This window comes from Candoia aspera, chromosome 4 (genome assembly GCF_035149785.1).
Source record: "Candoia aspera isolate rCanAsp1 chromosome 4, rCanAsp1.hap2, whole genome shotgun sequence".
Lineage (NCBI taxonomy): Eukaryota > Metazoa > Chordata > Lepidosauria > Squamata > Boidae > Candoia > Candoia aspera.
In genome coordinates this window covers 4,687,093-4,805,171 of record NC_086156.1, presented here as the reverse complement: position 1 = coordinate 4,805,171, position 118,079 = coordinate 4,687,093, and the positions used below count along the sequence as shown (strand labels likewise).

The 118,079-nt window shown below is 45.0% G+C and overlaps 1 protein-coding gene across 3 annotated transcripts; it reads right to left on the bottom strand.

Moving 5' to 3' along the window:
• Positions 1-24,628: 24,628 nt before the first annotated feature.
• Positions 24,629-106,326, bottom strand: CRHR2 (corticotropin releasing hormone receptor 2). Of its 3 annotated transcripts, XM_063303324.1 has the most exons (13): positions 106,204-106,326; positions 105,952-106,071; positions 66,219-66,304; positions 66,055-66,057; positions 60,782-60,888; positions 53,749-53,866; positions 51,461-51,614; positions 44,439-44,499; positions 41,566-41,638; positions 28,192-28,277; positions 27,231-27,366; positions 25,945-25,986; positions 24,629-24,882 (listed from the first exon to the last, which is right to left on the bottom strand). In XM_063303324.1, the coding sequence occupies exons 1-13, from the start codon at positions 106,289-106,291 to the stop codon at positions 24,742-24,744; spliced, it is 1,215 nt and encodes a 404-aa protein (XP_063159394.1). In that variant the 5' UTR covers positions 106,292-106,326; the 3' UTR covers positions 24,629-24,741. The 3 variants fall into 3 exon arrangements, with proteins under 3 accessions (XP_063159394.1, XP_063159392.1, XP_063159391.1); XM_063303322.1 differs by lacking the exon at positions 66,055-66,057; XM_063303321.1 differs by lacking the exon at positions 66,055-66,057 and having other exon boundaries at positions 105,952-106,109; positions 106,209-106,326.
• Positions 106,327-118,079: the final 11,753 nt, after the last annotated feature.

Below are 118,079 nucleotides of genomic sequence, written 5' to 3'. Positions count from 1 at the left end.
TGACTAGGGCTGGCAAGCGCCTCTAAGCCATCTTTGTATTACTAAAAAGCTTCATGTGAAACTCCTAGTTAATCAAAGCTTTGGTGGATGGTGAAGATCAGTATAACAGGCCCATCTGCTAACAATCATGGCCTATGGGAGACCACCACTTGGAATGTGAGAGGAGCTGGTGCTGAAGAGCATGAATGAGGAAATGAAACGAAAGAAGTTAAACTAGGTGTGTTCCGTGTCACTGAAAGTTAAAAAAAGAGGAGGAAGTAATACATTTGAATGAAGGTGGTCTGAAGAGTGGAGCTGATGAATACATGCAGGGAGGTGAAGTTGTCAGCTTAAACATGAATGAAGAAGTTAAAATATATGTCAGAAAGTATGAATTGGTGTCATCTAAATTGTTGTGGGTTCAGCAGTCCCTAGGCTGGTGACAGTTGCACATTACACTCCAGTGAATGGAGTGATAATCAGTAATAATATATCAGAAAGAAAGGAAGAAAATATTTGCAATATTTGGAATGAATGTGATCCTGGAGAGAAAGTTATTTTATTAGATGACCCAAATGGGTGGTGGGAATCAACCCACACAGTACAGAAAGGAGAAGGGAGCATTCAGAGATCCAAAAATGAATGCTCACCAGACAGATACCATTATCATTTGCCTAGAAAAGCTGGTTTAAGTTTAAATCTCTCTCTATGGCAAACGAATGAATACAAATTGAAAAGTGGATTGGTCTGATGGTTGACTGGGAAGTTCTGGTAGAATTAGTGATGGGTGGAAAGGTGATAAAAGGGGCAGATTATTTTGGGGGTGGTGTCAAGAGCAGATTTTTTGGGAAAAAACAACAACCTGGAAGAAAAGGAAAGAAATGAAAGAAACAAGAATGTTGATAAAAGGATGGTAGGAAGAGAAAGTACAACTCTGGTATGAAAAAGTATGAGAAGATAGATGGATCACCCAAGAGAATGTATGGAGATAAGAAAAAGGACATCTTGGAAGCTTCATAGAGGGAGATCCACAGTTGAAATAAAAGGGATTTCCTGGCCATGGGAGCTATTAAGCTGCCTTCTGGCATTGTGTGGACTCTATCACTGGAGACTTGCAAGCAAATTTGTCTGGAATGATCTGAGGATTCCTGCCCTGGGCAGAGGGTTGGACTAGAAGACCTCCAAGGTCCCTTTTAGCCCCAGGATTCTGTGATTAACTATGGAAGGGGCTTGAAACAGAGTGAAAAGAATGATGTTACAGAGTGCCACAGAACTGTGAGGAGAATGATTGGTGGAATAATCGGGTGAAAAAAGGCTGTGGGTGAGAAGAAAATGCATTTAAGAGCGTGACTGCAAAAAATGAAGGTGAGAAAAAGATGCTTATCAGGGGTACAAAAAGCGAAAGATTGTAGCGAAGAATGTAATCCAAGAGATTAAGATTAAAAGAGGCAGAGAAAAGGCATGGGGCTTTTGATGGAAATCAGAATGGGATGTAGAAGAGAGGGAGGAGGCTGAGGTTCAGGGGATGAATGGAATTTAAAATAAAAGCAAGGCCAGGATTTGGGATGCAGTAGAAATGAAGGAACGCTGGAAGGATCATTTTTGCCAAGGCGTCACACCTTGAGTCGACTTGCTCCCTGCTCTGCATTCCTAAGCAGACGCAAGGAATAAGTAGATTTATTGCAGAGAATTAAGAAGTGACGCCGATATAGATGCTCTCAAACACCAGTGAAGCTTCAGTTGCATGGTTTGGAGGCCACCACCGTGATCTTTTTAAAATTTACCACCTCCCCACACATGTCAGTGCCTCATATTCCTGACAGTTCAAGTCAACAGCTCGTCAGTTTTCCAGCCTTGAAGCATTGCTGCCTGTTCCTTGTTTATAGGATAGCTTTCTCTGACATGAGAATTACAGATTCCTTGTCAGCCTTGCGAGGTAGTCCAGACAGGAAGCACAGCCAGATGAGCTAATTCTACCTTATTGTAAGATTACACGAACAGATTCTTGCAAATCTGAAAGGACATTTCTCCCCTGTGGCCTTTTCAGCCCAAGAAACTAGGGAGGGACCCTCCTAAGATGTTTGCTGTGTCCACATTCCTGCTGAGGGCTCAGCTGCCCCTTATCCGACTGTTTTCCTGGCTGTGCCTATTCCCCCTGTATCCCAAGGTCATTCCCACATACCATTTTATTCCTGCCTCATCAGCTTTAGCCCTTGTTTGGGAACAGGAGTGATGCATTGAAGGAATGTTGCATTTAACCAACGCAATAAATACTAGTGTCTCCGGGAGAAAAAACACGGAGGAAGGACGTCATTCAGTACATTTTATGAGAAGGTTGAACAGTAACAAGGCTGCATGTATGGATGGCGCCACTGGAGAAACGTTAAAATAGCAGTTTGCTTTGCACATGGGGTGGCTAGCATCTTGCTTAGGGAGAAGGCTGCATCAATGCCTGAGAATTGGGGAAATGTGAAGTGGCTTTATGCAGGCTGGTAGTGGGCAGAGCAAAATTTTGCTCTTCACTCTAGAAGCGTGATAAAGAAAGCTTGTTGTGTGTTTATTGACTTAGAGCAGTGTTCTCAAACTTGGCAACTTTAAGACGTGTGGACTTCAACTCCCAGAATTCCTCAGCCGGCCATGCTGGGGAATTCTGGGAGTTCTGGCTGGGGAATTCTGGGAGTTGAAGTCCACACATCTTAAAGTTGCCAAGTTTGAGAAACGCTGATTTAGAGAAAGCATGGAATACATTGCATCAACCTGATTTAGGGAATGTTTTGTGTGAACGTGGGGTTGAGAGTTGGATGCTGAATGCAACAAGGGCAGTATATGATGGAAATAAATCATAGGAAAAAATAAATTGAAGGCTTAGTGAATGGTTCAGTATTAAGCAGGGGGCGAAACAAGGATGTCTGATGTTGTCCAACATATTTATGATCAAATATATCAGGAAACATCTTGTGGAGATGTTGCAAATGTGTTGGTTGGTAAAAAAAAAAAATTACCTATGATTTTACCTCTGATGCACACACTTGTGACTTTTATATACCAGAGATGGCATCTGGTTGGCATTATTTTTAAGGAATCAAATAGATCATTGTTTCCCAATCTCAGAGCCTTGAAGATGTGTGGACTTCAACTCCCAGAATTCCCCAGCCAGCACGCTTGAAGGTGTGTGGACTTTGCTGGCTGGGGAATTCTGGGAGTTGAAGTCCACACATCTTAAAGTTGTTGCACTCTGTAACATAACTCTTTTCACTCTCTTTCAAGCCCCTTCTGCATCGAATCACAGAATCCCAGGGTTAAAAAGGGACCTTGGAGGTCTTCTAGTCCAACCCTCTGAATTAAGTCAAACACTGGATTAAATTAAACAGAGACAGAGACAGACACTGAAATAGATCCTGTGATGCAACATGGAGTATGCTGCGAAAGACCACGGCCGTTGTGTTTGACCGGGAATATGGAGCGAAGGATTCGAAGTTATACTTGGAGCGAGTAGATGAATTTGTATACCTTGGTAGAAGGGTTACCAAAAATGGGGGAAAGGATGGAGAGATTGTAATACGGGCAAAATGCTGGAGCAAGATAGAGGGTGGAAGGTGGCCTGCTGGCCAGGAATGAATGTGTGTCAAAAGAAGTGGAATTAAGGATGCCTTTCTGCCCCTTTGTCCGCTGGAAGAGAGAGCTGGCTTCTTACATTAAAACTGCTTTTTCTCCCCCCTCCATTGTTTGGTGCCCATTAGAGCCGGTGGCCTAGTAAAAGCAATCTGTAGGGAAGCCCCAAATACTCAAACGCCTCCCCCAGGATGAACCTGACAGTGATCAATGACACTGCCTCATATGAAAAGTGTCGGCCCAGGGGGGCATTGCCGATGTTATGAGCTAATTAGTCTGTAAACTGTAGGGACCGTGTGCCTTCATTTCCATCTGCTAGCGATGGAGGAGAATAAACCGAACCCGATGAATTTTATTAGACCGATCTGCCAGCGCTGAAGTTGTCTTGCATAACATCTGAGGGGGCGTCGCAGAGAGCGAGCAAAGATGTGTGTTTGTGTAAAGGCAGAGGGGAATGTGCTTCTATGCCACACTGGTCTTTGCTGCTCAAGGAACTGGGGAGGTGGCGGGTAAACCTGGCTGGGTCCAAGGTGTTTGGTGCTGGCTGAGAAACCAGGAGACTCTGAGGCGGTGTTTCTCAACCTTGGCCCCTTGAAAGGGTGTGGACTTCAACTCCCAGAATTCCCCAGCCAGCCATGCTGGCTGGGGAATTCTGGGAGTTGAAGTCCACACCCCTTCAAGGGGCCAAGGTTGAGAAACACAGCTCTGAGGCCTCCCTTAGGCATGAAAGCCAGCTGGGTGACTTTGGGCCAGTCATTCTCTCTCAGCCCACCTCACAAGGTTGTTGTTGTGGGGAAAATAGGAGGAGGAAGGAGTATTAGGTGTGTTTGCTGACTTGAGTTGACCAAAATATATTTAAATTAAGAATAATAATAATAATAATTTCTGAAGCTAGATTCATGCTGCCCAGAGGCATCCACAGAGGGCGTTTGAGGGCATCAAATGATGAAAGCAGTGTTGCATCATTGTTTCGTGAGCTCCACCCCTTTGCCGTATGCATTGGGACATCGTCTGCATGTACGAAAGGGGTCAAACTTGTGTTGCAACAGTGCAACGTGGTTTCTGTCTTCTTGACGTGGTGCCATTTTCTCAGTGCGACCTGCACCTCATAACCTTCCAAACGGGCCAGATGTGGGCATCGTCATGTTAGCTTGCAAAGTGGCCTCTCAATTGGAGATCGTAGCTTGCATAAAATAAGTGGGAGCGTGTGTTGTCCCTGCAACTCTGGCATGCTTTGCCAATTAACATGCAAGGCAGACATCTCTTTTATAGCTTTTTTCTGCAGAAGAGAGGGCACCCATGGCTTTAGTGCCATAGGCCTGCCGAGCTTGCAAACCAACACAACTTTTATACATGTTTAGAACAAAGAGGCACATGATTATTGGCAAACAATAATTCTTCACACCCTTGGCTGGGCAAAACACTCCCCAAAGGTGGGCACTTTCATTGTTGCTCTTATCAAGGACTCATTTAACGATAAGACTAGTCTTATCTAGTCCTCGCTTAATGACCACAATTGGAACCAGAATTTTGGTCACTAAGCAAAGCAATCATTAAGCAAATCTGACCCAATTTTACGACCTTCTTTGCGATGTCATTAAGGGAATCACCATGGGTATTAAGTGAACCAAGTGGCTGTTAAGCAAATCATGCAGAAGCCGGCCCGGAAGGGCGAAGATGGCGATCACGTGACCACGGGATGCTGCAAGAGTCATAAATGCGAACCAGTTGCCAAGTGCTCAAATCATGATCACGTGACTGCAGGGGCACTGGGACGGTCGTAAGTGTCAGGACCGGTCATAAGTCTGTTTTTCCAGCACCGTCGTAAGTCTGAACTGTCACTAAATGAATGATTGTTAAGTGAGGACTACTTGTATTCCTATTGCGTGCACAACTGACTACTTCCTACTCCCTTCCTTCTGCAGTTTGGGATGGGGGGGGGGCATTTCTTGCCTTTCTCTGCTTGCACCTGGCTGATACACACCCAGGACGGGCTCCGGTCTTATCTATCAGCCTTTGAAATGTTCAGAGCAAATGGGTTCTTCCAATGAATCCAAAAATCACCATTCCATCACCTGCCTGGTTGGTTGTGCTGGGGTGTGCTGGCCACAGCGCGCCCAGATTGAGTGAGACTGCTTATCACTAGCAGGAAGTGCTGCGCATCACACAGATGTGACTAATGCTGGTATCCTAGTCTATACCTTCTCTATGTTATTATGAAGCATTGGATTGGAAGGCTGTGAAAATACGACGCACCACCAGTTTGTGGCCGTGCATCTCAGAGATGCCACCTCTGGGCTTTGCCACCGTGAAATCATCTTGAGTGTGCTTACTTCTGGCAGTGATGGATGCTCAAGCTGGAAAAACCATCCGGTGCTTTCCCCGTGGGCTGATTCAAACACCAGATTAAAATACTTAGGGATCCAAAGTAATATTGGGCCGAGAAATTGCTTTGCATTTCCCTCCCAACGCTTCTCATTCAGCTGGAGGAAAGCAAATTTGCTTTTGAAATTCCGCCAAAGGAGAAAAGAAGACCGGAAATGTTTGTAGGTGGGACTGACGTGGTCTTGCATTTATTCAATCGTGCGGTGATCAAGCAGGACACGGATAGGAATATCTTGCTATTCTCTGTATAACTTTCTTCTTTCCTCTCCTTTCCAAAGATCTGCAGGCTTCCTGGATTTTGATACTTCCATGAAATCCCAAGGGAAGATCAAAGGGGGAATGAATTTCAGGGGGGTTATCAGTCCCTGTTCTACGGTCACCTTTAAGGATGAATACTATCTTGAAATAATAGGAGAATATCTCCTTCTCCTGGACAAAAATCAAAGGAAGTATCCACCAGTTGTGATTTTCTTATGCATTAGGGAGGAGATGGCCAAAGGATGTCGTTCTTTGCACAATCATTTTACCTGGGTGGACTCCAGACTCTTTGACTTCCTACAAGGAGAAACATCACAAAGAAACTCCTCCAGGGGGCTTTTTCAGTAGAGCAATCCTTGAGATGTTCTTAGAGAATTTCTCCTTCTAGAGACTGAGAAATCCTTGACCCAATTTCCCAACCCACATACTGAGCGGAGGGTTTCAGAAGACCATTTCTGCCCAGCTTTCTTCCAAAGAGATGCTCCAGCTGCTGGTTTTGCTCTGAAGAGCTGGGAATCCTTTTCCTTCAAGAAAGTAGGAGGACGCTCAAGCCACAGAAGTGTCTGTACATATCCACCAAGATCCTCAGACTAAGCTCTCTGAAGAGAAAGGGCAGAGGAACAGGACTTCTTCAGCCAAGCTGAGCACTAACAGTTCTGAGGCCTCCTCCATGCCTGATGGGTCTTCTGATCCCAACAGTCTAGCTTCAGTGCTTGAGAATTGCAGACCGGTTGTCTGAATTTCAAGGATGGAACCAAACCTGTGTGTTTACTGATTGGGTGAAATCCTCCCCCTGTCTCCTGGGTGGGTGGGGAGAGGGGAGTTGCATTCTCTTCACTCTGCATCAGCGTTTCTCAACCTTGGCAACTTTAAGATGTGTGGACTTCAACTCCCAGAGCCAGCAATGCTGGCTGGGGAATTCTGGGCGTTGAAGTCCACACATCTTAAAGTTCCCAAGGTTGAGAAACGCTGTTCTATATTGTCCTCATTTTCCTTTAGTGAACTTATTTCAGAACCAGATTTCATCAGATGCACAAGAACTTCCAAACACACCACACTTCGTGATTCCTGATTCGTTAGGACCATCCATGTTCCTACCGACTTAAACTTACAACAGCAGCAGCAGACAGAGAGGGCAGATGGGGCTGAGTAAGACTTTAACAACAAAAAAAGAGTGCCCCTTTGCACAAATCCCTATTATGTTTCTTTTTTAGGGGGAAGGATCCCTGCTTAAAAAACTCTTTTTAATCTGAATATTTAAAGCAACTGTACTTTTCCCCTCGACGCTCAGAGTAGTCAATGCCAAACAAAACAAAAAGCAGTATAATAATTCCCTTTCTAATGTTGCTGGGAATTCGCGAGAATGCCTCCAATCTCGCTCTGTGATTTTGCATGCGTTTTTCTCTGCTCCTTTATTCCGGGATCATATGCATGGCTAGTCCTGGCAGAGAGCCTTTCTCTCCCCTAATTTAGAGTGGGCTGAAGAGTATGAGAATATAATTTACCTCTCATGCTGGCTGGGGAATTCTGGGAGTTGAAGTCCAGGCATCTTAAAGTTCCCAAGGTTGAGGAACACTGCTTTAAGGGATGACCGAAAATCTGCCAGGTTCTCCGAGCTAAGTTTTGCTAATTCTGTCATGCACGAGGGTACTATTGCTGTGCCAACACTGATATAGCAATCCTTTTAACCGTTTGGATGGCTTGTGTTATTTCTGAGGACTTGTGTAAAAGAGTTGCAGCTGACACTCTGACTGGGCAGCAAATCCAGGACTGGTCTTGGGCAGCTGCAGTTGATACAGCCAAGTGTGCAACCCATTGGGGTTATTTATGGCTCCCTTGATGAATGCCCACTTCATTTCAGCTCCGGGGGCACCAGGTGCCACTGTGATGGCGGTCATTTTTATACGCAGGCCAGTCACAATTGCCCAAATCCAGAAGTCTGCTTTACTGTGCCTGTTCTCCATGGCCATCCAGTGGTTTCTTCCAGATGTTGCTGGCCACGAGGTCAGAAGTAGCTGGCTACTTGGTCTCTGGCCAAATCTTGTCCCTCCCTTGTTGATAACACACACAGAGAAGAGGTTGCAAGGGACATTGAGAAAGCTGCTTCTCACTATCACACACCCCTTTCACCTTGACAGGGGGCTCCTAAAATCGCTCCGCTCATCCAGCCCCATAGCATCACTCATTTTCATTTGCTCCATCCCACTTGCCCTGCATCTTTCCACACCTGTGACCTGTCAACCTGGTATGTTCAGACATGGGTTTAGCGCTCTTTTAGAAGACCACTAGACTTGTGCTTGAGAATAACCCAGCCGACAGATCATAGGCATGAAGCAGCTTTGCACAGGCGACCTGTTAGTTGAGCAACTTGGCCAGGGGCTAAACCCACCATTAAGAGCACTTACTTACATTCAGTCAACTCCACCCTGCTCCAGACTAGGAAGCGTTATGGGTAATGAAACAACTGGATAGAAGTAATTGCAAGAAATCTCCTGTCAGCAGATTATGTTTGATGGAATGCGAAGTACAACTGGGGAAATGTTACGCATCACATTCCTTGACTTGGCAGGCCATAAGTAAGGACAGTAGCATTCATCAGCCTTGTTATGGGGCAGGATAGGGGATCAGCATTAGAGGCTGTACATTTGAATAGTGCTTTAACTCAGCCCACAATCACAACACCACAGCAACTGTGGCCCTGCTTCAAACCATTTAAAATAGATTAGTATACCACTGTGAAAAGTCCTATTAGTCAACCGGGAGTATGATAAATAATTCAGCCATATCTTTTGTCTCAGCTGAGAAATAGGTAGAATTTATTTAGCACTTGATGCAGTGGTCATTAATCTTTTGCTTTATCAAAGTTTGTTAGGAGTTCACTGCTGGAGAGGAAAAAAATTGATGGAGCTGTCTGTCTGTTGTATCAGCTAGATGGATCCTGATGGGAGAACTTTGAGGAATAAACAGAAGTTGGAGGAATGTGGATGTCTCAACTCCAGAGCAGGAAACATGTGGGCCAAGCTGGAACATTCCATTCTTTCCGATAAAATTACTGTAGTCTTGTGTGACAATCTGCCTGTGTTAACGGTCTCAAAATGGCCAGAATCAGAAAGTTGGTAGGGCAGGCAAAAGCTTCAAAAAAAGGGAAATTGTTGCCCAGTTTTGCTCTAAACCAACATTTCTTAAACTTTTTGTTCCCAAGCTGGTATGTTATAAAGCAAAGCACGAGTTTCCATCTGGGCCCCCAAAGTTATGTTTTGAAGGTAAAAGTTAGATGGGGCTGCAGCTAGCAGCCTCCCATGTAAGCTCTATTCAGGTCCTTTCTTGCTTAGCCTCCAGGCTCAATCAAAATTGCAAGAAATAGAGGCATTTCACAGTACTTAAAGCCATTAACTGATCAGTGGTATGAGAGCAGAAGATTTTCTGCAAATGCCACCTGTGTGGCTCCATCATGGTTCAGGATTTTTGGTGAGCTCTGAAAATCTTCATTCAATTCGGGATGATGAAGCTAAGCATGGGTCAATGTGTCATGCAGACACAACCTGTATTTGTTTTCTCTTGATCCCATGTTTCAAGCCTGTCAATCTTTCAGTCTGTCTTCCTTCATTACTTCTATCCAGTTGTTTCATTACCCTGTGACTTTCCATTGCAGCCAATTTAATTGCCTGTTTTGCTCTATCTGGTCTATCAACCAGTGATCACTTGCTGCAGCACAAGGAGGACGCTTGGATTTTATTATTATTTATTATTCATCTGGCATCATCCAATGTGGAAACGTCCTTCCTGTTCCTTTTCGCCATCCACATTCATTCTTATGAAACCTCCAGCTCACAAATCTATCCATGCAAATTGCTCCTCTCCAATATACTAAATAAACATATTAAGGTATTTTATGTTTGGAAAACTCATCTTGGGACTACATTTCCCAGAATCCCGAGAGAGCAACTAGCCACTGGCTAAGAATTCTGGGATTGGCCATGATAGCGATGCATTCTGGGAGTTCTAACCCAGCCCATCAGAAAACTATCCAGCTGAAGTGGGCAGAGCTGGGAGAAATCTGGTGGCAGCTGATCCAACACCTCTTTTCCTGATCCTAATCAGGAATTAAAATTAAAAAATGAAGCCATCCTGATGATGGGGCTGGTCTGTTTAACTCTGCACCTCCCTTTTGGGAGCGCTCCCACCAGGCACCTTCTCATTCTGCAACAGAGGATGATTTTAATTGGTTGTGCCAATCTCAAACCTGTCGCGGGCAAGGGAAATACTTCATCATTAAAATACACACACACACACACACTTTTCCCTTGAGCTCATCTAATTGATGGATCTGTTCAACAATCTGATGGAAAGTTTACAGCCTGACTTTGAACATGGTTTTCAAGATACCAAAGGTGCACAGTGAGAATAAATCAAAGGATGACGTGAAGCAACAATATGGAATCATATATTTGGAGAGGTCCCATAATACCTTTCAATATGCTAAGAAGTAGTTGGAATTTATACAGGGCTGGTCAAAAGTGTCTATTTGTATTTTAAAAACTGACTGCTTCGTCTTTATATTTAGGACGGAATGATCTTCCCTGCCATGCAGAAGGAAATACTATAACTCGGTTAGCATAATTGCCTAGAAAGTCGTCATTTGGGACCTTAACCAGAGAGAAACCTTTTTTTAAATTTTATTTTATTTCAGGAAGATGGATAAAAACATTGGGCAACTGCTCATAAAGAAGTTGGACTGAGCTCTGCTTTGCTTGCAACCATATGATCACAGGACACTGTGACAGTCATAAATGTGAACCGGTTGCCAAGCACGCAAATTGTAATCATGTGACTGTGGGGATGCTGCAACAGTCCTAAGTGTGAGGACCAGTCGTAAACCGTTTTTTCAGCACCGTTGTAAATCCGAACCATCACTAAACAAATGGTTGTTAAGTGAGGACTCCCTGTACTTCGCTTTCCATACTTCTCACCCAGTATTGCCCAGGCTTGCTGGTGATTCTAGAAGGGGTCCCAGATGAGCAGGGCTTTCAAGTTGGAGGGGGCCCACATCAAGATGTTTTGAGCATCCTGAAAGTCTGTCCAAGGCCACCTCTGGCTGCTGTTCAGCTGCCTCCCCCTTCACTTACGGGATGCTCATCAGCCAGATGTGCTTGTGGGCCCTCTAGGATGGGAAGCGCTGTGGTCAAGTCTTAAGAGCATCAATCACTACTCCAGCTTTGAGAAGGGTGGCCTAGGATGACTCATGGGCAAAGCAGACGCAACGATGGAAGAACTGTTCGGATTCTGCCTCATTTGGGCAACTTCAAGATTCCTCCCTGAACATTTCCATAGCATTGGTAAGCCATCAAGGGCCCACAAAGCAAATATATACCCCTCCCACTCAGCACCTGCTGAGGTAATGCCACAATTTGTGTGCCTCTTTATAGAGCTTCGGGAACTTGCTGACATCTTGCATTTCGAGATGCAGCTGGTAGCAATTTTGCGGCTTACGTAAATGTACCTTATACAATCTTGGTTCCTGGCAGGTGGGAAGGAATTAGATACATTGAAAAAAGAAAGGCAGAAAGAAGAAAGAATCCAGCAAGGGGGTTCTTTTGAGCTGTTAAGGGAAGACCCATTATAGCCACTCAAAATAAATACAAATATAACTTTTCCCAGGATGGTATTTGAAGAGGCCAGGTTGCAGGCATCTTGCAATGCAAGACTCCTTCTGTGCTTTCATCAAAAATCTTTCTGCTCTTAAGTCTGGAGGGCTCATCAACCTCCCTTCAGCCTCTATGATCAACCATTTACTACCATGCTCAAATATGGTGACTAAAGCGGGACAAAGAAAAAATATGGATCCAAGTCATTTCCATCCTTGATTTTTGATTGGCTGGAAATCTAAACCAGCTACAATATTCCAGATGTGTCAGACTACATGTTTCCAGATTCCCATTGCTAGGAAATTTGAGCATTATAGCGTCAAGGTATGAAGGAGCGGTCAATTTAGGCTAAAATCTTCAGCTGTGTTGAAATACTGAGTTCTAGGCCAGAATTTGGGTCCTACCAAATAAACGTTGATGGAGAAATCCAACTTATTAAGTTCAGGATGCTTCAAGGGCTGGAAATGGAAAGAATCATTCTGCTTTGTACGTCGATATTTTCTTCAAAAGGGCCATGTAAAAAATTTGGACTTTTTTCCCCCTAGCAGATCTTTCTCATTCAATTCGATGGAAGAGTTTTGGCTTTCAACCTTGCTCTTGATGGAGAATGTAACCCCAGGGAGTTTTCCCTTGGGGGATTGTGGTGTTCTTGCATTTAGTTAGGCAAATATCATAGCAATTTTAGGACAAATTCTTCGGTGGTTGGTAACCTGCCTACTTTTTCATGCTTTTATGAAATGCCAAAGGAAGCCCTTCCATGCGGCTTTTTCAGATGTGGAAGTGAGGGCAACCACGGAGACTTCAGAATAACGGGAACGTATATACAACAAACAAACAAACAATAAAAAAACTCAGAAGCATCTTAGGTAGCTCTAACAATGAATTCAAAACTTTGCCAAGACTGACTTGAAGGCAATTCCTGAGAGAGAATAATAATCCTAGGACCTGGATATTGTAATTTTTTGGCTGGATTGTTGTGAGCCACCCAGAGTTGTTGAGGGTTGGGTGGCATATGAGCTTGATAAATTATATTATTATGGTTGGTTGCACAGTCAGCCAGATGTTGAGACTGGATTTGGCATTTTTGTCCACCTATCAAGTCCTTCCCAAGGACCTGGGATAGGCAGAAGTTGTTGTTTGATGGTGTTAAAGGTATCATCACAGTATGTACAGTAAGCAATTGATGATGATGATGATGATGATGATGATTATTATTATTATTATTTCTACAGGACCACCATATGCTAGTGGCTTCTGATCTCTGTCCAATAAAATCAGGAAGAGTAGGCCCCCACCTTATTTTTCTTTCCAGAAAGCCATTAAAACCTGACTATTCCTGTTTTTTGTTCCACTGATTATTATTTAAATGTTCTTAGGTTGATGGAGCTTTGGATGGAAGCATATGTATTGCAGTATTTATGTATTTAGGAAGTCAGTAAGCTAGGAAATAAACCAAGGAGGGGTAGAAAACCTTTGAGAAAATTCAGGATTCAGGCACTGCATTCATTCTGCTAAATCTTCACCAATCTAGTGCTGTAAATATATGTATGTATGTATGTATGTATGTATGTATGTATGTAATCTTCAGCAAAGGATCATTACCTTGTCATGGTGCTAGAGCTTGAGCACCTCAGTGATGCCATGAGCTAAACCGTGAAGGGCCACCCAAGACAGGAAGGTCATGACAGAGAGGTCAGACTAAATGCGATCCCTGGGGAAGGTAATGGCAACCCACCCCAGTATTCTTGCCGTGAAAACTAAATGGATCAGTACAACCAGAGATATGTCGGTATACCATCAGAAGATGAGACCCCCAGGTCGGAAGATGGTCAAAATGCTACTGGGGAGGAACAGAGGATGAGCTCAACTAGCCCCAGACGTGATGATGCAGCTAGCTCAAAGCCGAAAGGACGGCTAGCGGCCGACGGTGCTGGTGGTGAACGGCGAATCCGATGTTCTAAGGATCAACACACCACTGGAACCTGGAATGTAAGATCTATGAGCCAGGGCAAATTGGATGTGGTTATAGTGAGATGTCAAGATTAAAGAGAGACATTCTGGGCGTCAGTGAACTGAAATGGACTGGAATGCACTTCACATCAAATGACCACCAGGTCTACTACTGTGGGCAAGAGGACCACAGAAGAAATGGAGTAGCCTTCATAATTAATAGTAAAGTGGCTAAAGCAGTGCTTGGATACAATCCAAAAAACGATAGAATGATCTCAATTCGAATTCAGGGCAAGCCATCTAACATCACAGTGATCCAAATATATGCCCCAACCACAAATGCTGAAGAAGCTGAAGTAGAGCAGTTCTATGAGGATCTGCAGCACCCACTGGACAACACGCCTAAAAGAGATGTTATTTTCATCACAGGAGACTGGAATGCTAAGGTGGGCAGGCAAATGACACCTGGAATTACAGGTAAGCATGGCCTGGGAGAACAAAACGAAGCAGGACATAGGCTGATAGAATTTTGCCAAGACAACTCACTCTGCATAACAAACACTCTCTTCCAACAACCTAAGAGATGGCTTTATACATGGACTTCACCAGATGGACAACACCGAAATCAGATTGACTACATCCTTTGCAGCCAAAGGTGGCGGACATCTATACAGTCGGTAAAAACAAGACCTGGAGCTGACTGTAGTTCAGATCACGAACTTCTTCTTGCACAATTTAGGATCAGACTCAAGAGATTAGGGAAGACCCACAGATCAGCTAGATATGAACTCACTAATATTCCTAAGGAATATGCAGTGGAGGTGAAGAATCGATTTAAGGGACTGGACTTAGTAGATAGGGTCCTGGAAGAACTCTGGACAGAAGTTCGCAGCATTGTTCAGGAGGCGGCAACAAAATACATCCCAAAGAAAGAGAAAACCAAGAAGGCAAAATGGCTGTCTGCTGAGACACTAGAAGTAGCCCAAGAAAGAAGGAAAGCAAAAGGCAACAGTGATAGGGGGAGATATGCCCAATTAAATGCAAAATTCCAGAGGTTAGCCAGAAGAGATAAGGAATTATTTTTAAACAAGCAATGCGCGGAAGTGGAAGAAGACAATAGAATAGGAAGGACAAGAGACCTCTTCCAGAAAATTAGAAACATTGGAGGTAAATTCCAGGCAAAAATGGGTATGATCAAAAACAAAGATGGCAAGGACCTAACAGAAGAAGAAGAGATCAAGAAAAGGCGGCAAGAATATACAGAAGACCTGTATAGGAAAGATAACAATATCGGGGATAGCTCTGATGGTGTGGTCAGTGAGCTAGAGCCAGACATCCTGAAGAGTGAGGTTGAATGGGCCTTAAGAAGCATTGCTAATAACAAGGCAGCAGGAGACGACAGCATCCCAGCTGAACTGTTCAAAATCTTGCAAGATGATGCTGTCAAGGTAATGCATGCTATATGCCAGCAAATTTGGAAAACACAAGAATGGCCATCAGACTGGAAAAAATCAACTTATATCCCCATACCAAAAAAAGGGAAACACGAAAGGATGTTCAAACTATCGAACAGTGGCACTCATTTCACATGCCAGTAAGGTAATGCTCAAGATCCTGCAAGGTTGACTTCAGCAATTCATGGAGCGAGAATTGCCAGATGTACAAGCTGGGTTTAGAAAAGGCAGAGGAACTAGGGACCAAATTGCCAATATCCGCTGGATAATGGAAAAAGCCAGGGAGTTTCAGAAAAACATCTATTTCTGTTTTATTGACTATTCTAAAGCCTTTGACTGTGTGGACCATAACAAATTGTGGCAAGTTCTTAATGATATGGGAATACCAAGTCATCTTGTATGCCTCCTGAAGAATCTGTATAACGACCAAGTAGCAACAGTAAGAACAGACCACAGAACAACGGACTGGTTTAAGATTGGGAAAGGAGCATGGCAGAGCTGTATACTCTCACCCTACCCATTCAACTTGTACGCAGAACACATCATGCGACAAGCTGGGCTTGAGGAATCCAAGGCTGGAGTTAAAATCGCTGGAGGAAACATTAACAATCTCAGATATGCAGATGATACCACTTTGATGGCTGAAAGCGAAGAGGAACTGAGGAGCCTTATGATGAAGGTGAAAGAAGAAAGTGCAAAAGCTGGCTTGCAGCTAAACCTCAAAAAAACCAAGATTATGGCAACCAGCTTGATTGATAACTGGCAAATAGAGGGAGAAAATGTAGAAGCAGTGAAAGATTTTGTATTTCTAGGTGCGAAGATTACTGCAGACGCTGACTGCAGTCAGGAAATCAGAAGACGCTTAATCCTTGGGAGAAGAGCAATGACAAATCTCGATAAAATAGTTAAGAGCAGAGACATCACACTGACAACAAAGGCCCGCATAGTTAAAGCAATGGTGTTCCCCGTAGTAACATATGGCTGCGAGAGCTGGACCATAAGGAAGGCTGAGAGAAGGAAGATCGATGCTTTTGAACTGTGGTGTGGGAGGAAAATCCTGAGAGTGCCTTGGACTGCAAGAAGATCGAACCAGTCCATCCTCCAGGAAATAAAGCCAGACTGCTCACTTGAGGGAACCATATTAAAGGCAAAACTGAAATACTTTGGCCACATAATGAGAAGACAGGACACCCTGAAGAAGGTGCTGATGCTGGGGAGAGTGGAGGGCAAAAGGAAGAGGGGCCGACCAAGGGCAAGGTGGACGGATGATATTCTAGAGGTGACGGACCCGTCCCTGGGGGAGCTGGGGGTGTTGACGACCGACAGGAAACTCTGGCGTGGGCTGGTCCATGAAGTCACGAAGAGTCGGAAGCGACTAAACGAATAAACAACAACAACAAATATATATATATATATATTGAGTGCTGACTCATGTGATCTGGTCATGCACTTTTATGGCTCTCTTTTGTTCAAGTCATCATATCTATTGGTACCACCTTGGGCAAAAAGAAGTCACAGCAGTTGAAGATGTAAATGTAATGTTGAATTAGACTCCAATAACAGGGAATGTGAGTTTTTATGAAAAACTGGCTCTATCGAGCCTGGAGCAGCAGCAGAGAGAAGTATGTGATGTAGATGGGAAGAGATCAACAGATCTTAAAAAGTAGATTCAATAGATGTGTTCTCTATCCATTTTTGAAATGCCTTTGTTTTAAAATGGGAACTTGGAGCCATCTGTATCTGCATGATCTAGATTTAATCACATTTGGAAAGTTTCAGCTAGTTATTATATATTTATATTTATATAAATATGAGAGCCACTTTGGTGCAGTGGTTAAGGCATCAGGCTAGAAACCAGGAGACTGTGAGTTCTAGTCCTGCCTTAGGCATGAAAGTTGGCTGGGGGACCTTGGGCCAGTCCCTTTCTCTCAGCCCAGGAGCCAATCAGGCGTGGTAGGAGAGTTCTAGTCCCGCCTTAGGCATGAAAGTTGGCTGGGGGACCTTGGGCCAGTCCCTTTCTCTCAGCCCAAGAGCCAATCAGGCGTGGTAGGAGCGTTCTGGTCCCGCCTTGGGCATGAAAACCGGCTGGTTGGCTGTGGGCCAGTCCCTCTCTCTCACCCAACTCATCTCACAGGGTTGTTGTTGTGGGGAAAATAGGAGGAAGGAGTATTAGGTATAAAGGCGAGATAGAAAATAAATACATAAAATAAATGCAGACTGCAATGCACATTAAAAAAAAAAGGTGAGCATGTGACCCCTGGACACTGCAACCATTGTAAATACAAGCCAGTTGCCAAGTGCCCGAATTTTGATCACGTGACCGTGGGGACACTGCGATGGTCGTGTGAGGACTGTGTGTAAATCACTTTTTTCAGCAGCTTTGTAACTTTGAACAGTTGTTAAACAAATGGTCGTAAGTCGAGGACTACCTGTACAACAAACTAGAGTTAAAACTAGTGCTGGGCACAGGCAGCCTTTCACAATTCTCTACCAAATCTGTGGGCAGAGAAATGGAGGGGACAATTTTTCCAAAGTTCTCCACCAGCCCTCCCCAATAGCAGGTCTTCTTCACAACAGTAGGAGAACCTCTACTGAAAAGGCCCTCTGAGATGCACGTCCTGCCAAAGTCTCTCCTTGAGATTTAGTGGAAATCAGGCAAGGAAGGAAGCCTGTGGCCCCCGGGGGAGAGATAATTGTGCAAGGAAAGGCAGAACATTCAGACACACCCATTGGTCACCTATTCACTCACATAAGTGCAAAGAGCCATTTGAATTTCACCAGTATCCTCTTCTTCTTTGAAAGAAATTGCCAAAGCATATTCACTTTCATCCAACACATAGAAATGCAGATTTTTCCTGCACTGCAAGAGTTAAAACAAATCATAGTTTAGTGCAATGCATGAACCCAGCTTTTGGCTTGATAACACCCTCACCAGTGTATCTGGTCTGGTGTGTTCACAGAACCAAGAAATCTGAATCCTGCAATGCTCTCTCTCCTAAATGCCCTTAGACTAGCAATCTGGGATACAATTCCCCTGCACAGAATGGCTAAGATATGGGGCATCCTGGCTTCAGGCAGAAAACTCGACCTAAAGGCTTCTCCATGGCTATGATCAGAATGTTCTGTTCTATGCCAAGGCCCAAGAGCTGAAAGCGATGGGTCTGGGGAACATTTGCAGCCTTTTGGAAAATCCTGGGTGGAGGTTTCAGAAGAACGGTGTGAGAGCCGGTTTGGTGTAGTGGGTTAAGGCACCCGGTTAAAAACCAGGAGGCCATGAGTTCTAGTCCTGCCTTGGGCACAAAGCCAGCTGGGAGACCTTGGGCCAGTCCCTCTCTCTCAGCCCTGAGAAGGAGGCAATGGCAAACCACTCCTGAAAAACCTTGCCAAGAAAACTGCAGGGACTTGTCCAGGCGGTCTCCGAGAATTGGACACGATTGAACAGATCTCTATCTATCTCTATCTATCTCTCATCTTCATAATTATATATTATTATATAAATAAATTATATTTACTTATTATAGGGGACTTTTCCCCTTTGAATTTTAGCTCATTTTGATCACCACGATGTATAATTTTTTCCTCTCTGATATTATCACCCTTAGACAATTCTTACCTTTGTGGAATTTCACGATACTACTTCTAGTACTGATGAGTGGTAAGCCATCACCAAAGATTGCCTGAGTCATCTGCACATTTTCACTGCAAAAATCGTCATGTTTTAATCTCCTCCTTAATGAACTGTGCAGGAAACCCCCCCTTTGGCAACTGAGACCAGAATGAATTGGCATTAGATGACTAAGCAGCTGAACAGAAGCTGGTCATGGAAGGCCACCTTCATCCAATGTCAAAGCCTGGGGACTGATGGTGGCATACGGGGGTGGGCCAAAGACAGCATTCCCTTTGGCAGCTTGTAAAGTTCGGCGCAGCTCTGGAACTGAGCCCGGCGAAGAATTAGGAGGCTGTTGGAAAAGGTCATGGAGAGAGGACACCGACTCCTGTGGTATTTAATAGGAACCAATGGGGAAAGGAGAAATGTCCGTCCCCAACTCAGTACTGTCCTTTCTCCAATTTCTAATAGGAACAACAATGAGATTGACTCACCTTGGAAAGGTAACAGCAGTGTTTCCCAACTTTGGCAACTTGAAGATGTGAGGACTCCAACTCCCAGAATTCCCCAGCCAGCCATGCTGGCTGGGGAATTCTGGGAGTTGAAGTCCCCACATCTTCAAGTTGTCAAGTTTGAAAAAAACACTGGTTTACAGCTTTGCAAGTAACAAACCAGGTGTCACAATGTTGTGAGTCAATGTCCTGGTCCACCAACTTTGCCTGGGACTGTGGAATATACTGGTTAGGGCCAGCAAGGTATTACAGTATGGGTCCTTTTGTTACATTTTTAAAATTCCCCTTTTACATCAAAACTCACAGGATGTATTTCTGCATCCCAGAATTGTCTTCATGCTTCTATCCTTGATTTGAGGTGACTTTTCTCACCATCTAGAATGCCCTGGGAAATTTTTACATGCTCTGTCCAGTTGTTTAGGCTCTTTTCAACTCCCGTGTCTTTCCTTTTGCAAGCCATGGTTTTCCCCGTGACGCTGTATGGAAGGGAAAGGTGGACTTTGAAGACGCAGGAGAGGAAGAGTATTGGCGCTTTTGAACTTGGGTGTTGGAGAAGCCTCCTGAGAATCCTGTAGACAGCCAAGGAAACAAACCGATGGATCACAAACACATCAAACCAGAGTTCTCACTTGGGGCACAAAGGACCAGGCTCAAATTTGGACACATATGTAAAGGGTTAGCTGTCTGGAGAAGGCGCTGATGCTGGGAAAGGTGGAAGGAAACAGAAGAAGAGGACGGCCAGCAGCAAGGGGGATGGACTCAGTTAACTGTGGCAATGAGGGCACTGTTGGAATTGCTGAAAGACCAGACTGGGGACAGATTGTTACGGAGAAGATCCATCTATGGGGTCATTAAGAGTCAACAACAACTTGACGGCATGTAATCATCATCATGGTCTTTAATCAGCAGCTCTCTTCTGAATTGCTCCAGTCTCTTTTCCTGTTCAACTCAACTTGGGCATCAATTAGCAATTGGCCTGAGGGCACCAATCATTTCTTAGGCTAATGTATCTACTTTTTATAGCAAATACCATTATTTTATAATCAGAGGAGAGGCATTGAGAATAAATGGGTAGTTACCTCCTAGGATGGGGTGGGGCCGAAACTAATTCATACTTAGTGAAGAGAGGGACTATGTGCAATTTTCTCATCCGTGAGCCAAGCATTTCCACAACTGCAAAGATGTAGTATTACCCAGATGTTCTGATTATGGAACGAGCCTCCAAGCATCTAAACCTGAAGATGGTCAATCCAGGGTCCAATTCCCGCCCCGATTAGCTCATTCTTTGCCATCTCCAGACAGCACCACTGAAGTTCAGCTGCAAATTGTGGGTTTTCAGTCACCCAGGATTGTTGTTTTTTTAAGGAAAGCAGCCCCCTCCTCAAATATTGCTTGGCCATGAACTCATCTATCAGGGGCAAGGAGCCCCCCCAAATCCTGGTTTGAAACCTTTACTACCTCCCACCCTGGGAATACCACTCTTTCACTACCACAACCTGTAACTCCTTAGATATGAAGAATGATCTCAGTACTAAATGATTTCCAGGTGGGAAAAAATGAACCAATGGGGCCACCGTCCTGAAATTTGAAGGCCCGACAATCGGAACTGGTTGCCTTTCCTTCCCCATAATTAATTAAGCCCACAGGTCTTGAAATCCAGAAACTCAGAAGTGTTTATTATTGAAAATATTTACACTGTATTCCAACATCACATAAAAATTCCTCACGAGGAGAGAGCCTCATGAGGAGATCGTCCCAACGCAACACAACCCTTGGAGCTATGTGGCCCTTCATTGCTTCTGTGATTTTGAGTAATTTTTCTACAAAGTTCCCCTTTATAAAACAGTATCTTGATTTTTGAGGGTGGGGCTCGCAAATGCCAAGTAACTGCTCCATTCTCCTTTTTATGCCACCTGTCTCCCCCCCTTTCCATCTCCCCTCCCACTTTAAATCCCACATCAATCTAGCCCATTGTTTCTCAAACGTGGCAACTTTAAGTTGTGTGGACTTCAACTCCCAGAGTTCCCCAGCCAGCTGGCTGGGGAATTCTGGGAGCTGAAGTCCACACGTCTTAAAGTTGCCATGTTTGAGAAACCCTGAAGCCACTGTATGTATCTGATAAAAGCTTCTGCCTTTGAATAAAATGTTAGTCAGAAAAGGGGCAAAGAGATTCCTCCTGGTTTTTGGCCATGGTAGACTAACATGGTTTAACCAGACTAATTTGCAGTCCAGCCTAAAAACCACAGTTCTGAAGATGGGAACAGTGGTCCTTGTAAATCTTTCCTTGCCGAAGCCCAAATGCTCTTCGCCCATGCGGGGTCACGTGATTTTGGAAGAGCAGCAGATTTTTTTTTAAATTCACTTTTCTATTTTGAGGCTGCCAATATTTCCTAGAGCACTAAAGCAGCGAAAAAGGGCCCCCTGCAGAGGTCAAAAAAGTCAACATGGCAGACCTGGCTATGCAAAGCCCCATCTGCTTTTAATGAACATGGTGATGCATGTAAGGAGGGTGAGGTTTATATCGTGTGGCCGCAGCCCCCAACTTGACCTTTTCTCCCCTTATGGCAATGTCTCTTAAACAGGTTGACCCAATCCCCCTTTTCCCGGTCTCGAATAACATCATTACCCTTACAAAAAAAACTATACTGCTGTTTCACACAAAAATCTCAGCAGCGCACTCCCACACTGGATCCTCTGTTCACAAACAAGCAATTACAAATTGCTTCATTAACCCCAGAATATGCTCCAATTACCTCCTTGGGGGTAACTACCTCCATTTTAAGACCCACTGCCCAATAGATAACCAAGGGCCCCCTGATAAAAATAAGTTTTTATTTAGAGTCAGTTAGGTTTCAGCTAGTTATTATATATTTATATTTATATAAATATAAATATGAGAGCCACTTTGGTGCAGTGCTGAAGGCAGCAGGCTAGAAACCAGGAGGCTGTGAGTTCTAGTCCCGCCTCAGGCATGAAAGCCGGCTGGGTGACCTTGGGCCAGTCCCTCTCTCTCAGCCCAAGAGCCAATCAGGCGTGGTAGGAGAGTTCTAGTCCCGCCTTAGGCATGAAAGCCGGATGGGTGACCTTGGGCCAGTCCCTCCCTCTCAGCCCAAGAGCCAATCAGGCATGGTAGGAGAGTTCTAGTCCCGCCTGAAGCACGAAAGCCGGCTGGGTGACCTTGGGCCAGTCCCTCCCTCTCAGCCCACCCCACCTCACAGGGTTGTTGTTGTGGGGAAAATAGGAGGAGGAAGGAGCATTAGGTATGTTTCCCACCTTGAGTTATTTATACAAATAATAAAGGCAGGATAAAAAATCTAAAAAAAAAAGACATTCTTAAGGGCTTATCATGTCCACTGCAATAATCTGCAACACTGCATTATGTAAATAGGTGACAGGAGTGTAACTATAAGCAATCACAAAATAAACCAACAATCACAACGTCTCAGCAGCATTCAGTGTGTGCATGTGTGTTTGCATGCCTTTAATTTAGGAATTAAAACTGGATTCAGCATAGATTTAGCTGGCTTTGGCCAATCTCAGGAACCAAGCTAGAGTGGGTTTGGTTAGTATTTGGATGGGAGACCACCATGGAAGCCACGAGATATAGGCAAGACTGGAAAATCATAACAAGCCACTTCCATTACACTGCCCAGAAAGCTGCATAAGGTCCCCACTAGGGCATATTTTTTCTCACTCAACATCATGCCAAGCCATAAACTGGCTTGCTAGCTTTTATATTAGCAGGTTGTGTAAACCAGACTACTGTGGCTTATTCAACAACCTAAGGCAAACCATGGTTTAGCAAAATCTGTAAATCTAATCTCTGACTCCCACTAAAAAGTTGGTGTTCTCTTTTAGTCTAAAGAGCAGCCACTCTAAATCCCCCATCATTTTTGCTTCCTTGACTTTTGAGTAAATATGTGCCGGAACCTTCTGAAGAATAGTTTTTCCTGTGCTGTGAAACTGAATACACAGAATCTTTAATCACGAAAATATATTTTCATGTAGCTGAGACACACACTCTGCTCCTTTGAGCCCAAGATGAGCAGAGTCTGCATGCTAAATCTGTTCCTAGTCTGTGCTAACAAAAGCACAAAGCAACCAAGATAGGCTGTGATTAATCCAGGAGGGAAAAAACAACATTCCTGAAAAATATACAGGTAGTCCTCACTTAACGACCACAATGGGGACTGGAATTTTGGTTGCTTAGCAGAGCGGTCATTAAGCGAATCTGACCTGATTTTACAACATTTTTGCAGTGATCGTTAAGTGAACCACATGGTCGTTAAGTGAACCATGCAGTTCCCCATTGATTTTGCTTGCCAGAAGCTGGCTGGGAAGATAGAAAATAGCAATCTTGTGAACACGGGACTCTGAGATGGTCATAAATGCAAACTGGTTGCCAAGCACCCAAATTGTGATCCTGTGATTGTGGGGACACAACGACGACTGTAAGTGTGAGGACCAGTTATAAGTCAGTTTTTCAGCACCGTCGTAAGTCCGAACCATCACTAAATGAATGGTTGTTAAGTGAGGACTACCTGTAGAGGATAAACCACAAAACCTTGTTAGTCATTAGTTTGTTAAAATGGATCCACCAAAATAATTAAACAGAAGGGGGAAAAAAACAGAGGATTTATACCAGTTCTGGCTAGGGGCATTGGGGGCAGCGGGTGGTGGGAAAAGTTGAGATGGGAGTTTGGTATAGTGGTTAGAGCTGGGCTAGAAACTGGGAGGCTGTGAGTTCTAGTCCTGCCTTAGGCATGAAACCAGCTGGGGGACTTTGGGCCAGCCCCTCTCCCTCAATCCAACCTACCTTACAGGGTTGTTGTAGGGAAAATAGGAGGAAGGAAGGTTATGGTGCCTTGAATTGCACAAAATAAAGGCAGGATATAAATCTAATAAAAAATAAATAGTGGTTGCAACTGCAGAATTGAGGCCCCGCTGCTTTGCAAAAATTGGTAGGGCTTCAATTGCACTTTCCTAACTGCCATCTTGACTTTCTTGACACCCAGCCCCATACACTCCCCTTGCATGGCCTTGCTTGGCGATCCTTTCCAGCCACAGGACTAGGATTTTGCACAACGAGGGAAGATTCCTAGCTGATTCTCCTCTCCAGCTTTGCTCCTGGCCAACCCTCCTTTAAAAAAAAAAAGATGATAAGCACTGTTCCTCTGAAAAAGAACATCATATCAAAACAGAGAGGTGTATCGCCATTTTGCCTCACTGTGAATTAAAAACGGGAGGGAGGAATAGGTTGAAAAAGGCAAGGGAGAAAACCACAGGGGAGAACAGGCAGATGTTCTCTCTCCAGCTAGGTGAGGTGGCTTTGGGCTCGTTCACACAGCTGCAGTGTGTTTGATGCTGTGAAAGCTAATCCTGGTCGGAGAGGTGGGGATGGACATGGCCCGAGCCACGCGCACCCGGAGGGAGTGATGGTCTTGCCAGCGGTGCCATCGTTTCCTAGCCGCGGAACGTACCTGGAGGGGCCAAAAAAGAGGGGATCTGGTTAGTGGTGGGGTGGGGTGGATCCAGGGAGGCTTCCCTAAGTGGAAATAAGTCAGGATCACCTTAAGAAAAACGGGCGAATACTTCAGTACCAGTTTCCCCTTTTCATACTTTTGCCAACTCTGGTTTACCAAGGCATACTGAAATTTCTATGTATCTCAGGGCCTCTTTCTCCATACATACATACATACATACTGTACATACTGCAATCTGGCCTAAGTTGTGCAATCTTAGCCAACTAATTTCCCTAACCTGTTTTGGGATTTTCCTGCAGATACAGGCAGTCCTCGCTTAGCGACCACTTGTTCAGCAACCGAAGTTGAGAAGGCGCCCCTTATCTGGCACTCCTGCTGCTTCCTGCTTAATGACTCATGTGGTCCTTGGGTTACGACGGCAATGGGGACTGCCAGGATTGCTGTCACTAGGCGATGCGGTCATGCGATGTCGTGTTTTATGACTGCATCGCTTAATGACGGCAATCCTGGCAGTTCCCATTTCCGTTGTAACCTGAGGACTACCTGTATGCATTCTGTGCCGACTTTTCTTCAACATGGCCTAGATGGGATCCTGCTGTGCCATTTCAAGAGGACACCTCTCCCTCAACCGCACACTTGCACCATGTTGGCTTACAACATTCACACCAAATCAGGGTCACCCTTTAAAGCAATTCTGAAGCGCAGATCTGGAATTTATCACATTTTGTCAGAGAGTCCGCAGGACTGAACACTACTTCCTTAAAGCTGATCGGATTTTTGCGAGAAAATGAATAATCCCACAAATGAGGTTTTGGGGGCAGGCATAGGGATAAGTCCACTGTACTGAAATCCACCCCTTCCTACAGCGGATAAAAATTTATTTTCCACTTATCTTTCATTTCAGCCTTCCCCATGGGGAACTGCAGGTCTTCCCCTCGGGGTGATTGGGAGACAAATATATCTAATAAATGTGTTCGTTGCAATTTGGAACAGTTTTCATTTCTCCCCAAACAATTCCCTTTGGATGAATAAAAACAGGGACTGGATAATGCAACTTACCTCACTATTTAAGAAACAGTAAAACACAGAGACAAAAAAACCCTAGAAAGAAGAGAAGAGAATTGTTAAGAGGTGATTCCCCACCCCAACCCCAAAGAGGAGAAAAGCATTTATAGGAAAAGAGCAGTTGTGTGCACTTGCGTGCAAGCTTTTTAAAATTAAGATGCCCGTCCCTCGACATTCTTCCTGCAAATGCAAATGAAGTTGATCCTTCAGCCTTACGTTTTTTTTTAAACGCAGCCCATAAAAAGCATGGCTGGCTGGGGAATTCTGGGAGTTGAAGTCCACATGTCTTAAAGTTGCCAAGGTTGAGAAACACCAATCTACTGATAAGAGGAAGCTCAGCTTGAGAAATGGCATGCATTCTCTTAAGTTACAATTCTACCCTCTACTAAAAGGGCTGCATTTCAGAAGCAAGAACCTTGTCCAAGGAATGCACTTCAAATGTAGATGACAGGGATAGAAAGCATAACCTAGAGCTTCGCATACAGAAGTCCCAGGTCCAGCTTTTGACATGAATGCTGAACAATACCTTGACATGGTTACAGGTAGTCCTCGCTTAACAACCACAATTGGGACTGGGATTTAGGTCGCTAAACAGTGCAGTCGCTAAGCGAACCCAACCCAATTTTATGACCATTTTTCTGGTGGTCGTTAAGTGAATCACCACACCGTTAAGCGAATCATGCAGTTCCCCATTGATTTGGTTTGCCAGAAGCCGGCTGGGAAGGTTGAAAATGGTGATCATGTGACTGTGGGATGCTAGGAAGGTCATAAATGTGAACTGGTTGCCAAGAGCCCAAATCACGATCATGCTGCAACGGTCATAAGTCAGGCTTTTAGTGCCGTCGTAAGTCCGAACCGTTGCTAAATGAATGGTCGTTAAGTAAGGACTACCTGTACAGATCCACTATTTAAGACTTTGGAGAAATATTAAGATTCAGAGCATATAGGTAGGTAGAACTGCTGGACTCGATTTTCAGTAGAAAACCTCTCTGTTCCCGCTGTTGCCCAATTTGGGTGCCACCACCCAGAAGGTCTTTCTCTCATGCATATTTCATTCCCCCCAACAGCTGGGAATGTTCATTACTGTCCAGGATGGGAAAGGCTGCAAAGCATCTTTCTTGTGGCCACCATCAGTTAGAATTTTTCTTTAGCCGCCCATATGGTCAGCACCAGCTATGGCAATGTTGCACCCCGGCCAAGCTGGAGACAGTCTCAAGGTCCCCCAACATCTCCTGAAACCCCTCCTGACGCTCCTGGTGCCTCCCTTGCATGCCTCTTACCTGAAAAGACTGCAAGAAAGAATTGAAGTAGATGAAAAAGATCTGGGAAATATCGTCTTCTCCTGGGTTGACAAAAAACAGCATGTAGGTAATTCCCAGCAGTGGCAGGAGAACTAACGTGGCTTTGACCGCCTTCCTGTTAAGCAGAGGGATGGGGGAAACGTCCGAGTCAAAGATCACGCACCGCTGGAACCTGGCCCATCATTGGCCAAGCCCAGAGACATGATCCTTCCGCCCCCACAACTGACTATGCCGTCATTTATTTCACTAAAAACGTGGAAGTGCCTTTGCCTGGGCTTGAGGTAGAAAAGCGTTGGTGCTAGCCATGGTCTTCTGGGGGGTTACATGTCATGATGTGAAATATGCTGGAAGTAGCAGGTAATGAATTCCTAAGGTGTCAAGAAGTAGGCCAGGCCAAGAAATAGATCCTGCAGATTCCAGGAATGCTACTTTATTGCTGTACAGCAGTGTTTCTCAACCTTGGCCACTGGGGAATTCTGGGAGTTGAAGTCCACACCTCTTCAAGTGGCCATGGTTGAGAAACACTTTTGCAGGATATCATAACAAAAATGTGAAAGACTGTCCCAAACCTTCCCTGCCTCTTCTGAAGGGCAGCAAGGTCAAGATGGGGCTGTTCTCTTTCTCATGGTGCTGTTTTTCCACTCCCACCTCCTGCCTGAGGCCCGAGATAAATTCTACCAGGAGGAGAGGAGCTGCTGAGCTTTGTTTTCGGCCTATTCCGTTTCTGATTTGAGAGACAAGCTTGTCTTGGTAACTGGAGAAGGGCAGTTTGAAGGTGGCTTCAGCAGCATCTGGGCATGAGAACCTCCTAGGCAGTCTCAAGGATGCACAACGCAAGCCCTGATCTATGGGGGTTGTGACCTCCCACACCTGACCTGCCCACAACCACGTTTCCAGTCTTTTCCACTCTCTGGAAATCGTAGAAGAACACTCCACTTACCTGTATTGTATGGTTTCTGAGGTGGTTGAAGCTCTCAGTTTTGTCATTAGAATCCTAACTATGTTAAACAGGAATACAAAGTTTATCTGTGAAGCAGAAAGAGAGAAAGACAAGACCTGATCCATGAACTTCAATAGGGAAAAAACCCAACTGAATAATCTTCGTGTGCATGTGTGTGTAACAGGTAGTCCTCGCTTAATGACCATTTGTTCAGCAATGGTTCGGACTTACGACGGTGCCGAAAAAGCCGACCTGCGACTGGTTCTCACACTTATGGCCGTTGCAGCGTCCCGCGGTCAGCTGATCACCATTTTCAACCTTCCCAGTTGGCTTCCGGCAAGCAAAATCAGTGGGGAACTACATGATTTGCTTGATGACCACGTGGTTCAGGTAATGTCCATGTGATTCGCTTAACGACCACATCGCTTAGTGACCAAAATTCCAGTACCAATTGTGATCGTTAAGCGAGGACTAGCTGTATGGGAAAGACTGATCCGACACTTTTCCTGTGCAAGTTGAAATTAAATTATTTTCCACCGTGAGATCTGGATGGCTTGAGACCCTTTTGTAGCAAGATGTTCTGACAACATCAAGGCCTGTTCATTTGGATTTTGAGACATGAATGCGTTGAACGTGTGGAGGGCAGAGGGCTATTATTCATCTGTGCTGTGGATGTTCCCAATTTGACTCCTGCAGTTCACTTGACTTGGGGCTGCCTTTGAAGACAGTTTAGGGGTTTCAGCCTGTGGCAGCCTAGATAAAGGCAGGGGTTTTGCATTTTTCTATAAGTACTGTATTGGTTTCTTCCTAGACTCAGTTTTCCCTGCTTGTCAGAAAACTGCATGGTAGCAGCTGGTGGTGTGTCCATCTTGTTCTCTTTCACACACACACACACACACACACACACACACACACACACACACACACGACAAACCTGGCCACACTGTGTTCCCCTGAGCGTGCAGACAATTGCACTTTAAAAACCTGCACATGGGAAATGTAGGTAGGCGTCAACGAATAGCAGGAGCGTGACTGGCATTTTTTTTTAAAAGAAGAGCTTGTTCTTGAATCAGCAGTTGGTTGGTTAACGGCTTCCTAATCTTCTTTCAACAACTATTACTTACCCAAAGCTCTCGGATTTTCTTACAAGCTTGACTAAGTGGTTCTAGTTCCTCTTGATTTGATCATTCCTCACATTTCTGAACATATTTGTGAGTCTCTAAATTCCTCTGGTTGCCCACTAGGGAATGGGAAATGAAGGACCAGATAGCGTTTCTCAAACTTGGCAACTCTAAGTTGTGTGGACTTCAACTCCCAGAATTCCCCAGCCAGCATGGGTGGCTGGGGAATTCTGGGAGTTGAAGTCCACACAACTTAAAGTTGCCAAGTTTGAGAAATGCTGGACTAGAATGATGCTTGGCTTGATTGTAATAATATGTGGGACAGACCTTGGGAGACGGAGCGAAGAGACACTGCCAAGGGAATGATCATATAAGAGACAGCTTAGCCCACAGCTGGAGAGTGGGTGGGGCAAGAGACTCAGAAGGGACCCTCCCTAGTTTCTCAGGAGATGGGGTTGTGGGGAGAATTGTACTTTCAAGACTTGCAAGATTGAGGTTGGCCTCATGGGGTAAACCGGATAGCAATCACAACCAGATCAGCTAATTCTACTTTATTGTAAGGCTACATAACAGAATCTTGCAAGTCTGAAAGGACAAATCTCCCACTGTCTCGTTTACAGCCCGAGAAGCCAGGGAGGCTCCCTTCTGAGCCTCTTTCTCCACTCATTATGCAGCTGTGGGCTCATCTGCCTCTTAACTGACTGTTCCCTAGGCAGCGTCTCTTTGCCCAGTCTCCCAAGGTCTTTCCCACATACCATTACACTGATTTAGCCTCAGGACTCTTACCATCTTAGGAACTGATAATGCCACTTCCCTCTGGACTGTTGAAACCAGAAAGACACTTCATTCTTCAAGAGCTCCAGACTCAGAGCTCTTCATCCAAATGGCAGGATTCCTCCATGAAATCATTTATCCACTCCGCTTCGTTAATTAAGACCTTACAGCCGTAGCAGCTGGGGAAACTGATCCTAGCAGCAGCATTCCTAATTAACCCAGAATCCAGAACTCATCCAGGTCTGCCTAGCAGTGGTAGTTGGGGAGAGGAGTTGCATGGCAAAGTTTCCCAGGACTTCTGTAGCAAGGGAGGGGTTGTGGGGGTGTGCACACACACACAAAGGTCTTGCTTTGCACTCCAGCAAGTGTTTGCCTCTGTAGCCTGAAAGGGAAGGTGTTATGATTAGACTGGGAGAAGAGCATTCTTTGGATGGACACATGGATGGATGGATGGGCAGACACAACCCTCCATATCTCATAGGCTAACCATGTGGATATCTGCTATTGCACCCCATTTTTCATCCTGTTATTTTTTAAAACTGGTGTTTGTCCTTTTTCCTTTTCTTTTTGCCCCCGACCCAGCAAATGGTTCTCGCTAGGCTGAATAGTTCACCAAGGGGGGGAGTTGATAAATTTGCAGAGGACAGGTCTGTTGAGGACTAGGGGTTTTGAAGACTCCATGTCACCTCCAGGTTGGGGGCAGCCTGCCTCAAAATACCAGCTACTGGGGAGCAATGACATGGGAGGGGGAAGTTTCCACCTTCAGCTTGGGAGAATGCCAGAGGATCTGGTTGGCCACTGAAAGAAGGAAAATGCCCGATTAAGATGGATCCTGATTGATCCAGCACCACTGCTGTTATTTTCTTAGGCTCAGTATCTGCAGATCAGCATAAAAATTGAATGGGCTAATTAAAGCTTGTGTAGGCTGAATGATAGATATTGACCATAATGAGTCAATTAGGCCATGTCCTCCAGGATTACAAAACAGCTGAAAACACAGAACGCTAACAATTTCTTCCTCTGCCTGCATTTCTCTTTCTTCGAGTGGCTGCAGTGACTCAGGTATGCAAATAAGGGTGTTGCTCATTTCCTGATGCACACACTCCAAGCAAGTACCGTGAATGGTCCTTCTCAACAGCCTCCTAGATATCTTAATTAACAGGGGAGAGAGGACAGAAGCTTGAAGAACAATTCCTGAGGAGGTTGAGCAGATCCCTTCAGTGTTACCTCCTGAAAGCATCCAAAGAAGAGTGGAACTACTGCAGAGCAACCCATCCAACTCACAGCCCATCCAGTGCTCCACAAGGATGACAGAGTTGATAGTATCAAAAGCCCCTGAGAGACCCAGAAGCTGCAACAGGGTCCCATTCCCACACTCTCTCCTGGGATACATCATCGGGGCAATCGAGACTGCCAAATCCACATCTACATCCAGACCAAAAAGGATCTAGGTAATCCATTTCCTCCAAAAGTCCTTGGAGCCCCACCATTACTGCTTTCATCAGCAACTTGGTTATATACAAATATTGGGCCCTGGTCTATAAGGGTCCAAAGATGGCTCCCTCACTGAAGGGCTCACCAGAACCTCATTTAAGGCTGCAGGAAACCCTACTTGCTGCAGAGAAGTTAAGAAACTCAGAAATCATGAGCGTGATGGAGCCTTTACAGGCCCTCCAAAGCCATCAGGGAAGGATCTAAGAAGCAGAAAGGGTCATGAACCAGTCCAAGAACCTCATCCTTTTCCTTGTGAGGCAGATAATGAAACTGACTCAAAAGGTATCACACACAGTGCACTCTAAGCCGAAAAACTCCATTAATCAGTACACCCTTTCATCTTACTTCTGCCCTGGTGGTGCACAGCTTTTCAATTACGTGAAGATCACAGAAGTGGTGTTGATGGGCCCAGTCTGACTGTTCACATTTCAAGGAGGTCGAAGACAATCTGAAGAAACTCAGAGGTTAAGATCAATGGCCTATGATGCACTCACACATCACAGATCTTCTGTTGCAATGATTCAGATTGAGATCCCTTGATTCAGGAGCTCAAGATGGCATATCTTTCCCCACTACAACAACCCTGTGAGGTAGGTTGGGTGAGAGACAGACTGGCCCAAAGTCTCCCAAGAAGCATCTATGGCTGAAGGGGGAGCAGAACCTGGGTTTCTCCACTCCTGGTCCAACACCCTCCCCCCTCCTGTTTAACCCTGATTTCCCCCTGGTTTTGTAATCTGAACAAGGGAATGCACTGAATGTTGATTCAGCCAACCCCATCACTATTCTTCCCATGTTTTAGTCAATTCCAGTTACTTTTTGGATGTTTATGAAGGGCTGGACTTCCAGCTATCCATTTTTCACCTAATTGGACAGATCTACTCTGAGGATGAGAGGGACGCGGTGGCGCTGCGGGTTAAACCACTGAGCTGCTGAGCTTGCCGATCAGAAGGTCGGCGGTTCTAATCCGCGTGACGGGGTGAGCTCCTGTTGCTAGTCCCAGCTCCTGCCAACCTAGCAGTTCGAAAACATGCCAATGTGAGTAGATTAATAGGCACCGCTTCGGCGGGCAGGTAACAGCATTCCGTTTAGTCATGCCGGCCACATGACCACGGAGGAAGTGTCTTCGGACAAACGCCGGCTCTTCGGCTTTGAAACGGAGATGAGCACCGCCCCCTAGAGTCAGACATGACTGGACTTCATGTCAAAGGAAACCTTTACCTTTACCTACTCTGAGGATAAGAAAATGGGCATTTCCAGGTGACACCATTTATCACCATTATACATTGCAGGCTCTACCAGCTGCAGATGTCCAGAAGCCTTCCTTGTCCTGCCCCATCCTAGCATAATAAATTTACATTCAGTTTCAGAGACAAGATATGCCTGGCAACTAAATGAAGCTTAGTCCGCGGTGTTGTGTTTCCCATAGCTACCTATGGTTGCAAAAGTTGGACCATGAAAAAACTAGACAGGAGGAACTGACTCATTCGAGCTGTGGTGTCGGAGAAGGCTCCTTGGTCAGCAAAGCAAACACTGAAGCGTATAAAACCAGACATATCACTGGTGGGCAACATCACAAGATTCTGCCTTATTTACTTCAGCCATGTCATGCGTTCAAACTCACTGGAAAAGGCAGTTATGCTTGGAATGGTCAGCGGTAATAGGAAATGAGGCCACCAAAAAATATGGTGGCTAGACACTATCAAAGGCAACACCATCCAGAGCATAAAACAACTAAATGAAGCTGTACAAGATTGGAAAATGTGGAGAGAGCTGGTCCATAGAATCGCCGAGATTTGGACACGATTGGATGGGTATCCTCCTCCTCCTCCTCCTCCAGATATATAGCTATTGCCTTTCATGTCCTGATCTAGGTTCCAGTATGGCTCTCATGGACGCAGGCTATCTAGGATCACTCTCCAAGGACTTCTCTAGGCAGATAAATCAGTGACAAGTTGGCCTGGCATCATTAGTAGGTATCTAGGGGCAGCTCCAGGGTCTCAGGCTGGCAGCAGAGCCCATCTTCCACTGATGGGCTGCCCCTGAAGTGCTGTGTCTGATTCTGGGCAGATTAGAGAAGGCTTAGGGGAGGATGACAAAGACGGTACAGGGACTTGAGGGCTTATCCTGTGAGGACCAACTGAAGGAACCTGGGTTCTTCCGTCTGGAGAGAAGAAGATGAAGGGAAGACATTATAGCTGCTTTCGTGTACTTAAAGGGAAGCTACAGGAAGATGGTCAAGAACTTTTCCATGGCCTGAAAACTAGGACCTGAAATAATGGGTATAAGTTGCAGCTACTTAGATTTCATTTACATATAAGGAAAAACTTCCTGATGGTAAAAACCGTACAACAGTAGAATGGTCTACATCTCTGGAGGCTTTTATGAAGAGGCCAAAGAGCCAACTTTCAAGGATGGTTTAAGTGGTTTTTCTGCCCAATGCAGAAGGTTGGACTAGATGAGCCTTTCTCAACTGGGGTTCTGCACGAGGTCGCTCTGGGTCCTGCTGTGACTAAGCTGCCGGCCTGCCACTTTGCTGCTGTTGTGAAAATTGTAAAACCTGGATTGTGTAGGTTAGAAGTGAATTGTACTGTGAAGTTTCGTATTTTTTGCCATTTTTATGCAAGAGTTCTCTGAGACCTGAAGATTCTTTCAAGGGTTCCTCCAGGGTGAAAAAGTTGAGAAAGCTGGACTAGATAATCCTTCCCACTCTACAATTCTACCTGATTTGTGAAGAACCAGGAAGCCCCATCCTCATTTTCTGAATAGTCCTCCTAAGGTAGTGTCATCCGGTAATGATGTGCTGGTATGGCTCCACACTGGTGGCATTGTGGGAAACTGAAACTGCGTTTGATTGGAGGGTGGGTGCTGTTGCCACTGATGCTGCCCAGCTGAGGGAGAACAGAGGTGGCACTTGGTTGAGAATCTTCTCAAATCTAGAAGGACAAAGGGCCAATGCTTCAAAAGACAGACAGGGCCATATGTCCAGTTTTGGGCACGACTGTCCTCTGGCTCTTCACAATGAAGAAATAAAGCTTAGGGGAAGAGCAGCTGGCAAAATTGCCAGCCATGACTTTTGAGTGGAAGCTTATTTCCTGATGAGCTTGCTGTGTCCTTCAGCCCAAGATCTTTCAAAAGCAGATGGGAGTCAGTGCGGAATATGAAGCAACAAATATTAGAGCTTGCTTCTGGCTCTTTGCAATCAAGGAGCTATTTCAGAAAACGTTTTTAGAAAGATGCCTTTAGGGCTTCCTAGACAAAGGCACCTGGGAGGCACGGAAGTCTGTTTTGCGAACTGATAGTACAGCTAGAGGCCATGATCATCCCCCTCTTTTCAGAGCCAGCAAGGGAGCTGACAGAGTGGAAGGATGAGAGCAGTAAATAGAAAGATATTATTTCACATGCCCCTCAAAGTAGGTTTGAATCTCCAGTTCGCAGGGAAATTCAGCAACGTGCTTGGGCTTGGCTCTCTTTCTCAACCTATTCCACCCCACTGAATGAAAGGTAAAAAGGGTGAGAAGCTTTTGGGAAAAAGGATAAAAAAAAACAAGCCCTACAGCAAGGAGAGGTAAGTTGACTCCTTCCAACTGTGCCAGCTGGGGTTTATGGGAATTATAGTCCAAAACATTTAGAAGGTACCAGGTTGCCTGTTTATGCAGTGCAGGACACGTTAACATCTGGCTTCTTCCATTCACGCAAACTGAAATCTTCCTATTTAATTATCCCCATTAGTATTTACTGGTTGCTCTTTCAGGGGTGAACGATGCGAGAACAAACAGCAAAATGTCAGTATCTGCTGCATTTAACTACACTGAGTAATTCCCAGGCCTTTCTCAGACATTCTGCCTTTTAAAGCTTTCTGCTGGTTCCTGTGTATCAACCCTTCCAGCAGTACAATCAAGAGCGTGTAAATTTATGGATATCAACATTTTAACATAATTAAGGAAAAAGTTCATAGGGCTGGTGCTATTAATTATGCTTCAAAATTCTCATTAGAAGACCAGGCTGAAAATTAGTCAGTTTTTTTTAAAAACTGCCCGTTATATAATTTTTTTAAAAACCTACTTCACTGGAAAATACCAATAATCATTATGAAAATGCCTATGCCAGTAGAGGGGTTTGAAAAAACACTTTACTATCACTGTGCCTGAATGTACAGGTAGTCCTTGCTTAACAACCATTCATTTAGTGATGGTTCGGCCTTACGACAGTGCTGGAAAAACCAATTTGTGACCGGTCCTCACACGTACGACCGCCGCGTCCCTGTGGTCACATGATCATGAGTTGGGTGCTTGGCAACTGGTTCACATTTATAGCTGTCACAGCATCCCATGGTCACATGATCATCATTTTCAACCTTCCCGGCCAGCTTCTGGGAAGCAAATTCAATGGGGAACTGTGTGATTTGCTTAACAACCATGTGGTTTGCTTAATGGCCATGGCGATTCGCTTAATGATTGCTGCAATAAAGGTTGTAAAATTGGGTCGGATTCACTTAATGACTGCTTTGCTTAGCAACCAGAATTCCGGTCTCAATTGTGATCTACTGTAATGGAGATCAAAAAATGCAAACTACAAAACATCCTACCTGAAAACTTCCTCCATAACAGAAAGGAAGCTCAATTTTGTCCAGGATGTCTAATAGGAATTGCTCATGTACAACATTTGGCCACTTAAAAAAAAAAAAAACTTCAGAAGATTGGTCTTTTAGTAAAAGGGGACAGTTCCCCATTGGGACCACCCTGAGTGGTTTACAGTTAGACATCAGCTCCAACCTCCAAGAATGATCTATGGGGCAATTCAAGGATGCATGTGCAACTGATTCCTTTTCAATACATAAATGATCTTAGTAAAGGATATTTTCAAATCTCACCATCAGCACCAATGAGGGAGGGTGTCCAGACATTCCAGATATGAGAATGGAGAATGTCATAAAAGTATTTGGGTTGATCAGGATAGTCATATAAGCAGAGGTGTAAGGCATTAACATAGGGATGTGGTGGCGCTGCAGGTTAAACCGCTGAGCTGCTGAGCTTGCCGATTGGAAGGTCGGCGGTTTGAATCCACGTGACGGGGTGAGCTCCTGTTGCTAGTCCCAGCTCCTGCTAACCTAGCAGTTCGAAAACATGTCAATGTGAGTCGATTAATAGGTACCGCTTCGGCGGGCAGGTAACAGCGTTCCGTGTAGTCATGCCGGCCACATGACCTCAGAGGAAGTGTCTATGGACAAACGCCGGCTCTTCGGCTTTGAAACGGAGATGAGCATCGCCCCCTAGAGTTGGACACGACTGGACTTAATGTCAAGGGAAACCTTTACCTTTACCTAAGGCATTAACTCTATTCATTTGCACATCAAGATCTAAAGTTCTCTGGCTGACCTCATTCCAGACTTTGTCTAGGCCCAGCATATAGATTGGGGGGTAAATCAGCACTGAACCGGATCGAACATCATTTGATCCTTCCAGAGGAGCTGGGTCTGTCAGTACAAGCTGGGCCAAAGGCCCACCCCCATGTATTTGTTTAAGTCAGTATGACTCAGTTTCAAACAGGTCTCAAGGAAGTTCTAACTGCAAGAACGTATGTGCAACTGAGTGAGGAACCTGGAGCACAAATCACAGAAATTTAGACTGGTTCTTTTTAGTGCAGAGATATCCTTGTATGACCAGCCTTGTGCACCATCCAGCAGAAGGTTTAATTCTTTGGCTTTGAATAATTTAAGTGCTGTGGGCACAGAGTTATTCCCCTGACTGCAACCATATCTGGTTATTGCATTAGCAGCTTTCTGTGCCCATGGCTTAAGATGTGAAGACGGAAGTTTCCAGAATGTATTGGACTGAAAACATATGCCTAGATAATTGAAGGCCTTCATCTGTTCAGTTTAGATGTTATTAATTTTCCAGGTTCTATACCCACACAGATCAGAACTGTGCAAGCCATGGCATTCCCTGTGACCCTCTATGGAAGTGAAAGTTGGACTTTAACGAAGCAGGAGAAGAAGAGTATGGACACCTATGAACTTTGGGGTTGGAGAAGACTTCTGAGAATATGGTGGACAGCCAAGAAAACAAACTGATGGATCACTGAACAAATCAACCCAGAGTTCTCACTCGAGGCACAAAGGACCAGGCTCAAATTATCCTACTCTGGACATATTTTGTGAAGACCCAGCTCTCTGGAGAAGTCTCTAATGCTGAGAAAGGTGGAAGGAAGGAGAAGAAGAGGACGACCAGCAGCAAGGGGGATGGACTCAGTTACAGTGGCGATGGGGACATCACTGGGAGACCTGAAGGACCAAGTTGGGGACAGATCATCATGGAGAAAATCTATGTGGTTGCCAGGAGTTGCAAATGTCTTGATGGCACATAATCAGTTTTTCTGGTATGAAGAAGATTGGCAAATGCCTAGTAAAGACAACCTGCTTACTCTTTGAGTGGGTGATTTCCAGCATTTTGGTCTGACAAAACAGCATAAGCACACAAAGACTGAGGCAGCATCATCAGCATCCAGCATAATGAGCAGAGACAGAGGGTAAAAGTCATCTTTGGCAAAGGCCGGTATGATGTCATCAATATGTAAATTAAGTCATCGTGGGGCCAGGATACTTCCCTGATTGACTCTTTTGGAGGTTGGAAGAAGCGCAGTCAATGTTCCATTTCTACATCTAATCTGCATTGTGGTGCTCTCATGGAGCATCATTCTTAATTGGAGGAGATGAAGGCCACAAGGAGGTGAAGCTAGCAATATCTGCTGCAATGTCTCACAGGGAACTGAATCAAATGTCATTTTCAGATCAAGAAAGGTGGCTCAGAAAGACCCCCTTGATAAAGATCTTCCTGTGTACTTCACGAAGATGAGATCCATGGATCCACTATTAAGAAATCTGGTCTCAAACTTGCTTGTTCCACGCTAAGATCTTTTCTTGGCTGAGTCAATGAGTGAGTTTTCGGTAGAGTTGTTTTGCATATCATTGGCTGACTCTACCCAGCAACCTCACTGGGCAATTGCATGAAGGCAATCTTCTAATCCAATATAATTTGCATTGCATTCTTAAAAAAAAAATCAGCTGATACTTTTCCCAATCCATTTTTAAAATCCAAACATACTGCATCTCTACATTTGCAATACTAGCTGCTACGCTATGCTGCAGGGTGCTCTGTAAACAATGATTCATGGCTTAGTGTGGTGTGGAACCCAGCCACTGGTGGCTTATCCAAGAATCCAAGGTTAAGTAAGCCAGAGTTTAGGGTGAAGAGGGAAACCAGTAATTAGCATTTGTACCCCAAGCTTAACTCAATTCTAGTGTTGGAGGAGCGATGAATAAAAAGGTGGAGCTTCAGGAGGCGGGGCTTCACTTCCCCTTCTCTAGCCCATCCCATCATCCAGTGGATGGTTGTGATTGGGTTCCCCATCTAGACCCACTTGCTATTTATTACTGAGACATGGACACCACTTGAGTGGTAGGGCTAATTTTGGACTTCAGCAGAGGTGGACCGTTCTTGTTAAGGGAAAGGGTACAACTAACTTGTCCAACCTGCTGGAAGGATGCACAGTGGCCTTCCAGAGATGCAGGGAGTTTCCCGGAAGAGATGGGCCCAATTCTGGGAGAGTTTAAGATGGGGAATAACTGTAGGGTACTCTGGGGAGGCAAATCATCTCCATTTCACTCTTAAACCCTCCCTCTACACCAGTGTTTCTCAAGCTTGGCAACTTTAAGATGGGTGGACTTCAGCTCCCAGGATTCCCCAGCTAGCCATGATGGCTGGGGAATCCTGGGAGTTGAAGTCCACCCATCTTAAAGTTGCCAAGCTGAGAAACACTGCTCTACACTCTACTCATCATACTGTTGAAATTCAGCAACAAAAAAGGTCAATTTTTTTCAGAGCAGTCCCCCGGTCCAACCGGTGGAGCCTCACAAACTCTGGGCCGGGTGGATGCTGCCTCATTTTCAGACCATCCTCGCTAATCTCTCCTCTTGTGGGTTGAATCGCAAAGGACGAAGGGAATTCCATCAGGTGTGTCATTTCAAGCCGAATGCTTTTTCTGCTGCTTTTGAGTTTTCTTTTTCATTCCTTCACTAACTAGGCCTGCCAAATTTCACTGGACGGGCTGTGTAACGAGCATGCCAATTAAGTATTCTTATTCCATGCAAGGAATGACCTGTGGCTGCAGCCCGTCTCTCAGACAGCCAGAGGCGGTTTTAACGTACAGTGGAATTTAAAAAAAGGACACCACAACAAGAAAACAGTGCTGAGACAGATGGATTGCTTCACTCCTTTCTTGGGTGAGAAAACAGGGTTCCTTGGGATCAGCCCGATGGGCAGGAGAGACATTCTGCTCAAAGATTCCATCCTTGAGGAAAGCTTATCACACAATCAATTTTAAAAGTTGCCTCATTTTTCTGCAGCTTATTTGCTGACCTTTTATTTAAGCCTGGGCATTGCTCCATCTCAACCAACTGCACTAATTAAAGATCAAGTATCCAGACCCAGATATGGCAAGGGAATGCTAATCTCCTATTGAAAGCAGAGGAAAAAAAAGAGGTTTTCTGATTTGACTCAGCTTAGGAGTCCAGCCTATAGAAACTATTTAGTTCTATTGATTTTTTATTTCTGCAATAAGAAATAAAGTACAAGCAGGGAAAAGGTAGGAAAAAACCTTCAAACAGCATGTTGCACAAACAAAGAAGCAAGTTTTCAGATAGGCTGAACAGAACTGGGGAGACCGAGAGACATCGGCATTTTCCAGGTGAGCTTTCTGGGGCAGGAGAGGAAATGCAGAATGAGTTCTATGTGTTTCCCATTTCCAAAAATCTATTAGTAGTCCTCACTTAATGACCATCTGGAGTTAGGATGGCGCTGGAAAAAAACAACCTACAACCGTTCCTCGCACTTATGACGCTTGTACTGTCCCCGCGGTCACACAATCATGATTTGGGCACTTGGCAATCGTCATGCGTTTATGAAGGTCACAGCGTCCCGCGGTCACCTGATCGCCATTTTCTACCTTCCCAGCTGGCTTCCAACAGGCAAAATCAATAGGGAGCCGTGTGATTAGCTTAACAACCACATGGTTTACTTAACGGCCATGTGATTCACTTAACGACTGCTGCAAAAATGGTAATAAAATTGGGTCTGGATTCTCTTAATGATCGCATTGCTTAGCGACCTAAATTCCGGTCCCAGTTGTGGTTGTTAAGCAAGGACTAGCTGTATCTCTCTCTCTGTATCATCTATCCATTCATCCACAGACATGCACATGCCACAATATTCATATATTCTACCATATGTGTCGCATACAGTATGTATGGGTGTGTGCATATGTCTTCTAATAATTTAATACATACTAAGTCAGCAACCTATAAGAAGGAAAATGAGCTAAAAGTGGCAGCAATTGCAGAATGCCTGGGAAGGAAAGGGGGGCTGTGAAGCACAATGATCACACAGGGAGTGGGTGTCAAATTTCAAGAAGCATCTGGGTAGCACAGAGGGTCGCCTTACTTTTAGGGTGGCACATGGGTCTACTTTCCTTACTTTCAGAAATCACCGCTTCCTCTTATTTCTTCCTGAGCACTTGACCTTCCACTGATCACTTGACCGTGCAACGTTGTGTTGCAATGTGGTCATCAGAAGAGGTTGGAAAAGGGTGCCACTGTGCCTGCTCCAAGGCGGCGCAATGGCTGATTTTGTGTAATGCAGAAGGGACGACAGGCCCACCAACCATCAGAACGGTACGGTGATCACCCTCCCCTGAATTCCTTACGACTTTGGCTTTTCCCTGAAGGAGGCCAAGAGGACAGCCTGCTTCTTTCACACAGGGTGGCAACTCTCACAAAGGCTGAGGTCCAGATTTGGTGCGGCGTTACTTAGAATGCCAAATCGCTAAGGCATCACTGACAGTAAATCAAATAATCTTAGCCTCAGGTAAGAACTTCATATTGGGTAAATTCCACACGGCTTAATTAAAATCTCAGAGCTAAAGGTCCTCTTACCAGCAGAACAAGAATCACTGGTCCTTGATAGATGTAATCTATGTATTTCCCTGGTTCCTTTCCAAACCAGCATCTGCAAATAGAACCATTCATTAAGGTAATAAAAAGAGAATGAATGATGGTGAAATTGCAAAACCAATTTACGAAAGAAGAGTGGATGAGATGGAGGGCAAGGCGGGGAACGCTGTGGTTGGATAGAGTTGATGAAATCATGGAAAAAAGGAAACGTATGAAGCAGTGGATGGGCATGGTGGTAGCAAGGATGTTTTGTGGGCACAGAAGTGTACAGAGAAGCCTAGCAAATGGGCTTAGTTTAAGCTAGGGTTAGTTAATTTGTCTTTTCTTCTCTCTTATTTCCTACCTCTAATTTCTTTGACTATTTCTTTCTCCTTTTTTATGCTCTGCATAATGCTGTTCACCCTGACAAGAAAAAGCATGATGGATACATATGTATGTATGTATGTATGTATATACAGGTAGTTCTCAGCTTACAACTACAATTGGGACCAGAACTTCTGTCGCTAAGTGAGGCAGTCATTAAGTCACAGCTGATTTTATGATTTTTTTTTTGCTGTGGTTGTTAAGCAAATCACGGTGGCCATTAAGTGAATCCAGCCTCCCCCATTGGCTTTGCTTGTTGGAAGCTGGCTGGGAAGGTCACAAATGGCAATCACGTGACCCTGGGATGCTGCAACCATCATGAATACATGCCAGTTGCCAAGTGCCTTAATTTTGATCATGTGACTGTGGGGATGCTACGACGGTCGTAAGTGTGAGGACCAGTCGTCACTTTTTCAGCACCGTTGTAACTTCGAATGGCCACTAAATGAACGGTGGTATGTTGAGTTGAGGACTACCTGTATGCATGTATGTACGGGCTAATATAAATCCCATATATCAAATAAAAGATAAGAATGCTGGGGTGCTCCTTTAGAAATGATTCACAGTTATGCCTTTGAAACGCTGGGGATCTATTTTGTTTTTCGGCTTAATTATGCGAATGAAAGAAGCTGATGGATTGGCTCTCTTTAGCAAGACACCGTTGATTGCTGCTTTGATTCTGTTCCTACCTCCGCTGTTGTTTCTATAGCACTTTACAGAATCTAAGGCGCCATCCCAATTATTATTTTTTCATTCCAATCCTCAGCAAACTCCCAAGGGGCAGGATGGAGTGTTTATTCCTTCCGTGAAGCTCAGAGCATCATCAAGTCACAACTGCATGTGTGAATGAGACTTTGCTTTCATGGTACCCTGCACTGTTTTCTTTTCACTGGAGACAACGCATGAGTCCGACAAAAAGATGCCTCCTCTTGAACCCATCCCTGTAAACTTGAGGCCTCAATCACTGAGCCTAATTGTGAAGGATGTGTCATCGTCATCGTCATCATCCCCAAGGCTTTAAGACCCACTAATTAGCTTTATCTCACCAACGTTGTGATAGAACTAGCCCAGGAATAGATAAGGCACAGAAGGGGGATTTTTATCTTTCAGTGGCCATGGGGCTGGTTCAAGAGAGACTATGCCCACTGATAACTCTTCTGAAACCATCACCTTGAAAGAGACTTTGCTCAAGAATGGCACAAGTTTTGAAGAATTCAGCCCAGTTGAATCCCATCCTGCCACCCATAGACTTGCCTCTTGCACTGGATGGTGATCCAGGAGACAGTAAGGTGGCAAAAGTGTCTACACCAGCATTCCCCAACCGTGGCAACTTTAAGATGTGTGAACTTCAACTCCCAGAATTCCCCAGCCAGCATGCTGGGAGTTGAAGTCCTGACATCTTATGGTGGCCAAGGTTGAGAAACACGGGTGCATACAGTTGCTCAGAACCCAGCCAGTGCTGAAGCAACATCATCTTGCTGGACAGCTCTCCTGAACTTGGATGGAGAGACCCTTGGACTCTTTGAGAAGGTAGGCTGTTGACCTACATGGCTAGGTGATCACCATAGGACCATCACTAAGAAACCCCTAAGGCCCAAATTCTGTTCCTTTACTAAACCACACACACGTCTATGGAGCCTGTGAAGGAAAGCCTGAACAGTTTGTGACAGATCATGCTGGAACAAACCACCTATTCCTTGGCCACTATCTGGAGCCCTGAAAAACTTATTTCCAGCTCTCCTGGTTCAGTGCAGCCATTATCTGGGAGTAAACCTTTCCACTAGGTTTTTGCTGAACTTAAATCTTGGGCCTTTTCTTTCCTGCCCGGTCATGTTAGTCTCCAGCAACATCGGTGGGGCCATGGCCAGGAGCTCCCAATGGGAGAGCCTCAGCCAGACAGGGATATATGCCAGCGAAGGGTCAGCGTTCAAGAGACCAACTGCAGAATGGACTGGTGGGAAGAAAGGGCTGGCCAGTTGTACTGCCTGCAAAGAGGGGTTCGGCCCTAGGGACATCTTGGCCCAGTGGTAATAGTCACCTGAAGCAGAAGGATTTTATTAGCTCTTAATAAAAGAAAAGATATGTGACAAGGGAAGCAGCTCAGTGTCCCAAGGAAAACTGATTGCAGAACATTTGCGGAGAAAAGGCACGGCATCAAAAGATCCACTTAGATCTTATGGCGAGCCGTACGGACACCTAAGGCGAAAGAGGAATCCAATGAATTATGCCTCTGAAGTGTCCTTGGCTTGACTGGTCTGAAATCACTGTACATTTTTCTATTCCACCTTTCTCCAGGAGCTGGAGGAATCCGTGAAGCCCTCTGAGGCCCCGGGAGCGTTTCTTCTTTCAAAATGGGCAATTGGGGAAAGGATCTTCTGGCCTGGGCCACTATCCTGATGCAAGGCCCGTTTTAGCTGAACAGTTTCCTCGTCAAAGGGGAAGCCTGTTGTCCGCAGAAAGACCAGGGAGGGCTGGATTGCTCTCATACTCACTGCTCGTTTTCGTAGTACAGCTTGCAGACAGCCCAGGCGACGATGATGGGGCCGGGGATGCCTGCAAGGAGAGCAAACAGAAGGGGCGTTCCGGGAGGAAGCGGCAAAGCCTGGCAGAGGGGGGGAGGGGCCGCCCCAAACTCACCACCATAAAGGGACCCTTGTGGAAGTGGGAAGGGGCAGGAAGTTGCCACATCGTGCAGGCTTGCTTTCCTACAAGTACTAGAATAGTTCAGGTTTTACAGGCCCCTTTAGATATTTGCTTCAAGCTATCCATCCGTTTATAAAAACACCGATAGCCATCTGTCTATCCGTCTGTCCGTCCATCCATCCAATACTCAAGATACAGTAGTCCTTTTTATTGTGAGCTCTCCAGTTGTGGATACAGTTTCCTCCCTCCCTCCCCCTTCCTTCCTTCCCCCTGCCTCCTTCCCTCCCTCCCTCCCCTTCCCTCCCTCCCCCTTCCTTCCTTCTCTCCCTCCTTCCTTTCCCCTCCCTCCTTCCCTCCCTCCCTCCCCCTTCCTTCTCTCTCTTCCTTTCCCTTCCCTCCTTCCCTCCCTCCTTCTCCTTCCCTCCCTCCCTCCCCCTTCCTTCCTTCTCTCCCTCCTTCCTTTCCCCTCCCTCCTTCCCTCCCTCTTTCTCCTTCCCTCCCTCCCTCCCCCTCCTTCCTTTCTTCTCTCCCTCCCTCCCTCCTTCCCTCCCTCTTTCTCCTTCCCTCCTGTCATGTTCACCGTTCCAATGTTGCCGGTACATCGTAACGTTTCGCATGTCATTTGGCTGATGCGTGTTTTGTCTGGGAGGGGAGGAGGATTCCATCTCGTGGGATTGTTATATGTTAGCAGCTGGATTGGAATGTGTTTGGGTTATCTCGTGTGTTCAAGGTTCCTTTCCCAGGACATCAGCAGAAACGGTTACCAGCACCGGGGGGGGGGGGGGGGAGTTTGCAACGGCCGGGCGAGGGGAGGGATTACGTTTGAGCCGAGGGTTTTTAGTTTGTATTTGGCGCGCTTTTGCTCATTCTCAGCTTTCTCTGTATTTGCATATTATTCTTTAATAAATCAGATATCATTAAGTTTGAGTCTGAGTCTATTAGAATAGGCAATCCTTACATAAAGCTGAGAATCCAAAACAATTTCCGTTAGCCCCTTTCCAGATTTATTTTGTGAGGGAGAAGTGCTAGCGATGAGCAAACCAAATCCCCAAACCACAGAAAGCGAGGAATCAAGCGAGGGGGAACCCGACTCCACAGCGATAAGAACGGAGGGAGTCCCTCCTCGAGAGCTTTCAGAAGTTCGAGAGGGGTCGAGCTCCAGCCTAGGAGAAGAGGAGGTTGGAGGTAAAAGAGCCCCTGAACCGACCGGCGAGTCGCCAGGCGAACTGGTCACCTGGGATGAAACACAGGGATCCCTACCAGGGACGTCCAGAACGTCTTGGAAGCAGCGATACCCGAGTTCCCCAACTGTGGTGAGGCAGGAGGGAAAGGAGGATTCCCAAACCCCTGACCGTATAAGACTGGTGGAGGCCAAATTGGAGTCACTAGAATTTATGTTTTGGAAAATGTCCATGGACTGGGGTCCCCGGGAGAGGAGGAGAGAGGAGTCTAGTACTAGGCATTCGACTCCTTCTTTGCCCCCAACTTCCCTGGAGGAAAGGAGTAGGACCCGGCACAGAGAGGAAGCAAGAGCGCCAAGGGTGAGAATTTCAAGGTCCCCTCCTCGAGAGCGGAGATCCCTGGGAGTTAAAAGGAAGCCCGACCGCCCAGCTGTGGCGAAGGGACCGCCCGGAGTGGGGGTTAAGGACTTTACCGTTAAATTTGATGGAGATCCAACTAAGCTATCGTTCTTCCTTACCAATGAAAGGAGTTATATGGATGAATGGGAGCAGTATTTTCGTTCAGAAAGAGCCAAGATTAATGCCATTGCCACTAAGCTCAAGGGCCGGGCTGCCGATTGGTATGTGCAGTTATGTCAATCGGATGCCCCTGAGCTGGAGGAGTTTGAAGAATTCCTGTGGGCGTTGAAACTACACTTTGAAGACCCGTTAGCTAAAGAAAGAGCAAAACGGGCGCTGAGGGAGCTGTGCCAGGAGCCACAATCGGTGGCAGACTACGCTCTGGAATTTAAGGCTCTGGCTTGGAAGGTTGAGGATTGGTCCCAATCCACATTAATAGAACTTTTTAAGGACGGTCTGAATACAGAGGTCCTGAGGTGGTCGCTTGGCAGGGATGACCCAGATACCCTGTATGAATGGATACAGCTGGCAGGGAAGGCTGAGCATGCCCATGAGACCTTTGCTCACCGGAAGGTGATGAGATATGCTGGGCTCAGCAAGGGTTCCCGCACTGCTGCGTCCACTGGAAAGTCCGGTCAATGTGCCTGGGAAGAGGAGAGGGAGTGCCACTATGTGAAAGGGCAATGCCTCCAATGTGGGAAGGAAGGTCACCGAGCAGCGGCGTGCCCGAAGGGAAAGACCGATGATCGTTCGGGGAAGCCGTTGGGGAAATCTCCCTCTCTACCCAGGAAAATGAAGGCAGCCATGGCTGAAACTGAAGTGGAGGAGATTCCTTACTTACTTCGGGGGCGAGGGGGAGCCCGATCTACTCCAGCCAGCGGGAAATGCCAGCCACCTGCTTTAAAGAGCGCCTGTGGGCAGGTGGTGGAGGATGGGCGCGAACATATCTCGGTGAGTGTCAACTATCCCACACTGACCGTTAAAGTGAAGTTAGGCTCCCGCACAAGAACCGTTGAAGTTTGGGCATTGATCGATTCAGGGTGTTCGCGTTGCTTGATGCACCCTGACGTGGTGGCTGCTTTGGAGTTACCCAGCTTTCCACTGCAACGTCCCATGATTTTCACCCAGCTGGATAGTTCTACGGCGGGGGGGAAACCAGTCACCCATTTCACGGGCATGGTGGCGTTGCAAATGGGCAGCCACCGTGAGGGGCTGCTGTTTGTGGTGGCGCCTGTGGGGGGTCCCTTAGTCATTCTGGGGATTCCTTGGTTGGTCCAACAAAACCCATATATAAATTGGGTGCACAGGACTTTGACTTTTGGGGATGGTTTCTATCAAGCCCCTGGGGAGGATGACGCTCTGGAGGCTGCAGTGGGGAGGGCGGCGGCAGCAACCCCGCATTTCGCTGTCACCCCACTGGAGGGCTTGCCGGAGCAATACCAAAGCTTTGCTGATGTGTTTGGTGAGAAGGAAGCGGACCAACTTCCACCTCATCGAAAAACTGACTGTGCGATAGAGTTGGTCCCCGATGCGCAACTGCCCAAACCAAAAATCTATGCCATGATGCAAAAGGAACTGGCAGTGTTGAGGGAGTTTGTGGACAAAAACTTGGCCAGGGGTTTTATTGAACCAGCAAATTCGCCAGTGGGCGCCCCCGTCTTGTTTCGAGCGAAGAAGGATGGGACATTGAGACTTTGTACAGATTACCGCGGATTAAATGCGGTCTCGATATTAAACATATATCCTCTGCCATTAATAAAAGACATGTTAGCACATCTGGTTAAGGGGAAAATCTTCTCTAAGCTGGATTTGCGGGAAGCCTATTTCCGCATCCGCATACGGGAGGGGGATGAGTGGAAGACTGCTTTCAATTGTCCTCTGGGTTCTTTTCAGTACAAAGTTTTGCCTTTTGGGTTGGCGGGGGCACCTGGGGTGTTTATGCAATTGATCAATGAAGTGTTACATGAACATTTGTTCAAGGGTGTACTGGTCTATTTGGATGATGTTTTGATTTATACTGAAACGGAGGAGGAACATGAGCGCTTGGTGAAACAGGTGCTTAGCAAACTGAGAAAGGCTGAGCTTTATGCTAAACTTTCTAAGTGTGAATTTCATCAGACTCAGCTTGACTACCTGGGGTACAGGATCTCTGACAAGGGTATTGAAATGGACCCTGCAAAAATTCAAGCTATTCTGGAGTGGAAGTGCCCGCGGATGCGCAGGCAGCTCCAGAGTTTTCTTGGCTTTTCCAACTATTATCGCCAGTTCATCCAGGGGTTTGCAGAAATTGCATTGCCTCTCACTGATTTATTACGAACAAAGGGGCTGGGGGACACACGCAAGGTGAAGAACCTGGAGGCATTGCTCAATTGGACACCTGAATGCTAGTTGGCTTTCGACAAACTCAAAAGCCTGTTCACTGCTGAACCTATTCTGCAACACCCTGATCCCACAAAGCCCTTTGTGGTTCAAGTGGATGCTTCCCATTTCTCAATTGGAGCATTCTTGCTGCAAGTGGATGCTGGTGGCCACCTGAAGCCCTGTGCGTATCTGTCCCGGAAATTTTCCGAGACGGAAAGGCGATGGCATGTTTGGGAAAAAGAGGCTTTTGCAGTCAAGGCTGCTTTGAAGGCATGGCACCACCTCTTAGAGGGGGCTAAATGTCCTTTTGAAGTTTGGACTGACCATAAAAATTTGGAAGCGCTCAGCACGCCCCGTAAGCTCAGTCCTAAGCAGATCCAATGTGCTCAATTTTTCAGTTGCTTTGACTTTAAGTTAAAGTTCATTCCGGGCAAGAAAAACTTCCTGGCTGATGCGCTTTCCCGCCTGCCCCAGGATTCGGTCCAGGCACCTGACGTTGTGGGTACAGTATGGACAGCACCCCAATTGGGGTTGCAAGCTGTCACACGCAGTCAGACTCGTGCACAGCTGCCCCCAGCTTCGGTTTCACCGGCTGGGGGAAGGACGCCAATTCCCTCGCAATTGCAACAACAGTTCCTGCTAGAGCTGAAATCTGACACTTGGTTGCAAGCGAATAGAGACAATGTTACATTTGACAGAGGCTTCGCTTGGAAGCAAAACCGCCTCTATGTCCCTGACAGTTTGTGAAGGAAAATTTTGATTAGGTCTCATGACGATAAAGTGGCTGGTCATTTTGGGTTTGTCAAAACCTTGCATCTGGTGCGCCGCCAATTTTGGTGGCCCACATTGAGACGTGATGTAAAAAGTTATGTTGCTTTTTGTCCTGTCTGTGCCATGTCAAAACGGAAGGGGGGCAAACCGCAAGGGCTGCTGCAGCCGGTGGCTAGCCCCTCCCATCCTTGGGAGGAGGTTTCCATGGATTTCATTGTGGATTTGCCTCCTAGTCAGAGAAAGACTGTGATTTGGGTGGTAAAGGACTACTTTTCTAAGCAAGCCCATTTCATTCCATGTGCTTCCATTCCGTCTGTGCAGCAATTGGCCCGCCTTTTTCTAATCCACATCTACCGGATTCATGGGAGCCCCTCCCGCTTGATCACGGACCGCGGAACACAGTTCACTTCCCAATTTTGGAGGGCATTTTTAAAGCTGGTGGGTACCAAGCAGGCGTTGTCCACTGCGTCGCATCCGGAGACTGACAGATCTACGGAGGCTCTTAATTCGACCCTGGAACAATTTTTGTGGGCATTTGTCAACTATCAGGACAATTGGGTTGATCTGCTACCTTTTGCTGAGGTGGCTTATAACAACGCTGTCCATCAGAGCACGGGGCACACCCCTTTCCATACTATGTTTGGCTGGGACTTTGTTCCCATTCCTGAGTTGCCTCAACCCTCCACACAGCCCTGCTCTGCTTCTGATTGGGCTGCTCAACTGGCTGATTCGTGGCCAGTGATTCAACAGGCGTTGGCTGATGCCCAATCTGCCTATAAACTGCACGCTGATAAGTGACAAGCCCTTCAACCTGCTTTTAAAGTTGGTGATAAGGTCTGCCTTTCCACTAAGTTCATTAAGTCCCCTCAGCCCTTGAAGAAGTTGGCTCCTAAGTTTGTTGGACCTTTTCCCATTGTGGGAGTTGTTAACCCTGTCATGTTTAGACTGGATTTGCCACACAATCTGAAGTGTTTACATCCTGTTTTTCATTGCAGCTTACTCAAGCCTGTCAACCACTCAGATCACTGGCATCCACAACCCCCCCTCCTGCTCTGATCATGATTGACGGGCAACAACATTTTGAGGTGAAGGAGTTCCTTGATTCTCGCCGACTACGTGGCACTCTGCAGTACCTTATTCGCTGGAAGCACTTTCCCCACCCTGAATGGGTGTTTGCCCGTGATGTCCAATCTCCTCTTTTGGTTCGCCACTTTCATCTAGCTTATCCTCTCAAACCTGCTCCTTAATGTTTTTGGGGGGGCGGTATGTCATGTTCACCATTCCAATGTTGCCAGTACATCATAACGTTTCGCATGTCATTTGGCTGATGCGTGTTTCGTCTGGGAGGGGAGGAGGATTCCATCTCGTGGGATTGTTATATGTTAGCAGCTGGATTGGAATGTGTTTGGGTTATCTCGTGCGTTCAAGGTTCCTTTCCCAGGACATCAGCAGAAACGGTTACCAGCACCTGGGGGGGGGGGAGTTTGCAACGGCAGGGCGAGGGGAGGGATTACGTTTGAGCCGAGGGTTTTTTAGTTTGTATTTGGCGCGCTTTTGCTCATTCTCAGATTTCTCTGTATCTGCATACTATTCTTTAATAAATCAGATATCATTAAGTTCCTGCTTGTGAGTCTGAGTCTATTAAGGTAGGCAATCATTACACCTCCCTTCCTCCCCCTCCTTCCTTCCTTCTCTCCCTCCCTCCTTCCTCCCTCCCCCTTCCTTCCTTCTCTCCCTCCCTCCCTCTCTCCTTCTCTCCCTCCCTTCCTTCCTTCTCCCTCCCCCTCCCTCCCTCCCCCTTCCTTCCTTCTCTCCCTCTGTACCTCCCTTCCTCCTTCTTTCTCTCCCTCCCTCCCTTCTTTCTCCCTCTCCCTCTCTCCCTCCCTTCCTTCTTTCCTTCTCTCTCCCTCCCTCCCTAGTAACGTTGATATTGCTAGCCCACAACGTTTTTTGAGATCCCCCCCCCCCTTTGAGGGTAAAGAGAAAAGCTGACCTCAGGAAGAGAGAGGTTGAGATGCAAAACCGGCTGCATTCCCCACCCCTGCCTTCTTCCCAGCCTGACTGATCTGGCCCTGAAAAAATTGCGCCAGAAGGGCCAGGCTAACAATGAAACCCACAAGCACAACAGGAGGAGGAGGCTGGGCTTTTGGATCGCTTACACCACCCAATGAAGAGAAAGACCCATTTCCTCAGCTTGTCTGTTGAGTACGTCATCACGATGGCCGTGTGGAGGTAGCAGCCTTCCACAAACATCCAGAAGAAATTGGTCACCACGAAGTAGTTGAAGATGGTTGTGATGCACCGACACCAGAGCTGGCAAGGAGACAAATATTTTAATCCATTTGTACAATATAGTGTCCATATTTGCACTCATGTACAGGTAAGTAAAGGTAAAGGTTTCCCTTGACATTAAGTCCAGTCGTGTCCGACTCTAGGGGGCGGTGCTCATCTCCGTTTCAAAGCCGAAGAGCCGGCGTTTGTCCGTAGACACTTCCGTGGTCATGTGGCCAGCATGACTATACGGAACGCCGTTACCTGCCTGCCAAAGCGGTTCCTATTAATCGACTCACATTGGCATGTTTTCGAACTGCTAGGTTGGCAGGAGCTGGGACTAGCAACGGGAGCTCACCCCGTCACGCGGATTTGAACCACCGACCTTCCGATCGGCAAGCTCAGCAGCTCAGCGGTTTAACCCGCAGCGCCACCATGTACATGTACAGGTAGCCCTTGCTTAACGATCACAATTTTGGTTGCTAAGCGAAGTGATCATTAAGTGAGTCCAACCTGATTTTACAACCTTTTTTGTGATGGTCATTAAGTGAATCACATGGTTCCCCACTGATTTTGTTTGCCAGAAGCCAGTTGGGAAGGTCGAAAATGGCAATCATGTGACCACAGGATGCTGCAATGGTCATAAATGCGAACCTGTTGCCAAGTGCCCAAATCGTGATCATGTGACCACAGGGACACTGCGACAGTTCTAAGTGTGAGCACCGGTTGTAAATCAGTTTTTTCAGCACCGTTGTAAGTCTGAACCATCACTATTCAAATGGTCATTAAGTGAGGACTACCTGTAATGGACAGCAGTTTTCTTTTGCACTTTGATTTTGAACGATTTACAAAGTTCTGGAGACAACATAGGGGTTCTTCTCTTATATCCACACAAGAACCTTGTGACGATATAGAGGACTTGTCTGTAGAAATGTAACCCTGGGTTTTGCTGGTCTAATCACCACTATACAAGGTTATTTCTACTTCAAATTTAATGTTTAAAAGTTCAGGTCTATATTTGTGTGACAAGTTTTTAATTCCATTGTTTTTGCTACCTGTCCTCCTTCAGGTAAGCATCCTGAAATCCTTTGTTAGACAGCTTTTATTGGCAATTTTTACTGACATAATTTTTAGCCATCTTCAAGGTTTCTTGATGGGCCAGAAAGCAGCAGAACAAAATATCTTAACATGTGAGGCTCTCCAAGGTTGGAGCCCTGAACTATTTGCAGTACCATCTCTCTGGCTGGAAATGTTAGGACTTGTCGTCCCTCCACACTCGGAGGACCCCCACGTTAAGGAAGGCTGCATTAAGGGACAAGGCTTGTCCTCAGATGAGAAAACGAAGCATGAGATACGATGGTGGAAAGAGGAGAAGATTGCATTTCTGTTCCATTGGCAAGGCATTGTTCCAGTTTCACCGAAATTTAGGACTAGGCCATGCTCAAGAATCAGACATTATTTATAGGAATAATCCCGCTTTCTTAAAAAAAAACAGCAAGGAGAATATTAATGAGTGAATGTCTCCTTCCCACCCCAAGGTACCATCAATCCCTGGAAGAGAAATGATAAAATTACAGTAAAGTTCCTGCAAGAATAAGGCTAAAGGGGACAGAAGTGAGCATGGAAAAAGGTGTTCTAGTACAGCAACCGACATCTAGATATCTAATTCTAGGACCACAAGAGAGGGACTTGAGATTACAGTTCAGGATTTCAGCTGACCATGCTGTCTTCTAGACTGACGTTTCTCGACCTTGGCAACTTTAAGATACTGTATGTGGACTTCAGTCCCAGAATTCCCCAGCCAGCCATGCTATTCTATTCTAGACGGTATTGTTCTCCGGTTTTCGATGCTTCTTCCTCAACAGATGCTCAGCAAAAAAGGCCAACTGGGAACGCCTAGCCTTCATCTGTACCAGGATTTTTAAGTGTGAAAGGGTCTATTTTGGCTACCTGAAGACAGACTTTGGAATCACCCGTGTAGATTCTCCACCATTTTGTACAAGAGCTATTTCTAGACCTGCATGGAGATCACAAATCTGTCACCCCACAAATGCGGTCCCTAACACAGGAAGCGGAAAAAGCTTTCAGGTCCTACCTCTTTGGCCAACTGTAAGTCTGTGCTACGAAGTTAAGGTAACTGCTTTAATTCCTGCCCCATCCCTTGAAGAAGAAGTACCTCATTGCTCTCGTGGATATTGTGGTCGATCATTTGTAGCACAAACCACATCACGTTCCTCAGGATGAATGTTGTGATCAAGTTCCAGTGGATGATGTTGCGAAGACATCGGATGCTCCTAAAGAGGCAAATAAATATTGGTTGGCTTTATTGACCTGAGCATGCTCTATGGTATCTTGAAGCATACCATCAAGGCAATTGCTGTCACAGGGAGAAGGTCCTGATCCACCGGCTCCAGAATAATTACCTTTGCTTCACTCCAGAGTGCATGGATTGTGTGCTCCAATCCCATTCTTTACTTTGAAGTAGCTAAACATCTCCCAGAAAATGCTTTGACGTCTTAACAAAGGAGGGAAGCGTTCTCTCTGCCTTGCCACCTTTCTCCAGACTAAGTATTTAGAAACTTTCCAGCCATGACAGAACATCTTAGAACAAAAATGTACGCAGCAATGAAAATAAAATGGCAAATGCTTAAGTTATGTGTATGATGGCAAGTGGCACTATCTGTCTGAAATTATGACCGACATGATCATGGGGATTCCAAAATCGTATTCTAATGATGTTTTCAACATTTCTCCGGCCATAGGAAATGTGGATAGTTTGTTCTGAAAGTTCCTGCTGGTAGCTTGGGAAGCACATTTTGAAACACGTTTGCAAATGCATAAACACTCTTAAGATTCAAAGCCGCGCAGTAAAAGTGAAAACAGCTATCTTCGTTGCTCTTGGCTGAACAATAAATGATACATGCATAATCTAAAAGGGTGAGAAAGAGAAAAATAAATGCTAACTGTTAATGAAGTTTAAAGAAGAATAAATGATACATGCAAAGCCGGAAGATACGAGAAAGAGAGAGAGAGAGAGAGAGAAAATTAATAAATGCCAAGCATTAATGAAAGCATGCTTCCCAAGATTCAGGTATAAACTTTTCAACCTACTTCATTTCAGATATGTGATGAGTGCAATTTCTACATTTTTAGCCAGTATATCAGCTGGGTATAGGGAATGGAAGTCCATGCATTTGCAGAATGCTAAGTGGGAAAAGAGTGCTCCAGAAATGGTTGGGGACCTCTTGGAGAAAATCTATCTACGTGGTCACTAAGAGTTGACAGTGATCCATCAATGCCAAGACCCCACTCTCTGGAGAAGGCTCTTATTCTGGGAAAAGAGGAAGGAAAGGAAAAAAGAGGATGGCCAGCAGCAAGGGGGGTGGACTCTGTTACAGAGGTAGAAGACCTGAACAACCAGGCTGGGGACAGATTCTCCTGGAGAAGATCTACGTGGTCAACACTGACTTGAAAGCACATAATCAGTCAATCAATCAATCGATCAATCAATCGCCCAGCTCCCTTGAAAAGAAGTTATGGAAATGCTGGAAAATGCATTTTCCAGCATTATGGAAATGCATTTTCCAGCATTTCCATAATGCTGGAAAATGTGGAAGGGAAGAGAAGAAGAGGATGACCAGCATCAACAGGGATGGGGGCACTGTTGGAAGACATTTTGTTCCCTATGGGGAGATGTGCGGTGTAACAATACCGTCAAGCATTTGCTAATTAATAACATTCATGCAAATTATATGCAATGGCACATCCTCTTTTTTGGCAATGAAGAACTGGCTAATAAGAGTTCCACAGATGTTCCACAATCTGGTAACTTCTGGACTGACTGACACTCAACTCCCAAAATTCCCTAGCAGCGGGGCCAAAAGCCACACTGGCTGGGGGATTCTGGGAGCACCGAGGAAGGCTGGTATACATACATCTGAGGAGTCTGTGTATAGGAAATCATTTCAACAGGAAATTACTCTTGTGATACAGGGCAGGTGTTGTCTATGCTATTATTAAGAGTGGCCAGATAATAGAATCGACATAGAAAAAAATCAACTGGGCTTTAAATCTGGCTGTGTTTCCCCACTGAAGCATGTAAGGTAAAGGTAAAGGTTTCCCTTGACATTAAGTCCAGTCGTGTCCGACTCTAGGGGGCGGTGCTCATCTCCGTTTCAAAGCCGAAGAGCCGGCATTTGTCCGAAGACACTTCCTCCGTGGTCATGTGGCTGGCATGACTAAACGGAACATCGTTACCTGCCCACCAAAGTGGTACCTATTAATCTACTTACACTGGCAAGTTTTCGAACTGCTAGGTGGGCAGGAGCTGGGACTAGCAACGGGAGCTCCCCTTGCTAGTCCCAGCTCCTGCCAACCTAGCAGTTCGAAAACATGTCAATGTGAGTCGATTAATAGGTACCGCTTTGGCGGGCAGGTAACGGCGTTCTGTTTAGTCATGCCGGCCACATGACCACAGAGGAAGTGTCTTCGGACAAACGCCGGCTCTTCGGCTTTGAAACGGAGATGAGCACCGCCCCCTAGAGTCGGACACGACTGGACTTAATGTCAAGGGAAACCTTTACCTTTTACAGTTAACCAACAGCCCTTGATGCTGATATGGCTCATTTCCCCCCAGCTAGCAAAAATGAGTTCTACCAAATTGGGCACCTGAAGAAATCAAGGCTGTAACGCTGCATGCTGTACCAAGTCTTCTGTTAGGACTGCAGCCTGCATCAACTGTGCCACAGGGGGCTTATACATTAACACCCCGCACCCCGCTGTAAGGATTATAGCCGATGAAGGATGCTGAGAGGACTTCTCTGCAGGGATGGTCCTCTGTTGATCTGCTTTTGATTTGCTATTTCATCATCTTGTTCCTCTTTATTAGTACTTTCTACAGCAACTCCTGCTTTCTCCTACCCTTCTGATTGGCAGAGAAAGGGCCTATGATGGGAAATATTGAATTTCCTCAAAAAATGTGAGCCAGAGGGAGGAATTGTCACACAGGTGGGAAACAGGGGGACACTGGTGAAGAAAACGATCCTGCGGTTAAGTGAAGTTCCAGGGGTCATGCAATTTTGTCCGTTGTTCTAGTCACTCAACATGGTGCAGCGATTAAAAATTGACCAATTATCGTCTTTACCATAATCAGGGAATGCTGCATCTGACATTTCTAAGCCAGTAACTCAGTCCATACCTTCTCTAGCTTGCTGAAAAACATTATGAAAAGCATCAGAAGAATGTGATGGTTATTAAGTCTAAGGAGAGCAATCATCTTCACGATATTTCCCTAATTTCATGCAATTTCAGTGTAAAAGAACTGAATACACTTCCAGTTTTTCCTGACCAATCCCAGTTCTTTTTCCTGGTCTCACCTACTTTTTTCAGAGTGTGGCTTCCCATCCACCACCCTGTTAGGGAATTTTAAAAAATATTTTACAGATAGTTCTCACTTAACAACTCTTTGTTTAGTGATGGTTCAGACTTACAACAGTGCTGGAAAAAATGACATACGACCGGTCCTCACACTTATGACTGTTGCAGCATCCCTGCAGTCACATGTTCACGATTTGGGTGCTTGGCAACCAGTTCATATTTATGACCGTCACAGCGTCCTGTGGTCACGTGATTGCCATTTTCTACCTTCCCGGCCGGCTTTTGGCAAGCAAAATCAATGGGGAACCATGTGATTCACTTAACGACCATGTGGTTTGCTTAACACCCGCAGTGATTTGCTTAACAATCGCCACAAAAAAGGTTGTAAAATCGGGTCAGATTCGTTTAATGACTGCTTCTCTTAGCAACCAAAATTCCAGGCCCGATTGTGGTTGTTAAGCAAGGACTGCCTGTATGTCTTTCCCTCTGTTGCCTTTTTCTCGCTACTGTAGATTTAAGAAAAAACAGCCTCTTCTTACTCCCCCTTGTTTAACTCATGGCTCTTCCTTTAGAAAAGGACACCCCTACTTCCATTTTTTTCCCCCTTCCTGTTCCCCTATCCTTGAATTTCCCTCCCTGCTTTTCCACTATTATTCCAATGCATTCCCAGCATTACTAGGTCTTCCCCCCACCATCCACCATTACTGGATCTTCATCAGAGAGATTAAGTCAAGCTTCACCTGACCTCAAGCACCCATTGTCTGACATTCTTCCTATTTGCAGGGCTCAAGACTTTTGTTAAGTGCCTAGATCTCATTAAGAACTATTAATCTTTTGTGCCTTGCACTCTTCTTAATCACTGTTAATAGCTCTACCTCTCAACCAGTGAATCTCATCAGGATGTTCCCTCTGTCACTGTTTCTGCAATTTCCTTTGTTTGCATTGCCATATTTATTTATTTAACATTTACCTGCAGCTCAAGAGCTGCAAAAAAGGCTTGGATCACCACACTGTAAGGAGCAAAACAGAGAAACTCCTGTGCCACACTTCTTCCAATCCCAGAATTTAAAATAAAGTATTATTGTCTTTTCTTGTTTGCAAGTGATGTGAAGTTCCTTAACAGCCCAAGGGCTAAACATTGTTCTTGGATGAGAAAAATTATGCACCCGATATAAACCATCTCTAAAACCTTGGCAGTCCTGATGCTTACTTGGTTATTATGCCCCATCTGATAAATATTCATTGATCTTGCAGTCACAAAGCATCTGCTTTTAAGCTCACAGGCTTGCTACCCAGACGATGCCAGTAACTCTATACAGTATTATTGATGAGCAAAGAGGCTGTTAGTGAATCAAGCATATTAACTCAAGAACAACACAGGACATAAAGAAAATGATCAGGTTTTGATTTTGGAAATCTAAACCCAAGATAAAAAAAAAGCTAAGAAATGAACTTGCCAAGCTAGAAAATGAACGATGCATTTAGAAGGAAGTTAACCAGCATTCTACTTTGTTCACAATTCCAGTAAATTCTCTCTTATAAGCCATGGGATTCATTAATAAAAGCAGAAAATTACCCCCTACTTTACCCCAGCATTAAGCTTTTGATTTTTTTTGTTCTTTTTTAACTGTTTGGGATATAGATAGTCCTCACGTAACAACCATTTATTTAGTGATGGTTCAGACTTACAATGGTGTTGAAAAAAACGACTTATGACCAGTTCTCACACTTATGACCATTGTAGCATCCCCGTGGTCACGTGATCACAATTTGGGCACTTTGCAACCGGTTCGCATTTATGATGGTTGCAGAGTCCTGTGGTCATGTGATCGCCATTTTCGACCTCCCGGCCGGCTTCTGGCAAGCAGAATCAATGGGGAGCTGTGTGATTTGCTTAACGACCATGTGGTTCACTTAACGACAGCCGCAAAAATGTAGAATCAGGTCAGATTCACTTAATGTCTGCTTTGCTTAGCAACCCATTGTGGTCATTAAACGAGGACGACCTGTATATGGAAACCTCACCTGAGAGATCTTGCAGAGAAATATTTTTCTCTGCTCTTCAAATATCTTTTAGCCTCTAAACTTCCCTGGATGGCTTTGCTTTAGAAATGTCCTTAATGTTGTGATTGGATTCCGCTCCTTCCCACCTTAAGCTGCCCAGTACATTTCCAATTCAAATTTAACATTAATTAGATATGTGTTCATTGACTAATTTTGCTTTCATTTGTTCAGGGCTGAGCAATGTGTGGCTGAGGTCAACATGGCCTCTCAATGTGTAATTTGGGACTTGGGGCACTCTAAAACTATACCCACAAATTCAGTGGCAAAATTACCAAGTTTGGCCCGAATTCTTGTTTCATTTTTTTTCCTTTTCATGAATAAACCTTCCCAAACAGACTCAAGTTACCGTAATTTTTTTTTTTCTGTCTTGGCTATGTGACATTGCTTGACTGCATGGTTGATCTGCCCACTCACACAGAAAAACATGATTTCTAGGAGAGAAATAGGGTTAACTGGCTCACTCCAAATTCACCACCTGGTTCTTGGGTAGCCCTCCCCCCCCACAAAAAAGCACCTCATATCAGCTTCTGCCATAAAAACAAGGGAAGAAAAATCATTCATCATCATTTGCCATGGCTGCGTGTCTTCAAAAATATCTCAGCAATAAAAATGAAGTGTAAATAGTGACAAGACCTCAAGAAGTTCCTCTCCCTGATAATGAGAACAGCATAGACTGGAAAGAGTCCCAGTCTTCTCGGGATTAAACATGGGAAACTATGGAGCTGCTGACCACTGGAGAGATGACTGTACCATGAAAGAGAAATGTTGACGCATGATAATCCTTGGCCCCATGCAACTCCACCCACAACTATCTCACCAAACTTCTCTGCTCCTTTGAACACAATTTTAACAGCAAATCCTTCACCAAACGGGAAAAAAATTAAGAATTTTTGTGTACCACACTAGTCCAAATTAATACTTTACTGCTGAGAAACTCAAGGCTGTTGTGCTGGGGACCACGCAGAGCAGGCCGTGATTGAAGGTTGGCCAGGAACGGAAATGTGGTGGAAAATCTACAGGGATCATGTTCCAGAGAAGCCATCTTACCCCACCAAAAGAGAACTCCTGACGGGCCCGAGACAACAGAAATTAAAATCCACAAATCTAGCAAATGCTGAAGCTTAACATCGGGGTGCCTTAATTTAAATCTCTTTTTGCTTTTCGTCAAGTTTGATTCCTAGTGACTTCATGGATCGTTCACTCAATTTTCTTACCAGAAAAAAAAAAAGGAAGCTGTTTCTTTTTGCCTTCATCTGGATTTTTTGCAGCTTCTGATTTATTGCCCTGGGTAGTCCTAATTTCTGGACTTGTGCATTGCAGCTGTACAACCCGAGGACAAATATTTATTTATTTGATTTATTTATTTAAACAATTGATAAAGCTGCTGATCTCACAGAGCAGTGACTCTGGATGGTGCGCCAAGGATGAAAAGTAAAAATATAATATACAAAATAAAGTAGCATATGCCTGGGTCTAAAAACTCCATTTTAGATTCCTCTGCAATCCATGCAGACCAAAAGCCACCAACAGGGCTGGTTCAGCTTCTCAGCCCAAATGTCTGCAGCAACAACCAGGTCATTAATGCCTGGCGAGAGTGCAAGGGCCAAAAGGAGTGGGTTCATCCAGATCTTTGGGGTGGGGGAACATCTTTCCACAGCTATCTACACCCCCCCCCCCTTTGTTGTTGTTTCTCATCACTCCCAATGATTTCTGATGAGTCAAGTCATTGACAAGGCTGGAAACAGCATAATGAAAAAGAGATTACTCACCGCAAGCAGAGGAATAATAAGAAGGCCACAATAAGAGCTCCGACGGAGATGCAATGCCCCAGGTAGTTGATGATCATGGCAACCTTGTAATGGAGAGCGGGCTTTGTCTGTGGGGCAGGAAAGAAAGATAAAGATTGGGCCTTCACATAGATCGGTTCTGTGTACTGAAGCACTGGAGTTGGGTTGGCCAACAGCAATTACTCTTACTGGGCACCTGAGATGGGCAGAACTGGGGGCCAGGAAGAAAAGTGAAGCACATGAGGAGGTGACCTGCATGCGTGGGGAGGCCTGGTAGAGAGAGTTGGTGGGCTGGATTAAGAAGAACCTGGAAATTAAGGTCTTGACACTGCTTGGTCTCCAGAAGCTCCCTCACGTGTAGAAGAAGAAGACCAGGAGAGATGTATCAAGAATCACACCTTGTCCTCCAGGCTTCAGTATCCAGCCAGGATCCAACCCTACCTTTCCTATACTGGAGCAAAAGAATCCTGACCTAGGCCAGGAGCTTCATCTACCTAACCATGGAGAGTGTCATTGCTTGTATGGTGAAAATCAGGAGATGAAGCGGCACGGGAATGCTCAGCTATGCCAAGAACCAAGGGAAGCTGGCAGGGCTACTCAGGAGTAACCTGCCAAAGGAAGCCAGAGCTGATCAGGGCCAGATATACTCAAGCAGGTCAGAAGCTGCAGATATTTAGGGAGGAAACTGGCTCAGTAGAGTCACTATAACCTTGAGTTTGGAAAAGCCTTTGGGTCTTCATAAAACTCCTGACTCATCTCTGACTCCTACTGGCTGGTATCCAGCCTCCCTTCTGCATGACAATCCCCATGTTTTGCTTCCGGAGCATTCCTAGATTTTCTTCTGGAATGGGAAAAAAAAAATAAGGACAACTTTTCTGTGGCCCCACTGGGGTGGGGGCCACTGTAGATGGGGTGAAGGCCAGCCAAGTCATCCACATTTCTAACTCCATTTCACCCCCCTCCTTATGTCTGATAACTGCCTAGAGAAGCCTGTTTTTGTGGGGCTGCTCTAGACATTCATCTCTGTGTCCAGCATCTTCTTCCAAGTTCTGACATCACTACTTGGCTGACTGCAAAGAGTCCCAAAGCCATTTGGGGTTAAAAGTAGCCCCTGCCCCCCAGCCCCACTGCTGACTGGGTTTTCATGTCTGCACCAGATGCTGATCCTGCCCATGAGCCATTGAAGCATGTCATGGGATTCCCGTCAATTCATGCGTATGGTGAACAGAGCCATCTGCAAGGAACAGCCCCAGGTTTTAATGGTGACACTGGTGCATTCAGAACCAGGGAACAAGCAGATGTTTAGGTGATGAACTATTTACCCATTACTGGATATTTATTGGGGCTATGTAATGCTTCAGGTTCAAAGGCGAAAAGGTGCTTTGGAATATTTGGGGCGTGCACGAAGCATCTGTCTGCACTTCTCACACCAAATGTGTCTTTTCTTAGGATTGTGCTGCAGCTATACAAGGTTACCATGATGATGATGATGTACCATCAAGTCGTTTCTGATTCCTAGCAACCACATAGGTAGATTTCCCCCATGACAATCTGTCCCTAGCCTGGTCCTTCAGGTCTCCCAAGGGTGCCCCCATGGCCACTGTAACTGAGTCCACCCCCCTTGAGGCTGGTCGTCCTCTTCTTCTCTCTCTTCCACCTTTCCCAGCATTATAGACTTTGCAAGGGGAGCTGGCTCGTTGCATTGACCGACTGATTACATATGGTGCTATGAAGCCATTTTTGACTTCTAGCGACCACATAGATAGACCTTCTCCGTGACGGTCTTCCCCTAACCTGGCCCTTCAGGTCTTCCAAGGGTCCACCCACCACCACCGTAACTGAGTCCACCCACTTGCTGCTGGTTGCCCTCTTCTTCCATTTCCTTCCACCTTTTCAAGCATTATGGAAAGGATCCTAGGTATTTCCACTGATTATGTTCTATCAAGTAAGTTTTGACTCCTAAAGACCATATAGATGGACCTTTTCCAGGATGATCTCTCCTCAACTTGTCTTTCAGGTCTCCCAATGGTGCACCCATCACCACCATAACTGAGTCCACCCATCTTCTGATGGTTATCCTCTTCGTCTCTTTCCTTCCACCTTTCCCAGCATCAGAGCCTTCTCCAGAAAGCTGGGTCTTCCCATAAGGTGTCTGGTTATGTGTGTCTTGAGTGAGAACTCTTGCTTGATTGGTCTGATGATCACTCGAGGGTAATGATACAATCACAGGATTTGCCACAGCTATTTTAAAATTGCAGCAGGCAGGTGCCACACTGCCTCTATGCACTCTGAAGCATCTTTCTGCTGTTGAACCAATGAGCTACCCAGCACAATTTACGCCAGGAAAATGAATTATCTGTCTGCAGTTGGATCATCATCATCATCACCACCACCATCATAATCTATCTGCATAGCATTTCTCTGAATGTTTTGGTTACAGTGAGTTGGAATGTTAATAGAGAATTCCTTGCACACACCCATTGAAATAATGCAAAATTGCTTATCTCTGTCCTTAGACATCAAATTTTATCCACCCAAATTCAGGAGATGGATGGGAAGAAATACTGCTTTTAAAAATTCAGAAGTAAGTAGCTCGTAACAAGCCAGCTCCTATAATGTATGCCATCTCTTAAGATTAACAAATAATAAATTGCAATAAAAGGTCATTCTAAACAGAGAAAAACCCAAGCTTTAATCAAAGATAAGATTTCAAACAAATGTTTGGTTATAAACCCATCTGTTTCTCAAGACCTGAGCTGTAAAGTACTCAGGGAATACTCCATGTTTGATATTTATCAAGCCCTTTTAGCAACTCAAGGGGGGAAAAAAACTATCAGATGAAACTGTGAGTCCCTTTCAAACCCAGATAACTTCTGGGAACATTTCCAGCTAAAGGACTGTCTAGCTGAAGAGGATATTAAACACTCCAGGGACGCCTGGGGTTGGCAAAGGAAGCACTCCAGAGTTTAACAACGCTCACAAGGCAACAAAACGATGTAAGAAGTGGTTCTTGCCACCTATTTATGCAACCCCAGGTGCAGCTGAAAGCCTCACAAAAAGCTGGAAATCTGCATCAGAGGGCCAGATTTGCTCAGGTTGTGGATTTACAGGTAGTCCTAAATTTATGACCACAACTGGGATGGGAACTTCCATCGCTAAGCGAGGCAGTTGTTAAGTGAGTCATGCCCAGTTTCACATTTTTTACCATAGCCATTAAGCAAATCATGTGGTCGTTAAGCGAATCTAGCTTCCCCTATTGACTTTGCTTGTCAGAAGCCGGCTGGGAATGTTGCCAATGGCGATCACGTGACCCCGGAATGCTGCAACCGTTGTAAATACATGCCGGTCGCCAAGGGCCTGGATTTTGATCATGTGATCATGGGGACATTGTGACAGCTGTAAGTGTGAGGACCGGTCATAAGTCACTTTTCCCAGCTAAGCGGATGGTTGTAAGTCGAGGATGGTTGTACCTGTATGAGACTGTTTTTTAACACGGCCCCTTGGTGTATACAGCTTCGGCTCACCCAATAATCTTGACTGGATTATTCCCACTGTACCAGGTTAGCTTAGACCAGGGGTCTCCAAACCCTTCAGCTCACCAACCCCTTCATGAATTGAATGAACAATTTCAGATTGTTCATAGGCCCCCAATTGTTTATTATGTATATGAAAATGATTTAATAAATACTAATTTAACTTATTATTATTATTATTATTATTATTATTATTATTATTATTAAATCTGTTCAATCATGACCAATTCTTGGGGACTGCCTGGACGAGCCCCTGCAGTTTTCTTGGCAAGGTTTTTCAGAAGTGCTTTGCCATTCCCTCCTTCCCAGGGCTGAGAGAGAGTGACTGGCCCAAGGTCACCCAGCTGGCTTCATGCCTAAGGAGGGACTAGAACTCATGGTCGCCCGGTTTCTACCTCAGTGCCTTAACCACTACACCAAACTGGCTCTCAACTTTAACTAAAAGTACTACAAATAAATAATAATAATAGATAATAATGATACCAATCAAAGAGAATCTCTGTAGCTCAGGGTTGAACTGTGGAGTCCTTGGTGCTCTCTGAGCCTTGTTGTTTTCTTGCAGATGTTTCATTGCCAGACTAGGCAACATCTTCAGTGCAAAGAGGGAGTGGGCCTTGCTCTCTGTTTATATACAGTGGCTTGCCCTGCTTGTGTTTGTGGGGGTGTTGTTCTCTCCTTGCTAGTTCCTTGGCAGACAAACAATCAAGGAGTAAACACTGCTCCAACCAAGGAACTACCAACACAGACAAACAATCAAGTGGTAAGCGGCCACCTAATCAAGGAGAGAACAACACCCCCACCAACACGGGCAGGGCAAGCTACTGGATATAGACAGAGAGCAAGGCCCACCCTCCCTGGCACTGATGATGTTGCCTAGTTGGGTCATGAAATGTCTGCAAGCAAACAACCAAGCTCAGAGAGCACCAAGGACTCCACAGATAATAATGACTTCATAAAAATAGGTAATATTTAAAAGATGAGAAATATAAGATTTAACATACCTTTTTTAACTGAAACTGTTGATATCATTAATGGGAAGGTTGCATCTGATGAGCGTCAACGAGGACACTGATATTTGTTTGGACATTGGTGAGCTTTAATCGTAAGTCATCATGTTCTTCCAGGTTCAGTCAGTTCCTATTGACCCTTAGCCATTTACTGACCCCCTTTTGACCCCCAGCCATTTACTGACCCCTTGGACAGACCCATCAACCCTTGGGGGTTGATATTGACCACTCTGGGGAACCCTGGTGCAGAAGGATCATTAAGTTTCTGTGTCTTTCACAGTCCATATTGGTTCAATTCATACAACACTGGGTCAATTAAAGATCCAGCAGGTTGTGCAAAGTCAGAATGGTGGTTATTTTTAGGAAAGGTCAGTTCCCAATTAAGCTGAAAGTATTTTCTAAGAACTGTAGGTTATATACTTTGAATTAGACTATAACAGGTGAACCTCAAGAGAAAATTCACATTTTGTTCTGGTCTTCAGAAAGGGAGATGGAAATCTGGAGACCAATTCTGAAAATGGGGCACTCTGCCCAATTTACTTTTCATCCTCCATAGCAGGAGCATCTGGGTGGTTGTGTCAACATGCACAAGGTGGTGGGTGCAGCCACATGATCAAAGCCACACCCTTTTTTACACGAGATGCACATACAAAAGGTTTTGAACATGATGCTGTACCTACCACCTTGCAGATTTTGACTCTCTTTGTAGATGCACCTGCTTAGAAGGTGGTCAAAAAAATCAAGATGGCAGATGCAATCACATGATCAAAAGGAGCAGAGCTTCGATCCATCTTGACTTTTTTGAACCCTCCTGCACACCCCCCCGACTTGATGCCTACAGCCAGGAAAACAGATCGCTGACAGAACAGATCAACATACCTCTTCGTCAAGAATAGGTTCACACTGTGAGTAGATAACTTTGAAAGCCCAGGTCCCATTTGCCATGCATTCTCGATATGCATTTCCTAAGGAGAGGAAAGGAACACCAACAGAAACATTAAGATGGCCAAACAGCCAACATCCAGACAAAAACATTAAAAAAACCCTCAGAATTAAAAAATGATAAAGCCTGAAATGTGGAGGCCAGGCATGGCCGCGCCAGGAAGCTTTGCCAAGTAGCTGCATATACGACAGAAATTATAATTTTCTGCCAACCTGAGGTCGACAACATACGCACTGGGATGAAGGGATGTGAACAGCTACGAAGGTCCCCGAGCTAACATTTCAGCATTCTGAAACACGGAGAAAATGCACCACGCTTCCGTTTTAAGATGCTTTCTACATCACAACATACAGTAACGAGACCCCAAAACCATGAGATTATAGTCCGTGCGTTTATTTTGCTACGTGTCTATTGGGAGTCCCCAGTCCGTTCTACTCAAAGAGAATCACACCCAACCACATCTCATTTGTCATCACCAATTAGAAAATACCCAGTGGTTTGCAGTATAATGACTGAGGAAATTCAGAATTTTGGACGATCCGGCTCTGGATTCTGCCCACACATGTACACTTCCTTCTAAAGGAGAATGAGCATTTTTGAGCAGCGGTGGGTCGTGTTTTGACTGTGCTGCTGTGATGCCATTTTGCCTTTTTTGACCTGCCCCCCATGAACACCATTTTGCAGTCAGCTGCATTCTATAGAATCCAGTTTCCCATACATTTTCATTTTCTTCACCACGAGCCACGCAGTAAAACTGCTTTCTTGAATATTATATTCATTATAAAAGAAAAGTTTGACAGAGGTTCACATTTCATAATATTCTGGAATTAGAATTAGGTGAGGAAATTATCCAGGGAGAATTTGAGACTTGTCTCAATACAGACACACAGACATGCACCCACCCTCCCAAGACAAGCATATAATTATGATAATCACAAGGTTTTAAAAAATCGGAATCGTATCAATTGCTGCAATTATTTAACCCATTTCTAAATGACAGGCCTTTTTTTTTCAGTCTAAGGAATTAATTTTTTATCATCCAACACCCTCACATTATTTCGCCGGTAAAAAAAAAAGCAAGCCATAAATCCATTTCCTAAATGATGAATATATTCCTGTTGCAGGCAGACTATCTAAAATCTCATTTTTATGATGATTCGTTTACATTCCAACAAGAAGGGGGTGAATTCTCTCCCACTTTTTTTCTTTTTGCTTGAGAACAGAAAATAAATGATTTGTTTTCTCCCCAGAGGGTGGAATGTGGGCGAAATACGGGTAGTTCTCGCTTAACAACCATTCGTTTAATGATGGTTCTGACTTATGATGGTGCTGGGAAAACCCACTTACGACCAGTCCTCACACTTATGCCCATTGCAGTGTCCCCTGGTCACCTGATCACCATTTTCAACTTTCCTGGCTGACTTCTGGCAAGCAAAATCAATGGGGAAATGCATGATTTGCTTAATGACCACATAGTTTGCTTAACACTCGCAGTGATTCACTTAATGATCAACACAAAAAGGTCATAAAATTGGGTTGGATTCGCTTAATGACTGCTTCAATTAGCAACCAAAATTCCGGTCCCAAGTGTGGTCATTAAGTGAGGACTATCTGTAATGCTGTCTTAAAATCCATGCAAAAACGTTGTATTTCTATACACCTCCAGTTCCTTCTGAAAAGCCACATTGTCCCCAATACAGGAGGGAGATTCTCTCAAAACGCAGAATTACAGTATCATTTCTATCTTCAAAATACTCATTTTGGGGGGTGAAGAAGTACTCGGCTGCAATTTGGAGCCACTCTGTTAGAACATTTGGGAAATCTGAAAACTGATGCATAATTACCTGACTTGCGTGCTAGTTAAGTAAGATCAGCTCATTATTTTAAGCGACGGATTGGACTTTCCAAACATCTCAACTCTTGAGGGAAAAACGTCTGCACCAAGAAGGCTTCCGATTTGAAACAGATGAGATCTGACTTACCAAATTGCTCAGTGGATGCACTGTGACATACCTAAACTTTTTTGTTTTGCTTTTGAGATGACCATTAGCAAGTCCACAAAGGGAATCTTCCTTACCAAGCTCCATCTCACATTCACCCAACCAAATTTTATCCATCCTAGAAAACAGACCCAAAGCTCAGGGGATTAGCTGTTATCTAGGGCAGGTATGGAAGACGTGAATTCCAGCAGCTTAAGAACAGCCGAGTCCCACCCGTCTATTTTCAATTACTGTGACATATCTTACGTCGTAGCAGCTTAGGACAAATCAAGTTATGATGGAGGGATGTAGAAGCAGGGAGCACCAGGATCTGAGGGCTATGTGCCAATTATTTTCTGACGAGGGTTCATAGCCGGTCACCGTAATTAAGACGAAAAATGTTCTCAACCTCAGTTATGAGCAGCATAAGGCAACAAACCACGCACTGGTGGATGAACTCCAAAATGGTATCTCACAGACTAACATGGCCCATTAAAAGTGTTCCTTGTCATCCTAGGGGCATGGGGCTGTTGACCCCAAGAGAAATAGATGGTTGGAAGGCATCTGGATTTGGTCCAGCTTAGCTTCCTCTAACTGCCTCAAGCAAAAAGTTAGGGCATTTCTTGCAAAAACATAATTTTAATTGGAGGAGTCTCCTTTGCAAACTGTGGCAATGGCCAGTGCACATGGTTCAGAAGCTATGCCTTGCCATTTCCCACAACTTTTCTCCCTTCCTCCGGAAGAAACTTCTGTTTTTCTGTCTTATGCTTGGGGGTTTGTGAATTTCTTCTGGGTTTCCAACAGTGATGGTTTTGAGCTGCTCTTTCTGCATGGAGAATCAGAATTGTTGAGTAGGAAGGCGCCACGAGGAATCATCTAGTCCAACGTTTTGAAGGGTGCAGCAAAACCAAGTAAGCCCCTCCTGAGAGGTGGCTAGCCAGCTTCTTCTTAGAAACCCAGAGATGGAGGACCCACAATTCCATAAGGTTGACTATTCCACTGTCAGACATATTTTTTCATCAGGGACAGATTGTGGGAAAAAACTAAGGAGATCCTGAGTAGATAAAAGTTGTTTCTTTTCACTGAGTCTCTTCACTCCAGCCTTTCTCAACCTTTTGACCCTGGAGGAACCCTTGAAATATTTTTCAGGCCTCAGGGAACCCCTGCACAGTCAGGCTCAAATAGAGGCCAGAAGTTTGTTGTTGTTTGTCCAGTCGCTTCCGACTCTTCGTGACTTTGTGGACCAGCCCACGCCAGAGCTTCCTGTCGGTCGTCAACACCCCCAGCTCCCCCAGGGACGAGTCCGTCACCTCTAGAATATCATCCATCCACCTTGCCCTTGGTCGGCCCCTTTTCCTTTTGCCCTCCACTCTCCCTAGCATCAGCATCTTCTCCAGGGTGTCCTGTCTTCTCATTATGTGGCAAAATACAAAAAGTATTTCAGTTTTACCTTTGATATCATTCCCTCCAGTGAGCAGTCAGGCTTTATTTCCTGGAGGATGGACTGGTTTGATCTTCTTGCAGCCCAAGGCACTCTCAGGATTTTCCTCCAACACCACAGTTCAAAAGCATCGATCTTCCTTCTCTCAGCCTTCCTTATGGTCCAGCTCTCGCAGCCATACGTTACTACAGGGAACACCATTGCTTTAACTATGCGGACCTTTGTTGTCAGTGTGATGTCTCTGCTCTTAACTATTTTATCGAGATTTCTCATTGCTCTCTTCCCAAGAAGTTACAAAATTATTATATTCATTTCATGGGTAGGCCTGTATAGATGCATTAACGGTGTTCTTAAGCTGAAAATAAAGAATGAAACTTACCTCTTTAATGTGAAGTTGCCTGAATTTGAATATTTTTAAAATTGAATTGTGATCTCCCAGGGAACCCCTAGTGACCTCTCGTGGAGCCCTAGGGTGCCACAGAACCCTGGATGAGAAACCCTGATCCACTCTAACTTCATTTTGAGAGTCAGTTGCTCCCCTTGGGGACATCTCTCTGAAGCTGGGCCAGCCCCACCAGGTAGACCAGACCATGAAATCTCCACAGGATGTCTACAACTACTTTTATAGAGATTGGCTACAATGACAGAATATGGCACGTCTGCTTTGGCTGTACGTCCTCCTCCTCATAATTCAACGAATTAGGAACCTCTTCCAAACATTATTTGGTCATTCCAGACTTTAAAAAGCTTCAGCCTCTGTTGCCCTGGCAATGGAGTCTGCCTAACTCCATCAAGGTCATCTTCCTCATTCTCTACAAGCTGAGAGGAATGGAGCAGCGGTGTATTTCAGCCCCTCTACTTTTAAACTTACATGGATTACTTACATGGATTGATTTTGTGCCCTCAACAATTCCTTGGAGTGCTGTTCCAGGCCTCACTTTCTTGGAAAGAACACTTTTTATATCTGTCAAGGGTTTCTCAGGGTGAGCTCTTTGGCTATCTTGAGAAGTTTCAAAAGGAGACTGCTTTAGCCCTGCAGTTTGCAAGATCTTTGCAGCCAAGGTCATCTGCAGCATCTCTCTGGGGTCCAAGTCTGTATTTTCAGAAATCTTGACATCCTTGAAGCCATTCTGTTCACGTTTATTAGAGCAATCCTCGCAATCCCAAAATGCATGAGGGACGCTGCACCACGTTGGAAGACGGGCTTGATTTCTCCGCAGATGTTAGAGCTTGGCAGTGCCATGAAACCTTTAGCTAAAGCTAGCTTTTTCTCCAAAGGGTGCGGCCCTGTTGGTCCTTAGAGGCCACTTGAAGTCAAACCAGTTCAAATAAGTTATTGGGTGCTTTACTCCCTAGGAGTCTTGCTGGAGAGCCTTTGCAAAGGGCAGAAGTAGCCTTCAGTGGTGGATTTGGGACCCTGGCCTTCAAAGCAATCTAAGTCTGGTTCCCAACTTCAAAGGTCTTTTGAAATGGGGATGTGCCAGCCCTATGGCTCTCCTCTATCATGGTCCTGAAATGTGGTGGGCCTTCGCAAGTTGGAAAAGTTACCTTCTGGTGTTCTGTTGCAGTGTGTGATGGTACGTGGGAAAGACCTTGGGAGGTGGGGCCAAGAGATGCTGCCAGAGGAACGGTCAGATAAGAGGCAGCCTAGCCTGCAGCTGGAGAGTGGGTGGGGCAAGAGGCTCAGGAGGGACCCTCCCTAGTTCCTTGGGTTGTAAAGGAGATGGCAGGAAGAGGGGGGATGAGTCTGAAGGGGAGGGTGATGCAATGGTGAGTGGGAAAGACCTCGGGAGACGGGGCAAAGAGATGCTGCCTAGGGAATGGTCAGATAAGAAGCAGCCTAGCCCGCAGCTGGATAGTGGGCAGGGCAAGAGGCTCAGAAGGGACCCTCCCTAGTTTCCCACACTGTAAAGAAGACTTGGGGCAGGGGGGATAACTGTATTTTCAGACTTGCAAGGTTCTGTCGATGTAGCTTTACAGTAAAGCAGTATTAGTTCATCTGATTGTGACTCCTATCTGGTTTACCCCACGAGGCCAACATCAATCTTGCAAGTCTTGTCCAATTTAATCCCTCCATATGTACCATCCTCATGGGGAAAATCTATCTATGTGGTCGCTAAGAGTCGAAAATGACTCGATGGCACGGAATCAATCAACCAATATGTACCATCCATCTCTCCTTACGACTGTAGAATTGTGTTAAAGTCTTTTCCTTTTAACCTCATTCTTTTTTTCATTTTTATGTGCTGTAACTGTATCTGACGGCTGGCTTTATGGCTGTAATAAAAAAGCTGGATTTGATGTGAAGAAGAGGCTAAGCAACTACCTCTGGAGGATGGCTGAATTGGCTTCCCTGCTATGTTGAAAGGGTTCAATCTTGATCCTTCATGCAATGCAACCTGTAGGCGAGAAGCCGTGTCAAATGCAGTTTTTGCACACCTGATCCCCCAGGTGGGTTCCTGAAAGCACCATTTCCTTACCCAGACAACTTCCATCCGTATGAACTTCCACTCCCAGAATTCCCAGCTCACACGGCCATTGCCGAGAATTATGGGAGTGGAAATCCACATATCTAGAGGTTGCCCAGGTTGGAAAACACTGCTCTAAAATCTTTGGGTGCAATATCTCAAAGCAGGAGAATGCCTTGACTTAGCAGAAGGCAATTGGGGCGGGAAGGAGAACAGCTCCCCTTGGGGATGGCTAGCTCCCTGGAATTGCCCTGTTTTGCTTACGGATTGAAAGGGAACTTTGCCACCTGGATTCTATTACATTTTAGTATATTTATATTTTATATTTTATTGTTTGTTTATATTATATTATATTATATTATATTATATTATATTATATTATATTATATTATATTATATTATATTATATTATATTATATTATATTATATTATATTATATTATATTATATTATATTATATTATATTATATTATATTATATTATATTATATTATATTATATTATATTATTGTATAGTATTTATTACATCGTGGTTAGTTGTTTTTTACTGTAAACCGCCCAGAGTCCCTCCTTGCAGGGAAGATGGGCAGTGCTAAATTTGACAAATAAATAAATAAATAAAATTTTGTCCGTCCAGGTATCGAGGAAGACCTGGGATTCTTTTTTTGGCCACATCTGGATGATGTGATGGACCTAGTCTTCCACCTCCCTGCCTCAATCCCCCTTTCATGCAGTTAAACATGTTACACGGCAGGACCATCAAAGGACATTGAAAAGAAGATGTATAAGGGAGAGTTCTACCTATCAGTCATGCAAGGAGTCCGGGACAGAAGTGGGAAGAATCAGTTATGACTCTTTCCATGCTAGGTTGCCCCTGAAGTCATTGGCACATGTCACCCTTTGATTAACCCACACCAACCCATATAATTACAGGTAGTCCTCAACTTATGACCACAATTGGGACCAGAAGTTCTGTTGCTAAGCAAGGTGGTCATTAAGCAAGTCCTGCCTGAGTTTACGACCTTTTTTGCCACGGTCATTAAGCGAATCCAGCTTCCCCACTGATTTTGTTTGTTGGAAGCCGGCTGGGAAGGTCGCAAATGGTGATTGCATGACCCCAGGACACTGCAACCATCATAAATACATGCCAGTTGCCAAGTGCCCGAATTTTGATCATGTGACCTCAGGGAAGCTGTGACGGTCATAAGTGCGAGGACTGGTCGCAAGTCACTTTCCCCAGCACTGTTGTAACTTGGAATGTTTGCTAAACGAATGGCTGTAAATTGAGGACTACCTTTATGGCGCCAATTTTTTAGGGAAACAAAGTGATGCAAGCAAAGAAGGGAAGGGAAATCAGAAAGATTTGGGCTGCTCAATCTGAAAAGTCCAAATCCTTTTCGTGAGCAGACAAGCCTTAAGAAAGAATCAAGGACTTTGATCTGTTCTTAAGATATTCTCCTTCTCTAATTACTCCTTAGATGGTGCGCTTTTTCCTCCCAAACGTCTTCAGTGACAACGGCAGAAAAGAGAAGGGAGGAAAAGGAAGTAATTCAATCAACGCCCTTTGTATGCTGCTGTTTTCTGATATATGATTTATTCAACAAGAAGAACCAATTTGGGGATTTAATCTGTCTCCGAGAAGCCAAGCTTTCTCTAAATCAGGTCCAGGTTTCCAGCATTACGGAAATAAACTCAGCTTGTGTGCCTCCCACTTTCTACAAGTAGAGTCAAAATGGTTCCTTTTGACCAGCCTTTCTCAACCTTTTGACCCCGGAGGAACCCTTGAAACTCTTTCCAGGCCTCGGGAACCCCTGCCCATTCAGGCTCAAATAGAGGCCAGGAGTTGCAAAATCATTCTATTTATTTGATGGATAGGCCAGTATAGATGCATTAAAAGCGTTCCTAAACTAAAAATAAAGAATGAAACTTACCTCTTTAATGCGAAGTTGCCCGAATTTGAAGTAATTTTTAGAATAAATCGTGATCTCCCAGGGAACCCATAGTGATTTCTTGTGGAGCCCTAGGGTGCCACGGAACCCTGGTTGAGAAACCTTGCTCTTGACAGACCAAATTTTGCAAAATTTCCGACTGGGCAGGAGTGAAGGAAGTGGAGGAATCTGAGGGTTGGAAGTGCCTCAGCAACACACCTCGCTCTTTGCATCTAAATCAGGGTTTCTCATACTTGGCAACTTGAAGACGTGTGGACTTCAACTCCCAGAATTCCCTAGCCAGCATGCTGGTCTAAATGATGCACAACCTACAAAGGACTCACTTTGCATAAAAGGGAAAATCTCTCTCCAGGAAGAAGGAGTTTCTGAGCGGAGAGCTTAGGCAGAGGAAGCCAGAAGGGGAAGATGCATCCATGACTTTGTCATTATTTCCTCAGCATGCAATTGACGGTTCGCGGTGCGCACTGAATCTGCATTTAGCAGCAGGAAATGATATTTGACATGATTAACTACAGTGGCACTTTCCTCATCTTTAGCAGAAAGCAGGATTCCTAGTTTTGACGAAGCTGCTGGAAGCTTGACTTGATTTAAGGCTGCAGTGTCTAGCCACCTGTTATATTAACTGTTTTCAAAACAGTTAGGGAACATCTGTAACCCATTACAAGTGTAGGCCAAGATCCACAGAACGCTTCACTCCAGGATTAGGGGCCTTTCTACGGCTGCAGGTCTCTTAATACACCAATTTTTTTAACATGCACTTTTGGAGCATATTTTTTGCAATGGATCTTCCTCAATCTCATGCATTTTTCAGCAACTTTTCCCCAAAGGACAACTGTTCCTAAAACCATACCTACCGACATAAATCTACCTGCTGGGTCACCTATAAATTCCTTCTGTAGCTCGAAGAAACCACGCAGAAAATAATTGGCGGGAGGTAAAACACACCGCGCGATGCCTAACGCAGCTCTCTGGAGTTTTAGCTGAAAAGCCGCATGGAGGATTACATTCCAGCACAGACTGACTGCAAAAGATGACACGTTCCCAGGCAGCAGATGAGGATGTGCAAGTCTCAGAAACGAGTCACTTGTTTTCAAACGCTAGCAATAAATGGAGTGGCTCGGAAGGGAAGTGATGCAGCGCCCTCATTTAGAACCCGCCAACTTTTCTGACCAAGTGAATTAATCAGTGTGCTTTTTGGCACTTGCAATAAAAAACACTGTTAACAATCAAGGCATATATATATATATTTCTTAACACAACAGATGGACTGAAACTCAGGCTGGGAGCCCATAGAAGCAGAGAACTATAGAGTTGAAAGGAGCCATGAGGATCATCTAGTCCAACCCTCTGCAATGTGCAGGGAAAATAATTAGCCTATCCTCGAGAGGTGGCTGTCCAGCTCTTCTTAAAAACTTTTTTTTAAAGGTGTTTTTATCCTGCCTTTATTATTTTTATAAATAACTCAAGGTGGGGAACATACCTAATGCTCCTTCCTCCTCCTACTTTCCCCACAACAACAACCCTGTGAGGTGGGTTGGGCTGAGAGGGAGGGACTGGCCCAGAGTCACCCAGCCGGCTTTCATGCCTAAGGCGGGACTAGAACTCTCCTGCCACACCTGCTTGGCTCTTGGGCTGAGAGAGAGGGACAGGCGCAAGGTCACCCAGCCGGCTTTCGTGCCTGAGGCGGGACTAGAACTCGCAGCCTCCTGGTTTCTAGCCTGGTGCCTTAACCACTAGACCAGACTGGTCATGGAGAAGACACGTCCCCCAGAAGTAGACTGTCACACCCTGGTACGGAACTTACTGCCAGGAAGCTGGTCAAGCACCATTTCTAGAAGAAAGCCTTCACAGAAACTCTCGTTGCCATTTTAAAGTATGCCAATCCTTGGTGCTCTCTGAGCTTGGTTGTTTGCTTGCAGACGTTTCATTACCTGACTAGGTAACTTCATAATCAGAAGTCAATCCTTTAATGCAGTGTTTCTCAACCTTGGCGACTTTAAGATGCGTGGACTTCAACTTCCAGAATTCCCCAGCCAGCATGCTGGCTGGGGAATTCTGGGAGTTGAAGTCCACGCATCTTAAAGTCGCCAAGGTTGAGAAACACTACTTTCATGACCTGGCCACAGGGATGGGTCAAAAAAGTCAAGGTGGAAGCCACAACCAGGAATCACCTTTTCTATGTGGATCCTGAATTTTGCATTTTCATAGAATTTCCTTATTTGGGTGGGAGGGGGAGGAGTGCAGGATTTTACAGGTAGTCCTTGACTTACGACCATTGCTTAGTGACCATTCAAAGTTATAATGGCACTGAAGAAAGTGACTTATGACCAGTCCTCACACTTGTGTCCAGTGCAGCGTCCTTGTGGTCATGTGATCAAAATTCAGGCGCTTGGCAACCGGCACGTACAGTACTTACAATGGTTGCAGCATCCCGGGTCATGTGATCGCCATTTGTGACCTTCCCAGCCGGCTCCCGACAAGCAAAATCAATGGGGGAAGCCGGATTTACTTAATGACCATGTGATTCACTTAACAACCACAGCAAAAAAAAAGAGGTGATAAAATCGGGCATGGTCATGTGATGCATCACTTAATGACTGTATCTCTTAGCAACCGAAGTTCCAGTCCCAACTGTGGTCATAAGTCGAGGACTATCTGTATTTCTTTTTTTATGTCTCCCCCTTTGCCAGCTCTTTTTCAGCAGCTGTATAGCCAAAATGGCACAGTGTAGTCAAAGCGGGGTGCGGGGGGGGGGGGGCTGGGAGATTGCAAAAATTAATAATTGTGCATCTCCTCCCCCAATTTGAGCAGAACTGAAAGGGTGCAATCCAACAACCGTTTCCTAACCTGAGTGGACTTTGCTGAGATTGAAGTCTGAGGTTGAAGGGCTTAAATCATGTCTGGGTAATACAAATATTATTATCCAGCATTTAATTTCAACAGTGTTTAATTCCAATCATTTTTCATGGTCCTGTCCCACATTGCTCATTACTAAAGGAAAATAGCAAGTTTCCCCTCCCCATTTTCCAAAGGCCTCAGGTATGGGGTAGGTTTCCATAGCAATTCTATTTACTGCATTTCTTCCACTGTGCAATTATTTTCCACATTCTCCTTGTTATAAAAGGCAACCCTGAGTAAAAAGTTGGTGGGCAGGCTGATAAAATAAAAATGATAAAGACCCCTTTAATGCGGATGCCGATAGCGCTCTCAAAAATCATTAGCTGCGGGGCACTTTCGCATTATTTCACTTACGTGGTTTTGGTGAAGTGGTTTAAACTGCACACTTTGATTTAACTTTTATATGGCCCAGAACTCTAATTCCAGCTGGATATTGCAGCTGAGATAAAATGACATGCCTAATAAACTGAATCTCCTTTGCTCTGGATTTTAAGCCCTGGACAATAGGAGCAACACCTATATATTTTTGGAACTTTGCACTGAATTTCACTGCGGTCTAGAACAATTTTTTTTTTTAAATGGGACCAAAAAACCAACACAAGTTCTCCTGGGTTCAACCCTACGCATGCTTATTGAGGAGAATTTAATTCCAGCCAAGCAGATATGGTGACTTGAATTTTATTCAAGTCACAACATAACAACTTGAATTTTATTCAAAGGAACTTACTTTGAAGTAAGATTGAACTTTGGATGGAGGTCTGCAGCTGCATTAAGCCACATCCAATGCTATTCAGCGATCCTAATTCACAGGCTTTTACAGGTAGTCCTCGCTTAACGACCACAACTGACCAGCATTTCCGTTGCTAAGTGAAGTGGTCATTAAGTGAATCCAACCGGATTTTATGGCCTTTTTTATGGCAGTCATTAAGTGAATAACCATGGGCATTAAGTGAACCACATGTCGTTAAGTGAATCATGTGGTTCCCCATTGATTTTGCCTGCCAGAAGCTGGCTGGGAAGGTCGCAAATAGTGATCATGTGATGCTGTGACAGTCATAAACGTGAACTGGTTGCCAAGTGACCAAACCATGATCATGTGACCACAGGGACACTGCGACAGTGATAAGTGTGAGGACTGGTTGTCAGTCGGGTTTTTCAGCTCTGTCATAATTCCGAACCACCACTAAATGAATGGTTGTTAAACGAGGACTACCTGTATAACTTTGATCTTCAGAGAGAAGACAAGAATCTCAAACTGGGAATCTCTGTCATGCTCACGATCCGTAATTCCCAATGTTCTCTGGAAGAAGTCACCATGGTTAACCACCTCAAGGGGGAAGACGTTATGACCATTAGCAAAGGGGGAAACACTCATGCTGTGGCCTGCAAAGCTTCCGTTCTTTTAACATCTGAAATCAAATAAGGAATGGAGATCCTGTGACTCTCCAGATGTTTCTGAACACCTCCCAGCACTCCTTGCAACCAGCCATGTTGATGCCACTCCCAGGTATCTTCTAGCAGTAGTTGGAGAGCTGCAGCTTCTCACATGGACCATCCCCTCTTTGTCCATCTGCATTTCTGAGTCTCTAGAAGGGGTTACTTCTGAAGCCCTCAGCTGCTACTGGAAAATATATAAAGTGGAATTCCTCTCAACCAATCACTGGTGTTGGAAACCAAAAGATTCACTCACTTTTGTGGGAAGAAATAGGAAGGAGGTCCAAATTTGCTCCTCACTGAACATAGCTATTGAAAAATTAGTCCGCACAACTGTCTCCATCCTGGAATACATTTTTGGCCTCATTGCCCAGGTGCACAGTCATTATGAGAAACTTGCAGCCAAATTTGACCAGATTTTAGTGGGAAACGTAGCCCAAGGTCCTTGCTAAGGTTTGGCCCAAATGCCATTCATTCATTCAATTTATAGGCCACCCATCTCATATGCTTGACTCTGGGTGGCTCACAATTAAAACAGAATAAAACCAGTAAGACAAACAGGGTTAAAATCATTCATTCATTCATTCATTCATTCATTCATTCATTCATTCATTCTATACAGCTGTCCACTTGCCAAGCAACTCTGGTGGCTAACAAGGGTTAAAAAAAATCAAACACAAGGAAATTAAAAAAAAAATACAATAGAACATTATGAACCAGGGACCAGATCCACAATCTACAAGAGGCTCATCCTAGCTCAGTATCTGCAGGAAGAACCTGGGCTTCCAGGCCTTTCTACAGATCAGCAGGGTTGAAGCCAGCCAAAATTGGTGTGTGTGTGTGTGTCAGGGGTTTTCCACAGGACAGACACTGCGACAGAGAAGGCACCCCTCCTGGGTCCCATAAGGTGACCCGGCTGCATTGATGAGATCTGGAGCATGCCAACCTTGTTGGATCTTATGGGATAGGTAGAGATAATATTTGCAAATATCCAACTCCTGGGCCTTGAAGAGTTTATTCAGCTGGAACTGCAATTCAGCTGGATTTGCCCCCAGAAGCCCACTGTCACCAGTGCAGGTCATGGAATGGTGATTTTCTCTGTTTAATTTTGCTATAATCCCTATGCTCCCGATGCTTTCTTTGCTCAGAGACTGCTTGGCACCTCCACCTGCCTCGTAATTTTGTCTCCGAATTTTACTCTCAGCGAAACTGATTAGGTCCCATACCCTCACACCAGTTGGATGGAGGAAACCGGGCTGTTTGAACAGCCCGCATGCTCACGAATAGCCCGTGCTGCCGAACCCACTCAGCCAATCCAGATCAGAGGCTTTGTTACGGCAGGCAAATTGCAATATATCTTGGTTTTATCAGTTCTGTTTTAACGAATCTCGGGGCAGTGTCAGATAATGAATCGAAGAGCAAGAAAACGTTCAAAGTGGAGAACGTGCAGGTCCAACCCTTGCAATTACAGTTCTGCTCGACGACTTGGTGAAATTTGCATTTCCATTGGCTTTTAATGAAATTCCCCCCCCCCTTTTTTAAAAAATGCAATCAAGCTTTCTAATGCTTCCCACCAGGATCGCAAACCGTATGAAATGAATACTTTCTAGACATGAATCAGGAACGAAAAACTACGGCTAACGCAAGCATGACTAACAAAACAATTCTTAACCTTGGAACAGGTTCACCTTGCAGGGAAAAAAAATACAGAAAGCCAGAAGTGACGGTAGGTAACGTCCATGTAATAGCAAGCTGGGATAACTAATCTTTTTATTCTGATAACCCTGAAAATGTATTTATAGGAATCGCATGTAATGGGGGAGCTACAAGCAAGGCCATATTTGCCTTTGCAATGGGAATGTTCTCCATGTTTTGTTATCTTTTAATCCCATACTCAGCTTTTCTCAGTTTTTCCATAATACAGCAGAAACCCAAACCTTGGCCAGCTGGTTTTTGACCTGAGAAAGTGTCTGAATTCAAAAGATCACGAAAACAAAAATAACCCCAAAGGTGTGCTGTATCTATCATTGAATGATTTTAAGAAGGGCCAGATCTACCGTTACACAGTGGGGTGAAGATGGTGGCAGAGGGCAGGTGGGCACCGTTACATGGCCAAGGGCTCATTTAACGTTGTGAGGGTCGCGGTGTGGGTGGAGGCTGTGTAACACTTCTGGGTGGAGATGGATTATTTAGGAGGAGCTTGGGTTCTTTGCTTTTGATCTGTGATGGGTCCATTTTACAGTTTATCCTACCCTTTTCACCTACCTTCCTCCTCAAAATGGCAGGAAAACGCACCCTTCATTTTCTGCAATTCCTACAGAATTTTGAGAATCATAAAACAGGTCCTGTGTGGACCCAGGGAAGAACAAAGAAGACAGTGACCAGATCCCAGCCATTCTTCCTGGGTCCTGATACAATTCTGGTTGCAAAGATATTCATTCATTCATTCTCTCACTCACTCCCATCCTATTCTGGTTGCAAAGACATTCATTCATTCATTCCCATCCTAATCCGATTGCAAAGATATTCATTCATTCATTCATTCATTCATTCCCATCCTAATCTGATTGCAAAGATATTCATTCATTCATTCATTCATTCATTCATTCATTCATTCATTCATTCATTCTCTCACTCACTCACTCACATCCTATTCTGGTTGCAAAGACATTCATTCATTCCCATCCTAATCCGATTGCAAAGATATTCATTCATTCATTCATTCATTCATTCATTCATTCCCATCCTAATCCGATTGCAAAGATATTCATTCATTCATTCATTCATTCATTCCCATCCTAATCTGATTGCAAAGATATTCATTCATTCATTCATTCATTCATTCATTCATTCTCTCACTCACTCACTCACATCCTATTCTGGTTGCAAAGACATTCATTCATTCCCATCCTAATCCGATTGCAAAGATATTCATTCATTCATTCATTCATTCATTCCCATCCTAATCCGATTGCAAAGATATTCATTCATTCATTCATTCATTCATTCCCATCCTAATCTGATTGCAAAGATATTCATTCATTCATTCCCATCCTAATCCGATTGCAAAGATATTCATTCATTCATTCATTCATTCATTCCCATCCTAATCTGATTGCAAAGACATTCATTCATTCATTCCCATCCTAATCCGATTGCAAAGATATTCATTCATTCATTCATTCATTCATTCATTCATTCATTCTCTCACTCACTCACTCACATCCTATTCTGGTTGCAAAGACATTCATTCATTCCCATCCTAATCCGATTGCAAAGATATTCATTCATTCATTCATTCATTCATTCCCATCCTAATCCGATTGCAAAGATATTCATTCATTCATTCATTCATTCATTCCCATCCTAATCTGATTGCAAAGATATTCATTCATTCATTCCCATCCTAATCCGATTGCAAAGATATTCATTCATTCATTCATTCATTCATTCCCATCCTAATCTGATTGCAAAGACATTCATTCATTCATTCCCATCCTAATCCGATTGCAAAGATATTCATTCATTCATTCATTCATTCATTCTCTCACTCACTCACTCACATCCTATTCTGGTTGCAAAGACATTCATTCATTCCCATCCTAATCCAATTGCAAAGATATTCATTCATTCATTCCTATCCTATTCTGGTTGCAAAGATCTTCCTTCCTTCCTTCCTTCCTTCCTTCCTTCCTTCCTTCCTTCCTTCCTTCCTTCCTTCCGTACAGAGCCCAACTCCTGATGGTTGTGGGCATCATATTGTAGTAACTGGAAGATTACAACCAGGAGCTATGTCAATATACTGGTGAGGGTTAGGTGTGGCAAGGTCAAAAACAAACAGACGGCACCATTAAAGAAACAAGCACAGGTATGAACCTTTCCTTCTACCCAAGGTGAAGAATTGAACCTTATTCCTGTTATAAACCGGCCTTGCATTTTATATTCAGCAGTTGTGGGATTTCTTCTTTTTAATGATTAATCTTGTCCAACCTTAAAATGTTGCAATTAGTATTTCTTTTTAAAAAACTTAGTTGTTAATTTGTAACACTGTATATAAGCAAAACAGAACATAGCTGTACCATTAGCCCTAGCAGCTTATATACTTTTTAAAAATCTAACTTTTTAATATAATAACTCATTTTATATAATAGGCTGAGTGAGAAAAAGAAAAGGAAAGGCTCTCTCTGTATTAAACTAGCTAAAAGGCAAAAAAAAAAAAAAGGTAGAAAGAGATAAAACAGAAACATCAAAAATTGTTTCCCTAGAAAACAAAACTAAACTTTAAAAAAAGCCTAAACATAACTAAAAACTCTAAAAAAGAAAAAAAAAAACCTTGCAGCCCTAATTATCTCTCTATAGGTAGTTGCTTAAAGAAGATCTATTTATTAAGAAGCGTCTATTTATTTTTCTGTTTCTACATTCTTATCAGGCTACTAAAACTATGTAACTTTCTTCAAATTCCACATTATGACTCACTGGCCCAGTCTGGCCTCCCCTTTGGTACAAAGCGAATTCAAAGGCTGAGAGCTGATGATTCTTGTGAAGTTGCATTCTTCTCAATGGCTTTTGTCCCCCTTGCACTAAACACACTTGGCACAGAGTTGTGTCCTTGAATCACTCCCTTTGTGGCTTCTATTCTTAGCACCAGCCGGGAAACTTGCCCCTGGCTCAGTTCCAACAGTTGGGAAAAGGCCGTTGCTAGGTTGGAAATAGGTTTTGCTGCATTGTACTTAAAGGAGAAGCCTACATTTTCATTGCAGGAGATCCCAAAATTGCTCCACCTTCCACTCCTGGAGCATGTTGGCACAATTATGGAAAAGAGGGCAAATGCAGGATGTGGGATCCTTGGTGCTCTCTGAGCTTGGCTGGTTGTTTGAAGAACGTTTTGTGACCCAACTAGGGAACATCATCAGTGCAAGGGAGTGTGGGGTTTCCTCCCTGTTTATATGGGGTAGCTTGCCCTGCCTGTGTCGGTGGGGGTGTGGTTTTCTCCTTGGTAGTTCCTTGATTAGGGCATTGTTTTCTGCTTGATTGTTTGTCCGCTTGATTGTTTGTCTCCTTGGTAGTTCCTTGATTAGGGCATTGTTTTCTGCTTGATTGTTTGTCCGCTTGATTGTTTGTCTCCTTGGTAGTTCCTTGATCAAGGTATTGTTTCCTGCTTGATTGCTTATCTGTTTAATCGCCTCCTTGTAGTTCCGCGATTGGGGTATTTTCCGCTTGATTGTTTGTCCCCTTGGTCATTCTTTGATGGGGTATTGCTTTCTGTGTGATTGTTTGTCTGGTGTCAATCCCTGCTTATCTGGGTGTCGGCTGCCGGAGACGATGCGTTCTGGTCTTTTCGTTTCCTTCTTAGCTTTTTTATTGTCTCTTTTGAATGGTGTGCAAATGTGGTTTATCTCTGTGTGTCTATTGATGGCTGACTTGTCTGAATGCCAAGCTTCCAGGAATTCCCCAGCATTTTTTGGATTTGGCTTGGTCTAGGATGCTCACTGTTTCCCAGTTGAAACCATGGTTGAGTCTGTCCATGTGCTGTGAGATTAAGGAGTTTTCATTGTGTCTTCCGACTGCTAGTTGGTGTTCATGGATGGCTCTGCTACCTAGTCGGGCACCGAAACGTCACCAAGCCAACAGCCAAGCTCAGAGAGCACCAAGGACTCCACAGGTCAACCCTGAGCTACAGAGGTCCTCTTCTATTGAAATGCAGGATGGCTAGCATTCTAGGTCTGGATGGCACCAAAGCTATCTCCAGGATAATAAACTCAGACAGAGGGGGGAACAACAGCAATTAACTCTCTTCCACTTTTGTGAATAGAAGGAGTGATGACCTCAGCGTAGGGGCAACCACACCAAGATGTTGGCCACAATGGTGCAATCAAAGACCCACCAGTTTTTTACGTTGGCTGCAGGGGCAATGCCCATGAAAATCAGGCAGAGCCACCATCTTGACTTCGTCAACCATGCCCTCTGGACACACAAGGGGAAGGGATGTAGGCTTATGTCTGGATCCAAGAAGGGGGACAAGGCACTCAAGTTCCTGTCCAGGATGTGAGGATTGCTCTGCTGACAGTTCTCAGTGGGCAGCGGCAGGGCAGAGTGGCAAGCACTGAAGCTCTGGGCATGCCGTGCACCCAAAAACACATTGAGACGCCCTCCCCAGTAGCTTCCTGCCATCCAAACAGATCCAAAAATAACAGCCCCATCAATCTCATATGCTTTTTCAAATGGATTCCACCAGCTGAGTGACAGGAAGAAAGGCCAAATATCTGGAAATGTCTCTTGTGTATCTGACTGCTTCTCCTGCAGGCTATGTTCACACAAAGTGCTTAACCAGGCCAATTAAAGATCTAGATCAGTGTTTCTCAACCTCAGCAACTTTAAGACGTGTGGACTTCAACTCCCAGAATTCCCCAGCCAGCATGGCTGACTGAGAGTTCTGGGAGTTGAAGTCCATGCATCTTAAGGTTGCCAAGGTTGAAAAACAGGTAGTTTTTTTTTACAGGTACTCCTTGCTTAGTGACCACAATTGGGACCAGAATTTCGGTTGCTAAGCAAAGCAGCCATTATGCAAATCCATCCTGATTTTACCTTTTTTGCAGTGGCTGTTAAGTGAATCACCATGGGTGTTAAGTGAACCACATGGTCGTTAGGTGAATCACACAGTTCCCCCTTGATTTTGCTTGCCAGAAGCCAGCTGGGAAGGTCAACAACAGCGATCACATGACCACGGGACACTGCAGCGGTCATAAATGCAAACTGGTTACCAAGCACCCAAATTGTGATCACGTGACTGTGGAGATGCTGCAACAGTCGTAAGTGTGAGAACTGGTTGTAAGTCAGTTTTTTCAGCACTGTCGTAAGTCTGAACCATCACAAAACGAATGGTTGTTAAATGAGGACTACCTATACATTAAATGGTTTGAAATGGCACAGCAGGATTAATCATTACACACCTACCATGTCGTGTGGACTATTTGGAGGAGAAGAGAGGACGCTACCAAGTCCAGTCCCCCCAACTTGCCCCCACTGGGAGAAGCACACACTTGTGCAGAGAGCCGAAATCAAACAGAAGCTCGTGAAAATTCAGGGCCTCCTGTGCAGAGAGCTCTTCTGGCTGGAGCATAATTCTGCCACTTGTGAAGTGCAGGTTCTCAGCTCACCAGAGTCCGTGGAGGACTCTTGTCAACAGCTCGGGGGGTATGTTCCAGTCAAGGAAGAAAAAATCTGCTGGAGTGAAGGCATGAGTTTAGAATGTCACTAAATGCCCAGCTTGATATCAACCAGAAGGAGAAAACTCTGCAGAAACCATTGGAGAAGGATTGCTAGCCGTTATTCTGGATTTCCAACAAGGAGGGAGGGAGATGTTTGCTTCGCTTTTTCAGAGAAAGCCAAACATTTTGAAGAGACAATGAGATGGAGGGAAATGAAAAGAATGGGCTGAGTTGTGCTTGTTTCAACCTTTCAGAGCAGTGTTTCCCAATCTGAGCAACTTTAAGAGGGGCGGACTGCAACTCCCAGAATTCCTCAGCCCACCATGCTGGCTGGGGAATTCTGGGAGTTGAAGTCCACCCCTCTTAAAGTTGCTCAGATTGGGAAATGCTGTTTTAGAGCCCCTAAGTTTGACTTGGATTCTGTCACAGAAGGGCAAAGTCATCAATGGCTTCAGTGTCAAAAAGAACAGACTCAGAAAGGAGAGTTTTGCTAGGGGATGGGAACAAGCTTGTATACTAGGCCAGGTCACTTCTAAAATACCACTCTGGGAGATCCCCACCCAACAACATTGGATAATTCTTATTTATTCTTTGCCAGATGAATATAAGAAAACAAAAACAGCTCTCCTAGCTCTGCTCTGTTCTCCTGTTTCAACAAGCCCAACTAGATGCCACCAAGAAATGTTAACTCCTGGGATTTCAGCAATGGAAACACTGCCTGGGGAATTCTGGGAGTTGAAGTCCACCTGTCTGCCCTTAAACTCCCAGAATTCTCAGCAATGGCCAAACTGCTTGGGGACTTCTGGGTGTTGAAGTCCACACATCAGGAGGGTGCCCAGACTGGTCAATAGTGCATTAGTGGCTATATTTTTTTTCCATAAATAAAACCTGTGCAGTCCTCAGGTCCATGTTAAGAAGTCACACACTTTTCCCTCCAGAACAGCAGTCTAAATTTTAAAACCCTAATTCAATAGGGGAAAGGGACTGCAGAATTCAAGAAGAGACTGATCTTTTACTTTCTTGTCAAACGGACTAATTCAAGCTTTTCCAAGATTCAAGGACTTGAGAGGTCTCATCAATCAACCGAATGAAAGGCATTCATTAGCACATTTCAGATTGCATTCCCCAGGATTTCTACTTCTCATTCTTTTCTTTTTTTTAAATGAAACTTCACTGTAAGGAAATGAGCTAGGTTCTGCACCAATCATAATTAAAACATTGGAGATGCAACTTCCTGGCTTTGCAGTGAGTCACTGAACCACTTCAATGTAAGATCGATCAAGAGAAACAAATGGAGATTTAGAGCAAAGTAAACACCATTACTTCAGCATCTTGCTTTCAGGGGCCACCTATCAAAACCAAGACAGAAACCTGTCAGGGGAAAAGGGCCTATGAAGACTCTACAGGTAGTCCTCGCTTAACGACCATTTGTTTAACAACGATCTGAAGTTACGACGGCCTCCGGAAAAGTGCTTTACGACCTGTACTCACACTTCGGACTGTCGCAAAATGTTGCACCACCCCCACAGTCACGTGATTGCAATTAGGGCACCTGGCAGCCAGCTCGCGTTTATGACCAATTGCAGCGTCCTGTGGTCATGTGATTGCGACTTGCAATCTTTTTTGCCAGTTTCTGGCAAAAAACTTCCATTGGGGAAGCTGGCTTTGCTTAACAACCGTTGTAAACATGGTTGTAAAATAGGGTGTGGTCACATGGTGAGTCACCTAATGACTGCACTGCTTAACAACCAGTTTTCCAGTCCCTACAGTGATCGTTAAGTGAGGACTACCTATATGCAAAACATCCTCGACCTGCTTGTTGAAGTTGTAGAAAATAAGTTAGAGGTGAAGTTGAGAAAAATGAGAAGGATGAAAATCAGGCTGGGGATGGCTAAGCAGGAGGGGGATCAAAAAGGTCAAGATGACCATGACTGCACAAAGCCCCACACACTTGTATGTGTCAAATGATGTGCATAAAAGGGTGGGTTTCAATCACATGGTCATGACCACTACTGATTTTGTGAGCCTTCCCTCATGGTCACCCCAGCTGGGCAGCCTGCTCTCAATGTCTGTGGCCCCCTTGAGATGCCCTTCCTACAATCCCTAGATATGTGGACTTCCTCAGCAGCAGTGCCTCTTCTAATATCTCTGGATTGCATATCCTCTGAACTTGCATGAAGTGGACTTCAACTTGACTTTGATCCTCACCAGGTTAGCTGAAAACCAACCTTATTTATTTCCCACTTCAAACACTTTCTCACCAGCAAGGACCAAAACTGTCTCAATCTCTCTGATTATGTGCTACCAAGTCGGTGACTCCTGGCAACCATATAGATGGATTTTCTCCAGGATGATCTGATCCCAGCCTGCTGGTGGTCCTCTTCTTCTCCTTCCTTCCACCTTTCTCAGCATTATGGACTTCTCAAAGGAGCTGGATCTTTCCATCCATCCATCCATCCATCAAGTGCCATCAAACTGGTATCAACTCTTAGTGACCACATGGGCATTCTTCAAAAGGGTCTGTCTCCAACTTGGTCCTTCAGATCTTCCAATGATGCACTCATCACCACTCTAGCTGAGTCCATCCACCTTGCTGCTGGTCATCCTCTTCTTCTCTTTCCTTCTACCTTTCCCAGCTTTATGGACTTCTCAAGGGAATTGGGTCTTTGCACTGATTGATTGATTGACTTGATTATCTGCCACCAAGCAACTTAGCGACCATAGAGATGACCTTCTCCAGGATGATCTGTCCTCAACCTGGCCCTTTAGGTCTTCCTACAGTGCATCCATCACACTGTGTAACACCTTAACTGCTACCATAACAACAACAACAACAACAACGAAACAAAAACAAAAGCATTGCACTCATGTTCTCCCCAAGATCCCCTCGTTGTCAAAAAACACTGCAAGCCTTGAAGTTGTTCTTTGCTCTATTTCTAATTAAGAGGCCCTTTGCCCTTATCCCAAAGAAATGAACAATTAAAAAGGAACAGCAACCAAACACAGCCCCTACTTGCAGCTTTCAATGCCTCTTTAATGAACCAATTCATACAAAGGATGCATCAGAGAACAACAGTAACCTGTCAGCTCTTTGCTCACACCTGGTACACTGTTACTGAAAGGCAATTAAATCAAAATGCAAGTGTTGATCAACAAAAAGGTACTGAGGGAGCCCAAAATTCAAAACTAAATAGGAGGGTCACCTTTCCTAGAAGAAAGGAGAATAACGCCTAATCCTCAACTGTGGGAGGCTCCGGAGACTCAGGGCCTCTAGGATCGATTCACCTGTGGCTAGATCTATCAATGGGCATGTATCGATACAGTTTATGGGTTGGAGGGATGAATTACAGGTAGTCCTCGCTTAACGACCACAATGGGAACCGGCATTTCAGTTGCTAAGCAAAGCAGTCATTAAGTGAATCCAACCTGATTTTACAACCTTTTTGTGGCAGTCGTTAAGTGAATCACCATGGGGTTAAGTGAATCACTTGGTTCCCCATTGATTTTGCTTGCCAGAAGCCAGCTGGGGTGGCCAAAAATGGCGATCCCATGACCACGGGATGCTGCGATGGTCATAAATGCAAACTAGTTGCTAAGGATCCAAATTGTGATCATGTGACCATGGGGACGCTGCAACTGTTGTAAGGGAGAGTACCGGCTGTACGTCGGTTTTTCAGCACCGTCGTAAGTCTGAACCATCACTAAACTAATGGTTGTTAAGCAAGGACTACCTGTATGCCTCTGATTTATTGAAACACCCAGCAGGGATTACAGAACAACCACAATCTCCTTTAGAGTCAGCATGTTTGACCAGTGTGTAAAGGAATTTCCCAAAATGCCCTGGGCTAGCATCACTCAGAGGCACGGCACAAAATGGAAGAGCCACCTGTCCTACAAACTTGGTAAGGGAGACAGACCTGCACATTTCGTTACAGCAGGACCATCCATCTTTTCTAACACCCAAAGGCACATGCTGTCAAAAAGCAGCCTTCCAACTTCACAGCCAAGGGGTGGGAAAAACCATTAGAACGTGGACGACTGAGCCATCGCCATTCAGGCTCGGAGGCCCCGGACTTAAAAGATGCTGATTCCCGCGGCATAACCCTGGGGCCGCCAACTTGCAAAAAAGACGGGGCTCCTCATTAGAAGAACTCTTGTGCTCAGCTCATCTGAAAATAGCTTCAGGAGGAAAAGGATGGGGTGTGTTTTTCCTGTTCTTCTAGAAAAAGATTTGCTTTTCTGCCCCAAACGACCACTTGTAATTCAGGTGGGTGGGTGGGTGGGCGGGTGGGCGGAAGGAAGGCAGGAAGGAATCTAAATAAAAATCTAAGAGCAAAACAAAACACACTGAATTCAATTTATTTGGCACAAAATAGTGTGGCTGGAATGATGCTTTGCTTTCATCTCCTTTGGGCGGTGATACCCCCAGTAGTTGCTTTTCAGATGTGTTTTATGTCAACCTTTTTAATCTTACTAAGTATGCACGACATTCGCCTCGAGGCAAAATGTTAGCTGGACACAGGTCAGCCTGGCATAATCGCTGTGTATGTGATGGACTAACTTCACCACCCAAAGGCACATGGAAGACGTGATGACTGCCGTGGCAGTTTTTTTTCTCCTGGAAAAGAATAATCAATTCTAAACTCAAGGGAGATGGATTAGAGCTGACAGTGTCAATGGGGCACAACTTTGATTCAGTGCTCCCCACCACTATCTTGACTTTTTTGACCCTTCCTCTGCCCATTACAATGGGGCACAGCTTCGATTGGGCACTCCCCACCACCACCTTGACCTTTTTGACCCTTCCTGCACTTCACCCAAAGTGGCAACCTCAGTGAGGATTTGGCATGAATGAAATTTCAAGTATGTTGGATTCATTATTCCTGTACACCCAATTGTTTCCTTCATGGTGCAGAAGAGAGAGGGATCACCTGGTGTCCCACTTACCATCTTCGTTCTGCTGCCATTACGTACATAAAAAGGTTGAAGCTGGAATAACCAAAGGCCACCGCTTTGCAACTCTCCATACCTGGATTATATGGAGACTCTTACATTTGTTGTTTATTTGTTTAGTCGCTTCCGACTCTTCGTGGCTTCATGGACCAGCCCACGCCAGAGCTGCCTGTTGGTCGTCCACACCCCCAGCTCCCCCAGGGACGAGTCCGTCCCCTCTAGAATATCATCCGTCCACCTTGCCCTTGGTCGGCCCCTCTTCCTTTTGCCCTCCACTCTCCCCAGCATCAGAACCTTCTCCAGGGTGTCCTGTCTTCTCATGATGTGGCAAAAGTATTTCAGTTTTGCCTTTAATATGGTTCCCTCCAGTGAGCAGTTTGGCTTGATTTCCTGGAGGATGGACTGGTTGGATCTTCTTGCAGTCCAAGGCACTCTCAGGATTTTCCTCCAACACCACAGTTCAAAAGCATCGATCTTCCTTCGCTCAGACTTCCTTATGGTCCAGCTCTCGCAGCCATATGTTACTACAGGGAACACCATTGCTTTAACTATGCGGGCCTTTGTTGTCAGTGTGATGTCTCTGCTCTTAACTATTTTATCGAGATTTGTCATTGCTCTTCTCCCAAGGATTAAGCGTCTTCTGATTTCCTGACTGCAGTCAGCATCTGCAGTAATCTTCACACCTAGAAATACAAAGTCTTTCACTGCCTCTACATTTTCTCCCTCTATTTGCCAGTTATCAATCAAGCTGGTTGCCATAATCTTGGTTTTTTTGAGGTTTAGCTGCAAGCCAGCTTTTACACTTTCTTCTTTCACCTTCATCATAAGGCTCCTCAGTTCCTCTTTGCTTTCAGCCATCAAAGTGGTATCATCTGCATATCTGAGACTGTTAATGTTTCTTCCAGCGATTTTAACTCCAGCCTTGGATTCCTCAAGCCCAGCACGTCGCATGATGTGTTCTGCGTACAAGTTGAATAGGTATAATATATAATATATATGCTATTATATATATAAAATAAAATAAAATAAAATAAAATAAAATAAAATAAAATAAAATAAAATAAAATAAAATAAAATAAAATAAAATAAAATAAAATAAAATAATACAATGACTCTGCAAAGCTGGGTACCTCTTTGATATAGGGAAATATCGATAATGTAAATTCTTGCCTGTGGTTCTCATCTCTATCTCTCCCTGCCTTTTGCCTGCCCTTGGTCTTGTTTCTGACCATTAACTGTTTTAATTTTTTGCTGCTGTTTCCTAAATAAAGATCAAGCCACATTTCTGCTTGCGGAACCGAATGGCGGGCACGCAAGCTCTGATCTGAGACGGGAGCTAACTGGGGATGCGCTGGGTCCAAACCCAACTGAAAATTGCCCCCAGTGATTTTCCAACCCAATAAACATCAATATCCTATTTCTTTTTCTGAAAACTTACTTTGTAAAAGGCAGGGAACTCATGCAAGGGGACAGGGGTCCTGTCACCCGTCTGCCAGGCAAATTATGAAGACAAATTCACTGGCGCAATTTGTAATTTAAGAAAATGTGACTCTCTTAATACAGGAGAAGAGGAGGGTTTGAGGAAGTAACCTGCAGGAGGCCCCGCCTACTTGTGGTAGGAGGGACTACAGCAGGAGTAGAGAGGAGTAGAGAGGACTACAGCAGGAGTCAGAGCCCAAAGTAGGACAGAGATCCATCTACCAGCTCTTTCTGCCCGCCTTTCCTTCCGTTTTTTTTTTTTTTTACCCTGATGTTTGTTTATTTTCAATTCCCTCTTCACAAAGCAGATTGTCAGGGAAGAAGCAATAGCTTGTGCCCAGGGTCTAAACCGGTGTTTCTCAACCTTGGCAGCTTGAAGATGCATGGACTTCAACTCCCAGAATTCCCCAGCCAGCCATGCTGGCTGGGGTATTCTGGGAGTTGAAGTCCACACATCTTAAAATGGCTAAGGTTGAGAAACACTGGCCAAGAGACATACAGTGGAAGGGGAAACTCCAGTTTAAATTTCATCCTTGCTCTTAATTTACCCCAGCAGCTTTAGGCCACCCTCCCCTTCTCTCCCAACTTCTGGGAAATTGCCAAGAAATAATAATAATAAAAAAAAGCTCCTCTCTTTTCCTCAGCTCTAGGGAGGACAAAAATACCAAATCTCCGTATCAAGCTGTGGTTGGCATTGCAATTGGATCTTTCTGGTTGTTGGCGTGGCTAATTGCTTTCGTTCTAGTTGCTGGGATTGAATAAAACAGTCTTTTTCTCCCTCTGCACCATGTTCGTTTTAATTGGTCCATTATTTTGGCTGGAAAGAAATGTTGCTAGCCTTGGGATCTGGTTCCTGAAGGAGATTAACAAGCCCTCTCTCTGTGTTCAGACCCCTGAGCCCCACTTTTTTCTAAATCAGTGTTTCTCAACCTTGGGCACTTTAAGATGGGTGACCTTCAACTCCCAGAATTCTCCAGGCAGCTTGGGAATTCTGGGAGTTGAAGTCCACACATCTTAAAGTGCCCAAGGTTGAGAAACACTGTACTTGCTGTTATTTAGTTTTCTAGCTCTGTTCTGCACCCTGCAGTGATGCAGCCCCGAATTTTTCCTTGGATCTTGTTTTTCTTGTTGGCAGAGTGCTAGAAAGCTTTTGGCCCAGGAGAGATCAGAAAAGTCACACATCAGGCATTTCAATAAAAATAAATTTATTTACAGAAAGCACAAAAACATATTTACAGGCTTTTTGCTGAGAGGAGAGATCTCTCTCAGCTGCATACTCTCTGCAAGCCTAAAGAGAAGGAACTAAGTAACAAGCAAACTGCCCTCGCTTCAGGCTATGTAACTATTAACACCTAAAAAGAGGACAATTAAATTCAACCTCTTCACTCGCAAAAATAATTAGTTACCATAGTAACCTTAATCTGTAGCAGAAAACAATATACCAATATTTCTCACCTGTTCCTGATTCATGGGGTCTTCTGTGCCCTGCCACAATTTGGGGTACCCCCCTTCTCTTTACCATGGTTCATCTTTTCTACAATGAAGCATATAGGCAGTCCTCACTTAACAACCATTTGTTTAGTGACGGTTTGGACTTAGGATGGTGCTGAAAAAAACAACTTACAACCAGTACTCACACTTACAACCATTGCAGCATCCCCAGGGTCACGTGATCATGATTTGGATGCTTGGCAAACTGGTTTGCATTTATGTCCATCGCAGCATCCCGTGGTCACGTGATTGCCATTTTCGACCTTCCCATCCGGCTTCTGGTGAGCAAAATCAACGGGGGACTGCATGATTCGCTTAACGATCACATGGTTCACTTAACCCCACGGTGATCCGCTTAATGATGGCTACAAAAATGGTTGTGCAATCAGGTCAGATTCACTTAATGACTGCTTTGCTTAGCAACCGAAATTCCGGTCTCAATTGTAATAGTTAAGTGAGGACTGCCTGTATTCTCTCCTGGCTTCTTAGCTGCAAAAAGAAACTTTTCTTTCTCTCTGCCTTTAATTTTAATTTCCTTTCATTTTGGAAAGACTTGGGGTATCCTGCAATCAAGTGTTGCATTTTTCTTCTTCTAAGGCAGGAGAGGAAAAAGTCAAACCCGCCGGCCACCTTTACTGTGATGTGTACTCAGGTTTTATTTTTGTTAGTTATTCACTGACATTTTTAAGCTTCCCCCATCAGTCTCAACCTCTAGCAATTGCCTGGACAATCCCTGCAGTTTTCCTGGCAAGATTTTTGAAAGTGGCTTGCCCTGGCTGCCTTCTTCCTAGGGCTGAGGGAGATGGACTGGCCCAAAGTCCCCCAGCTGGTTTTGTGCCTAAGGAAGAACTAGAACTCAGGGTCTCCTGGTTTCTAATCTCCCACCTGTAACCACTGCACCACCCTGGCTCTCACAATAAAAATTAAAATAATCCAAATAATAATGGTAATCAACTATCCGTAATGGCTGTCCAAGCAGAGGTAAAGGCCATAAGGAGGGAATCAACCTGGGGGGGATTTAAGATGCCAAACAGGTGTCTAAGGCTTTGGAGAGGCTGAACATACCTGTTCAGTCTTTTTATGTAAACTGTCTTGAGGTTCTGTAGTGGGCTATGAATTAGGGCTGTCAGATCAGGGTTGCAAAGATGCAGATGAGCATGAGGGGACAGCAAACAGATACAAAAATGCTCATTCTTGGGTGCCACCTGCTGGACATCTGCATTATCACAGCCCAAACTTAGTACAGGTAGTCCTCGACTTATGACCATTCGTTTAACAATGGTTCGAAGTTACGACGGCCCTGGAATGGGCACTTTATGGCCTGTAAAGCACTTACAAGCGTTGCAAAATGTTGCACCACCCCTCTACAGTCACATGATCACATTTCAGGTGCATGGCAACCACCTCGCATTTACAACCGGTCGCAGCATCCTGCGGTCACGCAATTGTGTTTTGTGATGCTTTTGGCCATTTTCTGGCAAAAAGCACCCGTTGGGGAAGCTGGATTCGCTTAATGACCACTGTAAAAATTGTTGTAAAATCATGTCCGGTCACTTATGACCGCAGTGACTTACAATGGGAATTCCGGCCCCAGTCGTGGTCATAAGTTGAGGACTACCTGTTATCCTGCTTTGATAGACGGATTATGTGCCATCAAGTCAGTGTCGGCTCTCAGCAACCGCATAAATTGGTTTTCTCCCTGACAAAGCCACACTATCAATTCACTCTTAAATAAATGAGAAATTCCAAGATACCGCTCCATCAGAAATCCTCAAAATTTTTCTGGGGTCCTTGCTCATCCAAGCAAGCTCGAAGAAGCTAAACGGCGCTGATGAAAATCAGCCAAGTCTGGTTCTATATTAAGCCCACATGGGTCCGAATTTAAACCCGATGAGACAAGCAGTTGTTCGCTGGCTGTTGATCATTCCTTCCCTCACCCTCGAAAGCTGTTAGGGCAGCGAGACACCCAGGGCATAAATTCCACTGTTGTTTTTTGGTGCCACATGCTTTGCACCCAACGGCCCTTCTTCCCGGCCAAGCCAAACAATTCTACAATCGTGAATCCCTCTGCTTCACCCTCCTCTGCTCGCTGTTTCTCCCAAGAATGGATGAAATTGCCAGCAGCCCCTCATCCCCCCCACCCCGCTTTCTTCTTTTACACCAGCTCCAATCTGTTGCACTCAGAGCAGATTGTGTACACAGTGTAAATGCTAAATTAAGCACCGTAAAACAAAAAGTAAACAGAAGCTTGACCTCACACACAATGGAAGCGAGATCCAGCCAGTGCAGCTTCAGATGCACAAAACCAACATGAAATCTGACCCCCAAATCAGTGGGCTTTAAACTTTTTCAGGCTACAGAACCTCTGAGTTTAAAAAAAGAATTGTGGAACCCCTGATCAAGAGGGAGAGGATAGAAAATTGGCTGAGTTCAAGGTTTTTTCCCCCCCCTTCCTCCTTAATTTGTCACGGAACCCTTATCAAGTTCTAGTTGGTAGGATTCGAACTCGTATCGTTTTCATTTTCCTATCAACATCGGTGGCCTCTGGGCAAACCATCCTCTGCCACAGGGTTTTTCAAAGTGTGTTCTTCACCAAACACAGCGCACGAGTTTGAATCCTACCAGTGTTCATTTAAAAGGACCAGAAAACGGCCTGAATTTTGCTAACAATATCCTTAGAGTAGGGAATACGTGCTAGATCAGAGTCGATAGCCTGCAGCCTTTGGACCATCCCACTTGTCTGTAATACCACATTTCACTTCCCAACAATTTAAGGGCCAAAGTTAAAAGCAAATTGAGCATGCTTCATGGTAGTTTCCGAAATGATTTTACAGGTAGTTAACACAAAATTAAAAAGCAAAATACAAACTCAGTACAGAAATACATTTCAACAATAGTTTAAATAAAAATATAGGTAGTTAAATACAAAAAGCTCCCCCACCCTCCCCAAACAGGGAAGAAATGGACTAATCATGGCTTTTTCAGCAAGCCTGGGCATCCCCTGGTAATAGACAGCCCACCCGCTGGCTGCATTATATGTAATATCTTCCCTCTTGTGGTTTTCTTTTATCTATGTTTATTGTTTTAACTGGTTAAGTAGAATGTTTTAATTGCTGCTTTTATTGTAAGCTGCCCAGAGTCACTTTGGGTAAGATGAGCAGCCATATAAATCTGGCAAAAAAATAAATACATACATAAAATCTCTGCTGTCCCCCCCCCCCCCCCCCGGTTTGCACAATAAGCATCCACCAGGTTTAACCCCTGCAGCTCTTACAATCTCTTCCCCATCCATTAAGGGCCATCCTGCCCAGCAGAAGGTTGCCCTTCCTTGCACTGGACAGACACACAGTCTGATGTGACGCTGGGCAGTTTCTGACATTAAAGATAGGAGGTAGATTGGGGGCCAGGATATGCTCTGAGTCTGCTTGGGCAAATGCAGGGCCTATGGAACAAAAAAAACCTTGCAGGAGAAATTCTGAGACCTGATGTGAACAAATGTGAGATGCCTTCCCCACTACAGAACAGTGCTTCTCAACCTCAGCTGCTTTAAGATGTGTGGACTTCAGCTCCCAGAATTCCCCAGCCAGCCGTGCTGAATTCTGGGAGTTGAAGTCCACCCTTCTTAAAGCTGCTGAGGCTGAGAAGCACTGTTTTAGAGCATGCAACAATGAACTGGGAGTTGGTCCTATGATGCCCACTAGATCAGGTAAGTAGCCAGCAGGCAGCAAGCAAGTTCCATAAATTAGAAATTTGCTCCTTGTAGATGTAAATATTGCAAGAGGAGAGCTGTGTTAATCTATGGTGGCCCCAAATGGGAAGGAGTCTGGGACAATTAAATCTTATTTAAAGGCAGAAGCTTTGGTGAAATGCAGCTCCCTTCGTCAGATGCCCAAAGCAGTTAGATTTAATTTTTGCATCACTTGCCTCCGACAAAGGGAGTTGCATTTCACCCAAGCCTCTGCCTTTTAATCAAATTTTTGAGTGGGAAAAAGGGCTCCCAGGTTCCTTCTGCCTTGTAGATGTAACCGCCCCCACTTAAAGGAGTGAAAAGCCCAACCACAACTAAATTCAAGCCATGAAGAATCTGAAGTGCAAAAGCAGCACTGAAGGAGAGAAAAATCTTAAGGTGCAGCTGATATTACTGAACGCTCTTTGAAAAAGCTCCATTTTTAAAATAATATCCTAAAAGCTATTTGGGGGGGGGTTGCAGTGTTACAGCCAGTGTAAAAGCAAAAACATTTTTGGGCCAGGAATTTGACTTCTGTGTTCATTAAGGATTACCTATGCATTCGTCCTCCTAAAATGAGATGGGGGGAAACCCTCTTTCTCAGGCTGATAACCTAAAAGGAATTCACCAAAGCTCTAAGCAAAACCTAGCAACCGTAATTCTTGATTTTATCATTTCAAGGCTAGGAAACAGGAAGGGACATGATGCGAGGCAGCCCTTGAAAACGGTTCTAAAGCTTGCCCAAATGGCAAGCCCAGATATCTGATCCAGCAAAACCCTGATGCATTTTTCCAAGATGCATCTCCAGGATGAACAGCGTGTTGTGGGAAGGGAAAATCTTTATTTTCAAGATAAAGCATGAAAAACCCTGGATTATATATGTGATCCCAGCTCCTGGCTGGTTCTGATGGGGTGGAAATTTGGGGAAGTGGGGATGTCCTGTCTGAATCAGTCATCTTCTGGAGAGGACCTTCTTTCTCTCATCCATATCTGAGGGACAGTCTTGGATGTCCCAGAAGATTGATTTTAAAAATTCGTATCTTCATTTCCACAACCTCAGTTGTTCTCCTGTTCTCATTAGCAGACATTCTATCCTATTCCACATAGAATTCACAACAGCACAATTTGAGGTCCTGCCCTAAATGGTTTCCACTGGTGGACCTCACAATGTTTCTTACCAAGTTCCTTACCAATCTTAACAAGGTTGGGTCTGTGACACCCATGGGACGAGACTAGACTGTCACCTGCATTACACCCGACACGCTGATCTCGTCAGACCGTTTCTGACAAAGCTTCCAACCCAACACAATCCTTGATTTTAGATCAGCTGCTGCAAGGGTGACGTCTTCAAACATGTAAGAAGGTTGCAGACATTGTAGGAAGAGAGTGTGGCACAAAGTCAGGAGGAGACCCAGTATCACCTTTTCCAACTAACTTTTCTTACAGGATGTAAGCTTGTAGCTCCCTTCATCAGATGCGCAGTGTGGCTAGACTGATGTAGGGTTTGAATTGGGGAGAGGTGCGGAGGAAGGAAGGGGAGGAAGGAAGGAGAAGATACGTAGGTTATGCAGCCTAGCCCAGTGTTTTTCAACCTTAGCAACTTTAAGATGTGTGGACTTCAACTCCCAGAATTCCCCAGCCAGCATGGCTGACTGGGGAATTCTGGGAGTTGAAGTCCACACATCTTAAAGTTGCTAAGGTTGAGAAACATTGGTCTAGATGCTCTGTTCCCCTGATGAAAGGAGTTGCAGCCCACAAATGCTGATGCCTTTGAATGAAATCTATTAGTCTGGAAGGAGCTATCAGATTCCTAAGAAGGTTGCAAAGGTTCTTAGCTGTGGTAACTGGTGGATTTGCTCCACACCCAGCTACATTTGTTTTTCTAATACTTTTTATTAAGAGATTTTATTTATTTATTTTTCAAACTTATACATCTCACAAATGAGATGGGCGGCTATATAAATATATATTTATATTGTATATACAGTAGTAAAGGTAAAGGTTTCCCTTGACATTAAGTCCAGTCGTGTCCAACTCTAGGGGGCGGTGCTCATCTCCGTTTCGAAGCCGAAGAGCCGGCGTTTGTCCGAAGACACTTCCTCCGTGGTCATGTGGCCGGCATGACTAAACGAAATGCCATTACCTGCCCGCCAAAGCGGTGCCTATTAATCTGCTCACATTTGCATGTTTTCGAACTGCTAGGTCGGCAGGAGCTGGGACTAGCAACGGGAGCTCACCCCGTCACCGGATTCGAACCGCTGACCTTCCGATCGGCAGGCTCAGCAGCTCAGCGGTTTAACCCGCAGCACCACCGCGTCCCTTGTATATAGAGTATATGTATATATATATATGTATATATACAGACACACACATGCATATCATAATGATTTTACACAGATAATAAGAAATACAGTCAAAGAAAAATATATAGCAAAGGAAGTGTGAAAAAAGGGAAAGAAAGGAAAAGGAAAATAAACACAGAGAAAAGAAGATATAGAAAAGAAAAAGAAAAGAAAAAGCAGAAAGCATATATGAAGACATGGTTTTTGATATCCCTCTCAGCAGCTCTAATTCAAATTCTATTTCTCTCTATCTAATTCTAATACAATTCTAATCAAACTGCTCTCTCCAATTTCATCATAATTCCCTTCTTTCTACAACCTATTCTTTCTAACCATCCAAACCATAAATCACAAAGTCATTTTCTTTCTCACGCAAAACGTCCGTAAGAGGTTTCCGGTCATTGATGAATGCCAATCATTTCTTTCTCTAATCAAAGAAGTCAATTTGTCCCTCTCACCAAGTTCTGTCAATTTCACCAACCATTCCTCCGAATCTTTCCATCTTGTTGCACACCATAATGTCACTGCAGTAATCATAGGTTGAAATAATCTTCCATGCCTCTTTTCTAACTTTATCCATCAATCCTAAAAGGAAAGGTTCTGGCTTCAGTTGAATATTAATCTTTAAAATCCTCTGCATCACCCTATGTATTTAAACCCATTTTAAAGCTTTTTTACATGTCCACCAAGCATGATAAAATGTCCCTTCATGTTGTTCATATTTTCCCTAGAGCAGTGTTTCTTAACCTTAGCAACTTTAAGATGTGTGGACTTCAACTCCCAGAATTCCCCAGCCAGCATGCTGGCTGAGGAATTCTGGGAGTTGAAGTCCACACATCTTAAAGTTGCTAAGGTTGAGAAATACTGCCCTAGAGAGATTTGCTCCCCTGCCTATCTAAATTTGACTTTCTGCAATTCCATCTCTTTCTTTCACCTCTGTTGATGTCCTTCTTTTGGGCTCTCCCAGCGATTTGTGCCCTGAACCTTGATACCTTCCACAATATTTTTATTCACTGCTGAATTATGACTTATTTACACGATGTTGGTTTTTGCTGTGCACTAAATAATGCTGCTTGCTGTGGTTTGCATCTCTTGCATTGCTTTACATTTCCTTGTTTTTTTTTCCTCCTTTGGTCTATCGCCATTTGCTAAATAAAATAAAACATCTGAGGGATGGCTTAGCAGACAGCAGCTTCTCAACAGCGGTGCCCATCTGCATTACATTGTCTCTAGCTGCCTCCCAATGTCAAGCAAAGCCATTTTAATTTAAACAGGCTCTTATCTTGGAGAAGTTATGGCAATGTCCCCTTTTCAGCCTGGGAAAGATCCATCTATGTGGTCACTAAGAAAGGCTTTTTAAGCAAGGCTGGCTGGGGAATTCTGGGAGTTGACACCCACACATCTTAAAGCTGCCAAGATTGAGAAATACTGATCTGGTCCAACCGCCTGGCCACCTGGGAGTTGAAGTCCACATATCTTAAAGTTGCTAAGGTTGAGAGACTCTGGGTTAGAGGAACTGGGAGTGTTCAGCCTAAAGAGGAGAAGGCTGAAGGGAGACATGAGAATGGTCCTTGAAGAGTTGTGGGTTTATTCTCCAGATCTCTGGAGCTCCCGAGGGTAGGACGAGAACCAGCGGTGGAAGCTGTATGGAGACAGATCCAAACTCGAAATAAGGAGGAATGGGAGCTATCAAGCAATGGAACAACCTGCCACTTGAAGGGTTTTCTTTCTCAAGAAAATATCGGACAGCCATAGACGGTCTGAGGATTCCTGATGGTGCCCAGCTAGAAGGAGAGAAAACTTGGAAAGCTTGGTAGGAACGAGGACGCTTCTGGGGTCCAAGTTTATTCCTTATCAGGGCCCCTGCATGAAACCAATTAGCAAGCAGCTCAGGAGTGGCCCAAGGGAGAACGGCTTCCCTCTGTTCCTTGTTCCCTTGCGGAACTCACTGCCACAAGAAAGAGCAGCATTGACAGGCTGCGACAGAGTTCCAGAGGAAGGATTTAGCCTCAGCTATCTCAGAGGAGCACCCGAACGCTTGGTTCTGAAATGATACACTCCAAAAACCAGGAGGTGCATTCCTAACATTTTCTTGGCCATGATATGAACATGGCTTGCCACTGGCTTCATCCAGTGTGCTTCCTTGCATATGCAATCTAGCCTACAACCCCGGGGTTCTCTAGTGATCTCCCATCCAGCTACTAACCAGGTCTGGCTCTGCTTATCTTCCCAGCCAGGTGAGCCAGGCACTGCCTCTGGCTGAGACAATAAACCCTAATGCCTGCATTCAGATTACAGGCTTTCTCCAAACAAACAAACCACTTTATGGGTTCATAAGACAGCCAACCCCTGCAGCATACTGGCTCACAAACCACCAACTTAGTCTAGCATATTCAGCAACTCTTTCCTTGAAAAAAGCCCTTCGGTGTTTTTTTTTTAAAAAATTCTGGACTTGGTACAACTTTACAAACACACAGATTTATGGAAGTTTTCCACAGTTCTAATAACAATGTGATCATTTCTCTTTTGCTACTTCCTTTTCTCTTGCTCTTCATTCCAGCTAAGAACCTGGATGTCACCGATCTTACCCAACCAGATCACATAAGTATTTTTTTTTCCTGACTCAGGTTTAAGGTTAGGGCTTTTCTTTGCTTTTTAAAAGGGGTTGGGGATTATTTGGGGAAGCAGCTACGAGGCTGGGTGTGTTCCCCATCTCCAAGTGGAAAGAAACTGGAATGTTTTTCAGGACCCTCCGCAGATTGCAAAATCAGACATTGGGGGGCCCTGTGCAGTTTGCATTAATAGGCTGCCCATTAGTATTTCAATTTTGGTTTACTGAACTAGGGCAACGTCAAACCACAGCTTCTTATCTTGGCTTGGGTCAATTTTCCATAATTTAAACTAGTCCCAGTCACCAGCTGAGACACAGCAAAAAACCTCATTGGTTTCAGTGAAGAAAAAGATGCTTCCAGGTTCCTTTGCAAAAGCTGCACTGAAGGGGCGCCCTCAAGCTTAAGATGGAAGCAAGCTACAGATATTGGAAGCAATGATTGGGTACTATCTGTTAAGATGCCGGGATACATCAACCCCATCAATCAGGAAAGAAATGCTAACAAGAAGGAGAAAGAGTAAATTAATTTGATACAATCAGCCCAGCTGTACTTCCTTAGTTTCAGCAAAATGCAGATCATAGGCTGGAAATCCTTCCTATGTTGCATTTTACCTCCTGCAGCTGGCTTCGAAAGTCTCAGGCAGACAGTGATAATTTTTTTAAGAAACAGGTGGAAGCAGGTGCCACAATATAACAGCACAATTAATATATACCCACTTGCAGGTGTAAAAACCTCTTTTTCAATTAGGCCTTTAGGGGAGTCCTGTGTCAGCCGGTGGCAATGCTAGTCATATTGCTGAATTATTCCCTTAAGTCACTTAGAATAATTCCTCCTGAATAATTGCTCCTCAGTGTCCTTTAACACACACACACACACTCCTGTTCTTACCACTAGGAAGATGACCCAAAGTGGACTTTTTCTCTGTAGGTTTAGCTCATGCTTGTGACCGCGATGTGGGCTTCAAATTCAGAGCGGCCACCTCTCAAGTTTAAGCAGAAGGCTGATCATGCCCCCGGATCGTTTCATGTCTCTGGTGTGGAATTATGTAAAGGAAGGGGTTAAGGAGAAAAAAAAAAGGCTAACAGGGTATTAAGGATAATAGGAAATGCCAATATCATAATGCCTTTATAGAAATTAAATTGTGCAACTGCATCTGGGATGCTGTGAACAGTTCTGGTGGCTGCACCTCCGAAGGGATAAAGGGGAGCTCGAGAAGGTTCAGAGGAGGCCAGCTAAGATGATCCTGGGTTAGGAAAGGTTGTCAGGAAGGGTTGTGACATCTGGAAAGGAGACGAATGAGTGGGGACGTGATTCAGGTGCACAAATAATGCATGGTGTGGATAAAGGGGACAAAGAAGCTATTTTCCCCCTCCCAACATATTAGAACCGAAGGTCACCCAATGAAGCGGTATCCTGGAAGAATCAGGACAAAAGAAAATACCTTTTTACATAATGTGTAAAGAAACTTTGGAATTCGCTACTGTGTGCTGATGACCAGCTCGGTTGGCTTCCAAAATGGGTTGGACCCACTCATGGAAGTCCTGGGGATCAGTGGCTCTTAGCCTTGATGGCGATGGGGCTGCCCCTGAGGGCCATCTGCTGGGAAACCTGTGGGCCTCCTTGGGTAGAAGGCTCGACTAGATGGGCCAGGGATCCCATCCAGCAGGGCACAGTTTATGTCCTCATGTTCTTAAAGGTGGCTCTCAGTCTTGGAGAAAAAACTGGCCAGCCACTCTCAATCCTGCATCTAGCATTTGCAATGGATACAAGTCAGATGTGACCACTCCAAGGTATTTCCAAATATAAAATGTCAGGTATCAGGCAACCAAATTTCTAAGATGTTTCCTTCATTGAGATAATGTAGGATGCATCCCCCAGGAGAGATTTCAGATTTCTGGTGCACTGACCAGGGGCCAGAGATCTCATAAACAACAAATATACTGTGATTTCCAGGAGGACTCACATATTCAGGACCAAGGATGGGAAGCCATGCAAAATCCTTTGTAATGTGGTTTTTTGATTTCCAGCCCTTGGCGCTCCCAGAATTTGCTGAACCCCACTCAGATCTTCCATTCAATGCGCTTTTTAGTTTGACTTTTATTATAGTAGACAGAAATTTACAGAATAGTAGTAGGAAGGGAATAACTATTTGGGGGGGGGAGTTGTTTAGGAGGTTTAAATGAATTTTTTTTTCTTTATTTTAATGTAAGGGGAGGGAGTAACTGTACTTAGTGATTTTTATAATGTGCTGAAGGGGAATGATTTATAGAAACACTGTGATTTTGGTTTAATATAGAGTAAGAGATTTATTATGGAAAATTTTTGTATATCCTTGCTGTTTAACGTCAGAAATCACATCTTCCTTTAATGTTGTAAATGTTCTTTTTCTTTTGTGTTTTCAACCCGTTTTAGTTTTCCTTCTCTTTTTTGTAGTTTTTTGTTTTTTCGTAGCGTTTGTCTTTCCCTTTAAACTTAATAAAATTCATAATAGTAATAAAAAAGATCCTGCACTCAACGCAGTGTTAAATAATAGGCAACAGCTTCCCAGGAGGAGAAGCTTCTTTTACTCTTTTCTCAGCAACTCTGAAATGAGAAAAAAGGATTCCCAAGCTGGTGTGCATGGCTCAAAGAAGGACGGGACGCAGAGCAACCTGATTTTTAAACACAGAGCACTGATTGTGGAAAACATCCTGGCCATTATGCCCCTTTGTTTATCGCAACACCCCTTTCTTCTATCATTAAGGCAAATCTTCCTTCCTGCAAGCAATGCCTTTGTGTTTTTTCCAACTTCACCCAAAGGGTCCAGAAAGGGGTAAACGTTGGGTTTCACCCACAAATACCACCATCCCAGAAAAACTTTGCCCTCAACCCCAACTGAAGTATCTCTCCCCACCCTTTTCGGACATACACAACTAAACACTCAGTCTCTGTGGGGGCGACCATTTTACCCAAATTCAGTGGGGTTTATTCTCTTCCATGGACCAAACTAATTTCCACATTTGCGTGATACCAAATTGAAATGGACAGTTAAGGAGCTTGGAAACGAGCAGCTGGCATCTGCAAAGCCGAAATTCAAGAATGCCCTAAGCGTGTCTGGAAACAGGACATTGGATCGAAGCTTGCAAGGAGATGGTACCACCCCAGAACGAAGGAAGATTAATTAGGTGAGACACAATACGGAATAACAGGGATTTTCCTAGCCATTTCATTGATCCGGACTTGAGAAAGAGATTCCGGTGGTGGCTAGGATTAGCTTTGCACGCACATGAGTGTGCACACACACACACAGAGACTATTTGCACCTACATATTACAGAAGAGGATATCCAAGCACTGTTTACTTATAAATAACGCATGCACCCATTCACTCCCGGGCAAACAGGGGGTTCTGGACCACGCACATTCCTGCTGTTAACAGCACCCCGTTCTCAACCTTCCCCAAACTTGAGTTCACCCATAAACTTGCAAGGAACCCAACTCCTTAGAAGTCACGTCTAGGGGGCTGGGAAAAAGAAGATTAGCGCACATCGTGGTGGGACCCCGGAAAGCCATTTGGGGGAGGCGGGCAGAAGACCCCTTTGCTGCGGCTGCTGTGCAGCTTCCCCCAAGATCCAGCCCAGGGGTGGGTGAGGAGCAAAGCCTCGGAAAGAGAGAGGAGGGTCCGGGGAGGGGGTCCGCGGCTGCTACTCACGGGTGGTGTTGTACTTGACTCCGTTGACGAACTCGGGGCAAGGCCTCTCCACCAGCTCCCCGGCGCCACTCTTGGGCCAGCAGGTCCCAATCTGGTCGGTGGTGGCACTGCAGGAAGGACCTTGGCGCCCGAAAGGGGAAGGAAAAAGGGAAGAGAGGGGGGAAAAATCATTCCAGTGATTCTGGAGCGCAAAGCCTCAGCAGTGCAAGCTGAACCGTGCCCCCCGAGCCCCGTGCCTTCCTTGCCCCCTACCCTCCAAGCTCTCTTGCAGGACATCGAAGAGGCTGCAGTTGGCATCCCAGTCGTCGATGAAGAACCGCAGGATGGTGGTCTCGTTCATCGCGGGTCCTGGCGAGCCGCCCGGCGCTTCCCAGGTGCGGCGCGGCTGCCTCCCGCCTCCTTTCGGCTCTCCGAATTAAAGCCAAGCCGCCTCTCCGGGCTTCTGGGGGCGCATCTCTCTTTTTCTCTGCCCCCCTCCAGCCAGCCCTGCCTCTGAGTCGGGGGGAGGGGGCGGGGCGGCATAAAGGCTTCCTCGGAGGGCACCTTCTCCACCCAGCGGGAGGGGAGCCAATAGCACCACGGGCAGCGCCCAGCAAGGGGCTTTCGGGCCCCCCCGCGGAGCCGCGCCCCCCCCAGCCCCGGCAGCCGGCAACTGGCTGAGGTCTAACCCGCTGCTCCCCCTTCGAGGGGAGGACGGGGACCCCCCCACGTGCGCGCCGCCGCCCCGATGACTCGCGCTGTTCGCCGCAACGGGGGATCCGGCCGGCGAGAGAGGAAAGCGGGGTGCGAGGGAAGCGGGTCTCCCTCCCGCGGGGGAACGGAGCCCGGCGTTCTGCACGTGCTCCATCATGCTCTGCTTCAGTGGGCCGAGGTCGAAGAGTCCCAGGTCTGGCTGACTCAGCCAGGGAAGCTCGCGGATGTTTGGAGGCCCCCCTTCCTCTTTCTCTCGGTCTCAGCCTAACCAACCTCACAGGGCTGTTGTGGGGCGCAAAGAAGGAGTGCTGCTTGGCTGCGTTAAGGATGGGGGGGGAAAGCAGGGTAGGAATCTCGCCGACAGATCGTGGACAACGGGAAAGGATCCAGCTGCCTTTGGCGTCAATCTGTTTTGCCATCACACCTCTGGCTCTGTGTTTCTCAGCCTCAGCAACTTTAAGATGATGTCCACGCCTGCTGGCTGGGGAATTCTGGGAGTCGAAGGCCATGGCTGCTGGTTGGGGAATTCTGGGAGTCGAAGCCCACACCTACTGGCTGGGGAATTCTGGGAGTCGAAGTCCATATATCTTAAAGTTGCTAAGGTTGAGAACACTGGCCTAGGAAGTCAAGACACAAATCGAGAAATTCCCGGTGACTACACAGATGTATCCATAATAGTTTCTTAGCACAAGACGGAAGCGGACTGCCTTTCCCTTCTTCCAGCATATTTTTAAACTTCCCCCTATAGCCTCCAGCACTGGGATTTCCATGTGGCCTCCCATCCAGCCCCATCCCTGCTTAGTCTCCAAGCTCAGAAAACATTGGCCATCCTTCTGAGATGGTACGGATTGCGTTTAACTAAATGTCATGTAATTTACATTTCATGGAAAAGAAAGCGCATGCATTTTAATTGTTTGCTTTGGCTCGGCTGTTCGGAGGGCAGCCCTTGGCACGCTTCGAGGCCGAGGGTACCTGGGTATGAAGTGCCCCACCCTGTCTTAGGGAGCTAACGCCATTCCCCTGGCACAGATTCGCTCTCTTTTCTTTTCATGACACTTAAATCCTGTTGGATTCAGGGCACAAATTGGAGGTGGAATTTTTAAAATGGATGATCTCTTCCCTCTGTCTTTTGTAGTGCAGCTGCAGTGAGAAAGGTCAAAAGCAGGGAAGAAGGGGCCGGGAGACGTATTTTGAGTGTCTCCTGGCCGTAGACCCTCTTCTACAAATATTCTTCCCAATGAAATCAATGCATTATTTTTCTCCACCTGGTTGCGTTCTGAAATTGCAAGCTCCGCAGAACCAGTGGAGAAAGAAGACTCTAAAGGAGGCATCAGCATATTGCGAAAAAATTTTAAGGCAAGTCTGGCACACAAAACCAACATTTGGAGAAGAAAAACATCCTCATCTCTCAGACAAGAATGAAACCACCAGAAGCCTTATCATTCCAACCTATACAACCAGATTTGGCTCCACCTAGTGCCTAAATCAAGGTATGACGCTATCCACCCAGGAAGTTTTCAAAGGCTGAACCCATGATATTATTTGATGCTCTTGTGAACCTGAAAAGGACAGAGACAGGGTTTCCAAGGTAACATAAGCTGTGGCCAGGAAAACCCTAGATTCAAATCTTCCCTCGGCTTCAAAGTTAACTGCCTGAATCTCACCCTAATTTACCATTGGATAATTTGACAGAGTAGGAAGACGAGGGATGAACATTTTTCACCATGTAGATGTTGCCAAACTTACTCAAAACGGGGAGAGGAATGGGGTTCAAAGAGGTGCTCTTTGGTTCAAAAGCCACGGTCAGCGGCACCCACAGAGGGATCATGATGCAATTAAAAAAGGGTAGCTGCATGATTTTGGCCACCATCTTGACTTTTTTGACCACCCTCCCTACAGACACCCCTTGCCAGGGTAATGTAGTGGTGAAAGTGTTGTCCTTACAACTGGGGAGACTCAGCTTCAACCTTCAGCCATGTAACTTTGGGCCAGCCTTTTTCTCTTAGCTCAGCCTGCCCCGCAGGGCTGTTGTGGAGGAAAACAGGAAGAGAGGATGGTGGTTGGTTCTCCTTGACTGGATGGAGGCTAGTCAACCAGCTCCCTGAGATGCTTCGATCTGGATTCCTGCTCTGAGCAGGGGGTTGGAATGGATGACCTCAAGGGTGCCTTCCAACCGAGGAGACTCTGATTCTCATTTTTTCCTCCACAATAACTTGGCCTCTCAGGAATGCTGGTAGTCATACCAATGTTTCTCAAACTTGGCAACTTTAAGATGTGTGGACTTCAACTCCCAGAATCCCCAGCCAGCCATGCTGGCTGGGGAATTCTGGGAGTTGAAATCCACACATCTTAAACTTGCTGAGGTTGAAAAACACCGGTCATGTGCTGTTCCAGTGCAACCTCCATGCCCCAGCCTGAGTGCCCCACAGACTGCCTGCCAAGCAGAAACAAGAATTTATTTTTCCAGCGGAGCCTCATTAGAGCAGCAGTGTCTTCCTGACCTCTAGCACTTCCAGTCTGGCCTCTTAAGTTCCCCTTGTACCCTCTTTACTCTTCCCGTTTTGCATGCAGTTCATCATGTCCTCCAGACCACCAATCACAGCCGCTTCCCCTTACAAAGAAATCCAATATTTGGGCAATTGCAGAGGGAAAAAAAAATGGCCAGAAATAGAGGAAATTAATCAGGCTCAGCCAAGTTGTTACCTGGATGGGGGAGCCCCAGGCTAGATTGTGAAGCTGAAAAAACATCTGGGGAGGAAGGCGGTGGAAAACCTATTCTGTATCAGGGTTAAGGAAATTGCAGAGATGCCATCATCCACCCTGACTTGACTCAAAGGCATTTTAACAGAAAGAAGAGAAATCTTTACCTCTCCTGTACGATAGCCATCTATTTGGATAATCCAGTGTATGCATCTGGCTGAAGCATCTGTCTTGTCCCTTCCCTTCCCTTCCCTTCCTTCCTTTCATCAATCTATCTACACATACATACATACAGGTAGTCCTTGCTTAACAACCATTCGTTTAGTGATGGTTCAGACTTACAACGGTGCTGAAAAAACTGACTTACGACCGGTCCTCACACTTATGACCTTTGCAGCATCCCCATGGTCACATGATCACCTTTTGGGCACTTGGCAACCAGTTCGCATTTATGACCATCGCAGCATCACATGGTCACGTGATCACCATTTTCAACCTTCCAGGTCGGCTTCTGGCAAGCAAAATCAATGAGGAACCACGTGATTGTTTAACAACCATGTGGCTTGCTTAAGGCTCATGGTGATTCACTTAATAACTACTGCAAAAAAGGCAGTAAAATTGGGTCGGATTTGTTTAATGATGCTTTGCTTAGCAACCAAAATTCTGGTCCCAATTGTGGTCATTAAGCGAGGTACATACATACCTACTAAAGAATGAATGCTGACATAAAGAATGCTGACTATCAGCATTCCTGAGAGGCCAAGTTATTGTGGAGGAAAAAATGAGAATCAGAGTATCCTCGATTGGAAGGCACCCTTGAGGTCATCCATTCCAACCCCCTGCTCAGAGCAGGAATCCAGATCGAAGCATCTCAGGGAGCTGGTTGACTAGCCTCCATCCAGTCAAGGGGAACCAACCACCATCCTCTCCTCCTGTTTTCCTCCACAACAGCCCTGCAGGGGAGGCTGGCTGGGGAATTCTGGGAGTTGAAATCCACACATCTTAAAAGTTGCCAAGATTGAGAAACACTGGACTAATCTGCATTTATTGGTGACTGGAAACCCCTTATGGACTTCTTGCGTGAAAAAAAAATGAACTTGTGATTTATGGGTTTGATGATTAGACAGGCTGGATTATAGGAAGAAGAGAGTCATGATGTCACTTTAGAGAGAGAGGTTAAAATATAATTCTACTTCTAACTGCTGTGACCAATATCGGAAGCCACTTCTTTATATCTTGATATCTTTCTTGATTTCTTTCTCTTTTTTTCTCTTTCCTTCTACTTTTTTTCTTACTGTACTTTTAGCTTTTTATTTCTCCCTTTCCTTTTTGTTTCCTCTGTCCTCTTTTAGTTTGTATTTGTTCTTATTATTATTGCTGTTAAAACTTTCAAGAATAATTACACACACACAAACAGACACACACACAGACACACAGACACACATATCTATATATAAAGAAACACTGCACCAGATGGTCTCTCAGGCCCCTCCCAGAATCTCTGATTTCAGGACTTACAGACTGCAACAAAATTGGATGCAATTTGTGGGGTTTCGGGGGGGGGTGTTTGGAGGGGCCGCGTGAAGCTTCCTCAACCTGCGGTTCACCCGGTGAGCTGGATTTCCCACGCCAGCCTTGGCAGCCCTGATACATTTGCAAGATGCCAGCATGCGGAAGGGGAGCCGTAGGACCATCTGGACCACCCTCCTCCCATCCTGAACTTTGGCTTGAGGGGGCCAAGAAAAGGGGAGGGGGCTGGGTTGAAACATCCAGAGATGGAATTCCTCTCCCTGGGGAAGGCCCCGGACTCCGCTTTTCGTGCCATCGATCCAACATTAACACCGTTCCCTTTGGAAAGTCTCGAGGCGCTTCAACGTCGGACTTCTCTCCTGGGGCTTTCGACATGTTGCTCGCGTCTGATGCCTGCCTGCCATAAAGGCTTTGATTTGGGGCCCGTTCACTCTCTTGGTTTTTGGTAAGAAAAGGCAAGGATGAATTTTTCTTCAACAATCAAACAACGTGCATTTTCAGAAGGAAACGTCTCCTCTGAGTTGAGTGCAACCCTGCACTGTAGTGTGGGACGGCCCTGTAGTTTTCATGATATCAACAGAGAAAGTGTTTGCCATTGCCTTCTTCTGGTAAATTCTTCAACTTGTCGAAGCTCTAGCATCTCCTAGTGGTCTCCCATCCAAGAATTAACCATACCCACCCCTGTTTCACTTCCACATCCATGGCATTTCCTGGTGGTCTCCCATCAAGAACTAACCAGACCCATCCCTGCTCAGCTTCCTAATCCATGGCATTCCCTGGTGGTCTCCCATCCACAAACTAACCAGATCCAACCCTGCTTGGCCCTGAACCCATGGCATTTCTAAGTGGCCTCCCATCCAAGAACCAACCAGATCTGCCCCAGCTTAGCTTCCAAGCCCAGGCAAAACCAGCCAAGTCCTGACATTTGCAGAGAGCCTTGGCTTTAACCAATCAAAATCTTCACACTTTCAAAGGCTAGGATGTGGGATCAGGCTCGGCTGAAAAGCTTGGGCTGAAAATAGAACAGCCCGTTTTTTAGCAAATAGCTTTCTGTTTTTCCTGCAGGGGTAGCGCTGCCTCTCACCTGGGGACCTTCCCCCCCCCCCCGTTTGAGGGTTGCTAGGCAACAGGTCCTGCCCTCCCAATTACTCAGCCTTGAAGTGGAAGCCGGGTGCCTTTTAGCACATCGAGACCTCTTGAAGTTCTCCTCCGCTGTGCATGCACGCCACCCTCCCCTTAGTCACATGGCCTGAAGAAGCAGCACATTTGGGGGAGATGGGGCGTCTGCTTCATTTGGGGGTCCCGTGGGAAGAATCACCTGGGTGGCCTCCTGCTTTTAAGTGGTACCCGAAAGATCTGGAGCTGAGTTATCCAGGGCTGGAAAAACTATGATCTAGACAGCAGGGGACGACGAAAGACTGGGTTAAGGACCCATCTGCTGGCTTAGTCTGCTTAGGCATGGAAAAACAGGCTTCATTATTGCTAGATTTTAAAAAAAATGTAGGTAAGAATAGTTAATGACTCTGAGAGGTCAGGGGAAGGCTAGGCTCAGACACAGGTGAGCTTTAATTTGGATTCCTGCCCTAAGCAGGGGGTTGGACTAGATGGCCTCAAGGGAGCCTTCCTGCTCTAGGGTTCTATGGCTGCAACCGCACCACACTTTAGGAAAAAAGTAATAAAAATAACCTGCCAAAGTTAACCCTTGCTAGATTGAGGACGCCGTATGACTGCAATCGCGACGTCTCGTCCTGGCCCAGAGAAGAGGGTGTGAGCCCAGCTTCTGTGCTGGAGCAGCAAGAATCGTAATTCCCAGACAATCTTTGGCCACCCCGTCAGGAATTCTGGACGTCTGGCTGATCCGGATGGCCCCGAGTTGGAATATTCTTCATTCGACCCACGTTCTTTCAAGCTGCTTCTAAGGTGCTCCAAATAGCAGCTGCTCTTTCCTACCGTTGCTGCTATACTGCTCCTGGATGAGGAGGCTCCATTTAGGAACTTGTGGCTTGAAGCTGAGCTTCAGTAAGTATCTTCCAGTGCCTTCTCTTCGTCAGATCACACACGATGTTCGCCATGAAGCAGTTTAGCCATTTTCAGAAGGTGCTACCAAACCTCACCCCTGCCCCCCCATTTTTGGCACCGGGGAGGCGCTCTTGATTAGAAGCAGAAGCTGGAGGCGTCCTGCATTTCTTGCTCAATGGTTCCCACTTCCTTTCTTGCACTTATAAATGCCAGGCAGAGCCTTCACTATCAGGAAAGCATGCCTTCAAACACAGGGGGTGACCCTGCGGACCTCAAATGCTTCTGTACTACAATTCCCAGCATGCTCCAACAAAGGCCACCTTAAGGGAGCCCCCAGCAGCAGAGCAATCTCAGGAATGGAGTTTCTGGGTCCAGGTGCCCATCCTTTCATTTTGTGACCCTTTCTACTTTTCGCTCCAGGCGCACGTTAGAAACATAAGCAGGTGCTACTGAAAAGCATCCAGGTGTGAGACCGGCATCCACTGTTGCCTACTGATCTGTCAATCTCTGTAAACAGCTGGTTCTCTTGCCAGCCTCTCTTTCCAATGAAAGCCATGGAAAGGAAGGGGTCCCATAAAGATCATCTAGTCCAGTCCCTTTTGGGGATAGGCAGAATGCCTTGACCCATATTTACTTCTGATGAGATTGCAGTATAAGGTTAGAGAAATAATTTTGAACCTTGCTGGCTGGGGAATTCTGGGAGCTTGCTGGCTGGGGTATTCTGGGAGTTGAAGTCCACACATCTTAAAGGTGCCAAGTTTCAAAATACTGGGTTAGAGCATCTGTAATGCACAATCAACATTCACTGGTAATTCTGAGAAATCATGATGGATACTATTCTTGGCTGCGATGAATCAGTCAAAATAATTGTGACCTGCAGGCAGATTTTGCACAAGGCATATGGAACCCAAAAAGGAATGAAATCTGCCCGATTGGATGGGGATCTTCAGTGAATGCAGCCCCAGACTTCGTATATCCTTAGCTATCGCAATCTTATCCAACTTTTCCCTTAACAAACTGATTTATTTCCTTTTTTTTTAAGATGACCAACTGGCATCTGGGGTGCAAACCTGTTCTTAACGAAAGAGAGAGGATAAGAAGATTAGGGAATTTGTAAAGAAAATGCCTATATGCTGATCGGTGCCAATGAATCCTTAAGCTGCAAGAAAAATGGAGGTGGGGGGATATTTATTGCGGGCCGTGCAAGAAATGAGAATGGGAGGCTAAATAAAAAGTGTTTCCCACCTGAACGGTGGCAATATTTTATTGGGAGAGTGAGCACATTTTGCTGTTCTCCAGCCCAATAAAAACTGAGTGAATCCGATTACACCAGAAAAATGATAAACGAGTGCTACAAAGCTATAAAAAAAGGGGGCGGGGGCTGCTAAGGGAATGTATGGGCACAAGGCTGTCAATTTTCACAGACTGCCTATTAAAAGCTGCTTAAAATGGATGCATAAAAAACTGATAGATGAAACTGGCACATTGTCCAAAGCTCATTTGTCTATCCACGGCTTTGCATTTTAAGTATCTCTGCAGTTTTTGAAAGTTTTACAGTGGTGTTTTGCATTTGGCGCAGTAAACATTAAAAATAGGAAGAAGGGACATTTCCCCCCTTCACCCAACAACTGTAATCTTGAAGATTTGGGAACTGGGGTTGGAAGCTAGCTTATTGAGGGATCCGTGGCTGGGTTCAGGGGTTCCACTAAACTGTGGCTTGTTCCAGCCCTGGTTTTAATAAGCCACCATGCCTGAGTTTATAAGCTAAGTCACGAACGATAACTTACAAGCTATGTTCTAACGGTTTATGTTCAAGAGCCCTCAAATAGAAATGAAAGGGAACAGGGGTGTGTAAAATTCAAGTCTACCATTCTGGGGTGTGAGAACTGGTTAGGAGTGTAGTATCTGGTTGGACAACAGTTCCCATCATCCTTGACTTCTGGCTATGCTGGCTGGAACTGAAGATTATTTCAGGCCAGCAATGTCTGAGGAACCACGGGCTCTCTACCCAACTTACTGATGGGCCCCAGAATCATGATGGCCTGGGACACATGGTTTATCTACTACCATGCTTGCACTTCTGAATAGTTGGTGTTTCATTCTTTCTCGTTTGAGGGACGTTAAGCCCTTGGCCAGAAATTTGGCAAAATGCCCTTCTGGGCTGCAGGCTTTCTTTGAGTGCTTCTCAACCAATCTTCTTATCCTCTCTCTTTCATTAAGAAGGGGTTTGCACCCCAGATGCCAGTTGATCATCTGAAAAAAAAAAGAGAAAATAAATCAGTTTGTTAAGGGAAAAGTTGGATAAGATTGTGATAGCTAAGGATATACGAAGTCTGGGGCTGCATCCACTGAAGATCCCCATCCAGTCAGGCAGATTTCATTCCTTTTTGGGTCCAGAGAAAGATGCCTTGCGCAAAATCTGACACCATCAGAACAAGATGGAGAGGCGGATCACCTGCATGTTCTGGGTCCCTTGCTTCTCTGGGCAACAAATTGCCACCCAGGTTATCTTCAAAATGTCCTGCCCAGGAATGCAGTAGGAAATGGACATTCAGCAGCCCTTCAACTCACTCGGTTGCTTTGCGCTCATCCTCAGCCCGCCCCACAAGACTGTTGTGAGAATAAAACGCAGGGCACTTTGCAGGTGGGCGGCTCTGGGAAGCTGGTTCAGAAAAGGCAAAGGCTGCAAGGAGGCCCAACCTGGAAAAGTTGCTTGTGGGCAAATCCTTTTTGGGAAAAGGGGGCCGCTGGCCACCTAGCTGCCCAAACTGTAGGCTGACCATATTTCCTTGAGACAAAAATGGGACATTGGGATGGCAAAACAGGGCAGGGCTGGGCGACAGGCTGGATCGGCAGGCAGGAACTTCTCCAGTTTTCTCAGGCTGGGAATCTTTGGATTCCTCCGTTTGCGAGAGGCAAGGCTGGGCTGGAAAGTCTAGTGAACAGTTGTCCCCAACAAGCCGTTCCTCCTCTGGCCGTGCTTTTACGTTCTTTTCTTCCCGCCATTTCAAGGCAGGAGCCAATTGGCTTGCCCTTTGATCACCGCCTGTCAGCTGATCCTGTTTTTTTCTTTTTAGGTTTCCCGCTGGGTTGAGCTCTGTGGCTCCCTCCCCCCCCCCGCCGTTTCTGCTGAGCTCCCCCTCCTTCCACTCAAAGTCAGACTGCCTTCTGACAGGTTTGCGGGAACTTTCAAATGTTTAAGTAAGGTTTTTAAGAAAACAGGACAAAATGGACATTTATGTTAAAACAACGGGACAGTCTGGAAATGTTAAAAAAATGGGACTGTCCCCGTTCAAAATGGGACGTATGGTCAGCCTACCAAACTGCCTTAAAACCAATCAAATCCACGTGGCTCCATGCCAGTATTTGGCAGACGGGCTTCTCAAACCATCTGATATATCATCGGATGGCATCAAGTTCCTTCCAACTTTGTTATCTGCAAGTCAGAAAACTCCCCGCTGGTACCACTGGCTCTCTCAATTTCCAGCTTCCATTTTTCAAGGCCACTGATTAGCAAGCTTGCTCTCTGCTGGGAACGTGGCTTTTTAGTTGTGGCTTCGCAGCCCAATTCCTTGCAAATTACTTTTAGGGACTCATCTATGGTAGAAATAAATACCAGAGCCCTGTTTGAAAGATGCAGCTAAGACCCCCTATAAAAATTTCAAGGGAGGCTTATATCCCCACAAAGGAGAGTGAACTAGCTTTCAGCCTGTTCACTCCTGCAAGGATGTGTCACATTTTTTACTGGATATGCATGTACCATTCCTTCTGCAGGAGAATGTCTAATTATGTAATCGGAATACCCAACTTTGTATTTCAGAAGGAAACCTGACATAGAATTTAGCTCAATTTGCAAGACATCTTTGGGGATTATACTGTAACTCCATATAGGGGCTTGTACCACATCTGCAATTCGGGTTGATCTCAAGATTGATTGATTGATTATGTGCCATCAAGTCGTTTTTGACTCCTAGCAACCACATAGATAGATTTTCTCCATGATGATCTGTCTCCAACCTGGTCCTTCAGGTCTTGCAGTGGCGCCCAGTGCTTCTGTAACTGAGCCCATCCACCTTCTGCTGATCGTCCTCTTCTATTTCCTTCCACCTTTCCCAGCATCAGAGCCTTCTCCAGAGAGCTGGGTCTTCCCATAATGTGTCTGAAGTAGGATAATTTGAGCCTGGTCCTTTGTGCCTGGAGTGAAAACGCTCAGTTGATTTCTTCAATGATCCAGATCCATTTGTTTGTTTTCCTGGTGGTCCACAGTATTCTCAGAGTCTTCTCCAACACCCAAGTTCGAAGGCGTCCATAGTCTTCCTCTCCTGCTTCTCCAAAGTCCAACTTTTGCTTCAATTGAGTGTCACAGGCAAGACCATGGTTTGCATGATTCTGATCTTTGTTGGTATCGACCAGGGTTCCTCAACCAGGGTCCCGTGGCACCCTTGGGTTCTGCGAGAGGTCACTAAGGGTTCACTGGGAGATCACGATTTAGTTAAAAAATTATTTCAAATTCGGGAAACTTCACATTAAAGAGGTAAGTTTCATTCTGTATTTTTAGTTTAAGATCACTGTCAATGCATATAGACAGGCCTACCCATGAAACGAATAGAATAATTTTGCAACTCCTGGCCTATATTGGAGCCTGAATGTGCAGGGGTTCCCTGAGCCCTGAAAAATATTTCAAGGGTTCCTCCAGGGTCAAAAGGTTGAGAAAGGCTGGGACAGACACATCATGGCATTTGAATCTTTTCAAGATCTTCATGGCTGCTCCACTGAGTGCTCGTCAATGGTGTATTTCTAAGTCTTAATATTCTAACTTTCAACAACTTGTTATATATAAGGATAGATCTTTCCCTGTTTGGTGATTTTTCATTACTCAGACAGAAATTACTGTAATTCTCTATTTTACTTTATGATTTATAAAGTTACTGTACAATTACTGTAATTCTCTTACTTTATGATTAATACTCTGCTGATTGTTGCTGTTCTTTAGATGCTAATTGGATTTAAGAAGGACCTGCAGTTTTCAAAACATTGTTCAGATCTTCAGTTCGTATTAGTAAAATTAACTAATGAAATATTGAAAATCCTTATCCAACCAATTTGATCCTATTTAATTCTACAATGCATGCAAATTCTCTGTTTATTCACTTCGTTGCCTCTTTTTTTTCTTTTCTTGTTTCTCT

Bases quoted from the DNA above. Each gene is read 5' to 3' on its own strand.
- CRHR2 (XM_063303321.1), bottom strand. From the start codon at position 106,291: ATGAACGAGACCACCATCCTGCGGTTCTTCATCGACGACTGGGATGCC. The intron at 51,615-53,748 runs GTACTTCTTCTT...TCTCCTTGCCAG, and splicing joins ATATCCACGAGAGCAATGAG to CTCTGGTGTCGGTGCATCAC. The intron at 44,500-51,460 runs GTAAGCGATCCA...CTCTCCTTGCAG, and splicing joins CTTTCTCTTCATTGGGTGGT to GCATCCCCGGCCCCATCATC.